Source organism: Elephas maximus, chromosome 19 (assembly GCF_024166365.1).
Source record: "Elephas maximus indicus isolate mEleMax1 chromosome 19, mEleMax1 primary haplotype, whole genome shotgun sequence".
Lineage (NCBI taxonomy): Eukaryota > Metazoa > Chordata > Mammalia > Proboscidea > Elephantidae > Elephas > Elephas maximus.
Genome location: NC_064837.1, coordinates 36089223 through 36232853, shown reverse-complemented (window position 1 = coordinate 36232853; position 143631 = coordinate 36089223). Strand labels below are relative to the sequence as shown.

At 48.2% G+C, this 143631-nt stretch overlaps 2 protein-coding genes across 3 annotated transcripts; both read right to left on the bottom strand.

Moving 5' to 3' along the window:
• Positions 1 to 27350: 27350 nt before the first annotated feature.
• MRPS23 (mitochondrial ribosomal protein S23) lies at positions 27351 to 35716 on the bottom strand. Its single transcript, XM_049860583.1, has 5 exons — positions 35587 to 35716; positions 34898 to 35068; positions 31058 to 31135; positions 30699 to 30825; positions 27351 to 30324 (listed from the first exon to the last, which is right to left on the bottom strand). Exons 1-5 carry the CDS (start codon positions 35628 to 35630, stop codon positions 30172 to 30174), a joined length of 573 nt encoding a protein of 190 aa, XP_049716540.1. The 5' UTR covers positions 35631 to 35716; the 3' UTR covers positions 27351 to 30171.
• A 13867-nt stretch (positions 35717 to 49583) lies between these two features.
• Positions 49584 to 141712, bottom strand: CUEDC1 (CUE domain containing 1). Of its 2 annotated transcripts, XM_049859332.1 has the most exons (12): positions 141634 to 141702; positions 80347 to 80437; positions 68610 to 69242; positions 63908 to 64035; positions 58333 to 58456; positions 57430 to 57625; positions 56399 to 56482; positions 54465 to 54536; positions 53487 to 53580; positions 52815 to 52873; positions 51889 to 51959; positions 49584 to 49672 (listed from the first exon to the last, which is right to left on the bottom strand). In XM_049859332.1, exons 3-11 carry the CDS (start codon positions 68943 to 68945, stop codon positions 51892 to 51894), a joined length of 1161 nt encoding a protein of 386 aa, XP_049715289.1. In that variant the 5' UTR covers positions 68946 to 69242; positions 80347 to 80437; positions 141634 to 141702; the 3' UTR covers positions 49584 to 49672; positions 51889 to 51891. The 2 variants fall into 2 exon arrangements, with proteins under 2 accessions (XP_049715289.1, XP_049715290.1); XM_049859333.1 differs by lacking the exon at positions 80347 to 80437 and having other exon boundaries at positions 141634 to 141712.
• Positions 141713 to 143631: the final 1919 nt, after the last annotated feature.

Here is a 143631-nt window from a genome sequence, read left to right as displayed (position 1 = left end):
GTAATGGTGGTATTTTTGGTTTTGTTTTTGTTTTTAATGAGTCCTTTGTTGACTGTGCTAATAAAAGCATCACGGAAGCAAGAACAAGATCAGTGATTTTTCCACCTGCTTCCCACCCACAAGACAGAGACTGACCTGCAGGTAGACCAGCTTCATCTTTCCCTTAGACTATCTTCCCAGTTCAGGGAAATAAAAATCATGTGACAACTTTGGTCACCTCTGCTTTCTCACTCACAAAGGTCCAATTGTGCTTGGGTGTGGAGGTTGCTGTTCAAGCATAGGGAGGCGGCTGGACAGGGGTGAGGCCAACAGGGCCTCCCAAAGAGTCTGGAATCAGAGGCTCCTGGGAGAGTAGACAGTCCCTGTCTCAGACTCTGTAAGGTGGGTGGGCAGTCTGGTGGCTCTTCCATCTCCCTTTTTTCTCTTCAACCTCCATCCCACAGTGCCTATCACCGATACGTCCATGTGAAATAGGGGCAATGGATTTTAGCCCTTACAAGGGCAGAGAAATGTCCTGCTGCACCCAGAGGCACAGTCTGGGACACCGTTGGATCTAAAGGTACCTTGGTTTTGCCCGCCAACGCTTGATCCACAGAATGGAAAAAGCCTTTGGACTTTGGAGATCTTAATTATAGTCCTGGCTCTTCCTCAGACTTCCCTTGTGACTTTGGGTCTTAAGCTCCCTGTGCCTCAAGTTCTGCTTCTGTGAAGTGGCCAAACAGTCCCCCTTCCCAGAGAGCAAGCACTGGATGTGCCTCAGGAAAAAAGAGTCACAAATATTTATAAGTCCATCGCTGAAGTGGCAGCTGAACAAGCCGAGAGAGCAAAGCCTGACCCAGTCAGGTCCCAGACACTGCAAGGGGTCTGCTTCCTCCCGCTGCCTCCTACCCACCGTTTGACAGAGCAGCTCACACCATTGGGCTCCCAGTGGGCCCCGGCAATGTCCCAGCCCATGAATTTCCTTTGGCAGTTGGAGGCTCCCACCCCCTGCCCCCCCACCGGGGGATTCATGAGACAGCAGCAGGAAATAAGGAACATATTTTTAAATCAGAAGGGGAAGCGATGTCTTTGTGTCAGATAAGTGGCCTGGATCCAGGGCTGAGAGACTGGGGCACATTTCTCCTCACAGACAGCAGGTGCTCTTCTGGATGTGGTTATGGCAACAAAATAAATGATGGATAATTGCTTTTGTGACAACTTGCCAATTAAATTAGACTCAGCAGAATAACATAATGACAATTTGTTATGCTCCAGTGGGCACTAACATACCAATCATAATTAAATGCTATGACTGAAATAGAATACCGCTTGACGCAGGAATATATAACCCCAATTCCCTCTCTGTGAAACATTATAGGTTGAGGCTTGATTTTAATTTCAGGAAGATAATGGCATTAGTGCACATCCGAGTGGGTTTGTGGAGAGGCTTGTGGTAAGGGAAGATGGGCCCAAGCCGGAAGGCAAGGCTTGTGAGGAAACGCGCAAGAGGCTGAACTCCAAGGTCAAGGGGAAGAGTTGAGGCGCCCCTGGTTATGAATACAGTGCATTGGGGGCTGGATATGTGCCTGGCACCATCAACAGAGCTGGGAAGGCAAAGGAGGAGGGCTTTGGCAATGGCTTCCTGCAGGAATAGGCTCCCTAGGAATGTTCTCGGAGCACGCCTTGGATGAGAAGCCCAGGCTCACACTCAAGACAAAGAGGAGCTGAAAGCCTACTACGTGACAGGCATGTAGTCTGTACTCTTCACCCTTTATCTATTTTCTCCTCACAACCCCTAACTAAAGTGAGGAGCCAGCCTCAGAGGTGAAAGACCGGCTCATCGTCACAGTTATTTAGTGGGCAGGTGCAATTCAAACCCAGATTATCTGTCTGCAAAGCCTCTTCCTCACCAAAGAAGACATACAGATGGCAAATCAGCATATGAAAAGATGTTCAACATCATGTCTTTAGGGAATTGCAAATTAAAACAACAATGAGATACCCCTGCAAACCTATTTAAAAAAAAAAAAAAATTGCATTAGAGTCAATTGTGACTCATACTTACCCTATAGGACAGAGCAGAAGTGCCCCAAATAAGGTTTTCAAGGAGCAGCTGGTAGATTTGAACTGCAGACCTTTTGGTTAGCAGCTGAGCTCTTAACCATGATGTTACCAGGGCTCCACACACCTATCAGAATGGTTAAAATCCAAAACACTGACAAAGTCAAATGCTGGGTAGGATGTGGAGCAGCAGGAACTCTCATTCGTTGCTGGTGGGAATGCAAAATGGTATAGCCTCTTTGGAAGACAGTCTGGCAGTTTCTTACAAAGTTAAACACAGGCAAACCATAGGACCCAGGAATTGTTCCCATAGGTATTTACCCAAATGAGCTGAAAATATATGCCCACATAAAAACCTGCATGCAAATGTTTATCGAGGCTTTATTTATAATTGCCAAACATTGGAAGCAACCAAGATACCCTTCAACAGATGAATGGATAAACAAAGCCCTATTCTCTATGCTTCCGTATGTTCTTCCTGTTGGCTGCACTAGGCAATTAGGTCAATCAACATGAAGGAAAGAAATATCTTGGTAGAAGATAATGTTTGAAATGTCTGCCCATCCACACTCTGCGACCTGCTCCCCATCCACAGATGTGAACCCTTGTCTTGATGCTTAATTTACATAACCCTACCCTCCCAGTTATAGCTGATTGGGCCAGGAGTGAATGGCTGACCCAAGGTAGGCCAAATTCTTCCTCTGGGAGTTTTGCAACTGAACTACTTCAATCCTATAAAATGGTCATAAATGTATTTGTTGATTTTATAAGAGTTTCTCTATCATGTAAGGAGCCCTGGTGGCACAACAGCGCTTGGCTGCTAACCAAAAGGTTGGCAGTTTGAACCCACCCAGCCATTCTGTAGAAGAAAGACCTGGCAATATGCTCCCATAAAGATTACAGCCTAGAAAATCCTATGGCGCAGCTCTACTCTGTCTCATGGAGTCACTATGAGTCAAAATCAACCCAAGGGACCTAACAAGGACAGCTCTATAATGTGCATGCAGCAGGTAAAAGAGAATTCAACTACCAAAAATTTGACCTAAAATCGATATTCTGATAATAGTAAATACTGATTATGTATTAAATTCTTAGTATCTTTATTAATGTATTAACCCTGAGTCATTCCATGAAAGATATGCAGTGGGTTAAAAAAAAATAATAACAATTTTGTTTGCTTTCTTAAAGTTTAGAAGGAAATTCTATAGAGATAGAAGGGAAAAAAAAAGTATAATTGCTGCCTCTCTTTTCCTCCCTTTAGAATCTTTACTAAACATGTTTGGTGTTTCTGGTATAAATTACTTGAGTTCTGTGTTTGGGAACCAGCTTGATAAATCCTTTACTAAGCAGCTCCTGAAGGACTATCCTGGCCAGGGAACCGCAAATCTTTAGTCTCTAAAGGATGACAGCTGGGATTATAGTTGGGAACTTCTGTACAGTTTGTCATGTGTGGCTTTGTTAGATAAGAAATTATCCTGAACGTTGCCTTTGGACCACTTCTTCTTTTTGGCCTACCCCCAAGATTTGTTCACTGGTGTTTGTATTCCTTGGCTGAGTTTCCTGCATCTGTCTTCTTCTCGTCCTTGGAAGGCATCTTGAAGCTTGGAAAGCAGCTACTACCACTACAGCCTTGCTAAGGTGTAGAAAATTTTCTACAATAACAGTTTAAATTTTTAAAGACAGTTTTACTTTTTAAAAAACATTTGAAATGGGATCATGCTTTATATGCTATCCTGGAACTGGCTTTTTTTTAAACTAATAGCTTGCTGTGGACATTGCTCCATGTCTGGACACCACAGACCAACTCTGTTCTTTCTAGTAGTTTTCCATTGTATGGCTATTCCATCATTTACCAAACCTCCCTACACTGGTGGGTTGTTTGTAGTGTTTTTCTATAACAAACAATGCTAAGTAAACATATTTACATACATCTCTTTTCTCTTGAAGGAGAGTGTCTGTAAGATAAGTTCCTAAAAGTGGAATCTCTGGGTCAAAGTGCAAAATGTATTTAAATTTGATTGATATTTCCAAAATCTTCCTCAAAAATGTTATAGCAATTTACCATTTTATCAGCTAGGTATGGCTTTTTATCTGTATCCTTCCAAACACTGAGTACTATTAATCTGTTTAATTTTTGTCTGTTTTCATAGGGAAGATATATCTCACTTTGTTTTGCTTTGATTTACATTGTTTTACTTGCTGCTGAAATTGAACTTCTTTTCATGTTTTATATGCCACATGCATTTCTCCTTCTGGAAATTGCCAGTTCATTACCCTTGCTCATTTTTCCATATTTCCCTCTTTTTACTGATTTGTAGCAGCTTTTTGTATATAATGCATATTAGCCCTTTGTCTAGTATACATGTTTAAAACCTTTTCTTCCATTCTTTATTTTAAGCTTGTGGTATTTTTTACTATACCAAGGTGGTTCTCATTGTTTGCTTTCTGTAGTCAGAACTGTGACTTTTCCTGCTGTATTCTGAATTTTATGCCATGCTCAAAAGTCTTCATATTTTCTTCTAGTATTTTTATAGTTTTTTTTTTTTTTTTCTTTTAGATCCCCAATCCACTTGGATTTGGGGAAGGGAGGTACAGTACCAGATAGAGGGCCAAATTTAAATTTTCTCTGAAATTCACAATTAATTCCCTACACTATTTATTTAATAATCCATCCTTTACTCACTGATGTGAAATGCCATCTTTGTCATATACTTGGAATATTACTCTAACCCACTTACTAGGTAACACAGGAGAGTGTCAACTTTGAGTGGGACCCAGAGCAGAAAAAAACTCTGCAGCAGGTTCAGACTATTGTGCAAGCAGCCCTGCCTCGTGGACTAGATGATCCAGCAGGCTCTACAGAACTAGAAGTATCTGTGGTACGAAAAGACACCATGTGGAGTTTATGGCAAGCTCCAATAAGAGAAAAACATTATAGACCCCTGGGGTCTATAATGAATACACAGGAATCAAATAGACTACATCTGTGGAAAGGGATGAAGGAGAAGCTCAATATTATCAGTCAGAACAAGGCCAGAGGCTGACTGCAGAACATACCATCAATTGCTCATATGCAAGCTCAAGTTGAAGCTGAAGAAAATTAAAACAAGTCCACAAGAGCCAAAGTACAACTTTGAGTACATCCCATTTGAATTTAGAGACCATCTCAAAAGTACATTTGATGCATTGAACACTAATGGCCAAAAACCTGATGAGTTGTGGGATGACATCAAGGACATCATACACGAAGAAAGCAAAATCTCATTAAAAAGACAGAAAAAAAAAAAAGACCAAATGGATGTCAGAAAAAACCCTGAAACTTGCTCTTGAACTTAGAGTAGCTAAAGTGAACAGAAGAAATGATAAAGTAAAAGAGCTGAACAGAAGATTTCAAAGGGTGGCTTGAGAAGACAAGGTAAAATATTATAATGAAATGTGCAAAGACCTGGAGTTAGAAAAACAAAAGTGAAGAACACACTCAGCATTTCTCCAGCTGAAAGAACTGAAGAAAAAATTCAAGCCTTTAGTTGCAATATTGAAGGATTCTATGGGCAAAAAATTGAATGACACAGGAAACTCAAAAGAAAATGGAAGGAATACAGAGTCACTGTACCAAAAAGAATTGGTCGACATTCAACTACTTCAGGAGGTAGTGTATGATCAAGAACCAATGGTACTGATGGAAAAAATCCAAGCTGCGCTGAAGACATTGGCAGAAAACACAGCTCCAGGAGTTGACCGAATACCAACTGAGATATTTCAACAAATGGATGCAGCACTGGAGATGCTTACTCATCTATGCCTAGAAATTTGGAAGACAGCTAGCTACCTGGCCAACCGACTGGAAGAAATCCTTATTTGTGCCCATTCCAAAAAATGGTGATCCAAGGGAATGCTGAAATTATTGAAAACTGTCATTAATATCACACCCAAGTAAAATTATGCCGCAGATAATTCAAAAACAGTTGCAGCAGTACATCCATAGGAACTGCCAGAAATTCATGCCAGATTCAGAAGAGGACTTGGAACGAGGGATATCATATCTGATGTCAGATGGATCCTGGCTAAAAGCAGACAATACCAGAAAGATGTTTACCTGTGTTTAATTGACTATGCAAAGGAATTTGACTGTGTGGATCACAACAAATTATGGATAACATTGCAAAGAATGGGAATTCCAGAACACTTAACTGTGCTCATCCAGAACCTGTACACAGACCTAGAGGCAGTCATTCGAATAGAACAAGGAAATACTGCATGGTTTAAAATCAGGAAAGGTGTGCGTCAGAGTTGTATCCTTTCACCATACTTATTCAGTCTTTATGCTGAGCAAATAATCTGAGAAGCTAGACTATATGAAAAAGAACAGGGCATCAGGATTGGAGGAAGACTCATTTAACAACCTGTGATATGCAGATGACCCAACGGTTCCTTGCTGAAAGCGAAGAGGACTTGAAGCACTTATTGATGAGGATCAAAGGCTACAGCCTTCAGTATGTATTACTCCTTAACATAAAGAAAACAAAAATCCTTGCAACGGGACCAATGAGAAACAGAGAAAAGATTGAAGTTGTCAAGAATTTCATTTTACTTGGATCCACAATCAACACCTACGGAAAGCAACAGTCAAGAAATGAAACAACATATTGCATTGGGCAAGTCTGCTGCAAAAGACTTCTTTAAAGTGTTAAAAAGCAAAGATGTCACCTTGAAGACTAAGGTGCACTTGACCCAAGCCATGGTATTTTCAATCACCTCATATGCATACAGAAACTAGACAACGAATAAGGAAGACTGAAGAAGAATTGATGCCTTTGAATTATGGTGCTGGCAAAGAATATTGAATATACCATGGACTGCCAGAAGAATGAACAAATCTGTCTTGGAAGAAGTACAGCCAGAATGCTCCTTGGAAGGGAGGATGGTGAGACTTTGTCTCACATACTTTGTACATGTTATTAGAAGGGACCAGTCCCTGGAGAAGGACATCATGCTTGGTAAAGTAGAAGGTCAGTGAAAAAAAAGGAAGACCCTCAACAAGATGGATTGACACAGTGGCTGTAACAATGGGCTCAAACACAGCAACGATTGTAAGGATGGCACAGGACCTGGCAGTGTTTCATTCTGTTTACAAAGGGTCACTATGAGTTGAAACCAACTCGATGGCACCCAACACACTCACACAGGGTTCTGAACCAAGGCATGCCATCTGCAGCAAAAAACACACACCAATTGAAAAGCAACTCCCAGAATGCTACTGGGCCCTGGTAGAGATGAAGCATCTGACCAAGTGACATGAAGTGACCAGGCAATCGAAGCTGCCTATCATGCACTGGGTTCTGTCAGATCCACCAAGTTACAAAGGCAGGCATCTTATAGTGCCATGTACAAATAAAATAAAAATAAAGAAGTATTGGATTATAGCCCAAGGTATAAAATAAATATCTGTGGGTCCACACTCATATAAATAAATGATTGATAAATAAATAAATGAGGGAGAAGAGACAAGTCTCCCATGCAGCAAAATTCCTAATAATTTATGTACATACTTTGTCTTTAAGGAGGTGGAGAATAACTCCCCACTCCTTAACTGTGGGTTGCACATAGTGACTTTCTTCCAAAGAGTACAGGAAAAAAAAGAAACAAAGAGTAACTTTATAGTAGAGAATCTTGACAAACATTACCTTAATCTAGGTGTTCAAGGTTAAAATCACCAGTGATAAATCACATTGATAGTATGCATCCTTGATATATGATGAGAATGGTACTTCAACTCCCCACAACTTAGTCTTCTTTCCCAAAGCTCATAACCCCAGTCTAATCAGGAGAAAAACATCAGATAAAACCCAATAAAAGGACAGTCTACAAACTGCCTAACAAGTACTCCTCAAAATCGTCAAGGCCATCGAAAACAACTACCACAGCTAAGAAGAGCCTAAGGAGACATGATGACTAAATGTAATATGGTATCCTGGATAGGATCCTGGAACAGAAAAAAGACATTAGGGGTAAAATTTAGAAAATCTGAATGAAGTGTGGACTTCAGTTAATGTATCAATATTGGTATATTAGTTGTGACAAATGTGCCATACTAATGTAAGATGTTAATAATAGGAGAAACTGTGTGGGGTATACAAGAACTCTCTTTACAATCTGCACAATGATTCTGTAAATCTTAAACTGTTTTAAAATAAGAAGTTAGTAAGAAATTAGGTAGGATAGAATAAAAGAAAATGAACTGTTCATGTGCACTACAACCCCACTCAGAGATGACCCTGAAATACAGCATTGAGGGGGGAATTTTCCTAATGAGCAGAGCCCTGGGCATTGCACTTGATCATTCACTTTATGTGGAAAAAGAAGTTGCCTGAGGTAAGAATATACTCAGACTCATGGGCAGTAGCCATTGATGGGAGACCTGGAAGGAGAAAGATCTGAAGACTGGGGATAAGAAAGTCTGATGGATCTATGGGAGAGGGCACAAAATGTGAAGATCTTTGAGCCACATGTTAATGCCCTTCATAGAGCAACTACCATAGAAGAGGCACTAAGCAACCAACTAGACCAACAGGCTTAGCCAGTGGATATCAGTCAGCCTCTCTCATCTGCTACCCCAGTGCTGGTATATTGGATGAATGAATGGAGCATCAGCCATGGTGGCAGGGATGGAAGTTATCCATGGACCAGTATTATGGACTTAAACTCACCAAGGCTGACTTGCCTACTGCCTGCCACAGAGAACAAAGTTAAGCCCCCAATATGGCACTATTTCTCAAGGAGACCATCCAGCCACTTGGTGACAAGTTGATTACATTGGGTGCCTTTCATGGAAGCAACAATGATTTATTCTGACTGGGATTGACACATATTCTGGGTATGAGTTTGTCATTCTTACCCACAGAACCTCAACCAGCATCACTATCTGACGACTTAGAATTTAATCCACTCACATAGGATTCCCCAAAACTTTTCCTTGAACCTAAGGTACATTTTACAGTAAAGGAGGTGGCAGGGGACATATGACCATGGGATCCGCTAATCCTGTCACATACCTTACCACTCAGAAGCCACCAACCTGATAGAGTAATGGAACAGCCTCTGAAAGGCACAGCTGAGCCACCATCTTGGAGATAATACCCTCTGACAATGGGGTACCATCCTTCAGGACACAGAATATACCCTAAATCAATAACAAATATAGGTGTTCTGGCCCCAATAGGGAAAATACATAGGTCAGAGAACCAAGGGGTAGAAGCAGGAGTGGCCCCACTTACCATAATTCCCAGTGACCTGCTTGGGGAATTTGTAGCTCCCCATCCCCACAACTTTAGGCTCTCTAGTTCTAGAGGTCTTTGTTCCCAGTGAAAGAAAAATTTTCACTAGGGGCCACAGTAAAAACCTTATTGAACTTTAAGCCTCAGCTGCTTCCCAGTCATTTTGGGTTACTTGACCAACAGACCTGCAGTCAAGGAAAGGAGTCTCCAAACATGACCAAGAGGAGGAAGTGGGGCTGCTGATACTCAGTGGGCTCATGGAGAATACGTTTGGTACCCAGATGACCCACTGTAGCATTTCTTGGTTTTCCCGTGTCCAGTTGTGATGATAAATGGACAAGTACAGCAACCAAGCAACCAAGGCTTGAAAAAGGCATGGGAGTCAAAAGGCCAGAACCCTCAGGAATGAGGGTCTGGGTCACCCCACCAAACAAGCCACTTAGACCAGCAGACATGCTAGTTGAGGGTAAGAAGAATCTAGTACAGGTAGTGGAGAGATGGTTAATGAGTATCAGTTAGACCTTTGAGAGCAAATGCAGCACCAGGGGCTATAGTTTGTCCCACTAACTCTTCTCTTATCAGTTTTCCCAGGAAAGAAGATCAACCAAAATCCTGGAGAAGCTATTAGAGATGGAGCAAATTTACCAAGAGAAGCGAGTGATTCTGAGCAGCTCAAAGAGTGGTCTGTAGTGGATACCATCTGCCCAGATCCCCTTTTCAAGGCCCGCACACCCCCTCCCCTAACTGCTGAGAATATGAGCTGCAGATGACTCAAGAGCTTCAGCCCTTACTGGAAATTGCTTTACCCAAGGTACATCTATCCCCTCCTAGGGAATGGCCCCCAGCCTATGAATGACTGGTTGAAGGGGGGATGCAAAGTCCCAGTCCTCTTACCTTGGGGGAACTCTGAAGAGCCATATCAGCTCCAGAGCTCCCTGGAGGTTCAGCTGAGGTCTCTGAGGCAACCACATTGTGGGACAGCTTCTCCCTCTACCCAATCCTGCCTTCTGTGCCCTCTTTCAAACCAAAAACCAAACTCACTGCCAGTGAGTCAATTCCAACTCATAGTGACCCTATAGGACAGAATAGAGCTGCCCCATAGGGTTTCCAAGGCTGTAAATCTTTAAAGAAGCAGTCTGCCCCATCTTTCTCCCACGGAGCAGGTGGTGGGTTCCAATCACCAACCCTTAGGTTTAGCAGCCAAGCTCTTAACCACTGCGCCACCACAGCTGGTATATAACCCAAGACTATTCCTAATTCATGTTCTGCATGAAACTCTCTGTCTCAGGGTCAGTTCCTGGAACCCAATCTAAGACATCCCCCAAGTTCAGGCCAAGATATTGGGAAACCCAAATGCTGCCCACTCAGTCCCTTGACACAAGGGACCTCAATATTCACACAGAAATCTATCAATCAATAGTTAAGCCTTAGCTTGGTTGATCTTTAGGTTGGTTGTTTTCAACATGTCACCTCTCACCAGGATCCAAGGGAATTGCCCAGAAGCAAGACAATGCAGCCTATAATCACACTGCATTGGTGACTTCTATTCATGAGCCCTTCTTTCCCACTTGAAATCATATGACTCGGGAAAACTTAAAAATAATAATAATAAATCCTTCAACAAGACAAGGACAAATTCAGGAACCTCTGCTAGAGAACAAGACAAAGCTTGTCCTTCCAAAGGAAAGAGGAAGGGTTATTAGCATTTATGAGCTCCACGGGGGGTTCAATGTTGTACAGGAGTATTTTTAGTAAAGTGACAGAGAAAAATGTGGAAAACAGGCTGATTGATTGACAGACAACCCAATTTTTAATCTGGACATCTTTAATAAATTCTGCAGTACCGGATTATCAATCTTAACTCACCTGGATTTCTGCCCTTCACAAGGAGATGGCCTTGATTTTAGAGGCCAGAACAAGTAGCTTCTTTATCATGAAGCTCACTCAAAATGGCCAAGCCTGAGCAGCCCTGAGCCAGTCCCTGGGAGCCAAGTTTCATTAACTTTTCATCATAGCTACACACAGGGAATCAATCTCTTCACATAAAGCCTTCCTAGATTTAAATACAAGCAAAATGTAAATGGCAACTTGACTTGGATGCAGTCATGATGTTCCAAGAAGTTAAAATGTCATAATGGCAAGTTTCATGTTCATTGGCAGAATGCTAAACTCTTTACATCCATGATCTTTTTTGATCCTTACAACCCCTTGAAGCAGGTGCAGTGAGATTATTATCCCCATTTTTCAGTTAAGCAAATTGAGGGTCTGAGAGTTAAGGAATTTGCCCAAGGATAGAAAAGAGTGTCAGAGTTGGAGCCTCCAAACTAACCCGCCTGAAGTAGAACCCATGTTTTTAACTATGATGTTATGCTCCAATGTCCTAAGGATCTCTAGCAATGTCATCTAGACATCATAACTGCTTACATTTCATACTTTAATGCTTACATATCAAATTTAATATTTTCTATGATGATTTTTATATTTGAGGTTGTAGTTTTTTGTTTTTGTTTTACAGGATGGGGGTACAATCTCTTTGTGTTATTTATTTTCAGGATATTTTACTTAATGTCTAAAGGCATTTCTTTCTCCCATATTTCTAATAAACCTCAAATGGTAATTTTTTAATTTAAATCAGAAGCTAAAGCCAAAAGGAAATTCAAACTATGTTTGGTCTTCTTTGTTGAAAATAAACATATTAAGGACAGAACACTGTCTTTTCTAGTCTCCCTAATAGTGAACCAAAGGAGATCTCATATTTTGCTGCCTAGAATTTTTTTTTTGGAGGCGGTTGGGGAGTGGAATGAGAAGGGAGACAGTGAACAGGTAACTGCATACCATATAACAGCTTCCTTTTCGTTGTTTCCTATTCTCTGAAGGTATCTTCAAGCTCATTTTTTATTTATTTAAACATAATAAGAAAGCAAAGTTATTTATTTTCTGTAGTCTGCTTGTTTCAATGTCTAAAGCCTTTATGGGTCTGCTTCTATTGTCTGTTTTCACTGATGCCTACATGGATTCCAGTTTCCTTGTGTGCCTGGTTATCATTGACCATCGTCTAATATTTTAAAAATTATTCATAGGACTGGGGCGGGGCCAAGATGGCTGACTAGGTAGAAGCTACCTCGGATCCCTCTTGCAACAAAGACTCGGAAAAACAAGTGAATCGATCACATACATGACAATCTACGAACCCTGACCATCAAAAGCAGATCTAAAGAGTTGACCTGAGTGACCAGACTTTATGGTCTAAGACTAGAGGAATCCCGGTGGTCATGGTCCCCAAACCTTCTGTTGGCCCAGGACAGGAACCATTCCCCAAGACAACTCATCAGACATGGAAGGGACTGGACAATGGGTTGGAGAGAGATGCTGACGAAGAGTGAGCTACTTGTATCAGGTGGACACTTGAGACTATGTTGGCATCTCCTGTCTGGAGGGGAGATAGGAGGGTAGAGAGGGTTAGAAACTGGCAAAATTGTCACGAAATGAGAGACTGGAAGAAGGGAGCGGGCTGACTCATTAGAGGGAGAGTAAGTGGGAGTATGGAGTAAGGTGTATATAAGCTTATATGTGACAGACTGACTTGATTTGTAAACTTTCACTTAAAGCACAATAAAAATTATTTAAAAAAAAATTATTCATAGGAATAACATGAGGTCTAGTGTAAAAGTACCTATGCCCAGAGAACATTCGCTTCTGTAAAGTGCTAGGGTCATACCAGTCTGGGACCACCTTGAACCAAGTCCAAGGTTTGAGATTTCCTGGACCTGGACAAGCTGGGTAATTTGGAACCTGGGCTGTAATTCTGCATGAAGACTACTCCACTTGCCGTTCATTCTCACCCTGAGGGCACAGGTCTTGGGGGGTCCCATTTTACTGGGTTATCTGTTAATCTCCTTTCCTTGTTCTGGCTCCTGGTTTCGATTGCTGCCCTCTCTTTGCACTAGGCTGCAAGGCCATCAAGGAAAAGTCTCCATTCCAGGATCAGAAAATGCAAAATTTGCTTCTGTGCTAACTCACCTCTCAGTTCCTATTCTCCTTTCCTATTGACCTGGTCATTTCTTATATCTTTTCACCAATTTAATACTATTTAAGAAGATTTCCAAAAAATATTTAATGCAGCTTTTTGCCTCCACTGGGAGGGTTGGCCCGCCATTGCTAGGAAGTCTCAGACTATAAGCTTCTCAAGGAACAAACGATTTAGACCAAACTGGGGACTCTAAAATAGGCCTTAAAAAATACCAGAAGTTGCATCCCACTTTGAAGAGTAGCGTCTGGGATCTTAAGCGCTAGCAAGCAGCCATCTAAGATGCATCAATTGGTCTCAACCCACTTGGATCAAAGGAGAATGAAGAACACCAAGGACACAAGGTGATTACGAGCCCAAGAAACAGAAAGGGCCACATGAACCAGCAACTACATCATCCTGAGACCAGAAGAACTAGATGGTGCCCGGCTACAACCGATGACTGCCCTGACAGGGAACACAATAGAGAAACCCTGAGGGACCAGGAGAGCAGTGGGATGCAGACCCCAAATTCTCATAAGACCAGACTTAATGGTCTGACTGAGACTGGAAGGACCCTGGTGGTCATGGCCCCCAGACCTTCTGTTGCCCCAGGACAGGAACCTTCCCAAAGCCAACTCTTCAGACATGGATTGGACTGGACAATGGGTTGGAGAGGGATGCTGGTGAGGAGTGAGCTTCTTGGATCAGGTGGACACTTGAGACTATGTTGGCATCTCCTGCCTGGAGGGAAGATGAGAGGGTGGAGGGGGTTAGAAGCTGGCGAAAAGGACACGAAAAGAGAGAGTAGAGGGAGAGAGCAGGCTGTCTCATTAGGGGGAGAGTAATTGGGAGTGTGTGTAGCAAGGTGTATATGGGTTTTTGTGTGAGAGACTGACTTGATTTGCAAACTTTCACTTAAAGCACAATAAAAATTATTTAAAAAAAAAATACCAGAAGTTGGTGTGTCTTAAAACAAAACAATCAATTTTTCCACAAACGCATTTTTTTATTGCACTTACTGAGGTCAGTAGTTTGCAGAAACGTTGATTTAGGGTTCTCAGAGGAAAGTGAGCTGGGGCGGGGGGTGGGGGGGAGGTGTAAGAATTTCCTAAGGCAGCAGGTTCACCAGCTCTGCTACTGAACAGGTGCAGCCTTGGCCAATAACGCCAGCTGTTGGCTTGTTTTCTCATCTGAAAAATGGGAATGATAAAAATGCCCATCTCATATGATGCCGTATAGATTAAATCAGGTAATGTGTACAAAGCTTTTAGCACATTTGGCATCTGTTAAGTGTTCAATACACGTTATTATTGTTATTATTATGAGTCCCTGGGTGGTGCAAACATGTAAGCACTCCACTACGCCAAGAGGTTGACGGTTCAAGCCCACTCAGGTGGACCTCAAAGAATGGCCTGGCAATCTGCTTCTAAAAGTTCACAGCCTTGAAAACCCTATGGAGCACAGTTCTGCTCTGCACACATGGGGTCACCATGAGTCAGAATCAACTTGTTAGCACATAACAACAACAACAACATTATCATTATTATTATTCACCTTAAGATGATGGTATCCTCAGACACACTCTCAATGGCTCCCCCTCCCTCCCATGCACACAGATCTAGTGGAGAACCACCGCCTAGTTACTGATGATTGGAATAAATCATTCAATTCCAACAGCCCAGTTGCTCAGGACATTATTCAGAAGGACTGAAAGGCAGACCTCCTGGATTTTATCTCTGTTAAGTCATTCCATGACCTACAAATGTGAAAGGCGGGCAATAATTCAGATGTGGAAAGTCGCCTGGCGATCCCCCAGATAAAAGGCGCCCCTGCAGCCACATGCCAAGTTGTGCTGTTGTGATAAAGCAGAAGGCTGTTTGAAAATAATCACAAATTCTCTCAGGAAGCCCAATTATATTTTTACATCGAGACTCAAAATGCTGGTGCCTCAGACTTCAGCCTATCATTCATGAACCTTTTATCCTGTAATTAAACTCGATCTGCTGCTGGGCTAATTCTTTCCTGAATGACACCACCCTTTGAGCCAGCCCGTATGTCTGTAGAAGACTTCATTCTGATGATCTATTACACCAATACATCACCGCAGCAAGCTGCCTCCTTAATGATTTATCCATAACACATCATCAGAGTGAGGCACATTCGTAATATATTGCTCAATAAGTCTGCGGTGGCCATGGGAGGAAGTCACGAAGAGCAACAGAGTCTGTGCCCTAACATGGCTGGTGTCAGCTCTTGGGGCCCATGCTGAGCTGTTCCTCCCTAAACAAATGTTTATATAGCTGGGAGGGCCCGCCTACCAATAGGCTTTTAAAACATGAGGAACCGTGACCTTAAGGAACTCCTATAAATCCAGAGTGGAAAGGCTACTTTAGTGGGTAGTTCAGTCTCCCCTTCTAAGCCTATGAGACAGGTAGGAAGCCTTTCCTTTAAGCTCTCACTTAGTAGAAGGCCAGGGTCACCGCACTGCCCAAGTCCAAGGGCACCATTTACATTGTAGTGTATGCGAATGGCGCCCCCTAGAGTTGTGCGGTACACAGCCTAAGTCACTTCACACAGCAGCCCTGTAGGAGGCCCTGATTAAGAGTACAGACCTGGCATCAGGCTGTCTCGTTCATTCAAATCAAGTCTCTAGGAATAATAGTTCTATTTCATGGGGTTGCTGTGAGATTGAACAAGATAATGTATATACAGCTCAGCTTCTAACTGAAAGATTGGAGGGTGGAGGTTCGAATCTACCCAGAGGTACCTCGGAAGAAAGCCCCAGCAACCTACTTTCGAAAAAAAATCAGCCTTTGAAAACGCTATGGAGCACAGTGCTACTCTGACACACATGGGGTCACCACGAGTCAGAATACACTCAACAGCAACTAGATATTTTTAGTTTTTGCATACCAAGCACTCAGCAAATGTTAGCCATTACTGGTGGAAATCTTAACAATTCTGAGAGCCAGAGGGCCTTTAGGTCCAGGCTGGAGTTGCGGGCAGACCCTATATGTTGTGTTCTTCATTCTGTGGGTCCCTGTCTTATTTTCATGTATTTATATCCTTCTTTCAAAAGAAAAACGGGGAGGATAGATAAGAGGATGCTTACAGAAATACATACCAGAAAAAAATAAATAGATGGGGATATTTGGACAACTAGAAAGATTAAACAAAGTAAAAGCAAAAGTAATGTATAAAGACAACACAGAGAACTGGACAGAGTGGGGAGCAGTGGGCGCGCCCATACACTCTGACGGGAGTGTGCACTGGCGCAACCACCCTGGAGAGCAACTCTGCATCATCCAGAAAGCTGAAGATGTGCTCACCTTGTTGTTGCTGTTCTGACATGCTGTGGAGTTGTTTCAACTCATAGAGACCCCATGTGACAGAGTAGAACTGCCTTATAGGGTTTTCTAAGCTGTAATCTTTACAGGGGCAGGTCACCAAGTCTTTCTTCCACAGAGCTGCTGGGTGGGTTCGAAGTAAGGCAGGGAACAGAGGACCCCCAAATCTGCAAACAAAGTAACAAGAAATGGGCCAGGGCGCAGAAACAAAGCCATTCCCCAGAACAACGGGGCAAGGTATCAGAAAACAGCCCGCAAACTTCTTTAAAGTTGTCTTTCAGAAGCAGCTGGAGAAAACCAGCCCCAGGGACATGCACAGAACATCCACCCGTGACCGCTGTGTGACCATCCACTAGGGGCAGTGAGGGACAGCAGCAGCAGCAGCTAGGAGATTGTGCATGCGCAACACCCCATATTAAGTCCTGCTATAAATCCCAGAGGCTTCTGGTACAGGAGCCATCTTTGAAAGCTGCTGTGCGTGCACGTACCTCAGTTAACATATCCCCACCTATGCCTGTGAATAAACACGAATCTTTTCCTGCCCAAGAACTTTTAAAAACCCAGACCCATCTTCTGTTCTGTGAGATGGGCGTATGCGTTGCTTAGGCCCTCCTCGTCTCTGCTTGCAAGGCTCTTCAATAAAGCTTTGCTCATGTGGAAAATTCTGCATGCCTTAACCTGCTCATTCTTGACCAGTGAGAGACAAGAGCCTTTTTCCAGCAACAGAACCACCAACCTTTCTGTTAGCAGCTGAGCACTTCACTGTTGCACCACCAGGGATCCTTGTGCTTACCCTACAGTCCAGCAATTCCACTCCTAAGTGTATGCCCTGGCCCAGAGGAACTCTTTGCTGCACATGTGCACAAAGATATAGGTATAATATTATTCCCTGCAACCTCCTGGAAACAGCAAAAAGCTAGAAACAACCTTAATGTCCACCAACTGGAAACTAAATGTATTAACAATGAAAACCAACTCAAACAGTATGTACTATGTACCAGGCATATTTTAAACACTTTCCATCTGTTAATTTATTTAATCCTAACATCAGCCTATGAGGTAGGTACTATCATTATCCCCATTTTAGAGATGGGAAAACTGAGGTGACCCAACCATGTGTTGCAGAATGGAAACCCCAGGTTCTGCTAGGCATGACTCATTGGCCAATAAACGAGAGACCGAGGCTGGGGAGCAGAAAGGCATATTTGTTTCTTTGTGCAAGGAAAGGAGACAGTCGGAGCTGCTGCTGCCAAGACTGCTCAGCAAGGGCAAGGAGAAAGGTTACTTTCAAGGTATTTACAAGTAGAACGTTCACACAAGTTACATCAGCAATATTCTTAATCATACTAGGCAGGTGCAATGGAGTTTACATACAACATCATGAATCAGCAGGATTTTAATGTAAAGTTATAGGGTAAACCAGGCAAAGGAAACAGAATTCTAATGCAAAGCTGTGGGGGAAGGTCAGGGTGGAGCCAAGCAAAGGAAAAAGAATTCGAATGCAAAGCTAAGGAAGCTGCTTGAGGCAGTGGAGTTTCCTGAAGCCTGGGGACCTCTGTCTTACATAGGGCTTTCAAGGCTGTGACCTTTCAGAAGCAGATCGCCAGGCCTTTCTTGTGAGGCACCTCTGGGTGGGTTCAAACCACCAACCTCTTGGCTAGTAGTCGACCGTTTAACCATTTGCACCACCCAGGGACTCCTAAGGTAAAACCAAAAAACCAGATCTGCTGTCGTGGAACCAATTCCAACTCATAGTAACCGTATAGGTCAGAGCAGAACTGCTCCATAGGGTTTCCAAAGAGTGGCTGGTGGATTCGAACTGGTAACCTTTTGGTTAGCAGCCGAGCTCTTAACCACTACATCACCAGGGCTCCTCTAAGGTAAAGGAACCTTAATAACTACACAGAGGAACGAGATGGAAATATACTACACTGGAAGGAAAGGAGAACCTAAGCGAGATAAAACCTCATTGATCGTAACAGAAAGCCAACAATGACTGCAGCTGATGAAGCAAGAAATAGTGGTATAAGGGGGTTGTTTGGGGACATGAAGGTAACCACCAGAAAGCACTAAAAACAGAAATGGTTAAAAGTGTTTGGCCCCAGGGACTGGCCTAGAGGGAGGAAGGGCAGGTAGAAAGCTTGTTCTGGGGACCTGAGGAAACTTGAACAGGGACTACAGAATTAGGTGACATTAAGCCACTCCAGCTAATGACTGTTTTGTTAGGTTTGTAAGAAAAGGTCTTAGTCTTCAGAGAAGCAGATTGAAGCTTTCCGATGTCTCGATTTGCTTTAAAATACTTTGGAAAAAATACAGATTAGCAAATACAGCAAAATGTTAAGTCTATATGATGAACATACAGGGGGTCGCTGTACTGTTTTCTCTGTCTTTTTTAGTGTTTTCAGGAGGCCCTGGCTGGCACAAACAGTTAATGGCCCAACTACTAGCCAAAAGGTTGGTGGTTGGAACGCACCCAGACGCACCTCGGAAGAAAGGCCTGGTGATCTGCTTCCAAAAGAGCTCAGCCTTGGGGCCCCTAGGAGGCATAGGTCTGCTCTGCACACATGGGGTCACCTGTGGGTCAGAGCTGACACCACGGCAACTAACAACAATGTGAGCGTTCCCCTAATAAAAATCTCAAAAGCGAAAAGTTTAATAAGTCTTGGATCGGGCTTGCTCCTCCAGCTTCTTGGATACCTGCTCCCAGGGAACAGGACATCAGAGATCACGTGGCTCAGTCCCCTTATTTTACAAACGACTAAAAAGGTTGAACGACTTAACAACGAATGGATGATCTGGGCCAGACTGGGATTTCCAGAAACTTCAGTCAGTGTTCCACCTACTGTGCCTTGCCATCCACAGCCTCCCTTTCAGGCTGAAGGAGTTATCGTTAAATGTCAGTAAGCAGTGGAGGTACACTCAGTTCCCTTTTTTTTTTTTTTAAGGCAGACACTGCCTATGGGTCACTGGGTTCTCATATATAAGAAATCTTGATCAAGCCTTGAAAGTTTGATTCTATTCAGCATGACAGTAAAGTACATTCAAGTCCTTTAGATCTTAAAGTAGCCCCTTTGGGGTTTGGCAAAGCGTATGTCAGTCGAGCAATAAACATCTGTCATCTATTCTGCATTAATATTAATATCAGTGGCCACTGGCTCAGGGGACCTACATCCTGCAGATGAGGTTTTCCTAAATCTGACCTTCTTAGACTTTACAGGTGTTCAAAGGGGTTCTTTTAAGAAGCCTGTCTGAGCACTTTGTAATCAAAAGGGAGGAAATAAACAGTAATCCCAATAACGTACTATATTGGAGGGTAGGTTGCCCAGTAGGCCAGGAGAGACATGGCCAGAATGCTATGGAGCTGTGGAACATTCCGGCATCCTTTGTCTGCCTGGATGTCAGGTTATCAGACCCTCCTACTCAGCCAGCCTGTCTCCCACAGCTTTTCACATCCAAAAGTGGGAAAGTCAAGGGTAGCAACAGGGTCGCCAAAGAGAAGCTTTGCCTTTTTAGGATATAAATTGGTATTTTTCTAGGATTAAGCCCACTGCCTCTTGTTCTCACCCTGTGAGCGTGGCTGGGCAGGGAAGCCAGGGGACAGGAGTCAGGTACTTCCACTGCCTAGAGCCAGACACCTCAGCATTGAGCCCTCCCTGCCCCCAATCTGGAAATACCTGTGGCAGCGGTGGTAACATCAGCCCACCGTCCCTGACATTATATCCTAGAGGACTGGAAGCTTGAGGAGCCAAAGTGACATATATGCCAGGGCAGGGGGGTGGCTCCTGGCGGGAAGCCAGGAACGAGGGGGGCGATGGGCTCCAGAAGAGCCAAGGAGGCCGCGACCCATGCCACAGAGATGGAGCAGGGCCATTTCGCCTCACTTGGCAGAAGCCAGGGGAAGCCAGTGATAAAGCTCAGGAGCCTCCTATCTGCTTGTTTAATATTCAAGAGATAATCTTGAACATGCTTAGCTTTAGACAGAGCACCCCAGGAGAGGGTTTGAAGAACGATCAGGCATTTCCTGCAGAACTCTTTAGCAGTCAAACTAGAGAGCTAAACTTTGTCACCAGTAGTCCCTTGCCTGCAGTTACACCTCTCAGGACTCTGCTCTCCCGGGGGAAGCCCAGCACTGCCACCATCAGCTCCACAGCCATTTTCTTCTTCCCCACATCTTATGTTGTATAATTGTAGAAGGCTTGAGAATTTACAAAGTTCTACCTCAGCCAGAATCTGGTTCGGGGTTTGTACCCCAAAACTTGCTTGGTGCAGATATTGTCTCCATACTATAGATGGGGAAACCATACATTTGTTCATTCATTCATTCAACAAATACTCTCAAGTATCTCTGTTGGGCTCCAGATGCTGTGTGGAGTTGGATATGGCTCAGAAGGGATAAGTGAACTTGCCTAAAGCCCAGCCACAGTTCTTCCTTTCTAACCCCCCTGGGTGGCACCCTTAGCTCTCATGTTCCTCTGGCCTCACATCCCAGGTGACCAAAGGCAGAGGGACCATTGGCCCACCTGCAGACCAAGGGTCAAATGGAGTGAGATGGGTATAGGGGAGCAGGAAGGACAGGGTCCTTGTCCTTCCCACCAACCCATCCCTAGCCTTCCACCATCTTCCCCTGCCCTTCACAGGGTGGAGGACCGGAGAAAACTCCAGAAACTCCTACTCCAATAGCTGACCCGCCCAAGGCCCCAGGGAAACGTGCCTCTGAAGTTGAACTTATTTTCCTGTGCTGAGCCTCTAAGTAGTGGCCCTCAGGCTTCCCTCCAGAATCTGGGGCACAGGAAATAAAAAAAAAGAAAAAAAATAGAAAGCAGAAAAGTTCAGTACAAAGAGGGCAGGGAAAGCAACAACAAAGAAGAGATGTAAGGGATACCATAAAAACACTGGTTTCTATAAAAAAATATATATATATAAAAAAAATCACACCCAAAATAGCTGCCTAAGAAATAACGTTAATAAAAGTAAGTTTTTCAGTGAAACGTACCAGCATCTGGTAAGTTCCAACAGTGGACAAGTTCTCAGAATGTTTCTTGGTTTCCTCATTTGCCTTTTACTATTATTTTTTATTTTATTTTTATATTTATGTATATGGTGCTAGAAAGTTGGAAGATAAAGGCATAACCATTGCAGCGGGCAGGGGGCTTGCAAGAAAAGATAAACGGTATGGTGTGATGGATCGCTTTTATATAGTCTTTTTTCAGTGGTGTCACGGCAGGGGGGGTGCAGGGGGTACAGACTGCACCAGGTGACACTGTCAGAGGCGGTGACACCAAAATGACTGTCTATAAAAATGTCCTTGTAGTTAGTTATCACAACAAAAACATTATTCATAAGCCCAGCTTACATGTATCAATACACCTACCAGGCGAAAACTCTATGCTTTTTGCTTTTTGAGCCTTCTAATGCCCTCTGGTCAGAGCTGTCATCTTTACCCAATTAGAATGATGCTTTGAATCACGTGGTTTCTTCTACACCTGCTACAAGCACTGCTGTTGTTTTCGTGGCTGCTGGTGCTTTTAGTTGCAAATTTTGTCAAATTTTCTGGTGTTTTAGCTACAATACTGTGGTAATTAGTATTTGTGAACCTGTATCAATCACTTAAGAGCCCTGGTGGTACAGTGGTTAAGGTGCTCAGCTGTTAACCGAAAGGTCAGCATTTCAAATCCACCAGCTGCTCCTTGGAAACCCTGTGGGGCAGATCTACTCTTTCCTATTAGGTCGCTATGGGTTGGAATCAACTCAATGGCAATGGGTTTGGTTTTTTGGTTTACTTCCCTAATAAACCCCGTAATTGTGAGTAATGTCTGTGAGTACTATGTGGCCGTTACAATGAATTATCAAACCCAGCAGAGAAGTAGAGAGTGCTGTGGAAGGGATAGCTGGTGATGGAATTCATTTTAAAAAAAAAAAGGTTGGAGAGAGGAGGTATATCTGACTTCCACCTCATAGGAATCAGCTTTGACCTGATGCTAATGGTGATTCTCCCACCTTGTGAATTAGACAAGGAGGTCCGACGCCCTCACACCACCATTTTTACAAATGGGAAAATCATCGGCTGATGCAAAGGGACACAATACCATTGTCGTTGTTTCTGCTCCATTTTAACCTAATGCAACAATCCTCCCCATCCAATGGAAATCAACAGTTAGTAAGCATCTCCTAGACTCTTTGAGGGCCAAACTTTATGCACTTATTAAATCCTTATTACAACTCAATGAGGCAGACATTACTGTTCTGTTTACAGATAAGGATCTTGAGGTTCTGGCTTTTCACTGACTTCCTTAATGTCACACAACACAGCAATAGATCAGGGCTTCAAACCCAGGCCGGTCTCTCCAAGACCTGGGTTTTCCCCACTACTCCGCACTGCCTCCCTGTGTGTGCTGCTCTCTGTCTCCATCCTCCATAGCAAAGTCACAGACATGTCATTGAATGGAGGAGGTTAGGAAACACTGCTCTGGGTCTCCAGGGGCTCACCTCCTTCCTCTCTCGCTCCTATTATGGTGCAAACAGAGCTAGTTCCCCTGAAGGCCTTTGTCATTGTCCTGTGGCCTCTCGCCTCCAGTCTCTACCCCATCCCAAGAGCACCCCAGGACTTCAGCTTCCTAAATCTCAGCCAGAACAGTTATTTTACAAGGACACTCGTCAACCTTGAAAGGCAAGTACCCCAGGGCAAGGAAACAAAATTATTGTCGTTGACCAGCATGAGAATGCAGCGCCATCTAATGGTGCCAGAGCCAGTGGTACCAGGCGGTGACATTTTCCAACAATCAATATCTCATTATTAACCATAATCACAACCTGATGTTTACTTTTGGAGAAATGTTCAGCGGCAAGGGATGCACGTGCACTTTTCTGCATGTTTCAGAGGCCTGCGATCCTAAATGCCACAGTGACCATTAAACAGTGTCCTGCCCATAAGCAAACAGGAGGGAGCAGAGATTGATCGTATATCTTTTTCATCTAAGCTGCTCACCAAAAACAAACCACCCGCTGAAGCCACTGACCTTTCACTAACTGCTGGAAGGAAAATGCTTGATAAATAATAAATAGGCCACTACTGGATGCTGCTTAGAACCATCTTTTAATTAAAAGAACTGAGCGATCAGAAGGTCAGGTGACTGACATTTCAGTTGGAGTCCAGGAAAAGCATCCATCGAAGGTAAAACTATACCCAAAATGTATTTTTACTGCCAACAAACATTCAGCAAAAATCCTGTCTGCAGTCTGTAAGGATGGTAGGTTGGTAGTGGTGATGGCGCTGGTAGCAGCATTTTGTGGAGGACTTAACACTTAACTCCCGGTCTCCTTTGCCTTCCCCTGGCAACCTTTTCATTTTCATGCTGCAGCAAGAACCACTTGCCTGGTTCAACATCTGCACAGAAACACTCCACTGCTGGGCTTATCCAATCAGAGATCTGCTTGCCACATTGAGCACTACCTAGCAGTGACCGCAAAGCCATTTCCTGGCTTTTCCTCAGAGGGGCAGGTGCCCTTCCTCTACCAGCTAAGGTGACCTCAACCAAGTTGCTCACTGAACCTGCTCACCTGCTCAGACATCCCTGACCTCACTAAGCACCATCCAAGGCTCAAAACACCTTCCTGACCTGGCCACAGCCAATTCTCCATTTTTTGGCTATTCTGGAACAGGGTTCAGGAACACAGAGACCAGGAACAAAGTAACAGCTCACCCCTTTATACGACTCACCTTTTTTTGTTCCTAGCTCCTCTAGCTGAGCAAATGCCAGCTTGCTTTCACTATCAGCACCACATTGTGTCATATAGCCCAGTGCCTAGTCAGGCTTGGTCATAAAACTGAGAGGATGGATAAGGTTGGAAAAATCCAGTGTGCCACACTGAATGACTTATGATCCCACCTGAATGACTGTTAAAAAAAAAAAAAAAAAAACTGTTCAATGTTTTTAAGTGACAAGCCATCATTTATTTAGAGAGAAAGGTATCATTTTGGCAAAATCAGGAGTCCTTTGGGGACACAAATTATTCTGCAATCCCATTTTCATTATCAGAGAACTTGACACTGTTCTTAATATTATACAGGATTACAAAAAGAATTGGGCTTGCCTTTTAAGAACAAGCAATCGAAGATTGGATCTACCCAACAAAAGCAAAGGAAGAACGCTGTAACATCGGATGAAAACAGGACCATTTAAACAAGCCTCGTTATTTAGATGGTGGAAGACGTGAGACTTCAGGTCCCTCTGCTGGCTTTCTCCCTTCTCCTGTCCTTTAACTGAGACCACTCACCAAGCCCAGCTCCCGACATTCTGGGTCTCTCTGCTCTCCCTTGAATAGTTCATTCTCCTGACTCCAAATCATACCCCTGTACTAGGGTTTTTCTCTCTTCCAGACACTTGTCCCATATCCCTGCCATGTGAATGTTGCATGTTGAGAAATAAAATCCTCTTCCATGACAGCATCAATTCCTCTTCCCGGTTTGTTGTCTTTGTTAGTGACACTACTATTCTTCTGGTTTGTAATTTTGTAATCACCTGCCTCCTCTTTGGTCTTTCTGACACGTCTCCTCTTCCGTCCCTCCTTTCCCACTCCTCTAACCCTATTCTTTAAAACACTTCCAGTTAACCTTTCTTAGACCTGACACTGCTTTCATCACGTGACTTCCCTGCTCAAAAACTTTCCCATATGCAACTCAACTTCCATCTTAGTTATCTAGTGCTACTGTAACAGAAATACCACAAGTGGACGGCTTCAACAAAGTTTATTCTCTACGGTCTAGTAGGCTAGAAGTTCAAATTCGGGGCATTAGCTCCAGGGCAAGGCTTTCTCTTTGGGCTCTGGAGAAGGTCCTTGTCATCAATCTTCCCCTAGAGTAGGAGCTTCTCAGCGCAGGGACCCTGGGCCCAAAGGATGCACTCTTCTCCTGGCACTACTTTCTTGATGGTATGAGGTCCCCATCCCAAGTTTCAGGATCCCATTTCTTCCCAGTCAATACCCTCACTTTAACTTCAGACACCTCTCGAGGTTGTCAATTGAGTTGGTGTTGTAATTCAGCCGCTCTTACAATAAGACTCTGGGTTTGGTTTTCGGCAATATCAGCTCTGTTACTGCAAGAAATAAGGCTTTCTTTCAGGGCACAAGTGGAAACCTTGAGGTCATTTATGCAGCACTTGAGCTTTGACTCTGAAGCCCTGAGCTCATCCCTTTTTTTCACCAGTTTGTCTAGCGAAAGTAGGTGCAACCAACCAGTTTCATTATACTTCTCATTATGATAGAATTGTCGACAGGTTATCATACATGCAATCAGCCAGAGTCTAGTTTTTCACGAATACCTGATCTACTGGTGATGATATTTTGTGTATTTCTATTGCCACCTCACCCCATGGATTAGCAGTGTCCTCTTTACTGCTGGAAGCAGAGTCATCAACATCTTTAAGACTAACCAGACTTGAGAACCAATTTAGAAAACTCATCCTTACAATTTTGTTTCTCTAGAACTACTCTTGGTACCAAATGTCTTAGGTCAGGTCTTCTACAGGAGCAAAACTAGTAAAGTGTATAAATACACACAGAGAGAGATTTAGATCAAGGAACTGGCTCATGCAGTTGTAGAGGCTGGAACATCCCAAGCCTGTGAGGCAGGACAGAGCCTTCTACTGATTCACACAGCTGCAGGGGCTGATAAACCAAAGATTAGCAGGTCAGAGAGCAGGGGTTTTTTTGTTTTTTTTTATTTTTACTGTGCTCCAAGTGAAAGTCCACTAATCAAGTCAGTCTCCCACACAAAAACTTACACACACCTTGCTACATACTCCCAACCGCCCTCCCCCTAATGAGACAGGCTTCTCCCTCCCTCCACCCCCCCGACTTCGCCAGCCTCCAACCCCCTCTACCCTCCCACCTCCCCCCCAGGCAGGAGACGCCAACATAGTCTCAAGTATCCACCTGACCCAGGAAGCCCACCCCCCACCAGCACCCTCTCCAACCCACCGTCTAGTCCAATCCCTTTCCGAAGAGGCAGCCCTTGGAATGGTTCCCATCCTGGGCCAACAGAAGGCCTGGGGGCCACTGGGCCCCCCGCAGTCCCAGTCAGACCACCAAGTCTAGTCCCTTTACGAGAACCTGGGGTCCGCACCCCACTGCCCTCCTGCTCCCCTAGAAGCCCTCTGCCGTGTTCCCTGCCAGGGTAGCCATCGGTACCATCCAGCTCCCCTGGTCTCAGGCTGATGCAGAGAGCAGGATTCTTGCTCACAGGTTACAAAGATGACAAATCCTAAGATCAGCAGGCAAGACCACAGGTAAGTTGCTAGCTCAAGTCCCAGGAATTGGAGATCAGATGAACAGGAGCCAGCTGCAGGGCCCACAACATGCAAAAGCCCAAGAGCCTTGCCAGATTGTTCACTTCTATTCAATTCAGGCCACATGGCCAAGGACACTCCCTTTCAACTGATTGGCTACTCACAACAGATCCCATCGTGGAGGTGATCACATTATATCAAAGCTCACCATGGAAGTGATCACATCATCTGATTGCCAAACCACTGAGAATCATGGCCCAGCCAAGCTGACGCACGACCTTAACCATCACAACTCCCATGTAATTTTCAAGGCCACCATGATCTGATCTCACGCTATTTTCTCAAACTTATTTTCCACAACTCCTCAAAATATTAACAAACACACCTGTGCCAGATATATGACAAATGGGGTTTGCATTTATTCAATTAATCTTCACAATATTAACTGGAAGCCAAACGGGCAAACATTGTCCTTATGTTACAGACTAAGAGACTGTGACAGCCACAAGACCATACCAGTCAAAACTAGAATGAGAACCCAGATCTTTGGACTTGGCTTGTGCAAACTTCACTGTAACTGGGATGTGTGCCAGCCTCCTGTTCAGCTCAGCACACCCACATGGAGGGTCTATTTCCTGAAAGGCACTGTCAGTCAGAGTCAACTTGATGGCAATGGGTACAAACAACAAACAAGGCGTACAAACTGCAGTAAGGTCACTTATGAGTGCAATCTCAAAAGGGGGCTCAATAAGGGACCTGATACTTTATTTGGACATTAAGTTAGGTTTCTAAGCAGAGAAATCATTTGAAAGGGCAGTGAAGGTGTGATTTTTAAAGACCGTGGTGGCGAGGAGAGGACTCCTGGCAGAAGCAGAAGCAGGCACGCTGCAATGGCTCCAGCCCCTCAAGGCTCTCCATGCAGTATTCCCAGACTAGTCCAGTGCTGATCTCACTCCCCCTGAACCTCTCGTATTTTCATATGATAATTTAAAAGGATTCCTGCTCAGCTTATTGTCTTGTGAGTCACTCTTGTCTTCCCAACCAGGTTTTAAGCTCCTTAGAGGCAAGAATAAGGTACATTCTCTCCAAGAACACTGTAGGGAACTGACTGGGAAAAGTTCTGAATTCCCCAAAAAAGCTTCACATTTTCCCCTATGTTTTGATTAGAGACTCAAACTAAGGAAACCACTAAGTGACAGTAGCTTCTCCTCCTCTGTGCAGAGGTTGCTCTAGGGATGGTCTCTCTTCCTTCCACCAGGCTTAGGCCTTCCTCATGGGATCAGAATGCACTGATGTATACACTGTGGGCAAACTGGAATTCTCCTACATTGCTGGCTGGGGGGAGTGTAACTTAGCACAACTTCTATGGAGGATACTGTGACACCAAATATCAAAATTTAAGATGAGCTATTCCTTGATCCAGCAATCCCACTTCTAAGAACACATCCAACAGCTATACTGGCCCATTTTCAGCACAGTGAAACATAGGAAGGAGCCCTGGTAGTACAGTGGTTGAAGTGCTTGGCTGCTAACCAAAATGTCCGCATTTTGAACCCACCAGCTGCTCCGTGGGAGAAGGATGTGGCAGTCTGCTTCCATAAAGATTTACAGCCCTGAAAACCCTATAGAGTCAGAATCGACTCGATGGCAATGGGTTTTGTTTTTTTTTTAAAACACAGGAACAGCACTGTCATCCGTCAGCATGGGTTAAATCACGACGCATCCATACAGGCTAACTGGGAAAACAAGAACAGAATGCAGTGTCCCCGAGTATATGCTCACAGTATCTCTGGAAAGCCTCGCAAGGAAATAGTGAGAGTGGTGACCTCGGGGGAGGAAAATGGGTGGGAGATTGACTTTTCACCTTTAAATTTCAAACCATGTGCATATGTAATTTCTTTTTAAGAATCATGCCACAATAACTGTTTAAAGAAGTCTTCATCGTTGCGGTAAAGAAACTGCCTTTAAAAAACCCAGGAGTATAACGACTTTAGACCGTTCCTTTGAAAACAGAAATCATCTCCACCATCTTGTTAGGTCTTCTTTCCAAGGCCGGGTCGGTCTTTGGCACTCTATCATTGGCTAATGTTTTTGAATTAATGAAATTTACTTCCTCAAACAAGAGGAATTTTAAAACCATGATAAAGGTGGGAGAAAAGCAGCATGGCTGAGAACTGCTTTTGCCGCAACTATCCACTCTCCTTGTGTGATGAGGCTGTGAAATGGCACCCTCCCCTTCCAGTCCGAGACAGAGAGGATTCTGTACACAAAAAACAGTGTACAGAAACTACAAGGACTTTAAAATAAGGAGTTTCTGAAGCAGTTTATTACTAGTAGCTGAAAATCATTAGCTTGGTCACAAATACAAGAGCTACCACCTCAGAGGGGTACAGCAGTTACTCAGGAAAAGATAAGGTAATGAGGAAGGCAGGACAGTTGACAAGGACTTATAAGAATACCTCAGCACCAGGGAGGCAGGTGGGTGCTGGGTGGAGAGCATCATCTGAAGTAGATGCTTCCCCTCTTGGCAATCAAGTTACCTACAGAGATGCCAGCTGAATCCATCTTTAGCTGGACTTAACAATTCATTCATTCATGCAACAAATGTTTACTGAGCAGCCTACTATGCGTGGGCCCATGTTAAACTGTCTCCAGCAAAATCCATCCATGAGATTAAAGTTGTAGTTATGACCTTTGCCCATCACCAATGACAGGTCCTTCCTCTTACTACAAACCCCAAGTCAAGCTGGGCCTCTCAAGTTGAAGGTCAACAGTTCTATAGAAAAAGTACAGAAATTATCTGTAGACAGAAAATGGGACCAGACCACATGTGCCAGTAAATGTCTGATGATCCGGAGAACTGAATGTAGCCAGCCCACATGCTAACATAAAAATCCAAGCAAACCTACTCAAGATGAGTCCCACTCAAACATTACTTATAGAAGTTTCTCATGTTATTTACAGTGTCAAAGTAAATTTACTTTATAAGCAGCAGGGAATTCTTTATTTAATAGCATCCTAACATGAAAGTTCACGTAACTGCTTTTTTCAAGCCATAATACTGAGCTTTATGACAACCCAGAAATAGGAACTAAGAGAAGGCAAACACAATGCCTTAGAGATTAAGAAACATTTACACAGTTCAGCTGTTAAAAAATAGTTCAACATTCATCTAGTGAACACAGTTTGGATGTCAGTCTACGTGGTATACAAGTCCTTCAGGGAGGTGAGAGACCTTTCAGCTGTTCTTCATGTGTCTCCGAACGCTGCTCCTGCAGAACTTGCTGAGGCTGGTTTTCTTCCAGCTGAGTCTGGGGTTTGAGGCTTGTGTGTTCATATTTCCAGGAAACCTGAGTACTACCTTCCTGTTGCTTAAAAAGAAGATATAAGTACGTCACACAAATGTTACCATTTCACTCAATTAACTGGCTAAAGCCATGTGATTATGCCTATTCTGTCACTGAGTTAAAAAATTAACTTTAATATCTCAGGTCAAATCGTATTATAACAAATAACAAACATGACAATAATCTCTGCAGAACCACAATTTCAAAAGCCCTAATGACACTCACTTGTTCCACACAGCAGTCCTTACCACAAAATTCCTGTATATTCCTTAAAATTCACCCCACCAGTATTCGACTTGGAGTTTAAGAACACGAGCCAAGGTTGGGGAAAGAAAGCCAAGCCTTCCTTTAACCTCTGACAGACAACTAGTCCTAATAACAATTTTAATGATACTCACTGTCTTCGCCTTTCCTCGTCGTCTTAAAATGACTCCTTCTGCCAGTAAAGCCTTCCCTGCTTCCACAAATAACTTCTCTTCATCTGTCTCTCCAAGTTCCTGCAGCTCAATATACTTCTCCACAAACCTGGAATTCCAAGAATCACATCTTAGCTCTGTATCTTTAGAGTTGCCAGGTAATGCTACTACACCGTTACCAGCATTTCCTTAACGGATCTTCCTACATTATTGTCGTTGTGTGCCGTCAAGTTGATTCCGATTCATAGATATCTTTCTCCTCCAGTGGACTGTAACAAAACTCCTCAAACTGATTTTTTTTTTTTTTAAAGTAGTAACCGAGGGCTTGTAAAATCACTTACCGTTGACAGGTAGATTGGAAGTTTGGATTGAACAGGTCGAAAGGTTTTTGACCAGATCCATAGGCTGAATAAAATTTCCTAGAAAACACAAGCACCACAATATAAACCTCCACTTACAGGTCACGGCCAAGAACTGCACAAAGGGAACCACTGTGTGGCCCTGAGGAGTTAAGTACAGCACGCCCTACATATCCTAAGCCTGAGAGCTTTTCTTTTAGTAAAGAATGCACACGCACGGTAAACACATCAAATGGTACCAAACAGTGTCCATCTCTCCCTGCTCTGTACCCCAACCCCCCAGTTTCCCTCTCAAAAAGCAACCACTAACCAGTTTCTGTGTATCCGTCCAGCAACAGTCTAGGAATATACAAGCATGTATCATCTCTGTCCGTAGCCACATTTTTTAACCCAAAAGACAGTATTCTATACTGTTCCACATTTTGTCTTTTTAATATTTCTTAAGAGATCATTTGAAATCCGTACAAAGAGACTGTTTCCAGTCCACTGCTACTCTAGACAGTGCTGCAACAAATATCCTTGTCTACGCTTTTCGTGGAGCCCTGGTGGCACGGTGGTTAAGAGCTCGGCTGCTAATCCAAACTTCGGCAGTTCAAGTCCACCAGGCACTCCTTGGAAACTCTATGGGGCAGTTCTACTCTGTCCTATAGGGTCACTATGAGTCAGAATCGACTCAATGGCAATAGGTATGCTTTCTAGTGCAACTATGCAAGTAAGTCTGTGGAATACATTTCTAAAAGTGGTTTTATTGGATCAAAAGGTATGTGCACTTGTAACCTGCCTTTCCAAATTGCCAAACTGCTTTCCAAAGCAGGCGTACCAATTACACTCCCATCAGTACTATACTAGTGCCTATTTTCCCATAATCTCACCAACATTGTATTTTCCAACATTTTTTGATCTTTGCCAATTTGACAGATGAAAAATAACTCATTATAGTTTTAATGTGTATTGTCATTATGAAAGAGGATGAACATCTTTTCATGTTTAGAAACAAAATGAATTTCCTTTTCTGTGAACTATCTGAATGCTCATGTTTTTCATCCATTTTTCAATTTGGTTACCTTTTTCCTATTGATTTACAAGCAAATTTTACAGCAGTATAAATCGGAAATTGGTCCTTTATCATACATGTTGAAAAAAATTTTTTCCCTATTTGTTGGCTGTCTTTTAATTTTGCTTATGGTATTTTTTCATACAGAAAATTTGAATCTTTTCTTTTATGGCTTCTAGGTTTTATGTCATGCTTAGAAAGGCCTTTATCTCTCAGATTGTTTTTCAAATTCTCCCATGTTTTCTTCTAGTACTTTTAAGATTTCATGAGTTACACTTAGGTCTTGATCTATCTCTAATTTATTTTGGTAAAAGTTCTTAGAAATTTATTTTGGTAAAAGTCCTTAAAAATATCAAAAACACCCCCCAAAAAAGGTTCAAAGAACTTCATAAATACAAGGTGTTATCATTTTGGCATTAATAGCACCAATACGGAGACCTGGTGGTGCAGTGGTTAAGTGCTCAGCTGCTAACCAAAAGGTAGACATTTGAACCCACCAGCCACTCCATGGGGGAAAGATGTGACAGTCTGCTTCCGTACAGATTACAGCCTTGGAAATCCTACAGGGCAGTTCTACCCTAGCCCATAGGGTTACTATGAGTCAGAATCAGCTCAACAGCTGTGGTAATAGTACCAATAGTAATAATGAACCAGAAAGAAGCAGCAGTAAAATATCTCATTCTTCAATGACCTGTCACCTAGTTCCACTGTCATCCACATAGTAGAAGCACAAATGATTTTAACGTGTAAGTGAACCTCAAAAGCATATTGACCAAGAGCATGCAGAGGACCTGGGCAAAAAAGTGGTGAAAAAGTATTTAATGCCCCAAAGTAAAATTTCCAAGTGTAGCAAAAAGCCATGCATTGCTTAACGTCCACCATATTACTGTGAGAAAGTGGAAGTGGTTCTTATCAAGGGACAAGGAGGGCCTGGAGTTCTGCCTGCTGCTGTCCAGGCCCAGGTTGGTGGCTACATCCAGAGGGGGAACAAGGGTGCGTGCTGAGCTGGCAAAGCCCCAGGACTGGACCTTTAGACAAGGACCCGGGGCACTCAGGAAAGCATTAGACCCTTGGAGGCCCAAACAGCCCTGCAGGTCCAGCTCACTGAAGATGAGGTCTAGGAACATGGGGCAAGCTCAGTATAGTTCCCCAAGTATGAGCTGGTCCGAGGCACAAAAGTAGTGGCTCCCTCCTGGCTATGTCCAATTATGTCTGCTGGGTCCCATTTTCCAATTGGGTATTTGAACTTATGGGACCACGGATGTAAATGCAGTAGGATGCTGCCTAAACAGACATTATGTGGTACATGACTGTACTTGCCTTCTCTTACCCCAAAGGACGGTTGTGATGAAAAAAGATCCCTCAAATAAAAGGTGTCTGGACCTTAGTGGAGAATATGACTTTTTAAAATTCATTTTCTTGCATCAAGGAATAGCGGCAAGTATAAGGGATATGCATTAACTTCAAATAGGAACAATCTCTGGTCTTAATACTTAAAAGAAAAGGAACTGTACAAATTTCACATACTAACAAATAATTGGCATTAGTATTTGAGAGAAAGGGCTTTTCTAGTAAATTGTGAGTGAGTGATTTACCATTCACTTGGACCCCAGATACTTGGATCCACAGATACGTGAAAAGTGAGGCTAAATATGGCCACAGAAGTGTGGAAACCAATCCACTGTTCCAGAAGCTGTTTGAGGGGGCTTATAAAACTCTGGTGGCCATTCACCAAACAGTACCCATCCTGGCCCTCCATCCCTTCTCTCCCAGAAACTTTCTCTCATTTCTCCCTCTACTAGTCTCATGGTTCATCCGTTTACTAATTTCTTAATTCAAGAGACAATTAGCAGCTTTCATGCTACACACTGAGGTTACAAGGATGAATATGATAGTGCCTGATCTATGGGAGTGCTCCTAACAAAAATAATGGTTAATATTTACTGAAGACTTACTTTGTGCCAGGCACTGGAAACCTTTAGAGCCCATGAAATAAGTATCACTGTTGTAATTTACTGTGTGGAAACTGAAACTTACAGGGGTAAACTGCCCAATATCACACAGCTGGTAAGTAGCAGAACCTGACTTCAAACTATTACGCATGATTTGTACTTTCTCCTTTATTTCTAAATTTTCTACAATTATCATGTATAATTTTTACAATAAAAGAGAATATATATGCTAAATAACATACGCTAAAGAAACTAAAAAAAAGTGAGTACTTCCCCTCATATTCCTAGCGATAATTTTTAAATCCCTCGGACCTGTAAGCATGCTGTCTCCAGGTCCCATCCAATGGCTCCACAGAACATGTTCCTATCTCCAGTCCTGGAGAAGCAGTCTACATGGATCACGCATGAGCCTGGAGTCAGAGATGTGACCCCCGGGTCAGCCAACCTCCTGCACAACCGCTGGAGGTTTGTCAATCTCCCTGAGCCTCAGAGCCCCCTGGAGACAAAGCTACCTAGCCTGCAGGGTTAGCCTAAAGGGGATAATATTTGTAAAGGGCTTAGCACAGTGCCAGGCACAAAGCAGATGCTTAAAAACCGGCAACTATAATCGCAAGGACCTCTGTCAGTTGCAGGGCTACAGAATCCTCTTCACAGAACTTCTGTTTCTCTCATCATGGGGCTGAGCTACATGTTAAAACCTTCTCCACCAGGCAGGCCCTGACTCAACTCCTTATTTAGGTTACCAGAGTGCTAACTAAACCTTTCCTTCTGAAGCTCAGCTGCTTCCAGTCCACCCCGTGGGCTGTGTAAACTCACACTCTAATCCGGTCCTCGTGGTAGAAGATGTCCTGGATTTCAGCTTTGGCTTTGCCATACCGCAAACGGGCCCTCTGGAAGACCGGCTCCCTCAGCGGGGGAAAGGCCTTATATATGTCAAGCCAGAGAGGCTTTTCCTTCAACACCCCAGCCCGAATAAGGCCCCGAGTCCTCAAGGAAGGAAAAAGAACGACGGTCAGTCAGTTACAACACCAAAAGCTCAAAATCAGTCTAGCACAGCCTGAAACATCAGAGTGATCACCGAGTCCACAGCGGGGAGGAGAGCGGAGCAGGTGTGTTCCCCACCTACAGGGAAGGCATTTCCATATACTAAGCCAACCTAACAATGCTCCTGGTTAAGTCTTCCCATCTCCTCCTCATATGCGTCCCACCCCAACCCTGCCCTCCCATTCCGTCACGGAAAAAGCAAGGTCGGTCCAGCCAGGTCCATCAGCCTCCTCCTCCCTTCTTCCTGGAAGCCTCCACTCGGGGAAGGCGTGCAATGGTTAACGTGACTAATAAAAAATTCAAGGAGGAACGTCGTCAAGCACAATCATCCAGAGCTGGAAAGAGCACGAGAGAGGGCCTCACCTGGTTCACACACTCACACCCTGGAGAACGCCTCACTGTGCTCAGACCCACCCAAGAAAGAGCGTGACCCGCTGAGGACCCCCGGCTCGAGCACTCACCGCGAGAAGACGCTCCCCACGGTTTCCACGCGGCTCACTGCCATGACCTGCACACCTCGGACTGAACGCTACTAGCTGCTACCGGAACCGGAAGCGACAAGTAAAAGGGGCATAAGTTGCTGGCCGAGCCGGGGATCGCTTTGCTTACACTACAGCCCCTCGCAGAGCGCGGAGCCAGGCAGAAGCAAAAGATGGGTCGAACTGGCGCGCGCCTCTTGCTACTTGCCAGGTTCAGGTTAGGAGCAATCGATAGCCGAACCGAAAGAGAGGGAGCGAGCCAAAACACGGCAGGAGTAATAGAAGACCGATCTCGCGGGAGGGGTTAGTATGGTGGCTGCTTCACCCTTTCTAGCCTTAATGAACCAGCTCCTCTCGAAAAGCCGGGACGGTGCGAGGGAAAGATAATGGGGAGAGCGGGGGTGCAACGCAGCCCACGGGCCTGAGGGAGCCAAACAGGCTATGAAATTATGGCAGAGATTTGAGGGCACCACCTCCAGGCCTAGGCTGAGCCAGATCTTGGTCAGAGTCACAGACTACATAGAAGGAAACCGAGGCCCAGGGAGGGGCGGTCACTTGCCCGGGATCACTGTAGACTCCAGGCTTCCTCCCTTCTCCTCCTGCCGTTTAGCGCTCCCCTATTAAACCATTTAGCCCTGGGGATGCTGCTAACAACCGGGGTTCTCTCAGCGGGAAGTGTCGCTGGCTATCTTCTCCTTGGGGCTTGAAACGGGAACGTATCCGGAACAATTCACGAGAAGGAAACTCAGAAGTCTGCGGAAAGTAACCTCTTGATAATTGCTAAAATGTGAGCTGTGCAATCACCTTTGACGCAGTAATTGTACTTCGGGTAAAACACCCCAAAGAAAGGAGCCCAGGTGACGCAGTGGTTAAAGCGCTGGGCTGCGAACCGAAAGGTCAGCGGTTCCAACCCACCAGCCGCTCTGAAGAAGAAAGATGTGGCAGTCTGCTTCTGTAAAGATTACAGCCTTGGAAACCCTAAGTGGCAGTTCTACGCTCTTATAGGGTCGCTATGAGTCGGAATCGACTAGAGGGCAGTAGGATGGGAATGAATGAGGATATTTGTGCAAGGATCTTCCTTGCAGCATTGTTTGTAGTGACGGAAAAAAAAATGTCTTTAATGGGAAATAGCATGAAAATTATAGTTCGTATATTACCTGGAATCCTATGCAGCTATTAAAGGACTTACCGTTAAATGAAAAAGGCTACGGAGAAGCACCTTTAGTGGGATCTGGATCTGTTTAAAGAAAAAAAGAAAAAACTTCATGTATTTATGTTTGTATGAAGGTAGAAAACAGTGCAGAAGGACCCAAGGCTGTGAACATTGGTTATCTGAGAGTGAAACTGCAGAAGGGCAAAGGAGAAGAGATTTTTTTCCCCTTTTATATAGCCTTATGTAAAGAGCTTGAATTCATATTTGAACTTTTTAATCCAGTGAAATGTTTTAATCACGGAAGAAAGAGCCCCAAACCATCCCAGACTCCTCCCACTCTACCAGAGGCTGAGCCAGGGAAGGAAGGGACTGTTTGAAGAGCACTTACTGTTTGTTTGCTTTGTCTTACTGAATCCACACCCCTACCGGCTATTATTATCCTCAGTACAGGTGAGAAAGCAAGGTCACGGGGGTTAAGTAACTCTCTGATTAGTAACTGATAGAGGTGGTCTTCAAGCCCAGCCTGGGCCTTTTTAGGATGCCACAATGCCTCCTAGGTTGTGCCTAAAGCTAAAGATAGGTGGCTGAAGGGGGTTAGAAAACTTGCCTCATGGGCAGGGGATTGTGTGAAATGAGGCCCAGGGCTACAATGAGAGGTGGGTTTCACTGCTGTCTCAGGGCTCTCTGGAACAGAGAAGAGAGAGCACAGCTCTGGCTCGTGGGCCAAGTATGGAGACTCCAGTCTCCCAGTCTTGGGGAGGCCTAGAAGACTTTGCCCTCAGGAAAGTAAACACACTCTCAGCTAAATATACTGTTCCCAGGCCTCACCACAAGTTTCTAATTCTGTCCAAACCAGCCCTATCTGCCAGCCCAGACTACAGACACACTTCCTTTCTCCCACCCCAGCCTGGCCCAGTAGGCTACCACAGTTACTGCTGCAAAAGAACCAGAAGGACTTATTCCAAGTTAAAGCCCAAGCCCTCAATGAGGGAGGAATTGCAAGGCAGGAATTTTCTCTCTAGATAATCTCAGGCAAGTCCCTTCCTCTTCTGAGCCTTTGAAGTTTCCCCTTCCAGCCATCCCATCCAAGGCTTCAGTGAGCGGAGAGAGCCAAGTGGGGGGCCCATGGGGACTGTGGGAGCATGATCTGGTTGAGAACACTCTGAGCCTGCAACAGGAAGTGCACACCCAGGAGGCATTAGTTTTTAACCCCGGAGGAAGCTGTTGGGCAGCTGGGGGCAGCAGAATGGCCATTAGAGACTTTCTTCTTCACGAGAAGGGATCGAAGCCTCTCATGGCTGCAAGAGGCTGGGCACTCATGCCATCACTGCTCCCGGGAACCTGGCTTATTGCATTCAATTGTTCAGCTACTTGATGCAGTAGGCAATGTCCTCCCAACCTTACAGGTAAGGAATGGAGCTTGTAGAGTCTCCAAGGAGCCATGTTCCTTCCATCACACTGCTCCACCCCGTCTTAGTCCCACTGCATCATGTTGTAGATGTGCTCACTAACAGTGACGCCTTGGGCAAGTTACATAACTTCTCACACGCCGCAGTTTCCCCATTTGTTAAAATGTGAATGGCAGTGTCAACTACGTGGCTTGTTGTAAGAGTAAAAGTGATTGTTTCTGTAAAGCACTAACCGCAGTGCCTGGTCCATAGCTAGTGCTTTGTGTCCGACAGCTCTGAAGAGGCTGCCGTGGCATCACCACAAGCCCATGTCCTATGACCCCAATTGCTATCTGGGACTGCAGCATTTTGATGCTATTTCATAGATTGCCTTATTTTCTTATGAAATGATCCATTCATTCCACAAGCATTTATTAAGCACTTACCTGAGCTTGTGCTGGGCCCTGGAGAAGATGACCCTTCCATGGGGGAGACAGTGAGAAATACAGCTTTAGCTCTCAGTGGGATGATGCTAGTGTTGAATAGCTTCCAGTTGTCCATCCAGATCCACACCCCCCTCTGCCTTTCTTCACTCTGCCTGTGCCCAGGAGGCTGACCTCTATGGGCTGAACCCTCTGGTCCCCTTGCCCTCAGTTTCCAGTTGGGTTCCAGTTGGTACCACCAATGGGAGGCATTGGCAGGAAACTGGAAGGAAGGCGGAGAGGATGACTGGTATTTATTGCCCTGGCTCCCTCCCTGCACAGTCCAGGAACGTAAAGACACAGGTACTGTCCAGTGGCCTCTCCGTATAGCCCTCTCTCACCAGGTTCCAGTCACTGTTCCCTCCCTTGTCCCTTCAGGTCTAGACACAGTTAGCAAACTGTTCCCCTCTGTTACTAGCCATGAGGTCTAGGCCACCCCTGTGCTTCCCTGCACTCTGCTACATCTTTATAAATAGTGCTTTTATGTAAAGAGTGCATGGGAGTTTGTCAGACAGCAGAGGAAGGACATCCCCTATAATGGATTTGGTAAGTGAAGGCCCCCAGCATATTGGTGAAGTCCTTAATGCTGCCACTTACTTGTGGCAGAGAGCCAGGGTCAGGGAGCAATTTGCTTGTTGCTTAAAAAATGGAGGAAAGCAAATATATATATATATTTATATTTTATATATTTGCTTTGGATTGGAGGAAGAGGCATTAAAAATCTGCGTTACGTAGATGACACAACCTTGCTTTTTGAAAGTGAAGAGGACTTGAAGCACTTACTGATGAAGATCAAAGACTACAGCCTTCAGTATGGATTATACATCAACATAAAGAAAACAAAAGTCCTCACAATTGGACCAATAAGCAACATCATGATAAATGGAGAAAAGATTGAAGTTGTCAAGGATTTCATTTTACTTGGATCCACAATGAATGCCCATGGAAGCAGCAGTCAAGAAATCAGATGACTCATTGCTTGGGCAAATCTGCAAAAGAACTCTTTCAAGTGTTAAAAAGCAAAAATGTCACTGTAAGGACTAAGGTGCACCTGACCCAAGCCAAGGTGTTTTCAGTTGCCTCATATGCATGCGAAAGCTGGACAATGAATAAGGAAGATTAAAGAAGAATTGGCACCTTTGAGTTAAGGTGTTGGCAAAGTGTTGAATATACCATAGACTGCCAAAAGAAGGAACAAATCTGTCTTGGAGGAAGTACGGCCAAAATGCTCCTTAAAAGCAAAGATGGCAAGACTTTGTCTCACATACTTTGGACTTATTATCAGGAGGGACCAGGCCCTGGAGAAGGACATCATGCTTGGTAAAGTAGAGGGTCAGCAAAAAAGAGGAAGATCCTCAACAAGGTGGATTGACACAGTGGCTGCAACAGTGGGCTCAAGCATAATAACAATCATGACCAGGAGGTCTTTTGTTCTGTTGTACATAGGGTCCCTATGAGTCAGAAATGACTCAACGGCACTTAACAATAATAACATCATATTAGTTTTTCTTTCTTATATATTATGATTGTATATTAAGAAAACAAAACAAAAAACTCATTGCCATTGACTTAAGGGGACTTCTAAGTCAATTGGCAAAATAAATTCTATTATGAAAACATTCTGCATCACACTTTGAAGTGTGGCGTCAGGGGTCTTAAATGCTAACAAGCAGCCATCTAAGATGCATCCATTGGCCTCAACCCACGTGGATCAAAGGAGAATGAAGAACACCAAGGTCACATGATAACTATGAGCCCAAGAGACAGAAAGGGCCACATGAACTAGAGACTTACATCATCCTGAGACCAGAAGAACTAGGTGGTGCCTGGCCACAACTGCCCTGACAGGGAGCACAACAGAGAACGCCTGAGGGAGCAGGAGAACAGTGGGATGCAGACCCCAAATTCTCATAAAAAGACCAGACTTAATGGTCTGGCTGAGACTAGAAGAATCCCGGTGGTCAAGGTCCCCAAACCTTCTGTTGGCCCAGGATAGGAACCATTCCCAAGGACAACTCATCAGACATGGAACGGACTGGACAATGGGTTGGAGAGAGATGCCGATGAAGAGGGAGCTACTTGTATCAGGTGGACACTTGAGACTGTGTTGGCATCTCCAGTCTGGAGGGGAGATAGGAGGGTAGAGAGGGTTAAAAACTGGCAAAACGGACATGAAAGGAGAGACTGGAAGGAGGGAGCGGGCTGACTCATTAGGGGGAGAGTAAATGGGAGTATGTAGTAAGGTGTATGTAAGTTTATATGTGAGAGACTGACTTGATTTGTAAACTTTCACTTAAAGCACAATAAAAATTATTAAAAAAAAAAAAAAAACTCATTGCCATTGAGTCGCTTCTGACTCATAGTGACCATATAGGACAGAGTAGAACTGCACCATAGGGTTTCCAAGGAGCGGCTGGTGGATTCCAACTGTCAACCTCTTGGTTAGTAGCTGAGCTCTTAACCGCTGTGCCGCCAGGGCTCTGTGATTTTATATATATAATTTAAACAGTACAAGCATTGTGGGCCTGCTGCTTGTGAGGACAAGGAGGTTGAAGGGCATGGAGAGAGAAGATGAGAAACCAGGAGGCAGAAGTGCCTTCTCTCACCTCCATGCTGCTGCTCTTGCTGCTGCCCACCCCCCACCCCCCCACCTAGAGGGCCCACACCATCTCTTCCTTTCAAAGGTCAGTTCTGAAGGCATGGGCAGGGGTGCAGCACACACTCAGCCAGACCAGGTGAGAGCCCCCGGGATGTTCTCCCTTCCTCCCTCCCAAAGCTTATCTCTTTCCCAAGTGGTGGCATCCTCAAACCTCTGTTTACTTGTCTGAGAATGTCTAACTGGGCTTCTTTGAGAGCAGAAACCTGGGCTCTGATCCCTGCCTCTCCACACCAGCCTGTGCTTGGCCCAGAGCTAGCTCTTAAAAAGAGTTTTCTAGTGAACAGCATGGATGAAGAAAACCAAGTTAGGACAAAGAAGGCTGAATTGACCTCAGCCCCTGCTCATCACCTGCCCACATCCCACCCTCCCTCCTAGGCCCAGCTTTGAGGCCTTCCCTGGGTACATGGATAGGAAGGAAGCTGTAGTTGAATGGAAACAACCCCCCAGCCCACTGTTCACTGGGCATCCCGGGCATTTCCAGCCCTGGCTGCTGTTCCTCTGATGGATGGATTCCTTCTATAATCCTCTGATGGATGGATTCCTTCTATAATCCTCTGAAGGACTGGCTGAAGTGCTCAGCTGCTAACTGAAAGGTCAGTGGTTCATAACCCACCGGCCACTCCATGAGAGAAAGATGTGGCAGTCTCATTCCGTAAAAGATATATAGCCTTGGAACCCTATGGGGCAGTTCTATTCTGTCCTATAGGGTCGCTATGAGTTGCAGTCAACTCAACAGCCATGGGTGTGGTTTTTATAATCCTCTGGTCCTCACCTTTGTCATCTATAAAATGGGGATAATTACAGTACTCACTGTATATCCTTATTGTAAGGAGGCAGTGGGTTAAGACCTGCCAAGTGCTTAAGAGACCGCCTGGGATAGTAACTGCTAAATAAATAGGAGTGATGCTGGTCATGGTTTCTGACTCCTCCTCAGTGAAGAGCATTCATGTCCCAAGAATCACCCCTTATAATGTACAAAGTGTTTTCATGTGGTTGCTCATTAGCTTCTTAAAAAAACATCTGCTCTGTCTGGTGAGCCAGGTGTTGTTGGTTGTTGGGGAGACAGAAAGGAATAACAGTGGCCTTGCCCCCAATCCAGGAACCCTGGTAGCACAGTGGTTAAGCACCCAGTTGCTAAGGAAATGTCAGCTGTTCCAACCCATCAGCCGCTCCATGGGAGGAAGATGTGGCAGCCTGCTTCCCTAAAGATTTACAGCCTTGGCAACCCTATGTGGCTGTTCTGCTCTGTCCTATAGTGTTGCTGTGAGTCAGAATTGACTCAATGGCAATGGGGTTTTTTGGTGGTGGTGGTGTTTGGTTTGCCCCTAATCCAGTTCAGGCAGAGGAGAGAGAAACACACTACTCCCACACCCTCCGGGAGATCTGTTTCCTTTTGTAGTTAAGGAAATGGGAGTGAGCCGGGCCCGGAGCACCAGTGAACTGAGTCCTCTCCCATGCTCTCACCCCAACCTGGCAACAACCTGGCCTTGTATTACTGGAATCCCTCTGTAGGTCTCTGCAGCTGAGAGGATAAGACCTCTGGAAAGCAGACATTTCAGGGCTAGTATGGACCCTTCTCTTCCTTTGGAAGTCAGAGGAACTCAGTCTTTGATGTGCACATGAACCTCCTGGGGATTCTGACTCAATAGGTCTGGGGTGGGGCCTGAAACTCTGCATTTCTAGAAAGCTTCCAGGTGATGCCATTGTACCAGTCTGCACAGAGGGTAACCCTCTCATCTGAGTTTGCCCAGGATCTTCCCAGTTCTAGCACTGAAACATTCATAGCCTAGGAAACCACTCAGTCCCGGATAAACCAGGACGGTCATCCTACCCACAGACCATACTTTGTTGTTTTTTTAAAAAAGCTTATTTATCTATTTATTGTGCTTTAGGTCAAAGTTTACGGCTCAAGTTAGTTTCTCATACAAAAATTTATACACAGATTATTATGTGACCCTAGATGCTATCCCTGTAATGTGACCACCCATTCCTCCTTTTCACCCCCGATTTCCCATGTCCATTCAACCAGCTCCTGTCCCTTTCTGCCTTTTCATCTCACCTCTGAACAGAAGCTCCCCATTTAGTCTTGTGTATCTGCTTGAACTAAGAAGCACACTCTTCACGAGTATCATTTTATCTCTTACAGTTCAGTCTAATCTTTGAAGAGTTGGCTTCAGGAGTGGTTTTAGTTCTGGGTTAACAGAGTCCAGGGGCCATGTCTTTTGGGGTCCGTCCAGCCTCAGTCAGACCATTAAGTCTGGTCTTTTTACTAGAATTTGAGTTCAACACCCCACTTTTCTCCCGCTCCACCAGGGGCTCTCTGTTGTATTCCCTGTCAGGGTGCCACAGACCACACTTTGGATAGCAAGGTCAGAGCAAGGCAGACTTGTGCTGAGTTTGTACTGAGCTCCACAACTTGTCACTCCAGAGTCCCTGGAATAATTCTCTGACCTGATAAAGTACTGTGACTCTTTACTCTCAGGAAGGAAACCCTGGTGGTGTAGTGGTTAAGTGCTACAGCTGCTAACTAAAAGGGCAGCAGTTCGAATCCACCAGGTGCTCCTTGGAAACTCTATGGGGCAGTTCTACTCTGTCCTTTAGGGTTGCTGTGAATTGGAATTGACTTGATGGCAATTGGGTTGCCCTCAGGAAATGAGACTCAACCCCAGGCCTCTGCTTTCCAGGCAGGGTAGATGCTGGTTTCATGGGGTCTGAAGTTTGTATAAACTTAGTGACCCTTTAAGAAAAAAGGATACAAATCTTTTTTTTTTTTTTTTTTGCAAATTTTACAAAATATTTGACCAGGTGCAGGTCTCTGTGGCCTAAGGCGCCCAGGTGCTCACAGCCTCCTTCTGGGAAACGGAGTTTGGCCTCTTAGCAGCAAGCGACCGCCACTTCTGCAAGATGGCCACCAGGTGGCAGTAGATTCACACAGCCCCCCTCAGACCTCCATCCCCAGAAATTTCCCAACTCGTCCTCCAGCTGGCTCTGCTGGCTAATCCAACAAATGAATCTGTGCTTCGATAATGGGTAAAATGAGTTCATGTGCTTCTCTCTGGGCAGCATATTTGCCTTTTAATGGGAATGCTAAGAGATTGTTTTTAAATCCAGATAAAGAATGCTAATAGGGAGTTGTAGGCATAGTGTTGGACCACAGGTCACTTTAGGGCTGTTTTGGAGCAGGTGGACCTTTCTGTGCTCCACAGATTGCACCTAATCAGGGGTCCTAGGTCTTTCCACTTGCCCCTTTTCCAATATATAGCTTAGTGGTTAGGTCCTGGCTCTGATGCTCAGCTGCCTGGGTTCAAATCCAGGTATATAGTACCACTTAATGAGGGTGTTGGAAACCCTGGTGGTGTAATGGTTAAGTGCTACGGCTGCTAACCAAAGGGTCGGCAGTTTGAAACCGCCAGGCACTCCTTGGAAACTCTATGGGGCAGTTCTACTCTGTCTTATAGGGTCGCTCTGAGTCGGAATCGACTCTACGGCACTGGATTTTTTTTTTAATGAGGGTGATGTTGAGTAAGGACTTTAACATCTCTGTGCCTCAGTTTGCTGATCTGTGAAATGGGAGCACTAGTACGGCTTTTATATCATTTTTGTGAGGATCATGTAAAATAATGTTGCTATGATGCTGAACAGGTCTCGAGGGAGCTTCCAGACTAAAACAGACTAGGAAGAAAGGCCTGGTGATCTATGTCCAAAAATCAGCCAATGAAAACCCTATGGATCACAATGGAACATTGTCCAGTCCACAATCAATCATGGGGATGGTGCAAGACTGGGCAGCGTTTCGTTCTGTGGTGCACAGGGTCACCCAGTCGGGGCCAACTCAATGGCAGCTCATAACGCCACCACCACACTGGTAAACACTCAGTAAAGAGCTGCCATCATCCTCAGCATCCCACACTTTGCTTTCTCCCTTCCTTAGGCCAAATTCTCCTCCTGTCCATCCTTCCTGCCCTGCTTCCCACCCCCAACTCTGGGTCTGATAAGAGAACAGAGGGAAGGTTGAAGCCTCAGCATGAAAATAACCAGCCCAGTTCTTCAGGGCACAGCATTTTCCCGGTCCATGATCACCTTTCAAATTGGGGCTGAGCTGAGCATACAGAGGGTGAGGGGCACTGGCTGGACCAGCACTTTTGTAGAAGATAAATCCACAAATGTCACCATGTGGAGCCAGGAGCCCAACATTTGCAGATGAGCGGGAAGTGTGAAGGTAGGTAACCACCCCAGGGTGGCCATCAGATCCAGCCTGTCACTCTCCCGGGTCCTAGACACACTGTTTCACCGGGGATCAGGGGCTCATCATCAAGCAGGGCCTTTATCTTCAGCACTCCTATTGGTCTGAGTCATCTTTTCTTTCTTCTCTCAATCTTTGTGGTTACAACCACCTCAATCTCGTCTATACTAATGAGCAAAAGGCTGTATGGGTCTCAAACTACATCCATGTTAAAATCACCTGGGATGTATCTAAAATCTGATTCCCAGGCCAAGTCCCAAACCAATTATATCAATCTCTGTGAGTGGGACCCAAGCATCAGAAATGAATTCAGTGTGCAGCAGTTGGAGAACCAATGTGCTGAGCAGTGTTTGTCAGAGTTGGTGTATAGAAGTCATGTGGGGAGCTTGTATAAACTCACATTTTGACTCAGTGGACCTGGAGTAGAGCCTACAATTCTGTGTTCTAGCAAGCTCCCAGAGGATACCGATGGTCTTGGTCCACGGACCAAACTTTGAAGTAGCAAGGGCGCAGAGCTGTGGTTTTCAAACTTAAGCGTGTATCGGAGTCACCTGGAGGGTTTGTTAAATATATGTCCCAGTATCAGACTTAGTAGGTGTGGCATGAGGCCCGGTAATGAGTGTTTCTAATACGCTCCCAGGTGACGCCAGTGCTCTGGTGTATCTGGTACACTTTGAACAGCAAAGGGTGCAGAGGATGGAACACAGGTTTTGGTTCCATCCTAGGCAACCCTAGGCCAACCTTCTGGCTTCACACCTTGCTAACTCTGTGATCTTGAGCAAGTTATGTTAACTTCTTTGAATCATCACTTCATCATTTATAAAGTAGCCATTATTGGCAAAATTAATTGAGCTAATATGAAACACCTAACACTGCCTAGTGCCCTGGTCCCCAAACAAATTTGATTACAAATTTGAAATACGTGGGGGAGCTTTAGGAAATACTGATGCCAGGGCCTCACCCCATAAAAAAATTAGTGTCGATTAATTGGCCTGTGGTGTACTGATTATCAGATTTTTTTTTTTTTTTTTAAAGCTACTTAGGTAATTTTACTGGCTTAGTACATACCACGGCTTTCAAATTTTCCTGTGCATCAGAATTACAGGCTGGGGGCCTCACCCCTAGGGTTTCTAATTCAGTAGGTCTGGGGTGGAGTTCTGAATTTGCATTTCAAACAGGTTCCCAGGTGGTGCTGGTGCTGTGCTCTGGGAATTACACTGGCCCATTGTTGTTTGGAGACCTTGGTGGTGTAGTGGTTTAGTGCTACAGCTGCTAACCAAAAGGTCAGCATTTCGCAACCCACCACGGGCTCTTCGAAAACTCTATGGGCCTGGTCTCCTCTGTCCGATAGGGTCCTCATGAGTTAGACTCATGAGCAATGGGTTTTTGTTTTGTTTTGTTTTTGTTGGGTATTGTGGAGTCGATTCTGAACTCATTGGGATTCCATGTGAGAGGAGAACCGCCCCACAGGGTTTCTTTGGCTGTAGTTTTTACAGAAGCAGATCGCCAGGTCTTTCTTCCATGGAGCTGTTGGATGGGTTCAGACTGCCAACCTTTCAGGTTAAGAGCCGAGCACTTAAGCGTTGTGCCACAGTGGCGCATAGCTATCAGTATTAATGCGCAGAGTCTGGTCGGGGTGAGTTTGTCCTTTGGCCAGCTCCAGACAGCACACCTGGGGCATCGCAGGCTGGCCTTGCTATGCCACTGTACAAGTCTACCTGAATCTGGTTGGAGGTGGGGCCAGACCATGATGTGTGGGAATCCTCTCTGGAGGGAAAAAAAAAAAGCCAGAGGAACAAGAGTCATTTGCCTGGGAGGAGACAGACTGAGCTGAAAGAAGGCATTATGAGGGTGATGGGAGTCTCAGCCTGGATGACCCCAGCAAGAAGATGCGGTGTGTGGAAGCCACAGGAGGATTTTGGGCTCAACACAGGCAGAACTTTTTAACCTTGAGAACCACCATCTGGAAATGGGATCAACTGCCTCTCGTGGTAGTGAGCTCCCCGGCGTGGGAGGCAGCCCTGCTGCGCTGGGATATGGGGGAAGCTAGAGGTTTTGAACTGCAGGTTCTCTGCAGTCCCTTTGAAGTCTGAGATTGCGCAGCCTGGCGGGCCTCCGGGTCACACCGTTAACCCAGAAGCTTGCTATTTAGGGAGGTGACCTGTCTGCAGCTTTGGTAACAGTCTGGCCTTCCCAGTGGCGTTTCCCTTGCCTATCTGCGAGCGGATTACTTTCCCCGAGCAAACAGGAAGGCGACAGCGCCGAGCCAAGCCAGCGGGTCAGCAAGGTTGTGGTTCGGGCAGCAGGTGTCACGTCCTGAGTAATGTGGGTAGAAGGCTGCGTCCTTTGGGCCTTAGACGCGCTGTGGGTTAATTTAGGGGGCGGGTGAGGTGGGAGGCCCGTGGCTCCAAAGGCCAAACACTGCGGCGGCCGGGGAGGTGGGGTGGGGCGCAGAGGGAGTCCAGCCCACGTCGCCGGCCACATAAGAGCACCAAGAGAACACCAAGTCTTTATTACAGGAATTCCTATGAAACAGCTCCAAGAAAAAACCCACACATAAAAGGAGAGAAGAAAAACCCACACATAGGAGAGAAGAAAAACCCACACATAGGAGAGAAGAAACACACACACACAGAACGCGGCGACTGGGACTTCCCCGCCATGCGCCAGAGCGCAGAGCTCCTCCCGTACCCCCCGCCCCAGCTCCCCGCGAGTCAGAGCCTGTCTGGAGCTCGGGCTGGCGAGCCTCTCCTCGCTCCAGGGCACAAGCCGGCCGCGGAGCAGCGCAGGGCCCGGCCCGCGCGCTTTCAAACTTGGTCACGCTCCGCGGTGGCGTGTTCCGGACCCTCCCGAGTCTGCCGCGGAGCCCGAGACGGGGAAGCCCGTGGTCTGGAGTCGGGCCAGGGGCTTCACCCGGAACTAGGGCGGGCGGGATGCGGTACGCCCGCGGTCTCGCGTCTGCCGCCGACCTGGGACGCCCCCGGGCTTCCCGGCTCTCGGGCGAGGTCAGCGGGTCCCCATCTCGAGGTGGCAGGCGGGGAGGGGCCAGAGGCCGTAACAGCCTCCCCCCCATCGGCAGTGGTAGGTGCCGGGTAAGCGACCATAGAATCGGTGTTTTCCTCCTCCGTTCACGTTCTTGTTCAAGGGACACCCGGCAAGCCCCTCTGCCCTAGGCCTCCCAACCCAGGCCGGCAGCGGCTTGGCTTTGTCTTCAGACCTGCACTCACCCCGAGTGGGTCTCTCCAGAGCCCCCCGCTGCCGACCCTTAGGGTACAGCAGGTCTTGGGGCCAGCTGAGAGTCAGAACCTGTTGCATGACTCCAGGGTCCCACCGATCATTGGCTTTTGTCTTTTAACATGCTAAAGACTACCCGTGCCTAGCCGAAGTCCTCCAGCCCCGGGGCGCCACCCTGCCCATCCCTGCCGGATGAAAAAGAGGCAGCTGGGGCCGTGCCGGTCTCTAACAGTGGCAGTTGGATGGCCCAGGCAGAGCAGTCACCTCTCGGCGATTCGTCCCCCGACCCCCTACCCGTCACTCCTAGCGCTCGACTGCCCAGGGCTCTTCCTCACAGCGCTCCGTGCTGGGACTGTGCAGATGGCTCGGCAGCCCCCGGGAAAGGCTGGGGTTCAGAAGGCCACGGAAAGGAAGGGCACAAGGTGCCCAGAAGGGGGTTGGGGAGGGGTGGGGGGCCAGGGGGTACCCGCAGCCCTGTTGGGGAGACGTGAAAGGGAGGGAGACTGGGGCTCCATCTCCGGGTCAAAGAGCCTCTGGTAGGATCACCCTGCCCTTTCACACTCCAACCTTTGCCTGCTTTCTGGATTTTTTTAAAAGACAGAGGGTGGTTCCTGTATTTCCATTCCTTGCCCATAGAACAGCCTGGCTACAAAAGGGGCTGTGATTGGCTGCTACCTCTAGGGGGCCCCAGGTCCTTCCTCCAATCACAGCGGGGCGGCTCCGAAGTTCTACGCCCCTGGAAAGTGGTAGTGGCAGTGGTGGGCTGAACTGTGGCGGCAGAGTCACTGGGCCTCAAGACTCAATCAAGCACCATCTGTCCGGCTGCAGCTGGGCCCTTCAGCTGGAGGCTGGCTTTGCTCTCCGGCTGCTCCCACCGGGACAGATCATCTCCAGCGAGGATGCTGGCATCTGCGGAGGAAAGGGATATAAGTTTTTTTCAAAGGAGCCCAATGGTCTTTCCTGGTCACTGGTTCATGGAGAGATGGTCTTGGGCAAAAGCTACCAAAGACAGTAGCCCTCTGCCTTTTCCGGGGACTTTATGGCAGTCTTGGGACTCTGGCTGGGGTCATCCCACCCATCGAAGCTGCTGAAAATGTTCCACTTGTAGAGTAGCAGGGATTCTGGCAGAGATGAGGTGGGGGAATGGAATTCAGGTGGAAGCTGATGCATGACCAGGGCTTAGGGGTGGGAAATGCCTGGCCCACCCAATGACACAGCAGGAGCTCAGATGGCTTGACCAAGAGGACCTGGGGGGCAGAAAAGCAGATTGGGGCCAGAATTTGGGGGCCCCAAACACCAAACTGAGGGATTCAGAAGACTCTACTCAGGAAGCCCCACTGAAAGAGCAACAGAGAAATGGGACTAAAGTGGTGATTTGGTGATGGGATGAACAAAGGGTGGCAGTGAAGAGACCAGCAGCTCTTCACTAGACGATGAGTGTCTACCAGGATGGTAATGGAGGAATAAGGAGGAGATACGAGATGGGAAATTCAGGAGAGACTGGCTTTCAGGGAGTTAACTCCCAGGGCTGGAAAGATAATCACGAGGTGCAGCTTGGGGTGTGGAGCAGATCTGGGGGTGACTGAGATGGAGATGGAGATGCAGATTTGGGGGCCAACTGTACAGAAGTATTAGTGATGCTGTAAAGAGGGGCATGGTGCCCAAAGAGAGTGGGGAGTGAGAAGACTTGAAGGGGGTCGGGGCAGAACAGTGGAGACAGCTGGTTTTTAGAGGGTGGGAGAAGGCACAGGGAGAAATAACAGCAGAAAGAAAGGAGATCCAGTATACCCTGGTCACAGGAACCAAGGATGGGCAGTTTCAGGGAAGATGATGGCCATCACCAGAAGGATGCCAGGATAGGAGAAGACCCTGGCCCTGCCAGGTGGCCTTCCTGAGTCAATCCACGGGTGGTGGGAGGGCTGCCAGCCTGAAGTGGGTGAAGAGTTCGGTGTTCTAATTTTTTAAGTCAGGTGATAAAGGCAAACATTGAGGATTTGGAATCAAGGACCTTTTTTTTAAGATGAGGAGGAGGAGGATGTAGGCTTGAGGAAGGAGCCAGAAAGGGGGCAGCTGGAACACTCAGAAGAAAAAGAAATGATGAACCAGGTCCCAATAGAGGGGTGGCTTTAGACAGGACACATCTTCCCTAGGGACCTGTGGCAGCAACATTGAGTGGGAGTGGAAGCATTTCCCCTGGCATTCCGGGGCAGTGGGAAGTGGGGTGCAGCTCCGTGGGCAAGCAAGGCCTGAGGAGAATGAAGAGGTCTGGAAGCGCCCGGTGAGGGCTGTAGTGAGGGAGTAGACTAGAAGTGACATGAGGGCAAGAGGCACTTGTATGTACTTGTTCCCTTTGTGCCCTAGTTTATCTCACCTCCACTGCAAATCTCCTGGGGGCAGCAGCAGGCATTTCTCTATAGTCTGAAACACAGCCATCCCTGCTACACCATCAGCTCCAGAAAGTCTCATGGATTCTGACTCCTGGGGTGGGGACAGTGCTGGAGAAGGGCAGACAGGAAGCTTCCTGACTGCGGTAGGGGGAGGGCTGGAAGAGTCCTAGGGGAGGCCTTGGCATTCCCCATTTCTCTCCCAGAGGGATGCACAGGGAGGGGATGAAAAGCAGCCTGCCTGGGACCTGGGGCTCCAGCCAGATACAGCCCCTGGGGAGGGGCCGTGTCCTCATCCGGCTGTGGCCGGTTCCAGGCCATCCAACCCAAGCTGGGAACCAGAGAGGTGTGTGTGTGTGCGTGCATGTGAGCGTGCATGTATGTGTGCGTACATGACTGCGTTGAGGCCACCTCAGGTTTTCTTAAATCATCCTCTTGGTGCTATGTGTCCTGGACTGCCTTCTCAACTGGGCTGTAAACTATTCAAGGTCAAGAACACTGCTCCAGAATGCATCTGGCATAAGCAGGTGTGTGATTATCTTTTGTCAAAAGAATACATTAAAAAAGAAGAAATGCAAGGACTAATTCCCATGCAGAAGCCCATGTCCCCTGTGACCACAACTTCAAGGAGAGACCCAGGACCTGCGCTGCCCAGCTGCCTGAGCCCCAACTCCTGGACCCCTGGGAAGACACCTGAGTGTGGGTGGGGCAGTCCCTGGGCAGCAGGGTGTCAGAGCTCACCTCTTACTGTCCTTCTCTTAGGGCTTCCTCCACCTTGGGCACCTCCTGCTGCCTTCCCCGGAAGTCTTCATCTGAAAAACGGAGGGAAGCTGCCTCAACCTCTGCCCTGCAGGGCCTGGCTCAGGCATGTCCCCCAGACCAAGCAGGAGTGCTGGCCCAACTTCCTACCCCCTTGGCTTCAGAGGGCACAGACTGACCACCACATTGGCAATGGTAGGTCTGCTGGGAGAGGCAGCAGGGCACAGTGGGGGTGAGGACACCTGGTGCTGGCCTGGCTCCATCATGGAGCTCTGAGACTGTGGAAAGTTTCTTCTATCTCTTTGGGCCTCTGTTTGCTCACTGTAATATGAGATGGTAAAGTTGGCCTATCCAGATGATCCCCAAGTCCCTTCTAGACCATTTCTGGATGTCTCCTGTCCACCAAAGGGTTCCTCTGCTCTATGGGGTGAGTATCAGGGTTCAGCTGTAGGCCTGGCAGGGTTTAAGGAGGGGTCCTCTGGCCTTTGGGGAGGGATTAGGTCAAAGTTAAAAAGCCTCTGGATCCAGAGCCAAAATCCGCCCAGTGCTTGGTTTTCAAGTTGGGGCCCCGTCCACATGACTAGGCCTGTCTGCCCCCTTGGGACCCAAAACATACTACCCAGAAACAATACCTGGCACTTCGTCTACAGATGGCCATCTATGTGGAGATGCCCTGGGGCCCCCTATCAGGGGTTGGAGGAAGGAAGGGAGACAGTATAGACCAGGTGGGGAGGATCCATTTCTCTGGGTCACCTGCTCACGAACCCTTGATGTGTCCCCCAGGTTGAGTGCTCCCTCCTCTCCATTGGTGGATTCACTCATGGGCCACCCAGAACCTCCTCTCAAAGGGCCACCACCCATAGGCAGGTTGGAGTTCAAATCCCCCCTCCCCCTGCCCCTGGCCTCACCACAAGCGTGACCCTCCATGTCATCCAGGAGATTGGCTGTGGATGCTGCAGCCCCCAGCCTGCCAGACCATTCAGGAAAACTGATGGGATGGGTGGGTCCTGCCATAGTCCTCACAGTCCCACCTGCCACCCACCCCTACCCCACCTGCTCCAAGCTCAGGAGGCTTCCACCACAGCAGCCTCTCCGCTCCCCACCCCAGGCTCCACAGAGCCTGGACTTTAGACAGCGTTCACTGGGGTCAGCTGAACAGCCCCTGACCGCTCTCACCCCCATCCTATTTTGGGATGGGGAAGACACTTTCTCCCTTCTCCCCTTTGACTGTTAAGCTTCTAATGTCCTGGGCCCTGTTTGGAAAGCATGGATGGGAGTTTGGATAGCAATGTGGAAAACCTTATTTCTACTCAAAGAACTGAAAGTGAGAAGGCGGGTCCAGTGTGCCTCAAGAGAGGAGGTGGGAGGACGTGTATCACTTCAACTAGAGAAATTAGGGGAAGGGTGTGATTTCAATGAAAAAAACGATTTTTCTCTCAAAGACACAAACTACCCAGGACAATTGAAAAAAAAAAGGAAAAGCTGTGGGACAACTTCAGAACCTACGGAAGGAGTACAGAAAGGGGTGTCGGTACCCTTAGCGTCCACCACCCCCACCAGCCCCAGGCTGGAAAGGATATGAATGATGCTTCAACAAGTGTTTCCTCTTCGACTTCCTCATCTTGGTCTTCTCCGAGAAGGCCCGGGCGAGTTCAAACAGCTTCCTCCGGGTGGCTGAGGGCAGACAGACCCATGAGCTGTTTTCTCAGTGTCCAGAGCATCAGGTGGGGACACCCCAGGTCTAAGGGAGGATGGAACAGGATGGGGCTACCCAGGTGGGTGCAGGTAAGACAGGCCAGTGTGGGAGCCAGCAAGGAGGAGAGGCAGGAATGGAGGACGCTGGGCTACAGGCACAAGGCTGCCATCCAGTCTCCACCGACAGGGGCAGTAGAGGCCACCTGGAGCTGGTCCCAGGACTGAGGCAGCCCAAGATCCAGGCATTCTTTCCCAAACGAAGACAGACAGCGACGCATCTTGGCTTTCTCTTCCGTCGCCACCTCCCCCACCCCTCCCCATACCACCTTCAGAGTAGGTTCTGAGATTTCCTTGACTAACCGGAATCGCCTTGAAATGGAGCCTAGAGGAACTACAGTTTCATTCACACATGGTTGTGTGTTGGTGTGTGTGGGGGCAGGGGAGGCTGGAAACTAAGGGTCGGGTATGTGCAAGGCTAGAAGGACTTTATCGGGGGAGGTCACCAACCCCACAGGCCACCTGCCTCAGCAGAAAGTGGGCTTAGCAAGAGCCTCCTCACAGTCAGACCCGGCCTAACCTCCTCAAGCCACAGAAGACGTGAACATTCAAAGGTGGGGTGGAGTGTGCGGCACACTATTTTTCTGCAGACAGCTGGCTCGGAAGGATTTAAAACTTAATTTGTATCCAGACTCAGCTGTAGAGGGAAGGGAGGTAGGAACCTGAGGGAGCCGGCCTGTGACTAACATGTCACCTCAGATCACCAAGAGTCAGCTGCATTTAAAATTCTGGGTGGCTCCCTCCCTCCCAAGGCCACAGGCCTGGTCTTAGAAGAGCTGGGGAAGGGGACATGAGACTGGACTCACATTTTCCCATGTGTTTCAACTTGTCCCTGAATAAGGCATCTTCAGACACAGCAGGGTTGGCTTCACTGGTTCCTGGAAGGGGAGACACTGCTGAGATCAGGGGAGCTTGGGTCTCTGAGGGCAGGCTGGAGAGGGAGAGCACTGCCAAGCAGGGGAGGGGACCCAGGGCCATCCCCCAAGGGGACTAAATCAGACCTTTCCTTCCATTTGAGGAAGGAAGCAAAGAAAGGCTTCTTCGCCTAACCAGAAGGGCACTTAGAGCAAGAAGGGAACTCGGGGTAGGGGTGGGGAGCTCTAGGAGCACTTATTTCCCCTTCGGAGCCTGATGTAGTTGTCTGTGAAAACAGGGCAGTCCTGTGGTCTGCTGTGTGCTTGCTGAGAGTGGCCGCTTCTCTGCCCATCTCCACTCCAGTGACATCACGAAGGTAGCTTGAAATCACTCGTGGGGGGTGTATTTACACAAGAAAATCACCAAACCCCATAAACCAGGGCTTCCCCACACCCAGAGCCAGCAGTTACACTATCACCAGCACACCCCGGCCTATGCGTGCTGCATGGTTGTGAGGGTCGAATAAGGCAATGGGAGTGCCTGGCACAGAGCAGTTCCCCAGTGCGGACTTCCTTCTCCTTCCTTCCAGGGTCAGTCTCTCCCTCCCAGACAGAGTTCCTGACTCCTCAGACAAGGAGTAGGAAGGAGAATGGGACTAGTCAAAAGTCACAACCCAGCCACCGCCCCGAATCTCCTCACTCACTCAGCGCCCACTTGGGTGCTCTCACTGCCCCACGGAAGCCCCTGCTCTCCCTCCTGCAATTCGGCTCATCCTGAGTCATCTTGCCTGCTAAGTCCCCTTTGAGTCGTTTTGATCCATTTCAGCTAATGCGGGTATCAAGGACAAGAGGCTCTTGTTAAAACTCCCAGATGCCTGTCCGGGGTGGGGGTGGGGGCTAAGCTCCTGCCTGTTGCTTAGGAAATCAGTTCCTCGGGATTTTCTCTCAATGAGCTGGGATCAGCTGAGCTCCCCATCCTTCTGCTCCCCCACCTGCCCCCATCCCACTGCAGGATGAAAAGTCCCTTCCAGGCAAAAGCTGGTAAGCCTTTCCCTGAAGCAGGCAGCTGGGGAGTGGGGGAACTGACCAGGGGTCACAATGCACACATACAGCTGCAGAGTCTGGGTGTCCAGTGTGGGGCTGGGCCTCCTGGGCCTCTCTGTCCCATGTCCTCAGCTCCAACTCAATCCTCTAGTACACTGCATCCCAACAGCACCGTGGCCACCCCCGAATCTCACCCAGTTGGTTAGGGCTCCTGCCTCTCACCACTGTATACCCAAAACTCACAATTCTCTCCCTTCAATACCTAGGGCGGGGCACATGGAGAGACTCCCAGTGACTGGATGAATGAATGAACAATCCCTTTCCAAATTAATCCTGCCCTTCCTCTTCATGCATTAACTATAATTAACAAGTGTTTCCTCAGCTTTGCTGGTTTGCTGTACCTGCTTCTTGGATGTGTGCCTCCTGCAGTGCCCAAAAGACCAGAAGCTCCCCCAGGGTGGAGACCACACCTTTCAGTCTCTCTGTACTCTGTGCCCCTGCCCCCTCCATGGGACATTACGTGGAGCACTGGTATCTCTAAGGAGTTCAGCCAACCTGTGCTAGCTGATGGCATCTGTGGGCTCATAAAGCCCAGCAGTGCTGAGGAAGCTTAAACTCAGGGCTGCTGAGGAGGGGCCATCTGCCTTACTCCAGGGTAAGTGTAGAGGTGGGACAGAGCCCTCCCCTCCAGCCCTCACCCACAGTCTATTTTAGGGTAGAAAAGGGTTCCCCCCAGTCCTCACCCGACCCCAAGCTCCAAATGTGCAAAGGGTAGGTGTGCCTCAAGCCCCTAGGCCCTTCTGGATGTCTGTGTGAAGCCTCTCCCAAGAAGGCAAGGTTACCTGGGGCAGGGGAAGGAGAGCCAAAGTCGTTCCCGACAACCACGCTGCTGGATTTGGATTTCTGGGACTCATATTTCAATCGATCTGGAAAAGGACCATATACCAGTCAGACAAGTTAGCTCCTGGGCTCTCAGGGGTACACTGGGCTGAGAATCAGGAGGTGGCTGGAGACCAAATCCCCAGAATCACAAACAAGTGCACCCCCAAAACATGCACGCATACACCCCCATCTGATTCTCAAAGAACCAGAGGTAACACAGGAACTATTGCCCTGACAAACTTCTGGAAGGTTAGAATGTCAGAATTAGAAGGACTCTGAGAGATCCATCATTTAAAAGGAAAGGCCCTTGCTGCAGAGCCGGGACCAGCCCTGGACCTCCTCCCTTTTGCCCAGCATTCTCCCTGCACACCTTGTTCCTCCCTAATGACACACACAGTTATGGTGACATACACACTCTCACACTGACCCTCACAGCTCCAGACAGACCTCCCAGAGCCCTCTCCCTGTACCCCACCTCCAAGCACACACCCATCCTGAAAGGCAGCCAGGCTGGGGAGTAGAGTCTCTGGCCCAAAGACAACCAAATACCTAAAAACTCAAGAGCCCCTGCTCTACTCGGGGAGCCTATTCCCTCTGGCACCCGTGGCCCCAGTGACTCTGTCCCCGGAGCTCCAGATACATCATGTCTGCCCTGGTGGCTGGCGCTCTGCAAGGAAAAGCAGTGCTCTCTTAACCCAGGGCCAAGGCCAGTGCCTGGCACAGAACAAATGTGCAGAAGGGAAGGAGAAGGCAAAGGAGGTGCAGCCCTCTTCTCCTGAGTCCCTGGGGAGGAAGAAGCAGTGGCTGGTGAACCATGCCCCCCTTAGCAGAATTCCAGGGCTCCCACAAGGATGACTTGGTGCAGGGTATGTCTTGTCAGGACAGAGTGGCTGGCACCCTTGGCCTCTCCTGAGCCCTCAGGCTAAAACCAACATCAACACCCTCCCGCAGCCCTGAAGAAGCGGCTACAGCGTCATAGAGGATGCACCACCTCTCTCCAGGGCGAGAAGGAAGTCACGGTTGCGCTGCAGCTCCTTCATGAACTCCTCGTTCTGTAGGAAGAGTGCGATCCTCTCGTCCTCCAGGTACTGCTTCCAGCGGCTGTCCTGGTCTCGGGTCCCCACTCCAGCCCCTGCGAGGGGAGGGCCTCCCTCGCCGCTCATGGGCTTGGGGCCCCCGGGGTTACCCTAAGGAAGAAAGCAGGCTTGGGCACAAGTTGCACAAACATTTATGCACATCAGGGTGTACACAAGTCCCTTCCCAGGATCCCGCCACCCTCGCCCTGGGGCCTGCATCTCCTACTGGGACCTAGTCATCAACCAAAACCCAATATAAAGGGTCAGAGTCTCTACTGAGGAAGCAGCCAGGGCTTACAAACCATTTTCCTCCTCACCTTGGACCACTGCATCCCTTCATCTACACTCTGACTAGTTCTGAAAAGTTATTTGCAAACTGCTCAATAGCCTACAGGTGGATTCCTTGCACCAGCTGCCTCTTGGTGAAACACACCCTCCCCCCCGCCGGGGCACCTTAAGACATGCCAACATCTGGGGAGAAGCTGCCTATGCCTTTCCGGGGGGAGGGAAAGGAGGTGCCCTTCTGCCAGTGGCTACCCTATGCCTCTCCCGTTCTAGCCTGGGGTGGTGGCTGCAACTAGAGACCCCTCAGAGCTGTCACCTTCTCTAGGTGGAACAAGAAACCAGCCCCAGCCAGGAAGTGAGGTTTTCAGTTCACTGTTCTTTCCCTACAAACACAGGGCAACAGATATAGCTCAGCCTGGGCTTCAAAATCAGGAAGTGCAACTGGCTGGCACAAACTGCATTGGCCTCAGATGGGAAAACAGAGATGAGGGACTGGCAGGTGGGTGGGGAAGGTGGGGAACAGTCCCCATTACCTGTATGCTGTCCAGCTGCTGGGGCAGGATGCGGAGAAAGTCATCAGGTAGGTTGCCCAGCAGTGGTGGGTTCCAGTTCCGATAGCGCCTCTGGCTTGAAGGGGGGCTGGGGCTCACATCAATCCTGGGGGGTGGGGGGCAGTGACGAAGAAGGAGCAGTCAGGCCGCAACACAGGTCTCCCAGCCCATCACCAGCCCATCATGCCAGGTCCTAAGGCAGATGGCATCCCGCTCCGTTTGAGCTGCTGCTCAGAAACTTTCCCCGCCCCTACTGCCTCCAGGGCAAAGGCCTAGCACTTCCTCTCACTGTGGGAAACTCTTCCTAAACAGGCCTCTGACAACTCCCAGGCTCAGCTCTTCTATTCTGGCTTGGACTCACTGCTCTCCCATCTCTCAGCCCAGGTCTCTAGGTCTAGAGAACTCCATTCGTGAGCCAATGCGGAGGTTGTGGATTTTGAGTTAGATGTTTATGAACATCTTCTAAGGACAGCAAGGAGCATATCCTCTGTTCATGTCCCTAGCATCTAGCTCGTGGCTGCTGAGTGACAGGTGTGGGCCAAATGAATGGATGCATAAACCACCAAGAGCCCAGCCTGCCAGCATGTTGGTTTGCTGGAGCTGCAGAGGGGGAGGTGTGGGAGATAGGGACCCTTGGATCTTCCAGAGGTTACTGGCACCAAGGAAGTCCACTGGGAGAGTAGAGCAGCTCTGGGTTTCAGTTCTAGTTCAGCCACAGCCAGCAGAGTGGTCTTGGGTGAGAGACCCTTCTCCCCTCTGGGCCTGCTTCCCTCATCTAGAAATTGTCATCTCCCTCCCAAGGTCCTCGGGAGCCCCTCACGAGACTGAACTTGGTTCTTAAAAGTCATAGGGAGACATGACAGCGGAAAGGGTTCTCGTTCCGATTTCTTTGACAAGGGGCACTGAGGTGCTGCTCTTCATTGGCAAGGTGACCTGCAGTAGGCCGCCTCTGCGGAGGTCACAGCGCAGCCCCGGGAGGAGAGGAACTGGCTGGGTGGCATACACCCTCCCTGACCCCCAGGTCTCCGCCCTGCCCTCCAGGGCAGCCTGGCCGGCCAAGGGCTCCCCACAGGGCCTGGGCAGCCTGCAGCGTGGCAACCGCAGGACACGTGTTCTGCTGAATCAGGGAAATGACACACAGAGGCAGCCGAGGCCCTCGGCGGTGGGGCCGCTCCCGCTCTGGGCCTGGCTTTGATTTGGTCTCCAGCTCCAGGAATCCCGCCCGCCCCCTCACTGGAGGGGAGCTTTTCCGGGCTGCCGCTGACTGTGGAAATAACTTCCTTTCCTTTTCTATTTTAGGCTGGTGGCCCGGGCGGGGGCGAGGGGGAGGGGCGGGCGGCAGCAGACGGGATAACAAGCTGCTAAGTGCTCGGTAGGAGATCGGCTCTGCGCAGGCTGGAGCCAGGGGAACCCCAGTACCGCAGGCCTCCTCCGCCCTCGCCCTGCAGACGGGAGCGGCAGAGCTCCCACTCCAACCTGATTTCCCACTCCTAGGCCAGATGTCTTTCTGTAGCACCATGCCACCTTCTGTCACTGTTGGAGGGCTCGTTTTTTTCCCCCAGGACCCCAGAGGCGGGGGAGATGACGCCCCATCTCTCAAAGACCCGCAGGCCACCTCTGGCTACAGCAAGGAGAAATCCTCTCCAGCGTCACCATTCTTCCTTGGGCCTAGTGTCTTCAGCGGGGACATGGGTGCTCACCTCCAATCAACCACACTGGGAAGGCAGCCAGGGAGAGACTATGGAGTTGCATTTGGCCGCCTCTAGCCACTCTGTCTGGAGCCCTGGTGGGGCAGTGGTTAAGAATTTGGCTGCTAACCAAAAGGTCGGCAGTTCAAATCCACCAACAGCTCCTTAGAAACCCTGTACGGCAGTTCTACTCTGTCCTATGGGGTCACTGTAAGTCGGAATCGACTGGTTGGCAATGGGTTTGGTTTTTTTGGTCACTTTGTCCCTGGTAGCGGAGTGGTTAAGTACTTGCTGCTAACCAAACGGTCAGCAGTTCGAACCCACTAGTCGCTCCATGGGAGAAAGATGTGGCAGTCTGCTTCTGTAAAGCTTTACAGCCTTAGAAACCCTACACAGGGTTGCTGAGTCAGAATCCACTCTATGGCAATGGGCTTGGAGCCACTTTGTCTACCAAGAGAACAGCATGGGAACAGGAGGCTTCCCGGGTCCTCAGCCCAAGTCCCCTGGTGGCTTGGCTGTGATCCTGGAGGAAGACAGGCCCAGGAGCCCTTCTTGGCCCCTTGGCAGCAGCAGAGATGAGGTCAGTCTGCAGCTGTGCAAGCGAGCCGGGGGGCCCTGAGCACAGGCAGCTCTGGCAACTCCATTGTGGTCGGAAAGGAATGTCAGAAATGAGCTGAGAGGCAAATAAAAAACTTCCAAGGCTGTAATTTCGACGGAAAAACAGCAGGCGGCCTGGAAGGAGGGGTCTCTTTGGGTTTCATTCAGGCCAACAGAAGGAAGGACAGGTTGGGGGAGGGGAAGGAGGGATACTGGGCAGGGAGGATCTCCTGGCTCTGAGTTGCTGCCCCTGGACCTTGAAACTACAACTTGGACCCCCATTTTACCTCCCTCCCCCCCAAGTTTACCCACAGAACTTCAGACCTGAGAAAGGTTTCAGAGGCAGACCTTGCAGGCAGGGCTTTTGGTAAAAAGTAGACGTTGAGGCCAAGGTGGGGCCAGGCCCTGACCTGGGGCACACAGGCAAAGTGTGCAAAGCTCTGGGCACTCCTGGCATGCTCACCTGGGATTGTTCCCAGTGCCTAGCAGGACACTGCCCAAGCTTCCCAACTCTGCCCTTCTGCAGTCACATAAGCACCTCAGTGACTGGGGGTGGCAGAAGGGGGCCAGGCTATTCCTACCACTGCCCCCAACCCTATACCACCCCACTCAGCAGCCAGAGGGAGTTTCCTAAAATATTAACCTGATCACCTCACTCTCCAGTTTAAATACCTTCGGTGGCTCCCCACTGCCCCCAGGATAAAGCTGAAGCTCCTCCAAGGGCCCACAAGCCTCCTCTCCCTTCCCCTCCCCATGAGCAGCCTCCCCCCAGCCATTCCACCCTTCCTGGAGTTCCCCAATGACTCCTTCTTTCTGGCCTCCAGGCCTTTGCACATGCTGTTCCCTTTTCCTGGAATGTCCTCCTGTTCTCTGCTTCACCAGACTAACCTTGGTATGTTCTTCAGGTCACGGCTGGGACATCAGGACCTGTAGGCAGCCTTTCCTAACCCCCACCCCCATGTCTGTGTGCCGCCCCCTTCCCCCGCCCCCCAGACTCTGATCTCCTTGGGGAACAAGGCAGTGCTGTATTCATCTTTGCATCACACACTTATTCAGCAACTGCATATTGCAGGTAACTCAATACATGATGGAAATAAATGTTGTGCATGGAGGGACTGAATGAGGCTGGGGGAGATTGTCTAGGGGGAGATCTGGGCCTTGCTGGACCATCCTGGGGCAGAGGGACACGTGCACAAGGGCTTGCCCTGCCTCTTCTAGACACTGGCCTCCAGGGAAAGCCTCACTCTTGGTCTCAATGTTCAATGTTAGAGATGAACTCAGAGTCCAGCCAGTCCAGCGAGGGGGCAAGAAGGAGCAGTAAGCACTGACTGCGGGTCTGGTCCACAATGGCACTGTGCTAAGTCCTCCACACAAGACATCTCATTCAATATTTACCACAATGCTATTACTCCTGTTCCACAGGAGTTAAGAAGGTTAAGTAATGAGCCAAAGGCCACCAGCAGAGGCCCCTGGAGAATCAGAAGTTAGGCAGTTAAGGGAGGTGGAGAGGGCAGCCCCTGTCTGACTTCAGAACTCATGTTCCCTTCCCTGCATCTACCCCCAGCCCAGCAAAGCCATTTCTAGGGTCAGGCCCCTGAGGCTCAGGCAAGGGCAGGAACTTGTCTGAAGTCCACAGGGTCTGAATGGGGCCTTCTGAACCTAAGTCTGGTGCTAAGGTCTGCCTGTCTCCTACCGCTCGGGCTCCCCTCACTGGGTTGCACTGCCCCGGGGCCCCCAGCCCTACCCTATTCACAGCAGGCCGAGTACCAAGCCAGAGTAGGGAAGGGAGGACGTGACCAGGGCATCCACACCAGGTTTACCCTGGGATTCTCTCTTATGGCCTCAGTTTGCCCTTCTGAAAAACAGATAGGATCACTCTGCCTTACAGAAACTGAATCCTTTGCAAAAGTATCTTAGGATGTTAAGAGAAAAGTCAAAGGAAAACCATTTAATCCCAGGCTGCAAGACCTGCCAAAGTCTCACCCAGACCTACCCACTTCCTCCCCGCTCCCACCCTGGTACAGCCTGCCATCTCCTGGTACTGCTTGTGATAAAGGAGGGACCCTGGCTATGTTCAAAGCCTGATGGAAAACACTGCTCCCCCCCCCTGAACTTTCTTAGCACTCGCTCAGTTCCCCAGGCTGCAATCACAGAGAATTTTCTCATTAGGGAGGTGACAGGACACAGCAGCCAAGGGCACTAGCCACAGTAACTGTGTAGGCCTGGGGACGTTATGAAATCTCTCTGAAGCTCAGTTTCCTCATCTGTAAGATAGTGATGATGACAACAGTGCCTACCTCACAGGTTGTTAGATGGTTCCAAGTCGATGGTAAGGTAAAGAACCTTGTCAGTTTCTGGAATTGGAAGGGTGTTGAGTAAATGGTAGCTGTTATTACTACCTATACCTGTATGATAACAAGAGTTCACCACCACCACCGCTCTGGGGCTCCCGAGAGCCCCAGATGGGAGGATTCACTAAGGGAAGTCCCCTGTCCTGTCATCTCTTCTCAATCTTCACCACCCCAGGCCTGAGTCATTCTAAGGAACAGCGGCTCTAGGACCAAGAGGCAATCCCTGGGCTCCACCATAAACACGGAGTCCAGAAAAACAAGCCACCTCAGAGACCCCTGAGACACTGTTGGTAGCCAGTTTCATTTTAATCTTCCAAATTACAGAGTCTCCAGGGACCTACTAGACTTCTCTCCTGCCTCCAGTTATCAAACCATCCCAGAAAAAGAAACTTCTTCCCACTGCTTAAAAATCTCCCACAACATCCCTAACGCGATATGGCCAACAGATTTCTATTCCATTGATTGCTGATGTATGTCTGGGAGTGCTGTATTGAGAAGGATTCTGAGGTCTCACCTTGACTCAGCAGGAAAGAGCTCAGTGATCAATTAATAATATCTGCCATGGGCTTGAGAAGGAAAACGTCAGTATACATTCCATGCTTTTGTCATTCCCGCTCTGACATCTCACTTGACAAAAGTTCCCAGAAAGCAGAGCCTGAGCCTTATTTAACTGTCACGTATGGTGTTCAGCACAGCACTTAGCCCACAGTAGGAATTTAGTAAATGTTTGCTCTTGTAATCCTTACATTCTGAAAGTTCTCTTTGGTGTCTAGCTGAAATGTCTCTTGCTTCGGTAGAGGCCTGTTTTTGGTGGAATAGCATACTGTGGGGTCCAGCCAAGTTCCCAGCTGCGTTTGTACTTACGCTGCCCCAGATCCCCTTCCCCACCACCCTGTGCTCTGAGACGAGATGAATTCTCACCTTGGAGGTGGAGTAGGGGGAGCCAGAGGGTAAGACCTGTCGAACATGTGCATATGGTAGGCTGGTGGGGAGTACACTGGCGGGGGCTCTTCATCAGAGCTATCAGGCTCTAAAGTCCTTTCCAAGATCTAAATCAGAAGACAACAAAAAATATTAACAATAGTTCCTTGAATTTAAAGAACGTTCAGATAATACTGAGTATGGGCAAGGGTGTATAGCAAGGGAACTCTTGTGCACGTACTGGTGGCAGTGTAAACTGATACAACCACCATTCTGGGAAACTGTGTGGGCATATTTGCTAAAGCTAAACACATGGCTACCTGTGACCCTCCCTTAACTTCCAACATACTCAGCAGACATGAAAGTACATATCCCCAAAAGAATGTTCAGAGCAGCATTATCCATCTAAGTGAGGTTCAAACAGGCAAAACAAGTAACAAATACACACAACAGAAGTGGGAGCAGTGGGGACCTTTGTGGGGCTGGGTAAGGACGGGAAGAGGTACAAGGGGGACTCCAGGTTCTCATGATGTTGCTTCTTGATCTGGGTGCTGGTAACGTGGCTGCGTTCACTCTGTGAACAATCACTATGCGGCACCCTTCGGATTTGTATACTCTTCTATATGCGTGTTATTTTTTAATAAATAACTTTACTTAGGTTTTTGTTTGTTTTAAAGAAACCGCATTCAAACCCTCTCTCAAAGTACTTCCACATGTATCATCTCACCTTAGCCTCAAACAACCCGGTGAGGCAGGATATGGATCATTATACCCATTTTACAGATAAAGAAACTGAGTGACATGGCAAAAGCCATACCCTGTTTTTAAAATCAGGTCTTCAACTTGATCCATGGTCCCCTGACTCCCCAGCAAGGGTCCCTCCTTCAGGCACACTGCCTGCACACCCAGGTTGGATTTTCAGGGCAGGCAGTCGCAAGGAGGATGCCCAGGAAGTCTGCTCTCCCTCCCGACTCCTCTCTTCATCTGAGAGCCAGGAAGGGGGGTTGGGAGAGGCCAATGGCTGGGCAAAGGCAGGTGTTCTTGCTACCTGGACTGACCTAGATCCTTCCCCAGAGGTCCACAGAGGAGCCTGGGGCAGGAAGCAGCCACTGACCAGGAGATCCTCATACCACATGCCCCAAGCAGCCCCTTGCTCCTCCCCTTTCATCCCCTCCCCACAGCTGCTTCTATTGCCTCCAAAACCAGAGAACATGGCTGGGCCCTCAGAGGGTCCTCAGGATCAAAGGGCTCAGAGGCTACGAAGCAGCCCTAGAGTCACCAGGCCTCACGTTTGGATCCCAAGTGCATCTGCAGAAGTCACTGCTAAAGCTATCTCTGGTTCCACCTCTGCAGACCTGGGCTGGCACAGGCTATGCCAGCACACCTCTGTCCTGAGCCCAGCCCTGCCTAGGCACACAGGGACGCACAGGGCCTCCCTGACGAGAGGATGGATGAGCACACAGAATTGTGGACACCACCCCCCCACACACAAACACGCCCATGCTCTGTGCACACACAGCCAGCCCAGCCTAAGGAGGCCTCCTGCCCTGGAATGCTCTAACGTTCCTTCCTTTGAGGCAGAAAGTATTCAAACAGATGCTTCTGCAGGAAAAGAAGTATGTGGCTGTTTGCAGGCCATTGCTCTGCTTACCCCAAATTTCCACAGGAGGAAAACCAGGCAGAGAGAGACCGCTGGAAGTGCTGTTCCAGTTAAGTGATGTGCCTCTGGTGTCTGGCACAGTGCCAGCACAGGAGAGGGGCTCACAAGAAGTTGCTGCTGTGTCCCCCAGCGCACACTCCCCACTTCCTGGCCCCCTCTGCTCTGAGGGACAGGTTTCAGGCTGTGGCATGGGGGCCAACTCCTGGAGGCTGCCCTCTCCTCTCTCCATGGCTGACCTAGCCTGTTCCCACTGAGGTTGGTCTGAGGGAGATGGGTGAGGAGAGAAGAGCTCAACAGGACTGGTTCCCAGAAGAAAGCTGCTGAAGGGTTTCCTCTGACCTCCACCCCTCCACAGCCACACTAGAAGGCCTTTCCCCTCTTAGCTGCTCCAGCTCGTCTGTGCAGCCTCCTGGGGCTGCAGCAACCAGACGTTCAGCAGAGGCTCCTGGACCAGACTGGGAAACGCCAAGGCAGCAGGCGGTGGGCCAGGCACGCTCTGGAATGAAAGGCTGATCCCGCGTCTCCAGGGAGAGTAACCCCAGCCACATCTCTGGCCTCCCCTGCCCCGCCTCCCCACCCTCACCAACCACAGTGCGGTTGTTCTTCTGGTTCTACAGGTGCTGAAGTTTTTGGTCCTGCGGCCTCCTGGCTTAACTCAGTGTGGGTGATGGATGCCTGCCAGGTGCTCTAGCGGGCAGGGCCTGGGCCATTTATCTGGCAGGAGATATTTCTCCATGTCAAGGATACCCCTCGGGCCAGACCACCATCCATCAGCCCCCAGTGAGGGGACTTTTTCCAGTCAGCAGTTATTGTCACTCCAGCTGCCGCTCACAAATTTTCCAGAGCACTTTCCTCTGGCTCAGGAATTGCCAGCCAATGAGCCTAGGCAGAGCTCCAAAGGTGGGGGGGCTGGGGAACCAGCCAAGGGAGGGGAGGGGTGCAATCCAGAAAGCAAGACTCTTAGAAAAACAGAAGCACACACATGGCAGGCCTTCCTGGGGGATGGTGCCACAGACAAAGGAGGAAACATTATTCTACCTGCCAGACTGTTGGAATAAATGGAGACTGTAGAAAAGGCCAAGGTTGCAAAGACCTGTACCTTTCCAGCTCACACTTAAAGGATATATTTGCAAACACACACACACACACACACACACACTCTCTCTCTCTCTCTCTCAGCCCTACCCCTCTTTTCCAAAGTGGATCTGGGTTTTCCAACACTCCCTCCAGTGGGCTCATCCTGGCAGGTCAAAGGAGAAGTCTCCCAGAGAAAGAGACAGTAGAAAGCTGTGCAAAGACAGCAGCAGCATTTATTCATTCAACAAACATCTCCTGACTTCCTGCTGCTATGTACAGAAGCATCCTTGAGTGCTGCAGGCAACAGAGGGGTAAGCCAGACATCGCTGCCCTCACAGAGCTTCACCTCCACCTGAAGAGAGAAGTCCCAGGCGGCACCCACTAAAGGAGGGAGAGCAGTCAGCCCTGTCAGATGACTGACTGATGGAGAGTGACTACCTCTAGGGCTGTGCTGAGAAGGACTCTGAGTGTCAGTTTTCTCACTGTAAATGAAAATGATAATAATACCACCTCACAAAGTTTTTGGAAATTAGACACCACCAAAAAACCAAACCCATTCCCTTCGAGTCAGTTCCCACTCATAGTGTCCCCTACAGGACAGAGCAGAACTGCCCCCTAGGGTTTCCAAGGAGAGGCTGGTGGATTCGAACTGCTGACCTTTTGGTTAGCAGCCAAGCTCTTTAACCACTGAGTCACCAGGGCTCCAATATATGCAAAGCATTTAGGATAGTGGCCAGCACAGGATGGGACTCAATAAAAAGCAGAGTTAAATCCCACCTGCTGGGTCTTTCCATCTTGCCTATGGTTGCATGTCCAAGCACCCCGAAGGCAGTGACCCTCTCACAGACACTCTGTGTGCCTTGTCATACCTTCTGTACTCAGCACTGCAGGTATTACAGGGATGGGGGAGGGACAGCTACCTCCTCCCCACCCCCGGCAGGTGAACCTTGATGCATTGGTGGCCCCTCTCCCCTAGCCACGTCCCTGGTGAGAGGGGTGCAGGACTGCTTGAGTATCACTGACTCCCACCTCCATCACTCTGCAGTCATAAGGATCGAAGGGGCACATCTGACGCAACATCCCTTTCAGTAGCACCTTAGGGATATAGTCCCACTCATTTTCTCATCAGCTAGGCCAGTGGAACAAGGGGCAGACGGTGGCAAGGTTCAAACCTCCCTGTTTCCTCTCGCTCTAGGATCCTGACAAGATGGACCTGCTGCCACTTCTTCACCATGTCATGCTATGCTCCGCCTCCTAGCCTTCCAGTGAGCTGGCCTGTTTCCTGCGTATCCTCTCCTGCACTCCTCGCTCTTCTTGGGGTCTCCTCTGAGCCATCTCTCCCTCTGGGAAGCCTCCCCTTCTTCTCTGCTGCCTCTCCTTCACCCATCACCGCACTTACCATGCACGGCTGTCCCTGCCTGAGTCTTGCCTCTGTTCCTCACTGGACTGTAAGCTCTGTGAGGGGAGAAACTTGGTCAGACTTAGCTAATGTGCATACCCATAGCCAGGTTCAAAAAGAGCCTTCCTGAAAAACACAGGTTACAGGGTTCCAGACCTGGAAACTGAGATTCAGTATGGGATGGGACCCAAAAAAAACAAAACCAAATCTGTTGCCGTCAAGTCGATTCTGACTTACAGCAACCCTAAATGACAGAATAGAACTGCCCTAGAGGGGTTCCAAGGAGCAGCTGATGGATTCAAACTGCCGAAATTTTAGTTAGCAACCTTAGCTCTTAACCACTACACCACCAGGGTTTCCACAGCACTGTGCCTGGCATATCCCTAAGAAGGTGCTGTGTTTGTTGAATATATGCATTATTTCTGCCAATACAGTATGGCCACTGACTGGCTTGGGTAAAGTTTCCTTAAGAGAAATAAGGTTGCTTGCTAGTTAGAATCCAGGCAGGGGAATAACCCAGGTCCTCCAAGAGGTCTACACGGTTGTTCCAGCGCCTGGCGAACTACCTCCGGGGGGATGCTGTCCTCTGAATCTGAGCTGTCCTCATAGACGCTGCCACCACTCCCGTCCAGGTTCATCTGCAGCAGTTGGTCGATGGTGGCGTCCACAGCGCCGCTGTTGGCGCGCAGCACGCACTCGATGATGTCGTAGTCCATGTTGGGGAACATGGTCTTGAAGTCGTCCATGGCCTGGTTGAACTCGAGCCTGCGCACCTGACGGGCGGGCCGGCTGTTGTTGAGCTCCTGTGCCGTGGGGGCCCCAGCGGTGCCCCCGCCGCCACGCGCGCCCCCGCCGCCGCCCCCACCACCGCCGCTGCTGCTCCGGCGGAACAGGCTGGTCATTTTGCGGAGCCGCTTGGGGAAAATGTTTCCAGCCAGCAGCGAGGTCCCTTTCCCCGGCTCCCTCCACTGTCAGGCCCTTGAGCAGCAGGCTCCAGATACTCCCTCCAGCAGCTCCCAGGCGTCTGAGGCAGCTGGGTGGGAATCCGGTCAAGAGGCTACACGTGTGGGCCCACAGGCTGCCCTTGAGGAGCGGTCCTCTCTGGGCGACGGCATCCAGGCCTGGGCCGAGTGAGGTCTGCACAGCCGGTCATCCACACCCCTGGGGCATCCTGGCACCAGCTGCACGGAGGGTCCCACCTAGAACCAATGGAGACAGAGTGAGGGGCAGAGGCAAAGAGATGAGTTCAGGTGAAGGGGTGGTTTTTAGGAAATTAGGGCAGGCAGGGGAGACCTCTACCACGCCAAGGTGAGAGCTGGTTCTTTTTGCTCTCTCCAGCTGCAATAATTAAACTGCCAGTTCTTTGCCAGCACAGGAGAGGTACCAGTTAGCAAGAGCTTACTGTGTGCCAGGCACCATCCCAAACACTCTGTGTGAGCTAACTCCTGACAACACTGTGAGGCAGCTGCTAGTATTCCCATTTTGCACATGGGAAAACTGAGGCATGGATGCTAAGGGGACAACCTGGGATTTGAACCCAGAGCCACTAGTCTCAACCACTACACATATTGCCAAGGATTCCTGAGAACTTGAATGGGGGGGTGGTCTGTACGGGGCAACATCCTGCCCCTCTGGTCTCCCACCCTTCCAGCCCCTGCTTCCCTCATCTCCCCACATCACTGCCCTAACATCATGGCTCTACTGTCAAGGGTGTTAACCTAGCACACTAATGCAGAGTTCCACCGGAAGAGTTTGGGGGATACAGAGAGGCAGGACTCCCCAGTGTCACCAGGAGCTTCTAGCCTGAGAGAGGAGATATATTTTCTACCCTTGAAGTACTCTGGGCTGATAGAGGAAGCCCAGTTCCCACTCAGGGAACTCATGTCAGGCCCTTAAAACTCAGTCCAGCCCCAGAGAAGCACCAGCCCAACAGAGGGAAACAGAGAGACTTGATGACATTGTCAATACTGCCAATCCCTGGAGTTCATTCACCTCACCCCCATGTCATACTGATGTTTTCATTAATTATACCAGAGATGCAGATTTGCTTTTATGTAACACTGCGTGGCCTTAATATTAAAACAAAATACCCTAGGGGTTTCTTCTGGACCCCCCTCTTCTCAAAGCTGTCTTCTGAAACCATATTCACCATAAACTCTGTTCTTATCTCAACCAAATCCAGTCCCCCTGCCCCAGCCAACCAGGATGCCATTCCCCAGCCCTGGCACAGTGTGCCTGAGGAACCTGTATGGAAAGGTCTGGAAATCAAGCATGATTAGGGACCTAAATCTGTGATGGGAAGTTGCCAAGCCCACTCAGAAGCAGGCATGTAAATCACGGTGGAGGCAGCAGTTTTTGTTAGTGCAGAACTGAGAGCTGAGTGGGTCTAAAAACGTCAAGTTCTGGCTTTCTCATGCTTATCATCAGATTTACAGTAATTCTGTTAATTGTACAAAAGTCGCTGCTGTATCTTCCATCAAAAGAGACTCAAGTTTGAGGAAACAGGTGTAAACGTGTTTTCACTTTTCTAGGACCTGGGGTCATAACCTTAACAGCTGACATGGAAATGTTCATGTGAGCAAATCAACGTGATGCTCTTTCTTGCCAGGGCATGAGAAAGATGAGACTGTTCTTGTCAAACAGCTGATGGTGTGAGAAAGATGAGACCAGAGGGGCTTGGGGGTGCAGGAAGGTGCTGGGAGGGACTCTCCCTCACATGGGGTTCAGAAGACCCATCACTGCCAATGGTTCCTTCCCTCTGTCACTTTAGGCCAGTCCCCTCAGTTCTAAAATGGTACCTCATATTCCACCCCCAGTAGCTTCAAGCATCTGCCTAGTCCCAGCGAAGTAGGCTTTATGTGAGAATGTGAAACCAGAAAGCACATGGGCCCGGTCTACCCTCCAGACCCTGATGTTACAAAATTATAATCCCCTCCCACCCCCAAGAAAACCTGCTAACATTCTTGTGTGTGTGTGTGTGTGTGTATACGTCTAGATACTTTTTTCTGTGCATATGCTATCAAATTTATGAATTTTTTTACTGAAATGTGACCAAACCATAAATTCTACTATACAACTTGTTTTCCCCACTTGATACTACCTTGTGGTCACCTTTCCATGTCAGAACATACAAATCTACTTCACCATTGTTAATACTGAGTAGTACTCTGGTGTCTGGGGGAAGCTTGATTGATTATTCAACTCCCTCCATCCCATCTCTTTCCGGATGAGCAAGTCACAGCCCAGAGAAGCCAAAGCCACTTCACAAGGAGACAGAGGGGCCACCTCAAATGATCCTTTCAAGACTTTTGGATGACAATGAACATAGGAAGGTAGCCAAGTATGAACTGGCTTCCCACAGCCGGCTTCAAACACCCCAACACGTCCCATCCCCCGCCACACACACACATACAGAGTCACCTCTCACCAACCCTGACACATTAGAAAGGAGGAAGGTGCTGCCCAGCTCCGCCAAAACGCCTTCCAAGGCATAGCTCCACCCTGGCGGCTGCCTTTGCCCTGGGCTCCAAGGACCTGTCTGAAGGTCTCTAATGCAAACCCCAGGGCCAGGGAGGCCCCAGAAGCCAGTGCCCTGGACCGCTGTCTGCTGCTCCTGGTGTAATCACCCAGAGCCAGGGCCTGTGCTAAGGCCTCTAAGTAAAAGCAACACCTCCCTGCCCTTCTAGTAACTTAGTATGAAAGATGACAGGACCTCTCACTTTGCCCAGGGTGGTCTCTGGAGAAAGAAGCTAAAACCCGGCCCACCCTGGGGAGGAAGAAGGAAGATAGTAGGGCCCACGTTTTCTCCATTAACAGCCCTCTGGACCTGTCCTCAGGAACCCTGGTGGCAGTGGTTAAGTGCTTGGCTGCTGAGGGAAAGGTCGGTGGTTTGAACCTACCAGCCACTCTGTGGGAGAAAGATATGGCAGCCTACTTCTGTAAAGATTACAGCCTTGGAAACCCTATGCGGCAGCTCCAGTCTGTCCTTTAGGGTCACTGTGAGTCAGAATCCGCTCTACAGCAACGAGTCTGGTTTTTGGTTTGGACCTGCCCTCAGGCTCTGGGCCTCTGAGTGCCGGGAAGCCCCCAGGAGGCAAGCCTGCTTGCACTCAACCACTCACAGTTAAGTATGCAGTGTTTAGACCCAGACTGGAATTCTGCTCTGCCACTCTCCAGCTGTGTGACTTCCTATGCACCTCCTAGCCTCCCTGTGGCCCAATGCCCTCATCTGTCCCTACCTTTTATGGGGCTTCTAGGAGAATTAAATGAGATCATCCTCAGCACAGTACCTGGCCCGTGGTTAGCAGCACTGTTGTTGTTTCCACTGCCCCAAAAGGCTGGTAAAGATGCCAGGAAAAGCTGGTGTGCTGGCCAAGCTGCTCCCCAGGGTGGGCTGAGGGAATTCTAGAGGACCCTTCCCCAGCATCTGGATGTTAACCCCTGGAATTCCTTCAGCCATCTGGAAAGAGATACTCATCCTTGCAGCCCTGGGGGCGGGGGGGCCTGGCTGGCCTGGGCAGCTGAAGACACTGTAGCTCAACCACCCTCTTCCATTTAGCCCAGGCAGAGCCCTGGAAATATCATTTTGTGTGCGTGCCCAGACATGTGAGAGGCTGAAAACCTCCAATGCAGCCCTACATCCCCTCCCCATTAGAGGTGAAGACACTGAGACCCAAGACTAGGAGGGTTGCCCAAGGACACAAAGTGAATAACGGCAAAGCCTAGACTTTTCCATCAAAGGGCAGCTATCGGATGAGGAGACAGTGGGCTCAGAAACAGGGAAAGAGCATTCAATTTACAGAAGTACAATTTCCACAGGACTCTACAAGGACTTATAGACTCCAAAAGCCGGGCTGCCTGTGATTAGCACCAGGCAAGGCTCACACTTCGAAGAGGACAGAGTTGGGGGCCAGGGCTGGGAGTGGGAAGTCATCCATGCCAGGATGGCTTTTGCAATCAGCACTGCTCAAATGAAAAGCAATTTAAAGCATATGAGAGAATTAAGACAGGCAGGCAACCTAGGTTTACCGAGCCTGTGTCGGGCACAGTGCCAGGTGCTTACACGTTTAGTCGTTACTACAACTCCACCAGATAGGTGTTATCGTCTCCATTTTATAGCTGCAGAGACAAGTTCAGAGAAGTTAGGTAACTTGCCCAAAGTCACACAAGCAATGTGAAGAGGGCAGAATTAGAACCCAGGAGTGGCTGTTCCTAAGAGCCAAAAATGCTGCATAAGGCTTACAAGGCTCAGAGCCAAGAAGCCTCTAAAATGCAGCCACCAGTGTCCCAGGCTCCGGAGCACCAACATTCCAGCAGAAGAAACGTGACCCAGACGACAGCAAGTGGTGAGATCTGGTCGGCTCTGCATCCTTGGGGAAACCACTCTACCTCTCTGAACCCCAGCTGCTGGGCACTAGCACAGGAAGAGAGGGAGGTAACCCCTGACTCATCTGAAAAAGGAACTGAAGTAACCCCGCTGGGCCTGTTAGGCTCTTGGAGGCTTACTTAAAGACTCCTCAACCCACTATTGTGAGTGATTTGGGATTGGGAAGCAGAAACCACACACCCATCCTCCCCTGGGTCCCTGGGAGCCAGGCCCAGAGCAGGCCTCCACCTCCCCATGAAGGAATCCAGGCCTGGGAGGGCAGTGAATGGCCAGCCTCCACTCCTAGCAGAAGTACGGTTGGCCAAGACCTGAGTCACTCCAGGAGTGGGCAAGCTGCCCCAGTGTTGCTCTCTCGATCTCGCCCAAGGTCATCCCAGCCGGGCATGAGGAGGGCCTGCCCATCAAGACCAGGGTAGGGTCCACATGTGGATGTGAGAGCCTGGCAGCCAGACTCCTGGGTTCACGTTCTCACTGGGCCTAGTAATGCTGTGTGATTTTGGGAAAAATTATTTCACTTCTCCAAACTTCAGTTTACTCCTTTGTAAAAAAACGGGGATAATACGTAGTTGGAAGCGGTGTTGTGATAGAACTTACACGGGTGCCTGGCACTAAGTAAGCACCAATAAGACAGGTTGGCATGGACTCAGGGACCAGCCTTGGACTTTTTCCCCAACTACACTCACTCCCTGAGCAATCTCACCCAATCCCGTGGCTTTAAATGCCGTCTATACACTGAACATGGGCTGCTGAGTTTCTCTCTCTACAGCTGACATCACCTGTGCACTCTCCCCTCCACCCCACACTTGCACACCCTACCTGCTGCCTCCACTTGGAAGTCTAATAGCAGCTCCAATGCTAACAGGTCCATCGAACCACCTCACTCCTCCACAGCCTTCCCCAGCTCTGTTAATGGCACCTCCATCTGGCTCAGGCCAAAGACTCTGGAGTCTCTCTTTCTTACACTCCACATCCAATCTGCAGCAAATCTTGTCTTTCCTATCTTGAAAATGATTCCAGAATCTGGCCACTCCTCACTGCGTCCTCCACTACCACTCCTTGCCTGTCTCCCTGCCTCCCCCACTTGCCTCCCTACGGACTATTCATCACAGTGGTCATGACATTCTTCTGCTCCAAGCCCCTCAATGGCTCCCATGTCTTCAGAACACACCCAGAGCCTTACCTCAACCCACCTGGCCCCACGTGGTCCTGCCTGTGCCACCTCTAGGACCTCGCTGTCGACCCCCTCCCTCACTCTCTCTGCTCTGGCCACCTTGGATCCTTGCTAGTCCACCAACAAGCAAAGCACACTCCCATCGAAGGGCCTCTGAACTTACTCCTTCCACCACCTGCCATGTTCTCCCCCACATATCTACACAGCTCCCTCCTTCCCTCCCTTCTGATGCTTAAGCGTCACCTTATCAGAGAGGCAACACCACCCACCCCCTCCCCATGTCCCCTAACCCTTTACCCTGCTTTGCTTTCCTCATAAAGCAGACCACCTGAGAGAGGCTATATTTAGTTGTCACTGACTATCTTCCCTGCTAGAATTTAAGCTCCATGAGGGCAGGGTCTTTGTTTTAGTCACTGCTGTATCCCTGGCGCCTGAAACAGTGCCCAGATAGGTATTTGTTAGGTGGATAAATAGGAAAGAGAAGGAAAGATGGAGAGTGAAATAACTGGGTTTTCTTCCCTTCCCTTCTTCCTCTGGCTCATAGCAATGGCTTGTGGGGAGGGGAGAGAAGAGGCTTTTTCATTTCCAAAGCCCTTTCTCTTCTACATTTTCATTTACTTCTCCTAACAAATCTATAAAGTATACAGGGGTCAGGGGTGTGTATTAATATCCCACTTCACAAAGTGACTGAGGTCAAGGCAGTCCGATGACATGGCTAAGGTCCTGTAAGCCTTCTGCTGCCAGCCCTGGGGGCCCCCTCCCCAGCACACAAGGCAGATGGCTAGTCAATCCCCTTTCAAGCCCGCATCAGCTCCTGAGAGCAGGAGGGTGACCCCTCCAGGGTCCTTCTTGACCTTCCACTCTGCCCTCTAGAAGAACCAGGGTCCAACCCTGAAAGATGGGGTTTACAGCAGGAGGCCTTGGGAGGTGGTAGGGGCTGGGAGGCCAGGGATCCCAATCACCAGCACTTTCCTACTTCCCAAGGGCCACTCTGTGTTCTCCTCTGGAAGGAGGGGACTAGCCCAGGCCAAATCCGTCCCTGCACATCCCTGGCTTCCTCCTCTGAAACCCCCCCGCCCCAGGAAGAGATCCTGGATCTTGTGATCCATCTGTGATTGCCATGATCCCTACCTGCAGAGGGACTCACTGGCTCTTAAGATCTGAGCCCAGCCCTCTGGCACCGCCATGCCAGGCCACTAGGTGGCATGTCAGCGCTCGGGTCATGGCTGCTCCCAGGGAAAGGACAAACAGAGCAGCTTCTCTCCCAGGCCCCCAGGGTGTGCCCCACCTCCACTCTCAGACTGACCAAAAGGGAAAGGAACCTCCTAACCCTGAGGGGTCTCAGAATCCCAGGCTCTCAAGAGTTGGAAACTATCCTACAAAATCATTTAGCCCCAAGGTGGAAAATACATGGCTCATTTCCCACCACTTTCTACCCCTTGTCCTTGGCAGACATCACTACTCCATCCAGGTGTTCTTGTCCTACTGCCTCAGAACCCTTTTCAACATCACACTCTGGACAAGCCACTACCAAGTGATTAGAATTGGCATGCAAGATGCAACCAGCTTGCCAGCCCTTTCATTTCCCGTATGAGAAGACGAGGCCCGGGCTTAGTTTGTCTCATCAGGAATCCAGGCTGCAAAAGCCAGCAGGGCCAGAATGAGGTCATATGACCCTTGGGACGCTTGTGTAACCATGGTTAAGTCCTGGGGAAACCTCAAGTGGGTAATGGCAGCGTTAATGGAGAAGCTGCTGGGCCCAGGGCAGCTGCATCTTCGTCCAACTCTCACCTCAGATGCGGTGGGGGCGGGGTGCAGGGAAGTCTGCCTGAGCTGAAGAGGTCTCAAAAGGGGGAGAAAGGAGGAAAGAGGGGAAAAGAGCAAGAGACAGAGAGAGGGTCTCAGGGTGTGTGTGTGTGCCTGACCCCAGTGGGGAGGAGAGGCAGCCCTGACAGAGACGCCTTGTCCTCCTGCCCCTGCACAGGCTTGTTTTCTTCCCAAGCTATTAATGTCGCTGCAGCTTCAAAAGCCGAATGACCTTTAAATGCCGAGCCTCCCGCTCCTGCCCAAGGCGCGGAAACAGCTTAATGGAAACTCGGCTCATAAATTATCAACTCAGCCCAAACAGCCACAGCTGCTGGGGCTGCCACAAAGCCAGCCTCATCTGAGGCCCCCAGGGCTGCTGGACAGCCACACCTGTGCCCACCCCCAGGGCAGCCACGGAGGGCAGAGGGGACCTCAGGCACAGCCATCTGGGAAAGGAGGCCAGGGTGGACTCCAGAGGAGGCAGAGGAAGAGATAGACTCAGCTCTGCCATGCCCTGCTGTGTGACCTTGTGTTGGCCACTCACCTCTTCTTTATCTGTAAAACATGAGGATCTGATAAGAAGATGCTTGAGGCCTTTTGCTAGGAGGAAGAAGGGCTACTGAGAAGCCCCACTACCACCCAGAGAGCACAGCTTCCAAGCCCAGCCAGCGGCACTGCCAGGAGAGGGGAGGGCTGGGGGCAGTACCTGCCTTCCCAGGCATGCCATGTGCAGTTGTGCACCACGTGCACTGAACAACTCCTTGCCCCTTCCCTACCTTCCTCATTTAGTCCAATCTGGGTAGGGCTGGGGTATTCTTAAAAAAAAAAAAAAAAAAAAACTTCTAAAATCTGAAGAAAAAGAAGACATTTTCTCTTCTGCCTCAACTTTTGTGTTCAGGTCTGTAGCCAGTGGGGGAGGGAGGATTTGAGGCAGGAACTAGAGCAAGAGGTCTCAAGGCGGGGGTGGTTAATAAGGTACTCCCCATGGAAGGAAAGGCCCTTGAGGCACACCATTGCTTGTCTCTGTTCCTGAGGCCCAAATATCGAGCTTGGCTGCTGTAAACGGCTCCATCAAGAAGCCAACTCTGCCTTCCAGTTGGAAAGATCCAAAATGAAGCTCCCCAGGCATGAGTAACGTGTCATCTTGGTAAAATAATGGTAATAATAGTGATAATGATAGCTAGCATTTATTGCCTGCTTCCTTACACGCCAGGCACTATCCCAAATGCCTTCCGTATGTTAACTCTCTTCACCCTACAAGGTACATATTATTGTTATTTCCATTTTATAGATGGAAACATGAGTCACAGAAGGGTTGAGGAACTTGTCAAAGGTCACACAGCTAAGTGGCCCAGCTGAAATGTGAACCCAGGATGTCTGACTCCATAACCCACACTCTGAATCCATCAAGGCTGACTACCTCTCTGTACTCCCTGGAGCCTAGCACAGGACCAGCATAAAGCAGTAACTCAACAACAGTAAGGTGAACTGAACCCTAAAGGGGCAGAGTCGCCCTGGAGAGCCTAGAGGTGCCTAGCTGCCTTGGAGTTATAGGGATGGTGCTTGTGTCCAGGAGAGGAGCAGGCTGCAGGTAAAGTCTCATCCAGAATAAAAAACAGAGTCATGGCAGTTTCCTTACAAAAGCCTCTTCCTACCCTGCCAAAGTTGTCAAGTTGCCTGAGCAACCAACTCTTTTCCACTTCTACCTGAGCTGGCTGGTGACTATTTCCACAACAATCCTCTCTCCATCAACAAACACCACCAACTCAGCCAAGACACTCAACCCAGGCACCTGGGAAGAATCTAAGCTCAGTGTATAGAGTGGGTGGGTGGGGGCACCTGCACCCCACTGCCCCACCCCACCCAGGTGCCACAGCCCTGGGGAGCCTACTGCTCTGGGCTAGCAGGAGTGTGTATGTACCTGGGACGAATGGAAATGGCCTAGACTGGGAGAAGGGGATTGCTGGCAACTTGGGTGCAGGGTCAGCAGCAAGGCTGGGTTGGCTCCAGGCATGAGTTCATGCTGGCCCAGGCCCAGCTTCTCCAGGAGGAGGGGCCTTTCCAGCAGGCAGGCCAGCTGACCACCCTTCCACAGGCTGTGCCAGCATGGTCTGGGGTTGAGCCCAGAAGTCTGGGCGGCAGCAGGAGACTTCTATGGACCCTGGGACAGGTAAACAGCCTGCCAAGGATTCAGTGCTGAGCATGCCCAGGGAATCCAGGTCAAGGGACCCAGGGTTAGGGAGAGATGCTCAGGGTGGGTATGGAAAGACGCTGGGAGCAGTAGTCACAACCCCTGTCCCCAACCCCTACACTATCACAATTTGTACCCACTCTGATCCATGAATTCCACTTCTGCAAAATTTACCTGCAGATATATTTGTACATGTGCCTGGTAAATGCATAAGGATGTTCCTGCAATAATTTAACAGCAGGAGATTGGAAACACTCTAAATGTCCATTTAGATCATGGTATACTGTCATCATCTAGTTCTACTCTGTCACATAGGGTTGCTATGAGTGGAAACCGACTCAACAGCACCTAACAACAATAATAACAATATATACATAGCCTGGGTGGTGCAAGCAGTTTGAGACCAGCTGCTAACCCAGATGTTGGGGGTTTGGACCCACCCAGTAGCTCTATGGAAGACAGACCTAGCGAACTGCTTCTGTAAAAATTACAGCCAAGAAAATCCTATGAAGCAGTTCTATTCTGTAACACATGGGGTCGTCATGAGTTGAGGGCCAACTCAACGGCAGCCAACAGCAACTATATATATATAATAGAATATATGTATATGTACATATAGAATACTATACAACCAAAAACCCATTGCCGTCAATTCTAACTTGTAGCAACCCTATAGGACAGAGTAGAACTGCCTCACAGAGTTTCCAAGGAGTGCCTGGTAGATTTGAACTGCCGACCTTTTGGTTAGCAGCCATAGTACTTAACCACTATGCCACCAGGGTTTCAATACTACACACACAACAGTAAACAAAAACGAGGCATCTCTATATGCATTTACATGGAATAGTCTCTAAGACCTAACAGTACAAGGCACTAAGCAGCGACTGCAGTCACTATACTACAGTGCATCGTGGTACGTATGTGTATATGTATGTATATAAGCAAAAAGAACCAAAAACTAAGCCCGCTGCTGTGGAGTCGATTCTGACTCACAGCAACCCTGCAGTATACACACATATTCGTATGTGTGTATATAGAGAGCGCATGCAAGCACACAAGCACAGTCTCTGAAAGGAATCACAAGAAACTGATAACGTTAGTTTCCTCTGGGGAGGGAAACTGGGTCACAAGAAAAAGATCAGGAAAACTTCACTGTAAATCCTTGTATGTCTTTTAAATTTTGATTTGTGTTCATTTATTAATTGAAAATAAGCAAGTAATCTATAAAGTACACCAAAGTGATAGTACTGCCAGTGATTTTCTGCACGTGTATATTCTACAACAGACATGAGTTACTTTTTAATAATAATTACAGCAAATACTTGCGAGCACTTACTATGCACCATGCAGCCAGAATGTTCCTTAGAAATGAGGATGGCATGACTTCATCTCACTTATTTTGGACATGTTATCAGGAGGGACCAATCCCTGGAGGACAGCATCATGCTTGGTAAAGTAGAGGGTCAGCAAAAAAGAGGAAGACCCTCAATGAGTTGGACTGACACAGTGGCTGCAATAATGGGCTCAAGCATAGCAATGATTATGAGGATGGTGCAGGAAGGGGCAACGTTTCATTCTGTTGTACACAGGCCCACGCTGAGTCAGAGCTGACTCCACGGCAACAAACGACAACAACATGTACTTTCTAAGCACTTAGCAGGTATTACCTCATGAAATCCTCGCATAAAGTAACTGCTATCCCCATTTACAGATAAGGAAACTAAGGCTCAGAGAGGTTAAATAACTTACCTAAAGTTACCGTCAGTGGCAGAGCCAGAATTTGAATCCAGATACCCTGGCCCCAAAGCCCAGGCTCTTCTTAACCACTACTTTGTAATATCTAAAAAAAAAAAAAAAGATGATGGGGGAAAATCTTAGGGGAAAGCAAACCACAGAGCCTCCAGGCCTTTAATGCCCTTGCAATCCTTCCTGCTGCTACCATCTAGGCAGGCTTTCTCCAGTTCAGCCCTCACTGGGAACCAAGCTCTGCTTCTCCTTTGGTGCTGCCTGAAGCCCTCCAGGTCAGGGCACGGCCCCCTCCAGATGGGTGCAGGGAAGGCTGAAGGCCACAAGCAGGTGATGGAGGAGGGACAGAGCAGAGGCTGAGACCACAGCTGTTTCAGAGGTAGACCACGGGCGTGGGGGACTGCCTGCGGTAGAGCAGAGTCAGGGTCTGGCCAGGAAGCTCCTCGCTGAGCGAAAACCACAAGTGCGTTTTTATTGGTGCTGAGTCTCGGGTAAGAGGCCATAGAGCACTGCAGTGACGACCAACAGGTTAGCACTGGGCAGATCTCAGATACACCCTGTTCTGCTGCTTACTGGGCCAGCAAAATTTCTCTGGGCCTGTTTCCTTATGTGTAAAACGGGGATAATGATACCTTCTCATATGGGGTTCCTGAGGGAATTAAATGATGGGCTGTGGAACACTCACACAGCACAGCACCCTACATGCGATGCTCTCAGTTGGAGGGAAGCATCTGTTAGCAAGACTGTCCCGGGCCATCCCGTGCTCAGACCTTATAGGTCTCAGGGACAGAGTCTGCAGCTGGGCCGAGAGTCAGGTCTGGAGTGCTGCCCGCTCCCCCCCTCCGAGTGACCAGCACAAAGGCCTCCCCTCAGGGGTCTCTGGACTCCTGAGGGAAGAGCAGAGAGCTGGGCAAATAGCCCCTCTGCCCTCTCCTGTCATACCCTGGCCTTCAGGCAAACTTCCCAGGGGAGAAGTGACTGGAATAGTGCACAGGCCTGGGTTGTACAGGCCTCCCACTCCCACTCAGGGGAAAGGAGGTGGTTTGATGGGGGTCTGCACCCTCTGGGGTGGGCTCTGGGCAGTGGGAGCCCAGGCAGAGTGGCCCACTCAGAAATGCCTCTTCTGGCAGCTGAGGAATGCAGCCCAAGGCAAGGGAGCAGAGGCTGGGGGAGGGGGGGAGTCGGCCATGCCTGAGCTTCAAAAAAGGCGGCAGCTGTGGCAAGGAGGGCCAGCCCCTCCTCAGGCAGCCAGGACACCATCAGAAATTCCACCCGGAGTGAGGAGGGCCCAGCTCAGACAGCAGATGGGATTGTTTACAGCCACTTACAGCAAGCCTGCTACTCCCCCAACCACAGGCTGCTCCCTCCTCCTCGCCTCCCACCCCTGCGGTCTGTGCAGCACCAAAGCTCCCCTTCCAGAGCCAGGGGCGCCCCAGGCCAGCTGCCAAGTGTCCCCTCCCAACCTGACGCTGCCCTTACTCTCTCACACTGCCTGGACCCCACATACCCACACCTCGAGCCAGCCACAGCCCTCGAGCCAGCCACAGCTAGGAAGGCAGGAAGAACCTCAGGTTCTCACTTCCACATGGTGAAACTGAAGCCAAGAGAGGAAGTGGGTTGCCAAAAGTCACGCAGCTCAGCACCGCAGAGCTGGGATCTGAACCTAGATCAGGCAAGTCCTGGGCGGAAAGCTGGAGAGAGTGCAGCACAGAGGCCATCCTGGTGCTTAAAGAGGTCACACTGCATCCCTCCCTGTGTGGGCGCACACACCAGCATACGTCAACACCCAGCTCGTGTGCTGCATGTACCAACAGGCTCCTGCTCACTGCCACACACCAGCTCAGTCCAGGCTCTCCTAGTCACAGAGAGACACCCTCCATCCTTCCACCCACCTACCTGTGGAGCTGTGTTTTACAAATACAATTACACTCACTAATGCGCACTAACGGTATCCACCTCCTCCCCTCCCCCCCCCCCCCGCAGGTGGATGGCAGGGCCAGGTCAGGCCCCTGAATCCCTGCCTCTCTTCCCCATCTGTGCCCAGAATGGTTTTTACAGCGCTGAGGTCAGGCTGACCTGACAAGCAGCAAGACCGGCCAGAACCAGGAAGTGGCTGGCACACCCTGGCACAGGCACTGCTCTTGGAAGGGAATGCGGAGAAAGCCCTTGGCTGGGACAGTCATGGAAAGGGGCAGAAGCTCCAGGGGCCCACATGCAGCCTTCTTTGCCTTGGGAGGGGGGCTTAGTCTCCCCACCTCTAGAAAACAGGGAGAAACACTCCCTGTCGGTCTGACTCTTCCCATCACTGACACCTTCCAGGGATGCAAGGACATGTGTGGGAGCTAGGGGTGGAGGTGGGGGGTCTGGGGCCTGGGAAAGGCACCACTGTACTAGGTACAAACCATAACGGGCACCTCTGCCAAAGGAGGCCCCTGCATCACAGCCCCACAGGGCTGGAAGAAATCTACACACTTTTTTTTTTTAATTTTTATTGTGCTTTAAGTGAAAGTTTACAAATCGAGTCAGTCTCTCATACAAAAATTTATATACACCTCTCTGTATGCTTTTTTTAGTACACATTTCACCGGTGAAATTCTGAGCAAAAGTCCGTTACAGAAAATCATTCAGCAGAGGCCTGCCGTCACCTCCTCCTTGGCAATTACCGTGACGTGACCAGAGAACCTGCCACCTGTTGAGTGCAAAGCAAACTCCTCCTGCATCGTGTCATTTAATCCACACAGTAATACGATACTGCAGATTGTTACCTCCTACATTATCGTAGCCATCTCACAGATAAGAAAACTGAGTCGTGTCTGACCTAGAGGTTGTCCAGGCCTGCACCACGTTCACACATCATTACCTTACCTGGCAAAGACTATGGGTATAAAGTATCCTTACACACCAGTTACTTGCAACATGTAAAGCCCGGGTTTAACCCCTCATGCTCTGGTCTCCTGAGCTGTTTGCATCTCTGATACCCACCTGCTCACCTGCCTAGGGAAATGCAAATGTGCTTTCTTATCAGCCTAAGAAGCAAATGCTGTATGCACTATAGCAGCGTATCTCAGAGCCATGTGGACACCACCTTCGTCAGACTCCCCTGAGGTGTCTGCTAAGGACACCATTCCCCACCTACTATCAAATCTGAATCTCTAGAGTGTGGCCTGGGGATCTGCATTTTAACCAGCTGCCCAGGCCATTTGGAGGCACAGTAAAGTATGATACCATGACTTTATTGGGTGGTGCAGTTTGGAGCCCTGGATTCTGGCTTTAGCTCCATCACATTACCAGCCAAGTGAACAACCTTTGGAGGTTATTCTACCTCCTGAACTTCCAGGTTCCCATCTGAATAGTGGGCAGGGAGGACTAAATGATCTCCAAGGTCCCTTTCATCTCTGATGTCCTCTGTGTCTGCCCTGAGGCCCCAGGTGATTCCTAGGTACATGAGGGCCTGAATCTAGTTTAAAGAGTTCCTATATGGTGGATTTAGAAAAATCTGCAAGAATACCTCATCTCTGGCTTCAGGCCCCAAACAAATGGCTTTTGGATTATCCCTGCCACCTCCTCCTTCCCTGAACACCTATTTCCTTCATTCCAGCCCCAGCCCAGAGCCAACCACGATTCTGCAAACATTGGGTTCACACACTTCAGCTTAATCAACAGTCATCAAACAAAAACGCTGCCAAATCACCTCACAGGCCCAAACTTGCAACTGCTCTCACCAGGCAACAGCCAGCCTGGGATGTGTGGGCAGCATGCTCCCTTCCTCCCACCACAGAACAGGAGTGAGGGGACTGGGTCATATAGAGGGTGTAGCCAGAATGACCCCAGCTGAGAAGTGGGTTGCAAGGTTATACAGACTTAAGGGATAGCCCTCAGGTAACCAGGGAAGACTACTGAGGAAGCAGTTGCTGGGACTTTCCAGAAGCAGCCAGACATTCCTCAGCGCCTTGAGTCTGAGCTAACAGTGGCTCCTTGATAGTCACCATTGAAACATGATGTATCCAGCTCAAGCACTGCTTGCCAGAGTGATTCGTCCTTCAGTGTCTATGAATTCTTGACAGCAGAGCTGCGGGGATTCCCAGAGCCATAGTCCATAGACAAGGGGTGAATTCAGAGTCATGCTATCTTTGCGTATGACAAATCTATGTGCACACGCAAAATAACTAAAGGGGAAGGACAAAGAGAAAAGGGAAGGACGAAAACTCAACTTCTACAGCTAGAAACATCTGTGGATTGTAGCCAGGATCTGCTGATCATGGTCATTTAAGAATCCGAAAATAGACCATCCTCCCACTCTGAGTGTGCTGACTGTCCAAAATGATGATGCACTTCACAGTTTACAACACTGGGAAAAGTCCACAAGCCCTTTCCACATACCCCACACCAGGGGGCTGAGCCTGGCACTGTGCTAGGCACTTTGCCCACAAGGGCTCACGGAATCCTTACAACAATCCTAAGAGGCAGAAACTGTTATTTTGCAGATGAGGAAACTGAGGCACCGAGGAACTTGAGGTCTCACAGGTAGGAAATGGCAGGGTCAGGATTCTACCCAAAGCCTGCCCTCCCAACTGCTCACTACACTGTCGCCCCACTTACAATGATGCACCTCTGGCCCCATGGGGCAAGAAGGGAAGCTGAGGCTCCAGAGAGGCTGAACATGAAGTTAGCTTGGCCATGGTCCCACCTTCAGCCACACTGGAGCAGGAGAGAAGCAGCCGTGTTGAGTGTCTGTAGTAGAATGGCCAGTGATGGAAAACGAGTGGGCATACCCCAGCTCAGAGCTGAGCAGCCCAGTTCAGCCACAGCACAGTCCCAGGTGCAGAGGGGTCCTTGGCAGGCTCTGCCCACCCCAGGGCCTTCCTGCCCGAGTCTGGGCTCTCCCCAAGTTGTGTTTCCACCTCAGCTACATGAGACAGTAGCCAGGGTAAATCAGGAGGAAGTGGCCACACTGGAAAATCATTAACATCCAGGGTGAGTTTGGGGTCTTTGTTCTTGAGCAAAGACTGTAGCATTTCGCTATCAGGAAGAAGCTGGGAGGGTGGGGCAAGCGCAGAATTGCACAACCGAGAAAACAGGCTCAGACACACACAGGTCCCACATGGAAGTGTGCTTGGACAGCCCACCTGCAGAGGACACCTGGGCAAGCTGCAGCCCCTCACACCCAGCAGGAACACAGACAGAGTACGGACTTTTTAAATCAGAAAGGGCTTCCTAAAAAAGGAGAAAAACCAAACCACCTGACTCTGACTTAGGGTGACCCCATGTGTTTCAGAGTAGAACTGTGTTCCATAGGGTTTTCAATCGCTGATTTTTTGGAAGTAGATCATCAGACCTTTCTTCCAAGGTGGACTCTGGGTGGGCTTTCTTCCTCTGGCTGGACTCAAACCACCAACCTTTTGGTTAGCAGACGAACGTGTTTACCATTTGCACCACACAGAGACTCTGAAAGCTTCCTTGCTGTTATTATTACTTGCCGTTGATTTCCCCTCCTGGTGACCCCACGTGTGCAGAGCAGAATTGCTCCATAGGGTTTTCAAGGCTGTGACCTTTCAGAAGCAGATCACCAGGCCTGTCTTCCAAGGTGCCTCTGGGTGAGTTTGAACCACCAACCTTTCGGTTAGTAGTCCAGCGTGCTTAACGATTTGTACCACCCAGGGACTACTGGAAAACTTAAAAAAAAAAAAAAAAAAAAGTGATGGAAAAATAGCACTGATTAAGGATAGGGTTGCATAGCTGATTATTGTAATTGCTGTCAGTAAGTTGTACACATGTGAAAAGCTGAATTGGCAAAAGTATGATAGATATATTTACAACAATAACAACAACAAAAAAAGGTAGCTGCTGAAGCTGCTTATGTACAACCAAAAACCTCATGGGATTTGGTTCCTTGCTTTGGAGGTTTAGGGTCATGGTTTCATGGGACATCCCAGTTAACTGGCCTAATGTGTTTAATGCTTCTGTTCTACCTCCTGATTCGTTGTATAATGCCGGGGGGTCTTAAAAGCTTGCAAGCAGCCATACAAGGCACAATAATTGGTCTCTATTTTTTTTGGTATTCACCTGGAGCAACAGAGGAATAAGGAGAGTCAGGAATAGGAGGAAGATATGGAATGTGTGGCTAATTGCCTTCATGAGCTGACTCCTTTTTCATGAGGCCAGAAAAACTGGATGGTGCCTAGCTACCATGACTGAACATTTTGATCAAAGATTCCATATAAGAATCCTAATCAAAATGGGGGAAATGTATAACAGAATTTCAAATTCTCATCAACTCCAGATTTTCTGGAGCTATGGAAGGTGGATGAACCCCTGAAACTACTGCCCTGATACAATCTTTATATCTTAAACCAAAAGTACCCCCTGAGGCCATCTTAAAACTGAACAATAGTTTAGTTAAACTAGTAAAAGAAGTCTGCCTTGAGCATTATGCCGTTTTAAAAAATATCTGTATGGGATCAAACTGACAACAGCAACTCAAAAGATTAGATAGGAACCTTAAAGGGTAGTGAGTTCATGTTAAGGCTCGAGGAACAACTCAGAAAAGGCGGATGAGAATGGTTTCACAACTCAAAGAATGTAATTAATGCCACTATACTGTACACCTTGAAACTGTCGAATTGATATATGTTTTGCTGTGTATATTCTCAACAACAACAACAAAATAAAATTTAGAGATTTAAAAAAAAAACCCATTGCCAGTGAGTTGATTCTGACTTATAGTGACCCTTTAGGACAAAGCAGAACTGCCCAATGGGGTTTCCAAGGCTGTAATCTTCACAGAAGCAGAATGCCATATCTTTCTCCTGCAGAGTGGCTGGTGGGTTCAAACCACCAGACTTTTGGTTAGCAGCCAAGTGCTTAACCACTGTGCCACCAGAGCCCCTCCTCCAAAGCTTCCTTTTAAACCCAAACTCATTGCCACTGAGTTGATTCTAACTCATAGCAACCCTATAGGACAGAGAAGAACTACCCCATAGGGTTTCCAAGGCTGTAATCTTTACAAAATCAGACTACCACTTCTTTTTCCTGCAGAGTGGCTGGTGGGTTCGAACTGCCCTACACCACCAGGGTTCCTTTCAGGGGTTAAAATAGGGCTTTGTGGTCAAAAGTCTTCTAAGTGAAGCAAACCTAGCAGAAGCAGGCAGGCAGGCAGCAGAGGGAGGGAGGGAGCGAAGAATTCCGGCCAGCCGGGCCACCTGGAGCTCTAGGTCTAGAAGAGATGGATGAACCCCTCCTGCTTGGGGGCAGCTGCCCCAGCTCAGGGAAGGCTGCCTTCCTGCCCCTCCTCTCCACCCACTCTTACCTCCTTCAACCCTGCAGGTGTCACTGTGCCCCTCCTGTGTCTACCAGGAAGAAAATAAGGACAAACAGTCCCTTACTGGCACCCCCAGCAGCCCTGAACCAGTGTCCTGGGCAAGTTTTCAGGGCTGCGGCTCTTCTCTAAAGAATCACATCTCAGCCTTCAGTTGTGGTGGGAAAGGCTATTGAATTCATTACTTCTGGGTAAGGGAAGATGAAGGTTGGGAAAGTGAGAGGGAGGAAGGGAACTATGGTCGGGGGGGGAAGTCTGTGGACAAGGAAAAATCTGTTTTAAAAAATACAATACAAATGACAAGGAGCCCTGGTGGCACAACAGGTAAGCACTTGGCTGCTAACCCAAAGGTTGGTGGTTCAAACCTACCCAGCAACTCTGCAGGAGAAAAGACCTGGCAATCTGTCCCATAAAGATTACAGCCTAGGCAACCCTAGGGAGCAGTTCTACTCTGTCACATGGGGTTGCTATGAGTGGGAATCAACTCCACAGCACCCAACAACGGCAACAATATAAGTAACAACAATAAAACAGCCTTTGGGCAAGCCCCATAAGCCCTTCAAACCAGGACTGTGCCTAGATCCCAGGGAACGGCCCCCTGCTCCCCTTCCACCCCACAGAGGTCAGTCAAGGGGCTCTGGTTTTACTGTCTCCCTCCTGTACTTCATTAGAGCTTAACCTCCAGGCCTTCAAGGAAATTGGCAGAAACGGGACTTTTGTCCTTTGTCAACTACAAAGTGAACAGCTCTCTAGGGGATCACTGTCCTTTGGCGGGGGTCCTCTCACACTCAGATGATGACCCTTGTTCCCACCCTCCCCTGCTCCACTGGGGTGGCAGCAGCAACGAGGGGTGGAAAGGAATCTGTCTTGTTTAGGGAAGCCGCCTGCTCAATCCGTGTTGTGGGACTTTGGCAAGGGCGGGCCACCCACCAGGTCCAACTCACCCCCTTCAAAGCTCCTCTGTTTGTGAAGGGCTTTCAGGGACAGGAAGCAATAAACAGAGTCAAGCAGCCAAGATGCAGGGGCTGATTATGCAGTTTATGGATTTTCCAGGCCTCTTTGTACTCCCCTACCAGCTGCCTGGGGCTCTGCAGAAAAAAGGTACTGGCAAAAAAACGGCCGGTCCCTGGCTTTAAAGTGGCCTCTTGCCAGGCATAAGCTGGGTCTTTCCAAGGAGTGTTGTTAGGTGCCATCGAGTTGATTCTGATTCATAGAGACCCTATAAGACAGAAGAGAACTACCCCATAGTTTCCTAGGCTGTAATCTTTATGGAAGCAGATCACCAGGCCTTTTCTCCTGTGGACCCACCGGTGGGTTCAAACCACTGATCTTTTGGTTAGCAGCCCAGTGCTTTTAACCATTGCACCACCAGGGCTCCTTCGAGGAGTGTGTGAGGAGACTTTATGCCTTGACAGCCCCATAAGCACCTTCTCATAGCCACCATGGAGAAGCGCTCCCAGCCCATACTAATTAATAGCTAATCAATCTCTCTGTCTCTCTCCAGTACCACTGCTTGCCTCTCCACCCTGCTCTAAAATGCTTTGGTGGGGCTGACTCTTGCATTCTCACAGGGGAGGGTGTGCCTGGCCATGGCTGCCAGCCCAAGAGGCCAGGTGGGTGGCCCTCTTTCACAAAGAAGCTCACAGCTCAGCTCAGTTTAGCTGCCCTGGGAGTGGAAAGTGGCTTGAGAAAAGCTCTAACTGGAGGGGAGTGTGGTTCTGGGCTGAATGGCCTCCCCAACACCAGGCTCAACTCACATTCCCCAAACAGGTCATGATCCTGGTGAAGCGTAACTGCAGCAGTTTGTGAGCACAAGGAACTGGCAACCACCCACTGGTCTCTCAGCACCCAGTAACCAATACGTTACGGACGGCACATCCACCAAATGGAAAGCAAGCAGTCCGGGTCTTAGGTGCCAACATGGAATGGCATGAAAAAAATGGAGCTACAGGGCTGAGTGTACACCATGCCATTTTTGTAAAAGTGTCTCTGTGTATACGTGTATATTTGTGTACACACGAAAGGCGTCTGGGTGGATACATACCAAACACTGAGCAGCAATTAACCTAAGAGGGAGAGCTGGGTGAGGGGGGACTGAACACTGTTTATTTCATACACCTTTGAACCCTTTGGAGTTTTTACGACAAACATGTGTTACTTACTTCTGTAGTTTGAAATTAAGAATTTTCTAAAGATACAAATAAGGCAGGATGGGGCACTGGGTTGTAGAAGAGACTGTGAATTGGTGGGCAGAAGGGGGCACTATTTGAACTATTCAGAGACAGGGCAACCGGTACACAGGAAATCCTGGCCCGCACAGAGGGGCTCTGTCCTCCTCTGCTATAGAGGGCCTGGGGATAATGACACCCCTGTTGATGACGATGGCTCAGATGGCCCGCAGAGTCACACATGCCATGCGGTTAGGGGGAGATGGTGGCACAGGAATGTTTTCTGGCACGTTTGGAACAGTTGGGGCATGATATGTTAGGAAACCGTTATTAAAGGTTAGTGTGCTGGAAAATGAAGCATGCAGCTCACAGCTTGGGCAGAGAGGAGGGGAGGGAGGGCTCACCTCTACTGTGAGGGGAGAAGAAGAGAAGGGCAGAAGTCTAGAGAGAAAGGGGTGCAATTAACAGGCTCAGCTGCTAACTGAGGGGTAGGAGGTTCAAGTCGACCCAGAGGTGCCTTGGACGAAAGACCTGGCAATCTATTCCCAAAAGGTCACAGCCATTGAAAATCTTACGGAGTGCAGTTCTACTCTGACACACATGGGGTTGTCGTGTGTCAGAATCAACTCGACAGCAACAGTTTTTTCTTTTTCTATTCTAGAGGGCTCTCTGGCAGACAGAAATCACTCGCTCATTCAACAAACACCATGGAATGTTCACAGGTGCTAACAGGCACTAGGCAGGAGGAGAGTTGCCAATGGTCTGAACCATCTTACTTGAGGCCAAGCCGTTCAACCAGAATAGGAAATAAGATTAAAACTGCCAGTTGGGCTGGCTGCTGCTGGCCCTTGTGACTGGGCCTTATTTGCACAAGCATGCTCATCAGCCAGTTACCAGGCATCAGCTGATACCAAATTCTTTCTTCTAACCAGGCAGAAGCAAAGAGGGGAGCCTGGTCATCCAGAGTGAGATACCAGAGTTGAGGGGCGTGGAAAAGGAGGCTGTGACTGCTGCAGACAGACTTGTCAGTTTCCTGAGGTTTCTCTCCCCTTATCTCCAGTTCTGCAAGGACAAAGAGAAGCTGTGCATGGGGGCATATTTGTGGTCAGTGGCAGCTCTGCCTCACTGGAGATAAGAATATTTAAACAGTGAACGTTGTTATAAAAGGATGTGTATCCAGAGGCTTCCTGAATCGTACAAGGTATTACTTGTGCCAGTGAGAGTGTGTGTGTGTGTGTGTGCGCGCGCGCGTGCACGTAAGAAAGACAGAGCAGGCAGTTCTGGGACACCCTGACTTGGCCGCTATAGCCTTCTCAGAGACTTACCTCTTCTAGAACTGTGCTTCTAGGATGTTCAGTAAGCTAGCCACTAGTCACTATATAAATTTACATTTAATTAGAATTAAATGAAATTAAACATTTGGTTCCTTAGTCACACTACCACATTTCAATAGCCACTGTGGCTAATGGCCATCATACTGGACAGAGTAGAATGCCCCACAGGGTTTCCAAGGATCGGCTGGTGAACTCGAAGTGCTAACCTTTTGCTTAGCAGACAACAGAGTAAGAAAAAAACAACAACAAAAAAAAACCCTCTCACCACTGGTGTCCTCAACCTTATCTAAGATCAAAGTGTTGGCCTGTTTCTTATGAAACTTGACATTCCAGGCAGAGTCTAGCTAGGAGCCCAAATCCTGATTTCAACACTGGCAGGGTCCTGGTCTCAGAGGACCAGATTCAGAAAAGCCCCCTCCCCTGAGCTGGCCTTGCCTGGGTGGGTGTTCTTAGCATCTACTGGGTTCATCCGCTGTCCCCTCCCCTGAGTGTGCCCCATGGAGGCCCCTGGCACTGCCTCCTTGGGCCTCTCCAGAACAATGGGAAGGAGCCAGCTTAGAGAAGAGCAGGTGAAGCAAGGGGTATATGTGCGGGTAGGTGAGTGTGTGGGAGTGATTATTAAAGAAAAAAAACATCACATGAAGGAATCTGATGGGTCCGGCTAAGGAAATGAACAGAAAGGGGTTCAAATAACACAAGTTACCACCAAGTATTTGTGCCTCTATGTTTGAACTACCCAGAGAGAAATAAGCTGAGGCAACACCCACCCCTGCAACAGGTACCACGCACAATGGATATGTCTAAGGCACCTCCAATCCTAATTTACCAACCTCATTAAGATCTTCCCCATTTGACTCAAAGAAGCATCACCCAAGTTGCCTCAGGTTGTCTCCTGAAAGTCAGCCAAAATGGACTGTTGTTTTTAGGTGCTGTTGAGTCGGTTTCGACTCAGTGATCCTATGTACAACAGAACAAAACACTGCCCAGTCCTGCACCATCCTCACAATCGGACAAACTGTAAATCCGCAGTTTTTCTGGCAAGCAGCAGAGTAGGGGGATGCAGGCTAAGGGATAGGTGGGTGAACAATCTCCAAAGCTTAATGTAGGGGAATAAGTGGGAATGAAGACCCCGAGGCGAGAACCTGTGGACCTGGGTTCTAGTCCTGGTTCTGCCACATGCGGCCTTGAGCAAGTTCTTTTTTTCTTTTGACTTTTTTTTTTTTTTTTAAATAAAACAAAACACAGATACAGAAAACCACACAAAAGTAAGCTTGGTGAATTATCACAAGTCAAACACCCTTGTAGTCACCACCCAGGTCAAGAAATAAAACTGAGCCAGTCACTCCAAAACCCTTTCCACGTGCCACAAGCTGCTATTTATAGTAATCACTTCCTTGCACTTCTTTATCACTTAAAGGTACCTCCCTAGATACTATACTTTCATCTTGCCCACTATTTGTCTTTGAAGTCTATTTTAATCTACAGGTTTTCCCCTCCCATTCCTTTTCCCTACAATTCCTACATTGACGAATCCAGGCCATTTGACTGTAGAATTCCCCACAGTCGGATGTTTATGCAGCAAGTTATCTTTTCTCTCTGCACCTCAGTTACCTCCTCCTGACCACCACCCTGGCCACCCTCCGCATGGGGCTCCTGTGACAATAAAAAAAGACAGTGAGCCTGAAAGCACACAGAGAAATGCTTATGATATTCTGTTAAACAAAGAAAGCAAGATGCAAACTGGTGTGCTTTCAACTACACAAAGGAAAAATGCATAGAGAAAAGACCGGAAGGAAATACACCAACAGCTCAATAATTGTCCTGGACAATGGAATCATGAGCGCTTGTAAAATTCTAGTAGTACTAATAATGCCGTCAGCGTCAGAACCTGTCTAACTTCAGGCGGGATAACGTGAAGCAAGATCAGTCCAACGCTGATGCCTGTGAGGTAGAGGTCAGACATACCTCCACTCTTCAACCTTTTTGGCAATTCTGACACCAACCATCCCTCCCACAGCACTCTCTGCTTCCCCATTGGGTTGGATATCTGTTGCAATGGCCACACAGAGCTCACAGACCATACTTACAGGATAAGTGGTTTATTAAGGAAGTAACAGTACAACTGGGGATCAGGATCAACAGGCTACTACTCAGGATTCAGATCAGGAAGCCTATAGGCAGAGTCTCCCTTCTTCCATGCAGGACAGCTCCCTCAGCAGCTCTGGCCATGCCAGCCTCCTCTCGGCCCCTAAGGACAGGCTCGCACTGCCACCACCAACCCAGCCGAGATGCTCAGCATCTCAAACCTGCCTCTCTTAATGATGCCTCCTAGCTGGTCTCCCTCACATTTTCCCTTCACCATCAACAGACTAACTCATCTAAAACATGCCAGGTCACTCCCCAGCCATAGGCACAACTAGGGTATGGCAGGCATGGCAGGCATTGCACCAGCCCTAGGCACGTGGCACCACTGGGCGGTTTCTATTAACCTGGTATGGCCAGCGGCGTGTCTATGGAATATGGTGCCTATGATAAGCACTGAAACTGCACCCCATCCAAACATCTGACACCCCTCTTCTAGATAACTTTACCATAATATCAACTCAAAAATACAAGTCAAGCTCGTTAATCTTTTAATTAACACATTACCTGCCTGAAGAAGGAAACTGGGCCGTACTGGGTTAAGAGAAACTGCTCAGTGGTGCCACGTGCCCAGGGCTGGTACAATACCCTGGATATGCCACTGTCCAGCTCCTCAGCCTCTCATGTAGGTATCTCATGCTTTCCTTCCTCTGTATCAGCAGCCATCAACTCAGAGTGCATCAGAATCACCTGGAGGGCAAGTTAAACTGGCCCTGTTGAGCTCCACCCCCAGAGTTTCTGATTCAATAAGTCTAGGGTGCCAAAAAACAAAAACCAAACCCACTGCTCTCAAGCCAATTTGGACTTATAGCACCCCTATAAGACAGAGCAGAACTGCCCCATAAGGCTTCCAAGACTATAATCTTAACGGAAGCAGACTGCCACATCTTTCTCCTGTAGAGTGACTTTTCAGTTAGCGGCCAAGTGCCTAACCACTGCAACACCAGGGTTCCAGGTCTAGGGTAAAACCAAACCAAACCTGTTGCCACTGAGTGGATTCCAACTCATAGCGACCCTATAGGACAGAGTAGAACTGCCCCATAGGGTTTCCAAGGAGCAGCTGGTGGATTTGAACTGCCAACCTTTTGGTTAGCAGCCAAACTCTAGGGCCCCCAAATCTGCACAGTTAACAAGTTCTCAGGTGATGCCGACACCACCGGTCTAGAGACCACACTTTGAGACCTTGCCTCTGTCCTCCGAAACAAATCCCGTCCATCCTTCAAGACCTAGCTCACGTTGCCCTCTTCCATGAGGCAGTCTCTGCACACTTGAGCCAATACTGATCTCTCTCCCCTCTTCCGGACCACCTGTAGCACTCAAGGGTGGTCTGGAAGAGGGGGACAGCACTTAGTGGCCATAATGATGTAGCACTTTGTCATCTGCTGTCTTATGTGGTTCTGGCTCCCCTTCATTGGCTCTTAAGGGCAGACTGGGAAAGATACTTGCTTGGTGTCCCCCACTTTACCCTGGGGACATCTGTGTGTTCCAGATGAACAGAATCTGTTTCATTCACAGGCACCCCTGTGATGTTCACACACAGACCTCTAATAGTCATTCGTTCATTCACTGTCATTCAAAAAACCCTTACTGAGCACCTACTGTATATCAGGATGCACAAGATAAAAAGGAGACCAAGAATTACAATACCATGAGTTACCACAGAAGCCTGCACAAAGGGCTCTGTGAGGGATCCCTTCCAACTGCCAGCCGAGTGACCCCCCCCACACACACACACAACCTTGCCCTGAGATACAGATGTTGGTGCTCGCCAACAAGCACGCACAGTCCTGGTCACACCCTCACGTAGCCATGGTGAGGATAGTGGGCTCTACTGTTCCCCAGCTAAGCCACCCGGCTTGGGGACAGGATTTATGGGCAGACATTGTTGGGAGACCAGATGTCCAGGCAAGCAGGCAGAGAGACTAGGAACAAACACTGTAGTTGTACAGGCCTGGAATCCGTGGGAGAAGGCAAGAAAACACTGCTTCCCAATTAAGAAGTGGTGAATGTCTAAGGAGCAGATGCCTGCCCCATTTCTCCAAACACCTGAGGGTCTGGACACTTAGCCCTTGGCCCAGCAGAACATTCTGAGCAGGCTGGAGAGAGCTGGGATTCTGTAAGGTAGATGTTGCGTTCTCCAGGACCCTGGACAACTTTATGCCTCAGTTTCAATATCTACTTCTTTCTGTCTCAGTTTCACTACCTACAAGGTAGGTAGTGAAATTGAGTTGATATTATGGTAAAGTTATCTAGAAGAGGGGTGTCACTACCTACAGAGTCCCTGGCTGGCGCAAAGGGCTTGCACTCGACTACTAACTTAAAGGTTGGTGGTTCGAACCCACCCAGAGGTGCCATGGAAGAAAGACTTGGCAATCTGCTTCTGTACCATGGAAACCCTATGAAGAAGTTCTGCTCTGTAACACATGGATGGAATCGCTGTGAGTCGGAACTGACTTGATAGCAATGGTTTTTTGTTTGTTTTTGTTTCTCACTATCTAGGGAATATCTCAAAAAAAGATGTGAAGCCAAAAAATGAGATGATAAATATTCTAATCCCCTTTAGAAAAATAAACCCACCACTGCCATCGAGTCGATTCCGACTCATAATGACCCTATTGGACAGAGTACAACTGCCCCAAAGGGTTTCCAAGGAGTGGCTGGTGGATTCAAACTGCCCACCTCTCTTTTGGTTAGCAGCCGAGCTCTTAACCACTGCACCACCAGGGCTGTTTAGAAAAATAGAAACTAAAAAAACAAATGACAAGAAATGAAGTTCTGAAACATGCTACAACATAGATGGACCTGGAAACATATGCTGAGTGAAATGTCAGACAGAAGAGGACAAATAGTGGATCATCTCACTTACATGAAACATTGAAAATAAGCCAAGGCATAGAGACAAAGTGCACTGGTGGTTACCAGGGGCTGGGAGGAAGGGGGAATGCGGAGTTATTGCTTCAGGGGTACTGAGTTTCTGTTTGGAATGATAAAAATAACTTTCGGAAATAGATAGCAGTGATGGTTGTACAACACAGTGAATGTAAGTAAAGTCACTGAATTGTACACTTAAAAATGGTTAAAAGGGCAAGTTTTTTGTTATATACGTATTTACCACAATAAAATGCAACAACAGTACCACTCCATAAAAGTAAAAAAAAGAAATGGCAGAGACCAGGCAGGGAAGATCTGCCAATGCCCCGGCTGGGGAAACTCCACTTGTAGACAGGGCATCCCCAGCGCAGCAATTCTCTTCTGGAGGTGTGCATCAGAATCTCTGGGGAGCTTTTTAAACACAAGGCCCATGCCCTCTTACTGAATTCCAGTCTCTTGGGGCGCACCCAGCCCCCAAACCCCAAGCAAGTCAGAGGCCCCAGGGGATCCCAGGGCATTCCTAGTTAAAAGACACTACCCGAGAGGGGACTTTTTAAACCACGCAGTATCCCCTTGTCCTCTTGTCCTGTCTGAACAACTGCCTCTTGATCTATGTACAGGTTTCTCATGAGCACAATTAAGTGTTCTGGAATTCCCATCCTTTGCAATGTTATTCATAATTTGTTATGATCCACACAGTCGAATGTCTTTGCATAGTCAATAAAACACCGGTAAATATCCTTCTAGTATTCTCTGCTTCCAGCCAACATCTACCTGACATCAGCAATGATATCTCTGGTTCTGCATTCTCTTCTGAATCCAGGACCGTTCCCCTCTCCAGCCACCATGCCATCCCAGTCCTAATTCCTCAGCCCCAGCAGTCTCACTCTGACCAACTGTAACTCTTCTTTCAGGATTCAGATTGCACACCTCCTCCTCCAGGAAGTCTTCCCAGATGTTCTCCTTGGCTCACTCCCCATAAGACCTCTGCCTGTTAGACCCTCTCTCCTCCTGTGCCACAGACATGGCAGCACTAGTCACATTATATCACTGTTGAAAGTATGCCAGCTGGTGGGCCCCACGGACTGTGACCAACTGGAGGGCAGGGGTCTCATTCAGCTCTCTATCCCCAACACCTAGCTCAGTGCCTAGCACAGAGTAGGCAACCCACTTGTTATACTGACCAGGAGAAAGAGAAGGGAGGAAAATGAAGTCAAATAGCTCCCCTTGGCAAATTTTCCAAAACTCTGGGGAAATTGCAGCACAAACCTTTTAGCACTTACTATGTACCTGAGAGAAGACTGAGACACAGGGAGCTTAAATAACATGCCCACAGTGTTAGAGCTGGGATGAGAACCCACTCTGCTGTGGTATTTCTGGTTCAAAGAGAGAAAGATTAAAACCAGGGGAGGGGGGAGGGGGAAGCTACCTCTGAAGTCCTTGTTCCCTGTGGTTCAGGGTCACAGTGACTCTAGAACCTCACTCTGGATGATGCACAAATCCAAGCTGCTGTCCACAGGGGCAGGAGCAGTTTGTCTCTGCTGACAACCTTTCTGATGAGGTACCAGGGACACTGGGGCAGACAGGGTCAGCAGTTCCAACTGGGGGACTCCTGCAGGCCAACTTAAAACAGGGACAGGGATAATGACACCCAGGGCCTTGACTTGGGAAGGGTTTTTTCTCCCATGCCTAAAACTCCTAGACAGGGAGAAGGGTTCTAAGTCTCCATGAGCCCCATACCTGTCCCACCTGGCCTCTCTGGGCTGAGGACCAGGCCAGTGAAGAGGACGGATGCTCCACTGGCCCAGGGAGCTCTACTCAGGAAAGAGGCTGTAAAGACAAGCAGGAATCCTGAGTGGCATTAAAACACACACACACACACACACACAACTAAAGCCCGTTGCTGGCGAGTCGATTCTGACTCATAGCAACCCTATAGGACACAGAACTGCCCCACAAGGTTTCCAAGGAGCGGCTGGTGGATTCAAAACTGCTGCCCTTTTAGTTAGCAGCCTAGCTCTTAACTGCTGTGCCACTAGGGTTCCCTGTACATAAAAGTAGCAGGAAATAAAACATATTCAGAATCAACTACAGTAAGTGAAAATGAGCCATATGCCAGGCACTTGGCTAGGGGGAATCCCACAGTCTTTAATTTTCACACCAACTTGGTGAGGCAGCTACTATTCTCCTTGTTTTATTAACAGGAAACCCAGGCACTGTTCAGCTGGAAGGAGAGAAGGCTAGGAAGCCTTCCTCAAAATCTGGGTGTATTTGGCCAAGGCTGAATAGAGATTTATGAAGTATCTTTGCATAAAGGATACCAAAACCAGACACGCAGCCACTGGTTTGATTCCAACTCATAGCTACCCTACAGGATGGGTAGAACTGCCCCACAGGGTTTCCAAGGCTATAAATCTTTATGGAAGCAGACCATTGCATCTTTCTCCCACACAGTGCCTGGTGGGTTTGAACTGCCAACCTTTTGGTTAGCAGCCAAGCACTTTAACCACTGTGCCACAGGGCTCAGTCTGAGTAAAGGATACTTGCTCTTTATTATCTATCTTTCTTAAAGAGACAACGGAATAAATTGGGATTTATGTTAGATACTAGAAAAAACTCCTTGACTTCATAGGCATTAGGGAGTCTACTTGCAGCTACATCTGTGCCCTCTCTGCAAGCAGGAGACTGGACGGCATGGCCTTGACCACCACGGGCATCACCTAACACATTCAGAGGGCTCCTCAGGCAAATGTGGCTCCAGCTCCAGTCTCAAGGGAGGCTTTCAGACAAGGCAGAATCTGAGGTTAAACACAACCTTCGCTAAATTTAACAAGCAGACAGGGGGAAGGTTCAGGTATAAAAATGAAGTAATGTTTTAAATGAATCAACAGAGTTTAGAGTTTGCAGCTTTCATCAGTGAAGTTAACTGTGACAGTGTGAAAGTTACCGAGTGTGTGTGTTGCTGTAAAAGCCTGCTGTTTTGCCTACTGGAGAATGTAGCTCACCAAACGAGCAAGGACAGAGATGGCTACGGCTAGTGTGGCAGGCAGCTCAGGCAGAAAGTTACCACTTTCTGCTCGTCTTAGGAAGCCCCGTCCTGTCCGGGCCACCCCTGCCTGTTTTGTCTTTCTCTGAAGGGAGAGATGAAATGCCACGAGCACCATGAGAACACAGAGCAGATGTGCTGCTACCCCGGCTGCTCAGGCCAACACTCGGGCTTTGACCTGGAACACAACAACCAGTGCTGTTGACGCTGACTCATGGTGACCCCATGTGTCAGAGTAGAAACTGTGCTCCACAGTGTTCTCAATGGATGGTTTCTCAGAAGTACATCACCAAGCCTTTCTTCTGAGGGGCTTCTGGGTACACTCAAACCCCCAACCTTTCTGTTAGCAGCTGAGTGTGTTCACTGTCTGCACAGACCCGATAGGTTTTTGTCTGCCTAGGAATGCAGAACCCTGGGCGGGAGGAGGGAGGCTGTATTATAGGCAACAGGCTCAGTCTAAAGAGAAGTTCCTGTTTCTGCATGTTTCATTTCAAAGCAGGCAGCTCACTGGTTGGAATCAAACACAGAATTTACTCTTCGCCATAGAAAAATCATATGACAAAAACTTTGCAGAGTTTATCCAGATGTCGGCTTTCCTCAAGGAAAAAGGCGTCCATTACCAAAGCCCTGTCTTCTCACGACTTCAAAACCTCTCTTACCCTTTAAGGAAAAATCAAGGTCCTGAGAGGTTAAAGGCCTCGCCCTCAAGGACCCTCCGAAGATCCAGAGCTGGAGCTAGCTCCCCCCTCCCATCCAGCGTCTCACTCCAGGTGGCCAGCAGCTGCCTCTGAGAATGGGATGGGTTCAGGGGGGCTGAGTGTGTTTATAAATCACTGCACACTCTGCTCCATCCGATGACCTCGTGATGCAAGAGGCATGACCACGCAGGGCAGACCAGGTCAGGAGCCGCGCTACGGGGTCCTGACTGCAGGACCAGCCATAGCTCCTCCACCCCGGGCTCTCCAGACCACCACGAGCCCTCCCCATCAATTGCTGCACTGCCCCCACCTCCTCCTTTGATCTCAAAGAGGAGAGAGGAACAGAAAGCAGAGCAAAATTCCCACTCAGCATTGATTTGCCCAAAGCAAAGGCAACACAAAGGCTGCACCTGTTTCCATGGAGACGCGAATCGGTGGAGCAAAGGAACAAAACACAGAGCGAGAAACACAAACGCATCACCACCTTCCGGGATGGCCTGATCGATGTGTTGGCAGGCCAGAGCCCTGACAGGAAGACAGCGGAAGGATTAAAGGTAATCAGCAGATCTAGAAGCCATACCCGGAGTCCTTTCAGTGGGTAGAGAGGGAGGCGCACAATCACCACCACCACCCCCCCCAACACACACAGCCCTCCAAGCCTACGAACTAGCCTGGACCCTATTCTCGAGAAAGATAAATCAAAACCCACTGCCGCGGAGTCAATTCCAACTCATAGTAACCCTATAGGACAGAGCAGAACAGCCCCATAGGGTTTCCAAGGCTGTGATCTTTATGGAAGCAGAATGCCACACCTTTCCCTTGCAGGGCGGCTGGTGGGTTCGAACCGACCACCTATGGTTAGCAGCCCAGCGCTTAACCACCGCACCACTGGGGCTCTTTTGACACAGATACTCAACCAAAAATCCTGAACAGAAATCCAGAGTGAGTGATTATTCACTTTACAAAAGGATTCTTGGCTTTACAAAGGGATTCCTTGAAGCAGTGAAATCCCATGGTGGATTGAAGCACTGGTGTTTTATTACTTTTCTGAGGCTGAGGAGGAGGGGGACAAGGAAGTAACTTCCCGTTCCAGTTAAAAAAAAAAGTCTGTAAGAATTGTCGAAATGGTATATCTTTGGCTGTGCATATTTTCACCAAATTAAAAAAAAAAAAAAAAGTAAGAAAAGATGACAAAACACCTAAGGGGAAGGGATGGGGGTAATGGGGATAGGACTCTGCTTATGAAACATCTGTTGGGATAGGCTCATAAGAAACGGAGACATGGCAGCTTTAAAAGAGAGAGGTGAGTGAGCGGGCTGAGTTCCTGAGTCTGCCAGTCAGCGGGGCAGACAAGGGCACGGGGACCTTAAAGAGCGGAGGAAGCTGGGCAGCAGCACGCTTCCGACAAGGACGCCCCTGGGGTGGACCCCACCAATGCAGGCACTCTGAGAGCCACGAAGATGAAGGAAAATGGCAGCAGCAGAAAAGGGGACAGCCGTCACCTACCCCAGGGCAGCAAGAAGGTTTGAAATGTTCTGGGGTGAAAGCCAGAGGAAGATGCCAGCAGTAGGCTCAGCAGATGACAGGGGCTCAGCGCAGTAATAAGAACCTCCTGGCATGCTCTCACCATTCATCAGGTGACACACATTAAGGGTCCCTTGCACATGCTGTCATCCTGGGAAGCAGACAACTCCACGCGTCAACACAGCCCCTGCCCTTGGAGTGTCTCCACCAGGACTTCACTCCACGGAGGCTTCTTCCAGTTATACTTCTCACAGGGAACCAAAAACAAGGTCGATAACAACAGCAAAAACAATATTTACTGAGCATGCTGTGTGAGCCAGACACCAAATGAACCATTATCTCATTTATCATCTTAGCCACCAGTGACGGTGATGCCATCCGTATCCCCATTTGCTGATGAGCCACAGAGGGGTTAAGTAACTTGCCCAAGGTCACAAAGGTCATAAGTGGCAAAGCCAGGATCCAAACACAAGTATACTTAACTCCATAGCCTGTGAACACTAGGCTAAATGCTTGCCACATCAGGCCCATTTAACAGAAAGAGACACTGAGGATCAGAAAACTCAAGCGGCGAGCACTGAGAGGCAGAGGATGGCCTCTGAAGATCAGCTCTCCTGACCCACCTCCAAGGCTTTTCGTGCCTTGTGAGGCCTCCCCTGAGGTGGTCAGCTGGCTTTCTTGGTGGGTAGACAGACTTTTGTAGCCATGAAGTCTCTCTTCTGTCCTGGGCCTCAGTTTACCCCTCTGCAATAGGTGGATACTATTGTAGTCTGAGCCCCCAACCATCTCACTGAAAGAGAGGAGCTGGGAAGAAATCTGAGACAGGCATCCAAGGTGTCATCAGGGACTCTGTGGGAGGTTCTGGCTCTGCCCCAGCTCCGGTAGTTTCCCAAAGATCCACAAAGCTCTGGAGTGGGCAATACAACGTTCACAGCGCAACATCATGGGCAGTATCTCCAGCCTTGTAGTTCCGGAGTCTTCACACCACTGTACATTTGAGGGAACCCTGGCAATTCTTGGGGCATGGATGGCTTTCAGGGAATCAATCCCCAAATCCTCCAGTTCCCCACGTTATTGCTGGGTGCCATCGAGTCCATTCTGACTCACAGTGACTCCCCATGTGACAGAGGAGAACCACCCCATAGGATTTTCTTGGCTATGACCTTTAGGGGAGCAGACTGCCAGGTCTTTCCTCATGCAAAGCCACTGGATGGACTCGAACCACCAACCTTTCGGTTAGCAGCCAAGCACTTAACCATTGTACCACCAGAGCTCCCTATATATACTCCTTCCTAAAACTGCTCTGCCAGGGAATGGTCATTGTGCCCACTGTCTTTTCAAAATGGCCCTCCTAAATGCTTCACGAAAGAAAGACTCACCCCAATGTTCCCAGCCTTCCTCTGGTGTGATGCCCTGGGGTGTAAAAACCTGGTCAGGGAGAATGCAACACTCCCGGGAGCATCCCAGGAGGACATAGAAAGCTTCCTAAAGACATTAGCAAGGGGGCTGGCCTTATTTCACCAGGACCTTATCTATCTTACAGACCCATCTGTTTATTTTAGGATCAGAATTAGGAACCAAGGGGACACCTGTTTAACATACCTATTTGAATAAAAAAATGAAGTGAGACTTTTTCTGACACAAAGTATGTTTGACTGGTCTAACAAGGAAGACAATGTGGCCAATGTGCTATAGAATCAAATCCTATAGCAGCCATTTGTCATAACTGAATGTGCTGCGTTCGCCCTTCTAGGACTTTGTCAAAAATATATTTGAAGCAAATATATGGCATACAATAAGCCTGAAAATACAGTAAAACCCATGACAGCCAGAGCTCGACAAGACCTGCCTTGTTTTCCCAGGTCTCAAAAGCTTTCCACCTTTGACAGGGTGCAGTCTTATCACTTTTCTATCACTATATAGTGAAAAATATTTTAGTTTTCCTTCTCTGACAGGTTTTCGCCTTACACAGGCTCTGGCTTTCACAGGTTTTACTGTAAATGCATTCTATTTAAACTTAACGATGAAAAAAATCTTGTATGTCAATTTTAAAATGTGTGAGGGGAGTAGAAAGACTTTCAAAATTCTTTTGACAGGTATAGGAGCAAAAAAGTTTGAAGCCTGTTGCTCTCCTTCCCTAGAGCCACGTCCACAGGTGCTGGCTTCCACCTTGACAGACCCCATGGGCCATGCCTGACGTAAGCGCTCAAGAGAAGGCTGCTGTGATATACATATCAAGTACTAGACCTGTGACCTGGGGGTAAATTTGCTTCTGCTACTTCTTAATTGTGAGAACCTGGTTAAGACACCCAACTTCCCTGAGCCTCAGTTTCCCCATAAGTATATGGGGATAATACCATAGAAGGCATATCAAAATTCTGATGCTAAGGACGATGATGATAACGTTACCTGAACAACAAACAGAGAATACATCAGCATAAACAGCTTCAAACAGTAGCCAAGCAGGAAGAATATTCTGTTTGGCTTTGTAAAACTGTATGGTATTTGTCTCTAGATGGTATCAATAACTAATGTTTACTGAGCACTCACGGAAACCCTGGTGGCATAGTGGTTAAGAGCTTCGGCTGCTAACCAAAAGGTCAGCAGTTCGAATTCACCAGGCGCTCCCTGGAAACGCTACGGGGTGCTTCTCCTTTGTCCTATAGGGTCGCTGTGAGTCAGAATCAACTCGACAGCAATGGGTTTTTTGTTTTTTTGGGTTTTTTTTGATGTGCTTCCCAGGCGCCAGCTCATGCTGTCTTCACAACAATCCTACGGAGAAAGTACCAGTCTTATCCCTGATTTACAGCTTACATAGCTATGAGTCGGAATTGACTCGACGGCAGTGGGTTTGGTTTGGTTTTTGGTTATAGTTGCTGAGTGGGCCTTATAAAGAATCCCTGGGTGGTAAAAATGGGTAAGTGCTTGACTACTAACCGGAAAGTTGGCAGTTTGAACCCACCCAGGAGCACTCAGGAAGAAAGTCTTGGCAATGAAAACCCTATGGAGCACAGTTCTACTCTGCAACACATGGGGTCACCATGAGCCGGAACTGACTCGATAACAACTGGTTTGGTGTTTTTTTTTTTTTTTTGTGGTAGGGCTTTGTGATTCCAGAGCCTGAGCTCTAAGCCCTCGCTACTCAATGCGTGGCCTGCAACCTGCAGCAGCCATAGCACCTAGGACCTTACTAAACCAAAAAACTAAACCCACTGCCGCCGAGTCAATTCCGACTCATATCGACCCTACAGGACAGAGTAGAACTGGCCGAAAGAGCTTCGAAGGAGCTCCTGGCAGATTGGAACTGCCGAACTCTTGGTTAGCAGCCGTAGCACTTAATCACTATGCCACCAGGGTTTCCAGGACCTTACTAGAGATGCGGAATTCCAAGACCTACTCCAAACCTGCTGAATCAGAATCTGCATTTTCGCAAAATCCCCGGGTGACTCACATGCATATCCAAGTTTGAGAATCACTGCTCTAAACCACCAGTCAGATTTACCATCCCTAGTTTTCTCTTGCTGAAGGTAACATTAGAATGTTTGCTTTCTCCTCACACAAATACAGCTGGCAATTAAAGCAAGCAAGGTGGTTAGGGATTATAATAACCCATCAGTAACACATGGAGAATGCATTTGTTTTAAAGGGCTAGGCGGATTCACATCAAACTGTCATCAGTTGTTACCTCTGAGAGGTGGTATGGGATTGGGCTGGGGGGGTGGTCAAAGGGAACTTTCTATTTATACCATTTGAAATTTTTTAATAAAAAGAACGTAGTGGTATATTGGTCATAGAAAAAAAAATGAAGGTGTGTTTTAAAACAAAAGTACACATCACTGGGAGCTGATTATATTTAACAAGCCACAGCTATTCAAGGCTGTTGCCAGTTTCCTGGCTTCATGGCCGGGAAGAGCAAGGTAGACAGTCGGCAAAACGTCCCTTGCGAACCTCAACGTGCTGTGCAAACGCAAGGGCCGAATGTTTGCCTGAAAACCAAAGGATGAAAAAAGCAGCGAAGCATTCACCCTCGCTCACTCCACTCCCTAAACATAGATATTTCATGACTTTATAAGGAAGATATACAGAGTAACCTGGGTTTAGATTCCGTGGGAGCCTCCAGGCTGATTTTCAAATCCTTATTCGAACTCAGAAGTTAGGTTTGGACGTGGTTCAAAAAAACGAAAAGAAAGGGCTGTTTCTCAACGTCTGGCCCATTTTCTTTACGCTTTGCTTCTCTGAGCAACAACTCAGACCACCTCCTGGGACGTTCTGCTTCAGGTTCTGTGCACTTCCTGTTCAGGCCTGTTGCTGTGCTCTCCTTTGCTTCCTACCTCCCAACCGGCAACCATCCCCTGCGCTGCCTCTCGGCTGCCTAGGCACTTGGGGTCTGTGGGTTCAGGCTCACTTCTGGCCAGTGCCTCAGCTTCTCAGCCTTTATCTTCACACTCAGATTTGCAGAACAGGAAAAAGCAACAAATGTTATCCTCGTGCTCATCTGGTGGGCATGGACTTTAGGTGCAGAGGGATAAAGTGACTTGCTCAAACCCCCACAGTTAGCTAAAATAAACAGAGCTGGGTCAGAGCCTCTGACCCCAAAGTCCAGGATCCTTTGTCCACGCTCTCTCTATGACCTTTGGAAAAGTCTTGTCCTTAAGATTTCTCTGCCATTTGTCAGCAGTTTATCTGTCACTGATGTCACCCTTCTGACCCACATTCTAAGAGACACAAATCTGAGGACAAAAAGCAGCTGTACTTTTCCTCAAGCTGGACAACCTTGAAACCATGCAGCCTGAAAGCATCACTGAGCCAGAAACAAATCTCCGGCCAGATTTTCCAACGAGAACCAGAACCCATCTAAACCACTATGAGTTTCAGCAACACTAATGGTAAGAAGCCTCTGGGCACACAGTTGCAGTACCATTGCTTAGGTGGCCTTAGAGGACTGGCTTCACCTCTCTGAGCCTCAGTTGTCTCATATGTAAGAAAGTGAGAGTACTGCCACCTTTCAGGTTTGGAATGAAGATTCCAGGTAAGGGTGAAGTCCTTGCTCATAGTCAAACCAAACCAAACCCACTGCCGTCAAGTTGATTCTGACTCATAGCAACCCTATAGGACAGAGTAGAACTGCCCCATAGAGTTTCTAAGGAGTGCCTGGTGGATCCAAACTGCCAACCCTTCGGTTAGCAGCCGTAGCTCTTAACCACCACGCCACCAGGGTTTGCTGTGGTTACCTCATGATCATTATCATTTGGGACCATCCATCCCAAAGACAGGAGTCCCAATCAGGTCTCCACTCCTAGAATCACCTAGGAAACTTTCTTTTTATTCATTCCAATGTCCAGGTCTTATCCTCAGTGATTCCAATTCACTGGTCTGGGGGTGGAATCTAGGAATTAGTACATTTTTTTAAAGCTCTCCCGGTAAGTCTAATGTGCACCTGTGGTTGAGCACTGTGATTCAAGGTAGTGTTTCTCAGGGCTTTGAACATGTTCATCCAGGCTCTAACCCCTGCTGAGAATTTGCGTTTCCACCCGAGATATACTGAATTAGAATCTGTTTTAACAAGATTCCCAGGTGATTCTTATGTATAACTTCCTGGGAACTTGTTAGAAATGCAAATTCTGACTCAGTAGGTGGGTGAGAATTCTAGCAGGAGAATTCTCACTGTGCAAGAGATCTGGGTTTCATTCCCGGCCAATGCACCTCAAGATTCTGCATCTCCAACCTGCTCCAGGGAGATTCCAGTGCTACCAGTCCATTGCTTCAGGAGGTATGGCACCTAAAACTCAGCTCTTTGGCAGATGGCTGGAAAAGCTATAAGATTCTCTTTCCCTGGACAGTCTCAAAGGCCAGCTCTGTCCAGCCAGACTTGAGTTCACAGCCTCCTGGAAGCAGAGAGTCAACTAGATTACCTCAGACTGGAACAAGAACCCAGAATCAAAGCCTGTCCCCGCTGACTCTCTCTTTAGTTTCCTGTTGGCTTTTTGGGTCCTAACAAGAGCCTCCAGACAAGTGCAGCCACAAAAAGGTTAGCAAATTAATCATGATGCCACACCCTGCATTGATGTGGAGCTGCGTTCTCAGGGCTATGCAAGGGGAAGCCAGAAGGAACAGGCCCTTCGTTACTTTCACTCTGATGAGGGTGTAGGTGAGGACGGACTTGGCAGGGTATCCCCAGCCAGAAGGAACTGAAAACAATAGCAACTCCAGTCAGGTAGATTCTTCTGATGGGCCAAGCAAGAAAGCTTCCTGCCTCAAGCTGACTAGATGAGCGCTCAGTTGAAGGAGCCCAGGGAAACAGGAGCAGGGAGACAGCTAGGCAGGTGGGCCCTATCTGGCTTTGGGATTGGTGCATTTTGTGGCCCCGAACAACATAACAAAACAACACTGCCTGGGGACCTACTATGTGTTGTTGTTGAGTGCCATCGAGTCAGTTCCAACTCACAGTGGTCCTATGTACAACAGAACAAAACACTGCCAGGTCCTGCACCATCCTCACCATCATTACTACGTTTGAGCCCTTTATTGCAGCCACTGCGTCAAACCATCTCATTGCGGATCTTCCTCTTTTTCACTGACCCTCTACCAAACATGATATTCTTCTCTAGGGACTGGTTGCTCCTGATAACATGTCCAAAGTACACGACATGAAGTCTCGCCATCCTCACTTCTAGAAAGCATTCTGGCTGTCCTTCTTCCAAAACAGATTTGTTGGTTCTGGCAGTCCATAGTATATTCAATATTCTTCGCCAATACCATAATTCAAAGGCATCGATTCTTCTTTGGTCTTCCTCTTTCACTGTTCAGCTTTTGCATGCATATGAGGCCAGGGGATTTCACAAAAATAATCTCATTTGAGTATCACATCAACTTTGCAAGTCAAGAGTTGTCTTCATTTTACAGATGAGGAAACTGAGGCTCAACGGATAAGTGACAATGGAACTTTTAAAGGAGCAGAGCCAGAACTGGAACCCAAACCTATCCAACTCTCCCTACTTTCTTTCATTGCTGCTCAAAACTCTGAAATCTCTCAGTGCCTCAATTTACCCTTTCATTGGGGCGGAGAAGAAAGAGTATAATAAATTAACAGAACTGGAAGTGGCTTTGCTTCTCCAAGAATAAAGAATAACACTTATTATCATCATTACTAATCATTATCATTACCAAAAGTGTAATTAAGAGACAATGAGAGAAAAGATTGGAATCTATCCTACCATTTACAGTGACTAAGTAAGGTACCTATTTTCCAGTCCCTCTGGAAAACGGTGAAGAGCACCAAGGTAAATACCAAGAGCCTTTGGAGGAAGCTCCTGGCTCCAGGATAAAGCAGGAGCCAAAAACTCCAACAGCTCAAGGAAAGAGATTGAGCTGGATCAGAGAAGCATGTTCCTAGCACCTACGCCACTATGCCAGGCCCAAGGCTGGAAATGAGACTCAGTCAATGAGCTGATGGGCCCCAAGGCCAACCATCGCCCCACCCCTGCATAAGCTACAAGAGGCTTCTTGAAGCAGCCAAGAACACACAGTTTTGCAGCCTTAAATGAGTGCCCTCCCTTAAGGACCATGGACTTGAGGGCTGAAGACGCCATGCTAGGAGTCTCTGCCCCATCATGACCCAGCCTTACCACAAGCCAGGTCCCTCCTTCCAGAGCCTTAGCCAGAAGCAGCCTTGGCAGAGGCCCCACCTCTGGATTAATATTAGACCAACAGAACCAAAACAAATGGCTCCTGACCTTCATGCTCCACAAAGTTCTGGGGCTTAAAATAAGGATGCATTTGGAAGGGGGTGGTCAATAATAGCGGAAGGGACGTGTAGACATTGGTATGGCCATTGGAGAAAATATCCTACAGCTACTTGTGTTTTAAAACCACATGATTTCACTCAAAATACTTATCATGTGTGGTGTGATTGACCACTGACTGATTACTTTTGTGTGGCCTTTTCAGCCATGGTCTTGTAACTCCCACCCAGGTGACTGGGTGGGACTGTGTGATAGGGTAATCCAAGGGGATTGGTCAGTTTTGCCTTAAAAGAGAGCCATTTGCACAGCACAGGAGAGGAGCCCACCACCACCACCAAGGAAGGAGAGACCCAGCAGCAGGAGACAGCACATTGGGTTTCCTGGCCCACAGAGAGAAAGCTGAGTGCCTTTGGGCAGAGACTGAAGGCCAGGGAGAGGTGTGCCTGTGAGCACAGCTAGAAGAGGCTATCCTGATGGAAGAACTGTATCTTGAGTGTTCCTGAGCCTGAACTGTAACTGTTACTTCCCTAATAAACCCCATAATTGTGGGTATGGCCTGTTCTGAGTTGTGTGTGGCCACTGCAACGAATTATCGAACCCAGTAGAGTGTGCTGTGGGAGGGACGGTTGATGTCAGAATTGGTAAAGATGGTGGAGAGAAGAGGCATGTCTGACCTCTGCCTCAAAGGAACGAGCCTTGGGCTGTTGCTCTTGATTCTCATTCCCCCTGGTGAAGTTGGAAGAGGTCAGATTTCATCCCCAAGCCATTTTTACATAATGTGATGTTATATGGGAAACCCCGGTGATGTAGTGGTTAAGAGCTATGGCTGCTAACCAAAAAGGTTGGCAGTTCAGATCCCCCAGGCGCTCCTTGGAAACTCTGTGGGGCAGTTCTACTCTGTTCTACAGGATTGCTATGAGTCGGAATCAACTTGACAGCAACGAGTCTGGTTTTTGGTTTAATGTCACGTGAAACTATTAGATAACAAAAAGTATATAACCAGTAAGATCACAGCTGTTTTTTAAAAACCTATCCACATTAAAAAGAAAGACAACAGAGGGAAATACAACCAAAATGTTATCAATGGCAGCATGTAAATTGTCAGAGTGATCAATTTCTATTAGAAATTAAGTATTTTCTAGTTTTTCTTTAATGAACATATAAACTACACAGGAGCAAGGGGGACACATTTGACTAAAATCAATGTGTCTGAGAAGTCAGGGTGAGGACTTTTTGGGTGTGGTGTGAGCCCACGGCAATGAGATGGGACAGTCACAGTGGCAAGCCAGAGGCCCCTTAGGCTGTTGTAGTCACACCTGAGACCACAGTGTGGGACACTTCCTGAGGGCCTGAAATTCTCCAGAGAACATAACAGAAAACTCATTAGCCCTTAAAGTGCTCTAAAGGATTTTGGAGAAAGATGCCAAAGCAAAATGCAGTCTGGTCAGGTGTTCTGCCCCAGGTCAAAAAGCAGGAGACAGCTGCTGCTGTGGGGAGTCCAGTGTCCCTCAGAGACCCCAGCAGATGAGGATTCCTGCCCACACCCACCACCCTCCAGCAAAGAATCTAAAAGAAACAAGCTTCACCATATGGGGCTCCAGAGCCCCCAGGGAATGCCAGTGTGAGTGAGAATGTCAGGTCTCTAAGCCTTGTGCAAATGTGAAGGAGGGAGTGGGGGGTGGTTAAAAGAGAAGGACCCACTCCAGCTGTGGACAAAAGAACATTAATTACAGGGACTGTGTGGCCTGAACAAGGCCTGGTTTTGCAAGCAAAGATCCTCCCAGGAGCCCAGGCATTTACCCAGCCGCCTATGCCTGGCTGCCTTTTGGCTGGGCCGGAGGCAGCCGGAGGAACTGGCTGGGGCTGCAGACCTGATGCCTTGCCCAGCTTGGTGTGGATGCACCAGGTCCAGAAAGGAGCCTCAACAGGTCCTGCTTTCCTGAGAAGTCCCCATCATCCGATCAGGAGGCCTGTGCTTGGACGCCAGGGCTGAGACGCATTGGAATGTCGGAAGGGCTCGAGAATTTCCTTCTCCGGAGACTTTAAAGACCTAACGTGTCAGTGTCAGAAATAGTTCAGCACTGAATGGAAAAAAAGTGACGTCCTCATCCCTTGAAGCTGTGGAAGGTGCAGAGTCAAGCAGAGAGATTAAAAATGCAAGTCCTCGAGGGCACTTGGCTGGCGGCAAGAGCTCAAATCCACCCTCACTGAAGGTGCCCTCCTGGATGTCCTCCTGCTGCTGGCGTTTTGGCTGAGACACTGGGGAGGCCTGAAAGCGCCAAGGAGACAGGGAAAAGCAAGGGCACTGGCCTGGGAGTCAGACCTGAGGTCTTGTCCCCATTCTGCAGCATGCAAGCTGTAGGGCTGGAAGCGAGCCCCTTCCCCTTACTGAAATAGGTGTGATACCCATTTTAGCTACTTCATAAACATGTTTACAAATCGAGAAATTTATGGGACACTACTTCTAGAAACTGCCAAGTGCTAAGCAAATGGAAGGTGTTGTGTGATTAGCGGGTGTCATTATAAACTGGGGGCGTTCTGCTGCCCTTTCATGACAGCATACAAATTAGAAGCACATTAATTTTTTTTTCCAAACCACTCACCCATACACTTTAAAACGGGATTATGGTCCTGCCTTCAGGACCATAAAAGATGAGGCTACTTCCAGATGACATGAAATGGGGTTCAGAGGCTGTGTGCCACACTATGCCCCAAACCAGAGGATAAAAGAATAAGTCACGGAGGGAAAGGGGAAAGAAAGGAACAAATGAAACCAGGCAAGAAACGAGGTTAGAACCCAGCTTCCACCCTCCTGGGAATGAGCCCTGAGTCCCTGGGAAAGAGGCCGGGATGAAAGGGAGGCGCAGCTGGGGGAAAACAGGCCGTGAGAACAGAACCTCAATTGTTCTTGGGGACAGCCGGGGATGCATCCGGAGCACCCAGCCGGCTCTGTGGCTTTGTGCGTTAATGTAATTAAGGGCCCGGTGGGGGCCAATGTTTGGAATCCTCCAACTCCCCACCATTCTCACCGAACAGCTGAGCCAGAGCGTGGGGCTTTAACTGAGGCTGGTGATGGGTTTCTGGGAAGCTCAGCTAACAGCAGGGAGGAAGGGGCAGGAGGACTTGGGCAGCAGGAGGCAGAACCCTGGTCCCAGGGCTGGCCTGAGAGGCACTTCCTCCTCCTGGCACCATCCCCACAAGCTCCCCACAAGCCCTGCCACTGCCTTGACCCCCGGTGGTTAACAGGCCTGCTAATAACCAGGGCTGCAGAAAGCCCTGAGAGCAAGAGAGCCAGAATTAATTAAGGGGAGTAAAAAAGGCCACTCCTCCATCCCTCACTGGGGTTTCCCTCCTCCCATACCCTCTGGGTTGGGGCATCTAGTTTCAGGGAGCTCCTGAGGCAGGAATCTCCACTCCTGGGGCCAAAACCAACATCACCACATGGAGATAATTGAATGGGAGCAGCTGGGTCTAGAGGGCCTCAGGGAGTGGAGTTTCCCAGGTTTGTACCAAGGGATCCACTCTCTACCCTTCACCTTCTCAGCCCAACTATTTGTTGTTCTAAAACAAGGGCCTTGCAAGTTTTTGCTACCAAAGTGGGATCCCTCAGAGGGCAAGGGGACATTCTGTAGGCTAAACAACAATAACTAATGCAGCCTAAGAGTTTTATAAATACTACCTTGCCCCTGGTGGCTCAGTGGTTAAGAGCCACGGCTGCTAACCAAAAAGTCGGCAGTTTGAATCCACCAACCGCTCATTGGAAATCTTATGGGGCAGTTCTACTCTGTCCTATAGGGTCATGATGAGTCAGAATCAACTTGACAGCAAGGGGCTTTTTGGTTTTTAATTTCACTACGACCCTATGAGGTAGGTACTATTCTTATCCCCCACTTTATAGATGGGGAAACTGAATTTTAGAGCTTTTAAGTAACTTACTCAAGGTCAACAAGGTAGCAAGTAGCAGAGGAAAGATTCTAACCCTGGCACTGACTCCAAAGCCTGTGCCTTTTACCCCAAGTTCCATTTCTGAGGTTCATCCAGATATTTATTACATACTAGACACAAGCCCTACGAAACTTACGACCTGGAACAAGGTTCTTAGCCAGGATTCCAGAACCAGTCTCCATGAGGTCTGGATGAAATTGAATGTGTTTCTGTGTGCATGCACTATTCTGGGAGGGGGGGGGCATCAAAGTTCTCTTTAGATTATCAAAGGGGTCTGGAACCCCAAAAAAGGTTGAGAACCACGAGCCAATGAAGTAACACTCCAAAGCCTGACTAACTTGATTACAGAACACAGGTCTTCTGACTTCAGTCCTCTACATTTTCATTTCACTTCCCTGCTCTCAAGATAAAGCCAAAAAGGCAGACAGAACTTCTCCAGAAAGAAAGGATACACTGGCAGTTTGGAAATCAGAGGCAACTGGGAACTGAAAATTCACCCAGCCTCCTCGGGAATCCAGGAGATACACTGCAGGGGAGAGGGAGGGAAAGAGTTAACAGCCAGGCCCTGCGGGTTAAAGAGATTTCCTACACGGTGTTTATTACTTCTTTCCACCTTAAAACAGGTTTTAATGTTGTTCCAATTCAGATCCTGAGTCTTGCTTGGATCTACCTAGAAGAAAAGTCATTATACGCAGCCCCAAACTAACAGAAATTACCAAAAAAGTTTCTGTTCCAAATTAGTTTGCTATGGTTTTCAAGACCATCGTCTGTCTAAAAAAACATAGGTGCCCCTTAACTGAGGCCACTGTCTTCATTTTCAGATGTTCAGAGGCAGCAAACCATAACAATTGGCTAATGTCTGACAGCCAATATTATCAAGCACTGATCCTGTGTGCTGGGCTTCCTGCTTTACCCATGCTTATCTCATCTAATCTTCACCCCAACCCTGTGAAGCCAAAAAAAAAAAAAAAACAAACCATGGCCATCGAGTTGATTCCGACTCATAGCAACCTTATACGCCAGAGTAGAACTGCCCCATAGGGTTTCCAAGGAGCGCCTGGTAGATTTAAACTGCCCATCTTTTGGTTAGCAGCTGTAGCACTTAGCCACGATGCCACCAGGGTTTCCCCTATGAAGCAGAGGCATTAGCATGTCTGATTTACAAATGACAAAGTTAAGGCTGAGAGAGGGTAAGCAACTGCCCCAAAACACACAGCTAATCAAAGCCAGGACTCAAACCCAGTGCCGTCACTAGGGGAGTACAGGTGGTGTGGGTCACACCAGGTTGACACTGTCAGAGGGGGGTGACACAAAAACGACTGTCTATAAAATTTCTGTGCAGTGTTTCAGGAGAAATTTATTACTTTTTATAAAAATATGCCTTTAGTTAGTTATGACAACAACAACAAAAAATTTCACAAGCCCAGTTTACATGTACCAATATACCTACAAGGTTAAAACTCTATGTTAGTTTACTTTTTGAATCTTTTAATACACTCCAGTCAGAGCTGTTGTTATTGCCCAATTACAAGGAAGCTTCGAATCACATGGTTTCCTACGCACACGCTACAAGCATGTGCTGTTGTTTTCCTTCCCGGTGTTTTTATAGTCACTGATTTTGTCTAGTTTTCTGGTGTTTTGGCTACAATATCGTGGTAATATGAGTTACTGCACTGGGTGACACCAACCCTAGTGATGCCAGTGCTCAAACCTGGGTCTATCTGACCCCAAAGACAGGTGGGGCTCTAGACTAAGGCCACTAAACGCGGGTCCACAGATCAACCACAAACTGTTATGGGCCCTCAGCAAGTACAGAAAGGGAAAGTAAGTTAAGGGTTTAGAAACATTTATAGCAACTTGACTTGCCATAACAGCCAAGTGGGTGATCAGTGGACTTGCCTCTTTGAAGAGGGTATAGACTAGTTGTGATACTGTCAGCCTTGCAGACTGGTCACGCTCAGTTGGACCACATATTGGTCCCTGAGGAAATAAAACATCTTGTCCTGTGCCTCTGATAGTTTGAGAAGCACCATTCTCAAGCACTCTGAAAAGACAGGGGCAGACGGATGCTCAGACGAGACCCCCAGACCCAGCCCTCCCCTGGACATCCCCAACCTTCTAGCACAGTTTCTCAGACTTTAATGTGTACACGAACCACGTGGGGGTCTTCTTAAAATGAAGACTGATTCAGGACTCTCCATTTGTAACCAGGTGATGGCACGGCCGCTGGTCTGGAGACAGGACTTGAAGTAGCAAAGCTCTAACTGCACAAGATCGTGAAACAAGTGAGCACCAGGGCCTGGGGGGTGGGGCTGGGAACTCCACCTGACAAAGCGGAGTCAGAGTCCAGCAAAGGGACCAACAACAGGCCCTCGGCTCAGGACTGGCCGTGAGGAGAGCAGAGGCCTTGGGATTGGGGTTGACTCACAGGCTGCCCTTGCAAAACACCTTTTCCCCACCCCCAAATCATCTGGGAAATCCAAAAACAGAAAACAAAAACAACAAAAAACCCCGCTGCCACGGAGTTGATTCCCACTTATGACAACCCCATGTGTTACAGAGTAGAACTGCTCCATATGGATTTCTTGGCTATAATCTTTGCAGAAGCAGATCACCAGGCCTTGCTTCCACGGTGCTGCTGGCTGGGTCTGATCCGCCAGCCTTTAGGCTAGTAGTTGAGCACAAACCACTTACAAATACGCACAAAAACACTACTTATAATCATACCCAAGTGGAGGGGGCGTTTAGAGAAAACTGTGCTTAGTCTCTCAGGTCTGCTCCTGCCAGACTAGAGCTGATCTTAGACGGTGGTGCCGGGGAGAACATTTACACACACACATGCACACAGCACTTTCTACTTCTTAAAAAAAGGACATTCATGTCCATTGTGAAAGCTAAGAAATCTAATCTAGAAGTGGAATCCCTGGAAAAAAGGGCATGGGGTAGGGTAACCCAGAGGGGCAGAAATGGCCCCTCAGAGGCCAGTCCTGCAGCCAGAAAGGGCCATGAGCAGCCCAACTCCAAAGGACAACGGTTCCCACTCCCTCAGGTTACCCATTCTATTCCCTGGAAAAAAATTTTTTTTTTGTAAATTTTTATTTTCTTGTCGTTGAGAATATACACAGCAAAACATACACCAATTCAACAGTTTCTACATGTACAATTCGGTGACACTGATTACATTCTTTGAGGTGTGTTACCATTCTCACCCTCCTTTTCTGAGTTGTTCCCCCCTCATTAACATAAACTCATTCCCCTAAGGTTCCTATCTAATCTTTTGAGTTGCGTTGTCAATTTGATCTCACACAGATAGTTCTTAAAAGAGCATAATACTCAAGGCAGACCTTTTTTACTAGTTAAACAACTACAGTTTCATTTTAAAATGACTTCAAGGATATTTTTGGTGTAAGGTTTAATGATTATCTCAGGGCAATAGTTTCAGCGGTTCATCCACCCCCCATGGCTCCAGAAAATCTACAGTCCATGAGAATTTGAAATTCTGTTCTGCATTTCCTCTCTTTTGATCAGGATTCTTCTAAGGAATACTTGATCAATATGTTCAGTAATGGCAGCTGGGCACCATCTAGTTCCTCCGGTCTCATGGTAAGGAGGCAGTTATTCACGGAGGCAACCAGCCACACATTCTATATCCTCCTCCTATTCTGACTCTCCTTCTGTTGCTCCAGGTGAATAGAGATCAATTGCTATGCCTTGGATGGTCGCCCGCAAGCTTTTAAGACCCCAGGCACTACATAACCAACAAGGAGGTAGAAAAGAAGCACTAAACATGTTATTAGGCCAATTAACTGGGATGTCCCACGAAACCATGACCTTAAACCTCCAAACCAAGGAACCAAATCCCATGAGGTGTTTGGTTGTACATAAGCAACCTTCGCAGCTACCCTTTTTTGGGGACATTGTTGTGAATATATCTATCACACAACTTTTGCCAATTCAAACTTTTCACAGGTGTCTAACTTATTGACAGCAATTACAATAATCGGCTGTGCAGCCCTAGCTTAATCGACACTATTTTTCCATCATCATTAACCCCGCTTTCTCCCTCCCTCCCACCCCTGGCAACCACTAATAAACTCTGGCCTCTACACATTTGCCTTTTTTCTAGTCTTTTTATACATATTTGTCATACAGTATTTGTCCTTTTGTGATTGGTCTATTTTGGTCAGTATAGTATCTTCCAGCTCCATCCATACTGTAACATGAATCAAGACTTTGTTTCTCCTACTGGCTGAGTAGTATTCCATTGTATGTATGTACCAGATTTTATCCATTCATCTGTTGAGGGATATTTAGGTTGTTTACACCTTTTGGCTATTGTGAACAGTGCTCCAATGAACATTGGTGTACAAGTCTCTTTCACAGTCCCTGCTTTCAAGTCTTCTGGGTATATACCTAGGAGTGGAATTGCTGGGTCATATGGTAGTTCCGTTTTTAGTTTGTTGAGGAACTGCCACGCTGTTTTCCACAATGGCTCTACCATTTTGCATTACCACAAGCAGTGGATAACAGTTTCAATTTCCCCACATCCTCACCATTTGGTTTTTTTTTTTTTAATCTTAGCCATTCTAGTGGGAGTGAAATGGTATCTCATTGTGGTTTTAATTTGCATCTCTCTGATGGCTAATGACGCTGAGCATCTTTTCATGTGTTTGGTGGCCATCTGAATTTCCTCTTTGGTGAAATGTCTGTTCAAGTCCTTTCCCCGTTCTATAATTGGGTTATTTGTCTTTTTGTCGTTAAGTTGTTGAAGTTTTATATAAATTTTGGTTATTAGATTCTGTCAGATATATGGTTTCCCTGGAAAGTCTTGACTGTAAAGACCTTCCTCCTTATTACCAATTTCAGTCTCTCCTCATCTAATTTGTGGTACAAGGACTGGAGGATCATGTACAATACTTACTAAAGGAACAATTCACAGCAAAATCTCAATCTCCCATTCATTCAGAGGGTTTATTCATTCATTCAAAGACATTTATGGAGCAACTGGCACGTACCAGGCAGTGTGTCAGGCAGTGGACACAGTGTGGACCTGACTCTTTCCTCACCCTCCTTTAAAGAAGTAGAGAATAATGACAGAGGAATCATGAAGTTATTAACTAAGGCAAAGGGCACTGCCTGTTCCTGAATCAGAGAGAGTGAGTCCCTGGGCAGGAGCTTTGACATATATATGGACTTAGGGAAAGTCAGCTCGAGGGTGGGACTAGGTATCTGAAGTTGATGACACCTGGCAGGGGCTTCTTCACTTGACTCGTACAGGGCAAAGAAAGGCCTGAGGGTTACTGACACACACAGAAAACACAGTCAGAGTGGGTTGATGTCCCAACCAAAGGTGTCTCAGCAAGATGCAAGCATCTCCCAGGGGCAGCAGGCTCTAAGTCTCCTCTGGATCTCAGTCGATTCTCACAAAACCATGACCCTCTTTCTCCTTTTCAAAAACCAAATCACATTCTCTGACCTCCAAACCCTGTCATGTGCCATTTACCTATAGGTCCTTGCCCCACTTCTCTACTCAACCAACCACGTCCTTCCCTCTCTCAGAATTCTGCTTAAAGCCTATCTCCAAAAGCTCTGATCCAGACGTGAGAGCATGGTTTCTCAACCTCAACACTACTGACATTTGGGAGCCAGATTCTTCTTTTTTTGCAGGGGAATGTCCTATGCCTTGCCGAATACTTAGCAGCACCTCTGGCCTCTACCCTCTTGATGCCAGTAGTACCACCAACCCCAGCTATGACAACCAAAAATGTCTCCTGGGGGCAAAGTCACCCCCATTTGTGACCCACCACACTGGAAGGATGGTTCTCAACCTGGCTGCATATTAGAAACACCTGGGGAGCTTAAAAAACTCATCCATACCTGGGCTCCACCAAGGGATGGATTATCCAATAGGCAAGGTAAGCACGGTGCTTACCTTGCTTACCAGATCATCTGTACTGAACAATTTGACATTTTTTCACTACATCAAAGACTCTGCTTCTAGATATGGCTGGTATCCGTCTCTCTCCCCACCCCATGACATCTTCCTACAGAATTCAAGCCTCTGTTTAAATTTACAGTTCCTGACAGGGACAGATGACCCAGTAATCAAGGTAAGCACAGTTTTATTCATGCTTACTTAGTAATTTATAGTGAACAATTTCACTACAGATCATCTGGTAAGCACTGCACTTACCTTGCCTATTGGCTAATCCAACCCTGGATCCATCCCACAATCAAAGAATCAGAATCACTGAGAGGTGGGACCTGGTGACTCTACTATGCAGGCAGGTAGAGAACTATAAACTGAACAAGAGCTATTCTCTTGACATTTTAGATGTCTTGGCCTGGTCTAAGGTTTTATAAGCAAACAAGAATGTTTGTCACTTTACATGCCCTTAATGGAAAACTTAATGCTCCTTTAAGGAGCCTGGGTGGTACAAGTGATTTGCAATCAGCTGATAACCAAAAGGTTGGTGGTCAGAACCCACCCAGTGGCTCCAAGAAAGGAAGGCCTGGCAATTTGCTTCAGTAAAGATTACAGCCAAGAAAACTCCATGGAGCAGCCCTACTCTGTCACACATGGGCTTGCCAAGAGTCAGGGGCCAACTCGACGACAGCTAACAACATTCTTCTAACACATTAGGTGTTTCCTCCATTAAACCAAATCTCTCCAGAAACATGAACCATATCTTTTTCTTTTTCCTCTGTGCACAAAGGTCCACACAGTGCTCCATGGGGTTTCTCATACTTTATGCTAATCAAACAAGTTTGAAAAGTTAATGAGCCCCTACCACCACAACTTCAGGGAAAAAAGTCACTTTAAATAGCACCATCTCCCTCAAATTAAATAGTACATGACAAGGAAGAAATTATAACCTTCTTCTCTTCTAAGGCAGAAGAGGACAGAAGAGATGGGGGCCCATGAGAATGTCAGTCACCTAATTTTGGTCCCAGTATCCAACCTCTGAATGAGACCCCTACATGCCCTTCCTTGGGTATGAGGAAACTTTGTTGAGTGGCCAGTTCATTATATACAAGTTTATTGAGCTCCACCCCTCCTGACCACAATGGGGTGTGAGGCTGGGGTCCTCAGCAGTATGGAAGCTCCAGTCTACCATATCAGATGCTCTTTTCCTTAGGCTGATGGTGATAAATCGAGGCCAAGAATGAGTTCCTTTCTGAGCCCCACATCTGGGCTGGGATCTTTTCCCACACCTTCCTCAGGGGTCCCCAGGAACATCTGGAGACCTGGCTGAAAGAGGTCTGGCCGTCTCCCACCTCCCCTCCTTCCTTCACCTGAGGCTGATCCCACTCACCATCTCCTCAGACAAAGCTGAAAAGAAACACAGCATCATAGGAGAATACCTGGATATTAACCCCTATCTTCCCTAAGAAGTGGAAGTGCATTCATCATTCACTTATTAACAAATACATACAGAATACCTTATAAGCGATCTAGGGGCTTAGAAAGCAGACGTGCCATCCTTCTGGATTTTTATACTTGGGTTAGCTTAAAGATGAAAGCGGAATCCAGGGACCAAGCTCCTCCAAAAACAGCAAGGGCCACTCCAGGTCCCAAGATCAGCTTTCTCACTAAAATTCACTGGCTAATACATCACACCTTGACACATCTGTCAGTTTGTCATACTATGGGGCCTTGTGTGTTGCTGTGATGCTACAAGCTATGCCACCGGTATTCAAATGCCAGCAGAGTCACCCACGGCGGACAGGTTTCAGCTGAGCTTCCAGACTAAGACAGACTAGGCAGAAGGACCCAGCAGTCTATTTCTGAAGAGAATTAGCCAGTGAATACCTTATGAACAGCAGTGGAACAGTGTCTGCTATAGTGCCAGAAGATGAGCCCCTCCGGTTGGAAGGCACTCAAAATACGACTGGGGATGACCTGCCTCCTCAAAGTAGAGTTGACCTTAATGATGTGGATGGAGTCAAGCTTTCGGGACCTTCATCTGCTGTTGTGGAACCACTCAAAATGAGAAGAAACAGCTGCAAATATCCATTAATAATGGAAACGTGGAATATATGAAGTATAAATCTAGGAAAATTAGAAACCATCAAAAATGAAATGGAACGCATAAAGATCACTATTCTAGGCATTAGTGAGCTGAAATGAATTGGTATTGGTCATTCTGAATTGGACAATCATATGGTCTACTATGCCAGGAATGACAACTCAAAGAGGAATGGCTTTGCATTCATCGTCAAGAAGGGCATTTCAAGATCTATCCTGAAGTACAATGCTGTCAGTGACAGGATAATATCCATACGCCTACAAGGAAGACCAGTTAATGTGACTATTATTCAAATCTAACCACCAATCGCTAAAGTCAAAGATGAAGAAATTGAAGATTTTTACCAATTTGTGCAGTTTGAAATTGATTGAGCATGCAATCAGGATGCGCTGATAATTACTGGTGATGGGAATGCAAAAGCTGGAAACAAAGAAGGATTGGTAGTTGGAAAATATGGCCTTGGTGATAGAAACGATGCCAGAGATCACATGATTGAATTTTTGCAAGACCAACAACTTCTTCATTGCAAATACCTTTTTTCACCAACATAAATGGCAACTATACAAATGGACCTTGCCAGATGGAATACACAGGGATCAAATTGACTACATCTATGGAAAGAGACAATGGAAAAGCTCAATATCATCAGTAAGAACAAGGCCAGCGGATGACTGCAGATCAGACCGTCAATTACTCATATGCAAGTTCAAGCTGAAACTGAAGAAAATTAGAGCAAGTCCACGAAACCCAAAGTACGACCTTGAGTATATCCCACCTGAATTTAGAGACCATCTCAAGAACAGATTTGACATGTTGAACACTAATGACTGAACAGACGAATTGTGGAATGACATCAAGGACACCATACATGAAGAAAGCAAGGGGTCATTAAAAAGACAGGAGAGAAAGAAAAGACCTAAATGGATGTCAGAAGAGACTCTGAAACTTGCTATTGAATGTCAAATAGCTAAAGCAAAAGGAAAAAATGATGAAGTAAAAGAGCTGAACAGAGGATTTCAAAGGGCAGCTGGAGAAGACAAAGTATTATGGTGACACATGCAAAGACCTTGAGATAGAAAACCAAAAGGGAAGAACACGCTTAGCATTTCTCAAGCTAAAAGAACTGAAGAAAAACTTTAAGCCACAAGCTGCGATACTGAAGGATTCTACAGGGAAAATGGTAAATGACACAGGAAGCATCAAAAGAAGATGGAAGGAATACAGAGTCAATATACCAAAAAGAACTGGTAGACATTCAGCCATTTCAGGAGGTAACATGATCAGGAACCAATGGTACTGAAGAAAGAAGTCGAAGCTGCACTGAAGGCACTGGCAAAAAACAACCCCCAAAAAACCAAATCCGTTGCTGTCGAGTCGATTCCGACTCATAGTGACCCTATGGGACAGAGGAGAACTACCCCATAGAGTTTCCAAGGAGTGCCTGGCAGATCTGAGCTGCAGACCCTTTGGTTAGCAGCCATAGCACTTAGCCACTATGCCACCAGGGTTTCCGGCAAAAATAAGGCTCCTGGAATTGACGGAACACCAATCGAGATGTTTCAACAAACGGATGCGGCGCTTACTCATCTATGCCAAGAAATTTGGAAGACAGCTACCTGGCCAACCAACTGGAAGAGATCCATATTTATGCCTAGTCCCGAGAAAGGTGATCCAACCAAACACGGAAATTATCTAACAATATCATTAATATCACATGCAAGCAAAGCTGACGATCGTTCCAAAGCAGCTGCAGCAGCAACAGACGGGAACTGCCTGAAATTCAACCCACATTTAGAAGGAGAGGACGTGGAATCAGGGCTATCATTGCTGATGTCAGATGGATCCTGGGAATACCAGAAAGATGTTTACCTGTATTTTATTGACTATGCTAAGGCATTCAACTGTGCATATCATAACAAATTATGGATAACACTGCGAAGAATGGGAATTCCAGAACACTTGTGCTCATGAGGAATCTGTACATGGATCAAGAGGCAGTCGTTCAAACACAGCAAGGGGGTACTGCATGGTTTAAAGTCCAGAAAGGTGTGAGTTGGAGTTGTACCCTTTCACCATACCTACTCAATCTGTATGCTGAGCAAACAATCCGAGAAGCTGGAATGTATGAAGAATGGAGTATCATTAGCAACCCGCATTATGCAGATGACACAAATTTGCTTGCTGAAAGTGAAGAGGACTTGAAGTACTTACTGATGAAGATCAAAGACCACGGCCTTCAGTATGGATTACACCTCAACTTAAAAAAAAAAAATCCTCACAACTAGACCAATAAGCCACATCATGATAAATGGACAAAAGATTTTGAGGGTACCAAGGATTTCATTTTACTTGGATCCACAATCAACACCCATGGAAGCAGCAGTCAAGAAATCAAAAGATGCACTGCACTGGGAAAATCAGCCGTAAAAGACATCTTCAAAGTGTTGAAAAGCAAAGATGTCACCTTGAAGATTAAGGTGCACCTGACCCAAGGCATGGTGTTTTCAATCCCCTCATATGCATGCAAAAGCTGGACAATGAATAAGGAAGACCAAAGAAGAATTGACTTGACGCCTTTGAATTGTGGCATTGGAGAAGAATATTGATACACCATGAACTGCCAAAAGAATGAACAAAACTGTCTTGGAAGTACAACCAGGGTGCTGCTTAGAAGCAAGGATGGCAAGGCTACATCTCACATACTTTGGACATGTTATCAGGAGGGGTCAGTCCATGGAGAAGGACATCATTCTTGGTAAGGTAGAGGGTCAGCGAAAAGACGGAGACCCTCAATGAGATGGACTGACACAGTGGCTGCAACAATGGGCTCAAGCATAGCAACAATTGTGAGGCTCGCGCAGGACCAGGCAGTGGTTCGTTCTGTTGTGCGTGGGGTTGCTATGAGTCCAAACTGACTCGATGGCACCTGACAACAACAATAAATACATCACAATGCAACTTGCCCAAAGTGGTTACATTAAATTTAGTGAATGATTTAGTGTTTTCTTTGAGATTTTACTTATTTGATATTTATTGCCAGCAAGATGAGCAGCCCCTAAAATATGTTTCAGGTGGCCTTGGTTAGCTTGCTGTCTGTTCTGATATCTGTCTAGGGCAGTGAGGCCTTCCATTCTGAGGCACGTGGTAGTGATTTTTTCCCCAAGCTTCCTTCCCTCCCTCCAATTACACATACACACACACATAGACACAAACAAACCCTGTTGCCTAGAAACTGAAGGCATTCCTGGTGCTTATGCTTCTTTTCGTTTTTCCAGAAGCAGGAGCTTTGGAAATGGGGCCTCCAGGAAACAAGCCTGGGGCCCAGGGGAGGGGGAGAACCAGGCGTGACATTTCCTCACAAACAAGCCCGTCCCATCCCTACTGCCCTCCCTTTCCTCCCCCAGGTTTGAAAAGCCCCAGCAGGCTTCACTGAAGGGCCCCACAGGGAACAAGGCCCCCTTAGAAAGCATGTTTACCCTGGGCTGCACCAGGGGTTGCCATGGCCACAGTCTACCTTGGCAGCCCTGTGCACATAGCCTGGCTGGGAACAGGCCTCGGTGCACAGACACCCACCCTGACCCCCTTCTAGGGAACCCCACAGCTGAAACACCCCTCCTGGGCCCCAGCAGCTGCTGGAAGCGCTGATTTCCACCAAGTCCCTGGCTGAAAACATAATCCTGAAGAGAATAAAAGAGGATTATTAAGGCTCCTCTCAGAAAAGGCCAAGCGGCCATCTCCCTGTGGGGCTCCAGAGAACAGGGCCCTGCGACTTCAGGGCCCTGTGACTTCCCCAGGCCTGCTCTCCCTGCGTGGGGAAGAGCTGGCTCGCCTGAGTGAAGCGGCTCTGCCAGGTCCACACCCGCCTCCCCAGGCGCTGCCCTGTCTCCTCTGCCTGCCTGCTAATGGGAATTACTTATTTATGTAATTCATTATCACTATGTCCTGTAGCCAAGCAGGGAGGAAAGGGAGGGAGGAAAGGGAGGGGTTCTGCTCTGGCCTCAACCTGAACCTGGCGGCCTGCCTGCTGCAGAAAGCCACAAGGAACACATGGTCCAAGGACAAAGGCAGCTGGCCGAGGCTGAGGCTCAGGACTGTCTGCTCCCTGGGCTCCTGAGTCCTTGAACCTCTCCTTGTCCACTACATCAGCCCTCCCCGGCTCCACATTCCTCCTTTGGCCCTTCTACCAGGAGAAACCAGAGGGAGCAGATTCTCTAAATAATTCAGTCTTCGAATTGCTATGTGGTCAGAAGGGCTTCTTCATGTATTTTTTTAACTCTCAGGGACCTGCAGTTTCACAACAGGAAGCACTTGAATCCCAAACCTAAGACCTGGTTTTAGACCCAGAGCTATAAAGGCCTCCCAAACCCCTGCTCCAGAATTGAAGTGAAGGACCCACTAAATTTCTAGGGTTCTATGGAACCATCCCTAAGGTTCAACAAACTGGGGAGGCCCCCACTAATGTGGCCCATAAGCAGATGGGGCAGAGAGAGGGGAGGTGGGCAGCTTCCCAGGGGCTGCGTCTCCTTCTCATGTGGGCCTCAGCAGTGCTGTCTGAACGGAATGAATCTATTCACTTTCACCTTAGCACCGGCACACCTGAGGCTAGAACTGCCTCTGTTAGCAGTCTCTCCTCATCTCTGTCTCCACTCCCCTCCAGATTCCTGTAATCCTCTTATGACTTCTTCCTGCAACTCCCTTCTGCTCCCCCTCACTCCAGCCCCCACAGAGCCCTCCATGTTCATTTAAAGGGTCTGGGGACACACTATTATTATACCTGGCCACAAGTCCCTGGAATTGGTCTGGCCTTGGCTTCTACTAGGAGCCCTGATGGCGCAGTGGTTAAGCACTCAACTACTAACCAAAAGGCCTGTGGTTCAAACTCACCAGCCGTTTCACAGAAGAAAAACAGGGCAGTCTGCTTCTGTAAAGATTTACAGCCTTGTAAAGCCTATGGGCTAAGTCCCACTGTCCTACAGGGTTGCTCTGAGTTGGAATCAACTTGACAACAGTGGGTTTGGTTTTGGTTTGGTGGCTTCTGTTAATACTTTATAGAGTACTCATTTCATGTAATCCTCACAATAACCATCTAAGGCTAAAAAAAAAACCCAAACTTGTTGCTGTTGAGTCTATTCCAACTCATAGCGACCCTATCAGACAGAGTAGAACTGCCATATTGAGTTTTCAAGGAGTGCCTGGTGATCCAAACTGGCAATCTTTTGGTTAGCAGCCATAGCTCTTAACCACTACGCCACCAGGGTTTCCCTATCTAAGGTAGGTGCTACTAATATCTTCATTTCATAAATGAGGTGACAGATTCAAGGAGGTTAAGAATTTGCCCAGGTCACAACTGAAGAGTAAACCCAGCTGTCTAATTCCAGACTCCACACCATAACCACTAAGTTACAGAGACACATGCTGCATAATCATCAAAGGGTAGAACTAATTATTCCACAGAGAGGGTGAAGTGAGTTACTCATAGTTACCCAGCCAGGTAGGGGCAGTGTCGGGACAAAGACTGAAGTGCTATATATCCAAACTAACATCCTTCCCACTTCACAGCTACAGAAGCATCTGTATGTACACACATGAGAGGAAACAGGATACACACTTACCCTCTTCCATAATGTTATGGTCAAATGGCCTATAAACCTAGCTTAACCCCTGACAATGCCTCATGCTGGCCCTATCCACTCCTTCCCATCCCTGATCCATGACATTCCATAGTCAGCTCCCCTACCTCCACCAAGACTTTTAAACTCGCTCTCACAATGTTATAATCCCTCCCATCCGCTTTCAGGGTAGTGCCATCTCCACAGTTCCCAAGGAAAAAATCCCGCGCCACCCCATCCCACCATGTCAGCTCACACTTAAAGCAGCACCTTACAGTTCTCAAAGCATTTTTACAGACATCATTCAATCAACTCAACAATCCTTGAACTAGTAAGTATGGGCACCTTTTTTGAGGTGTCTGCCCAGGCCACACCCCTTCTTTGAGGACTGCCTCACCACCATTCACAAGGGACGGCTCAGGCCACCACAGTGGTACTACATGTCCATGCCCTCCTGGCCACAGCCGATTGGACCAGTGGCAGATGGCTGACCCAAATGAGCCAATCAGCTTCTCTCCCCAGGAATTTGAATCAAGGTGCAGAGTCACTAGGCAGTCTCCAATGATTCCTGGAATGAGAACTGGTATAGTTGGAGCTGAGGGACCATGACACCTGGCACAGGTCCACAGAAGCAGTGTAATCCCACAGGTGCACTGAGCAGCAACACTGAGAGCACCTGCCTTAGTTCCAGGTACTTGAGGGCCAAACTGTATCTCCTGCCTATGATTCTTCAATTCCCCTGTGCCTTCAAGTATTCCAAGCTGGTTTCTGTTACTTGCTATCAGTAGAGCCTGAACTAAGAGATGGGCTGCTATTATTATCCTCCTTTCACAGAGGAGGAATGAGGCTCACAGAGGTGGTGACTAAATAATGTCACATGATCAATATATAATAAAAAGGATGTTAAAAACCCTGTTGTCATGGACTGAATTGTGTACCCAGAAACATGTGTCAACTTGGCTAGGCCATGATTCCCAGTAGTGTGTGACTGTCCACCATCTTGTCATCTGATGTGATTTTCCTATGTGTTGTAAATCCTACCTCTATGATATTAGTGATGCAGGATTAGAGGCAGTTATGTTAATGAGGCAAGACTCAATCTACAAGATTAGGTTGTGTCTTAAATCAATCTCTTTGAGATATAGAAGAGAGAAGCAAGCAGAGAGACAAGGGGACCTCATACCACCAAAAAACAAGAGCCAGGAGGACAGTGCATCCTTTGGACCTGGGGTCCCTAGGCTGAGAAACTCCTCTACTGGGGAAGATTGATAACAAGTACCTTCCCTCAGAGCCGGTAGAGACAGAATGCCTTTTCTAGAGTTGGCATCTTGAATTCGGACTTCTAGCCTCCTAAACCGTGAGAGAATAAATTTCTCTTGTTAAAGCCATCCACTTGTAGTATTTCTGTTATAGCAGCACTAGATGACAAAGACACTTGTGATCTGACTCTCCTTCAGTGCTACCTCATACCTCCTTCTCTGGATCAAAGGATGTGGCAGGTGATCTCTTCCTGTAACCGTAAAAAGGGGTAACTGTGAGTAACTGATTTAGTCACAGGCACTCCACTGGACTAAAGCCAGGGACAAGAAACACAAAATTCTCTCCTCTGGAACTTGAGTGTGGTGAAAATAAAAAATGAAACAAAAAAAACAGTTGCTGTCATGTCGATTCCAACTCATCATGACCCCATGTGCTACAGAGTAGAACTACACTCCATAGGGTTTTCAACGCTGTGACTTTTTGGAAGCAGGCTGCCAGGCCTTTCTTCTGAGGAGCCTCTGGGTGGGTTCAAACTGCTAACCTTTCAGTCAGTAGTCAAGCACTTAACCACTTGTGCCACCCAGGAACTCCTACAGCCAAAAACCCGTTGCCACTGAGCTGATTCAGACTCATAGCAACCCCATAGGGTTTTCGAGGCTGTAAATCCCTACGGAAGCAGACTGCTACATCTTTCTCCGGCAGAGCCAACCTTTTGGTTAGCAGTTGATTGCTTTAACCACTGTGCCATGAGGGCTCCATACTGAACCTATACCCAAACCAAACCAAACCCATTGCCATCAAGTCGATCCCAATTCATAGCAACCCTTACCAGGGCTCCATCACCAAATACCCCTTTGCTCCTCTACATTTTCCAGCCTTCCTTGCAGTTAGCGTGAGCCATGTGACTAGTTCTGTCCAATGAAATGTGAACTGAAGTAACAGGTACCAGTTCCTTGTCAAAGCAGTTAAAAGCCTGGATGCTGCCTCCACCTCTCTCTTTCCCTGCCGAGGTGACTTGAAGTCTCCATATTCTAGATGGTATGGCCACATGATAGAGGAGAATGGCTTAACTCACATCAGACTTTCCATGAGCACAAAATAAATCTAGATTGTGTCAAGCCACTAAGGTGTCAGGTTTTGAATATTACCCCAGTATAGTCTGGCCTCTCTCCCTGACTGAAGCACAAAAATGATTCAACCCACACCCTTCAGCACATGTCTCCGGTCTGCAGGATGCTGCTGCTATTCATTCATTTGTTTAACAAGTATTTTTGGAGCACCAATGGTAAATGATGTAATGGATACAAGGACACAGCAGTGAAAAAGACCCAACTCTTGCCCTCAGGAAGCTCCCTATCTGGGGACCAGCAGGCCCTACCTGGGACTAAGAGGGACAGTTTTACAGATATGAAGGCAGGAGCTCCCACACAGTCCCTGGCTAAACTGAACCCTGAAAAGAGCTGAGCCACCAGGAGGCAAAGACAGCTTGTTCCAGCGACTCAAGGAGGGTGGCAGCCACGAGTGAGTTCATATCAGTCTTTCACACCCTGGGCTCTACCAGCTCCGTTCCTGACAGCTTCATGGCTGCAGATAAGTGCTTCCCTTGCCCTGGGCACAGAACAGAGGGGAGAAGGTGTCAAGAAGTCATCAGGGAGCAGCAGTCAGCTGGCAAAAACAGGAGCACCACAAGACACCACTCACTTGCCCTGACTCTCCTCTACAGCAGAAGGACCTCCTCTGGGGATCATCCCACTGCTTAAATAATTAATTAACTAATTTCAGCCCCCAGACCCCAATGACCAAGCTTTTCTCCCCCCATCCCACCTAGCTGAGGACCAGCCAGAGAAACCATCACTCTGTCAGGAACTGGCATCAGGCTACAGTCTCTTTTTTCTGTGCCAAAAGCTAGATGGGAAGAGGGGAAGTTGGGCAGGCAAGGCCATCATATACAGTTGGGCAGGCTGTTCACTGCACAAGCTGCCCATCCAAAGGGATAAATGGGGCTGGAATCCAGCCTGGGCTCTGTTTAGCAAGCCCTGTGCCCTGGAAGAATGGTACCCTCTAATTCACACAAACATATCTGCTGTATGTCACCCTAAGTACTATAGTCAGGACTTCCCCGTAAGGAGTGAAGAAGCTTGGTGATGGGTACGTGTGAATTTATCATACTAGTCTCTTTACTTTTATCAAGTTTGAAAAATTCCACAATAAAAAGTAAAAACAAAAAACACCCCCACTCGGTAAATGGCTGTGGAACAATCTTGGACAAAATTACTTTACCCCTCAGCCCTCAGCCCCAATTCCCACATCTGAAAAGACAATAAACCGTGGTTCACAGGGTTGGTATAAGAACTAAATTAAATTACTAAGTAAAATGCTTGGCACACAGTGATGCAAAAATTTTGGAAATAGACAGTGGCGATGGCTGCAAAACACAATATATGTAATTAACACCACTGAATTGCACATTTAAAGATGGTTAAAACAGCAAATTTTATGTTATATATATTTTACCACAATAAAAAAATGCAAAAACAAATGCTTGGCATGGAGTAGGTCCTCTCACAAGGAGCAGCCATTCCCAGCAGCTGCTGCTGATGGCTGGAAGCAGGGAGGAAACCAAGGCACATGGTGACAAAAGGGCATCAATGAGAAAAGGAAAGCTTGTGGGAAATGGGTACCACCCTATTAACATTCTGAAATCCGGGCTTCCAGGGGGCAGGTCTGAGGGGATTCTTTTGCAACTCCTCCCTCCACAGCAGCCAGGTAACCCCAGACTCAGCTAAGCATCCAAATTAAGGTCACTGGGTTTTTTTGTTGTTGTTGTTGTTTTATTTTGTTTTTTTGGATCTTCAGAGAGGTCACAAAGAGTGGTTCCCAGCAAACTCAGGGAAGGGCACGGTAGCTTGTGGGTGGGGCCAAGAAGCTGGGAGGGCCCACACCTGGATGGCTCACACCAGAAGTCCTAGAAGAGAACAAGGCATCCCCAAGAGGTCCCAGGAACCAGGCAGCCCCACAGACAGGGCATCGCCACCTTCAAGGCAATGAGGCGGGGGCGGGGGGTGGTATGAGTGCCATTCACATCCCTGTTGGTCCAAAGTTATTTTTGAACTGCCTAATATTATGTAGTGACTTTTTATGTTAATACCTTCAAAACGATCATACTGGTGGTTTGTTTTAAATGACAACTACCATACACCCTCGGTTCATTTCCCTTCAAGGTCTTAGCCTTAGGTCCCAGAGCCTAACAAGGATGGAGGGGGCTAAGGAAGCAGTGGTGGGAGGCTCCAAAGCCCCTGGAAGGACCTCACTCGTGGCACAAACCACCAAGGCCCTGTGTGCCAGGCCTGGCGACCACCCTAGAAGACCGCTATGGAAGCCTTCTGGCTTCAATCAAATGCCATCTCGCTCGATTGCTCTCTCCTTTCTTTTTTCTCTTCCAGGATGAACGCTAATAGGATGATTCATTCTCTTATTAAGTCAACTCACAAGAAAAAGGGAAGTCACCCGAGCTCCCAATCCTTTCTCCCTTGAACACAAGCTACTCTCTGGCTCATCTCCAATTTGCACTTGGTAGAAAAGCATTAACAAAGGGGAAGTTCCACTAAAAATCCCGTCCTTCAATACGTTTCTGAGATTGTCACAGCTGAGGGCTGAGTTGGGGTTTCTAAGACTGTCACAGCTGAGGGCTGACTTGGGGTTTCTAAGACTGTCACAGCTGAGGGCTGACTCTGGGTTTAAAGGCAAGCTTCCAAATAAATTGTGATAGGAGGGGAAAGAGACACACAGCTCTTAAAGCCACAGATGGCACAATCCCTCGTGGCAGACAGTAAAATCCACCCAGAAAATGTTCCTCTCTGTCCCTGCCAGATTTCCTCAGCTCTGTCCCAAACTTAGAAACAGCTGTTTCCCTATAACTCCAAAAACAGATCTCATATGCTCCATCTCCTCATTCTTTCCAACACTGTGATCTGTACACTTAATCTACCTCCAGGTTCAGCTTATCCCTTCCTCAGCTTGTCAAATAAGAAGAGTAGCAGTTAAAGAATGAGAATCACAACACTACGAAGTCAAAAAGTACTTGTGTAAACAAGGTCTACAGACTCAGCAGCCTGGCTTTCTCAGTTCTGATCCCAGCTCCTCAACCAACTAGCTGTGTGACAAGTTAACCTAATCCTTCTGTCCTCCAGTCTTCTCATATGTAAAGTGGAGAGAAAACTATTCTCATAGGGTTGATTAATTAAGTTAATATTCCTAAAATGCTCAGCAAAGTACCCCCCCATGCAGTTAACCAAACTAAGTACTCAATAAATGCTAGCTATAAAAAAAAAAAATTTTTTTTATTATTATTTAAGAGTCCCTGGCTGTTAACAAACTTAGCTGCTGCTAATCAAAAGGTGCTTAACCTAGGACCACAAATTCCTCTAGGAGCAGAATGATCTTCAAAGTTCAAATCTACCCATAGACTCTTCAAAAGAAAGGCCTGGTGATCTACTTCCAAAAAATCAGCCACTGAAAACCCTAATGAAGCGCAATTCTTCTCCAACACATATGGGGTCACCATGATCGGAATCCACTTAATGGCAACTGGGTTCTATTATTATCATTATTCTTTAACCATCACAACAATCCTGTGTGGTATACTCATTACCCATTGCCGTCGAGTGGATTCTAACTTACAGTGATTCTCTAAGGCAGAGGAGAACTGCCCCATAGTGTTTCCAAGGCTGTAAATCTCTACAGAAGCAGAATGCCATCTCTTCCTCCCATAGAGCAACTGGTGGTTTTAAACCGCCAACCTTTCAGTTTGCAGCCGAGCGCTTAACCACTGAGCACCCAGGCTCCTTTCCTGTCTGGCAGGGATTACTATTACCAGCTGTACTTAACAGATATGTTCAATAGCTATTTGTTGTTGTGGGTATAATAACAGATTGTTGTTAGTTTCTGTCGAGTCAATCCCAACTCATGCTGATCCCATGCCTGTGGAGTAGAACTGCTCCATAGGGTTTTCAAGGTTGTGACCTTTCAGAAGCAGATCACCAGGCCTGTCTTCCAGCGTGCCTCTGGGTGGGTTTGAACTGTCAACCTCTCGGTTAACAGTCAAGCGCTTAACTGTGTGCCCCACCCAAGAAAAGTACACCTTCAGACGTTAAGTGACTTGCTCAGGATGACACAGCCAACTCGGGGCAAAGCTGGGACTGGAACTCTGGTCTTCAAACCACACGCTCACACGTTTCACACTTTAATACCCTTAAACACACTCCCTCCCTCAGACATGAAAATTTCAGAAATCCTATGGACCAGCATCACAGACAGAGTTCAATTGTGTAACCCCCAGAGAGTGCTAGTATCTCAAGGGAGGTTGTGAGATTCCAGATCAAAATTAATTTCCATTCAGTTTCAGTTCCCAAGAAAACACACCAAAGCAGCCTTAGGGGAGATGAGAGGGTGCCACCCCGTCAAAGGTGTCAAAAGGCCCCTTAAGGCCGAGGCTCACACTGGCCTCAACCATGTTTCTGACTAAGACATCTCCTCTGGGAGGCTCCTAGGCTGTCAACAATTGCAAAAGGGTCAGTGCAAATCATGTGGGAACGCATTTGTGCAGGCATGGCCTAACACATGTGGACTTCTGCCAACCCCGTAGTTTCAAAAACATCTGCACTGTCTTCACCCTTGATAAATAGCAGCCAGGCTACAGAAATATTTCCATTACACCAAAAGTCTGCTTTGCCACCACGACTCATTGAAATGGATGTTTCCAATTTGAAAAGAACGTATCAACAAAAAAAAATATCGAAAAACACCCCAACCTTACCAGCAGAGGCAACCAACCTGGCATTTAGGAAACTTCTAAGCACTGGTAAAGGATATTTGTAGAAAGAAATTATTTGGTAAACATATGCCCCCATGCCCAAAGTCTAACTACATCTAATAAATCGTTAGGCCCATTTCTTCTAGCTCTACTAGGCACGTTCATTAGGAAACTTCTGCACAAGGATTTTCACAAATGTTCTTTATTTTAAGACTGTGATGAAATCACCTTATGGCCATGCTGGAGAGAACAAGGAATAAACAGAGTTTTGCATTCTTGTCCTGGCTCTCCCACTAACTAGCTATGGGATTCCATGGGGAAAAAACAATAACGGCAGCAGCAGCTAACATTTATCAAGAGCTTACAAAATGCCAAGCATTGTGCTAAGGGCTTAATAAGCACTAATGCATTTGATGCTCATTAGTAACCATTAGGTAATAGTATTATCCCCACTGTATGGATCAGGGAACTAAGACTCAGAGAGCTTGAGTAACTTGCCCCAAGCACACAACAGCCACTACCAGAGGCTGGATTCACATACAGGCAGTCTGTTCTCGACCACATACCATAGGTCTTTCCAAGGTGCTTAACAACCTAGGACTACAAATTCCTCTAGGAGCAGACTGGATGATCTTCAAAATCCTTTCTGGCTTTAAAATTCAGTGATTCTCTCTTTTCCAAACAACATGAATTTATGACTTTGAGAAATAAAATGCAGCCATGCTCAAGCGCTGCTGAGCTGGAATGGAGCATCTGTGGATGGCTCAGCCAGGTCCAGGCAGGGAAGGAAAACTGCTGATCTGCTAGGGTAATGATGCCCTGTGAAACCGCCAGGCTGGTTCAAACTGTCTGAGGAAAAATGACAGCTTATGGTTCTGAGAGGGTGCACCAACATGTAAGGGTTCGCACTTTGGCAACTATCAGCTCGCAAACTTTAATTTGACTTAAAGAAAAAGAAAAGTCAAATGCAAGAAAGTACTGCATAACAGGGGCTGATCTGCAATATATGTTGACCCTGTGGTTTACTTAAACCTTGCTTTCCTCTCCGGTCTACACCTGCTCATGGCAAGTCCACTTCACCAGGTAATGTGTAGCTTTAGAACTTCCCTATGACCCCTGGCCCGAGGCTCAGCATCCTGTAACTGTGCAGGGGGCTTTCCCCTACGCACAACTGATATCCTCACATGCCCCCTCATCACCTGTCCCAGCCTCCAGACACATGAACACTCAGTCGCTGCCTTCCTCGACTCCATCTCTGACTCATCACCTTCCTCTCCCAGCGCTGTGCACAGTTCTCTGCACACCCACCTTGCCATCAGCCACACAGCCAATGGTGAAGCTCTGTCCCAGCCTCCCCCGTCGCTCTCACAGACTCACAGACTCTCTCCCTCTCTCTAGCTCGCTTGCTGTCTCAGCTCCTGGTACAGCCTGAAACCGAAAGGAATCTCAGACCTGAACAAAGTGAAATCATTTCCTGCACCATCAGCCTACATGACCACAGAGCATCCTCTCCTCAGCAGAGCTCCACGAGTCCAGCTTACTGGTCTTCGGAAAAAAACACAGCTTTGCAGGTGCCGGGCTTGAATCGAATGCTTCCTTAATGAATAGGGAAAGACGGGTTAGAGGAGGAAGCTAGAGTTCTTGCCATCATGTTTCCATACCATGTTGCTTCCTTTTAATTTGCACAAGTCAATTTAAATTCATCCCAGGAACTAAAGTTCATTGTCCAGCATCAGTTCATATCTGGCTCATTCTTCATCAGATTTCCTCCTGAGAACAAGCCTTCTTCTCTTCTGAGATCTGTGCAGCCATCTTGCTGGGTGCAGTTACCCTACGTGCTTCTCCTGAATTTGAAAAATGCAGCCTTGACTTTTGTGCTAGGATTAAAAGCAAACGAATGAAAAAGCAAAAGCCATTTTAAGCAAACATAACGTCGGCCCTTGAGGACCTTTCTAATAATTATAAATATTGAGAAAGATCCTAAACTGGGTTTTGTTCAGCTTCCCCTCGCCCCCAGCACACTTTTGGGCCGTCTCTCTCTGGTCCTGAGGGTATCATGAAATGACTCTACAGTTGGCTTAAGCAAAACAGAATCAGAAGGGTAAATGCGCCGCCGCCCCAAAAAGTGTATGTCAAAGAGAAATGACTTCTGGATTATCTGCTATTTCCTTATTCATTCAACAAAGGTTGTTGAGGGCCTTGTGTGTGCATGAAACTCTTTTAGGCCCTAGGCCAGCAGGGTGAATAAGAAGACTCACTAGGTCCAACTGGGAACGCCAATTTTAGAGTTGCAGATGGGAGCTGGTGCCTCCTATAGTTCTGATACACAGACAAGAGGTCAGCTCCTTCCTACTTTCCTGCAGCTCTCCTCACATGGCGTGGACCCCAACCTGTAGGGCTGTGGGCCGCTCTCAGTAAGCATCCCCTCTGACTGGGGTCAATACAGAGTGACAGGCTCAGGTGTTGGGCAGTTTCTTGCAGATCCGGTTTGTGTCTAAGTATTGGATGAGCAGGTCAGTCTCACTAGATATTCTTCAATCACTTCAACAGTAAAATGAGGACTCAGGAGAGCTGAGCAATCTTCTAGGTCTAGCTCAAAAATTCCAGCTCCTCTTACCCTCTCCTATCACTGAGCTGACATGGACTTCTGCGGCCTGCACTTCATCTTCCTATCTCCAGATGGAATCTCTTAAACCACAAAGACAAAGGAAAATTGTTCCCATTTCCCAAGACCTTCAGGGGAGGCCATTCCCCTCCACTCCTATGAGTCACTTGTTCTTACACCTCACATCCTATCTGGAACGCTCTTCTCAGACCTTTCTTGAGTCCTTCCTCCGCAATTCGAATGCATTTGCCTCTGGTTCTGTTTCTAAGTACAGAGAGTCAGGAGTGAATCACTGTGTTCTGAGCAATAACTCTTACGAGATTTTTATTTCTTCAGCATGTACACTGCAGGCATTACAGGAGGTGACAGTGATTCTTGGCTATTAAAAACCACAACAGCGTCAAGGAAGCCAACCATACTTCCCAGTTCCTGCCTCACCCTGCAAAGAAGCTGCAGGATTCAGAAAACATGACCCTCCTCTAATGTCCACACACTGGCCACTCAGCTCATCCCATGGCAAGACCAAAAGCCCAAGAGGCACAGCCACCTTTATCCTCATTCAGCTCAAGTGCTTCCTCCTCCAGGAAGCATTCCCTGCCCCAACTCTGCTTCTCGGTGGCAAAGTGCACCCTTCTGCAGTACTTTGTCTTATCACAGCACTTGCCATGGCAACTGGAATTCTCGGCTTACATGTCTGTGCCCCTACTAGGCTGTGGGCATCTTGACGGCAGAGGCCATACCTTAGTGACTTTTGTGTTCTGGGCTAGATCCCAGTAACGTCTGGCACTTGGCCAGTGGTTCTCAGCTGATTTTGCTAAGCTGAGCCCTTCGGGCATGTTCCAACAAGACCTGGACTTTGCATTGGCAGCCCTATGAACAGAGCACCCTACACCCCCTTCCCCACCGTACCCTGCTCCGCTCTCGTCTCCAGCTCAGCTCAAAGAGTCTGAGAATTCCTCTACATTGTGAGCTCTGCAGCCACCCTTCCTAGGTTCAAACCCTGGCTCTGCCACTTTCTAGCCATGTGATCTTGGGCAAGTTATTTAACTTCTTTGTCCCCTAAGTGTGTTTCCTCATCTGAAAAATGGATATAAATTTCATAGGGACATGAGAGGATTCAATGAATTGATCCAAGGGAAAGCACTTAGAATGGGGCCTGACCCAAGACAAGGGCTCAGTGAGTGCTGGAGTTACGACTGTCCAAGCCCATTTCTTCACAGAAAACGCCCCTCCCCTCCACAGCTTCCACTCTTGACTGCTTATTGGGCCTGCCCTCAATCCCCTCTCATTAGGGTCCCTTCCTCTAGGCCCCTTTTGCCCCACTCCTCTAGGGACCAATGTTAACATTAACAGAAAAAGCCATTCAAGCCTCCTCACTCATTTGCCCTCCCCGCTCCTGCCCCCAGTTTATAGGGCAAATTCCCCAAAGAGAAGGGCAGTCATTCAGTTTCACACCAGCAGGGCTACAAATGCTGAGTCACTCAGCCCCCAACTCTGCTTAGCTGTCACCCTGGACATTTCAGCACCCCCCTCCACTGTGCAGTCCCTCTCCTCATGATTCCACAGTCTTACCCTGCCCCTCACATCCCTCCCAAAGCCAGCCTCAGCCTCTACAGCTCTCACCAAAGGTTCATCCTGATAATAAGAAGCCTGGGAACTTTAGCACTCTTGTGCAGAAATAATAATAATACTGATGATGATAGTTTCTATGTAGAAAAGAGCGTCCCTGGTGGTGTAAATGGTTAATGCCCTCAGGTGTTAACTGAAAGGTCAGAGGTTTCAGTCCACCCAGAGGTGCCTTGGATGAAGGGTCTGGCCATCTACTTCTAAAAAATCAGCTACTAAAATCCCTACAGAGCAGTTCTATTCTGACACACACCATGAGTCAATTCTGATTTGATAGCAATTGGGTTTTTTTTCTTTTTTAATGCAGGGAAAGCTTACACTATTTCTGACGTACATGCACTTATCTCCTTTAACTCTTTCTAAAGATGAGAACCTGAGACACCAAAAAATTATGTGACTTACAAAATTATAGAAAGGCAGAGAGCTGGGATGCTAACTGGGGATGCCTAACTTCAGCTCCCAAACTCTTAAGCTCTAAGCTATGATAGAAATGGGCACAAAATGCTTGGTTTGCCTCCTAGGAGGTGGTTAGACTACTGGGACGGAAACTTTCTATTCCACCAATCATCCCTCAAAAGCCTTCAGTGCTGCCGTAATAGAAGCAAAATGGTCACATTTTACAAAAAGGGCGTTTATGTGTACAAGCAGTTACCGTATTTATCATTTATGATATGTTTTAAAGATAAGAACAACAGATGCATTTTTAGGAGTTCATAACACTGCTCTGACACATCAGAGGGGCACTTACTGGGAGGCTGGAGGCAGAGGGGATGAGAGAAACACTCACTGAGCAGACAGGACTAGCATCCTAAACTCACCAACCTGTGGCAGGCAGGGCCACAGCAGACAGCTAAGTTCTGGCCACTGAGGAAGGTGAATCCTCAGTCCCGGCTACAGAGCCCTTGCATGCCACTGGCCCACAGCATCTCCAAGCCCTTTATGGCTCTTACTTCCCATAACTGTAAGAGCTAGCAACACGGAGGCATCACCTCCTCCACGTCACCCTGTATAGTCAGAGACAGAGATAACCCCTGTCTGACCCCCAGTGTCCTGCCCCCAAGGCCCGAGAATACTCCTGCCAATATCGTGCATTTACTCAAGGGAGAGTAAACGTAGGAAATGTTGAAGGAAGAAACATATGTGAGTGCTACCATATGCCAAACACCATGCTTGCTAGTGAAAAAGAAAAATCCCCATTAAGCCGCAGTTCTCTTGGGGAGACTTGAGGCTAAGGGGACCTCTCAGTACCAAGACACAGAAGTCACAAATGACAGTCCCCAGTAAAGGCTCTTCTAGATGCCCAGCAAGTGTAAATGCCACAATACCTGAGCAGCAGCTCAGGGCCCAGTGAGCCATGGGTAAGAAAGAAAAGGTAGGCCAGGCCTCCTGGGGCTGCACTGGGGATGATGACAGCCATCCCCTCTGGCTACCACCTGCTTTTTAAAGTCCGAAGGGGTCTAAAGAACCTACAATACCCAGACCTCAGTATCTGACAATTCTGTCCCAAGGCCTTGTCAGGTGGAGAAGCTTCTTTAACACATTCTCCACTGAAGCACCTCCTCCCACCTCAACCCCACTTCCCCAAGAGTGAGCTGGGACTCAAAGGGTTTGGCTCTCATGCCCAGTAAGGTATCAGAAAATCCATGCCTCACCTTAATCCCCTTATTTACCTCTAATTCAGTAGGCCTGCAGAGTACCCAGAGCCTTCCTCCATATTAGAGAAATCTGCCCCTGGAAAGGGGCTACCCTATCTGCCCACCATCCCCTGGCTAGCTGTAGGGTGCTGGAATTCTGGTCCAGAGTTTCCTGGTCCCTGTGGCCACAAGCCCAAAATTGCATAGAAGGTCATAAGAAAAAACCTCTCCAAGAGGTCTTGTCACCCTGGAATTAGTCCCTGACCCGTAACAGAGAGAACTGTTCTGAACCACAAACTTCCCAGCAGGAGTCTTAAAGGAGTCCCAGTTCCAAGGGGGTATATTAACCCTCGAATCTGAATACAAAATGTGTCCCTGTACGTGTTCGTGTTTCCAAGAAAAGGAGGAGTCAGCAATCTCACTAGATTCTCAAAGGGGCCTATGACCCCAACCTGGGGCCCGAAGTCCTCTCCCAGTCCCATCACCACCCCTGGGCCATCCTAACCATCTAGGATCTATTCACAATGTTCCCTGTCTTCTGCTCCTCCCAGCTGCAGAGAGTGCGGGACAAACTTAGGCCTCCTGCACACACCCTCCAGCTTCCTGGGAGCATGTGCTAGGCTGCTCCCAGCAAAGTCTATCTGGGAGATGCTACACTTCGCTGAAGCTGAAGTCCCAACTGCATCCACCCCCAAGAAGAGCCGGTCAAATTCTACACTCAATCCACAGGGGTCAAACTTCCAAAGGAGAACTCCAGGTGCCCTTCACCTTTTTCAGGCACACCTGGCTAACACCCCTAGGCTATACCAGAGAGGAGTGTGCTGGGCAAAGAAAAGGAACGAGAGGCCCAGAACATCTCCCTGAGTCCTTTCTCCTGGGCCAGATCGCCAAGGTCGCAAGATAGCCAACCTGAAGGCTCACACTTCTCACTCCATGATGCTCCTGCCTCTGAGAGTGAGGTGAGAAGTGAGATGGACAGTCTTCTGTATCTTGTCTCACCTCGAGGACCTCTTACCCCTAAACTCCCGGTTATTCCGTCCACCCTCACCAAAATAAAAAAATAAAGAGGAAAATCTAAAACCCGCCTCTCCCTAACACAAATCCCTTTCCAGCTCTTTTAATTTCAGTGTAAATAGTCTTGAGCTAAAACTTTTCTTTTTCAAGGGGAATTGAAATGTGCGAGCCGGTGCTAGGTGTAAGACAACAATGCAAAGGCTAAAACCAAGAAGAAAGAACGAATAAAGGCACACACCAATCCCCTGGAGCTTAGCGCCCCGGGCACACAGAGCTGGAGGGGCGGGGGAGCAGGGGCGGGGGCAGAGCGTGCTGAACTTTTCCTGTCGAGCCGCTGGGAGATGCAGCTCCCAGGGGACGGGGTGGGACTAGGAGAGGCTGCGCCGACCTATGACATCTGCGGGGGCAGGAAGCGAACCTCCCCTCCCCCTAAAAGGACCTCTGCTCCCAGCAGGCACCCCCGCCTGCCCGTCACCGCCCAGCCAGCGCCCCCCGGCCTGGGCAAAACGGGGAGGGGCGCCCACACAAAAGGGGGGAGCGGCCCGAGAAGGGGCTCAGGGCGACGCAGCTCCAGGAGGCCTTGCTTCCCTGCCTGGCGCCGCCAGCCCGCGACCACCCTCTAATCCCGCGGCTCCGCACCCAGCCCCCCAGATACCCGCATGCCCTCCGAGCCAGGGCCTGGGATATGGTGCAGGCTCGGGAAGAAAGGGAGGGCCGGGACCTGCGGCGCGCGACTGGGGCGGCGGGGGCTCCCGGGAACCGGGGCAGCAGGACCGGGAATCAAACTCGCGACAGCCCGGCCCTCCCGGCGGCGCCCTGGCGCTCGGTCCCGAGAAGGTGGGGCCGCTGGGCCGGCAGGGACTGCGCGCGGGGCGCCCGGCGGGCTCCGTGCCGGGAAGGGAGGGAGGGTCTTACCGAGCAGCGCCACGCGCGTCCGCTCCCCGCGGGGCGGTCGGCCGGCCGGGCTGGGGGAGGGGCGCGAGCCCGCGGCGGCGGCGGCGGCGGCGGCCGTGGGCCCGGTCGGCGGCGGCTGGGCGTGGGAGGCGGAGAATGCGAGGCCAGGCCAGCTTCCTAGCGGCGGGCGGCGAGTAATGCAGCTGTCCCTGCGCGGCCGCCGGCAGGGCCCACAAGTGGGGCCGCGCGGGGAGGAGCGGGGCTGCGGGCGGGGGCGGGGGCCAGGCGGCGGCGCCCCCAGATCCTCTCCGGCGGCTCGACTCCTTTCCAGAAAGGAGGGAAGCCGAATGGGGGTCCGGAAGCCAGTCCAGCTGCGGGGGGCGGGGGCGCCGGGTGAAGATTAGGAACCCCCCGTGGCACCCCCGCGCCAGCCGCAGTGACTCCCCAGCTTGCGAGCAGGAGGACAGGAGCCGGGAACCTCCCTCTCTCGGGCCGATGGGGGTGCGGGGCGTCCTGCCCCTACCGACTCCGGAAGCAGCGCCGGGAAGGCGAGCCTGGAGGGGGTGGGGCGGGGAGACCCTAGACCTCGGCTGGGAGCGGAACTGAGGAGCAGGGCTGGCCTGAGAGGTTGCAGATGGACCAAGAACCTAGAGTGGGGCTACAGAGCGTGGACGCACACCTGGGACTTGGGACAGCTAAAATGCGAGGGAGGGGGCGGCTCCCTGGGATTTAGGGCCCGTGAAAGGAAGCAAAATAAAGTAGGGAAGAAATCAAAGATACTACACATTCACCCCTCTTCCCCCAACATCCCTGATCGCTATAGGGGCTTCTGAGCCCTGGGAAGATTTTGCACAATAACTTATTTAATAAATGGGAAATCGGCTTTGGTTATCCTTTCCACATGGTTTGGTTTCAGATTCCCATCTGGGGGTGACAGGAGTGGGGCAGGAGCCCTGGTGGTGCAGTGGTTAGAGAGCTTGGCTGCTAGCCAAAAGGTCGGCGGTTGCAATCCACGAGCCCCTCCTTGGCAACCTACGGGACAGTTCTCTGTCCTATAGGGTCGCTATGAGTCGGAATCGACTGGACGGCAATGGGTTTTTTTTTTTTTTTTTGGTTGGAAATGGGGCAGGTGGTGACTGCTAAGTACCCTTCTCCGGAAGACTAAATGTCTAGCGGATCTGAGGGAGGTGGAGGCCAGAATGGGGTTCCAGCTCTACCCCAGGCAGCTTGCCAAAGGGTCTGCACCTTCTGCTGCCTCAGAGCACTTGCCCATCTGGGCCCAGACCCCAGGGAATAACTCCTTCTCCTCTCCTGTAGGGCTTGTGATCTGCTAGCCATGCTGAGAGATGAACATGCTCAGCCACAGAGACATCTGATGGTAAAAACCACAAACCAAAGTTCCCCAGACACCAACATGCTTCCATCATTTGCATGTCAAGGGTGAGTTTCTCCAGCAAGTTGAGACCCTGGGAGGGGCGGAAACCTCAGAACTGCGTCCTCCTTGGATGGCCAACATTAGGTTGCCAAGGCAGCAGCATGCTGAGCAGAGCTCCAGTACTGGGTTCGCAGACCCCTCTGAGGACCGCTTCTCCCGCCCATGCTCCTTCCTTCACTCTGTGGTGCATCGATGTTAGGCAGCCCTCGGACTCCCAGAAGGTGGTCCCTAGACCCCAGATTAAAACCAGTTGCCATTGAGCCAGTTCTGACTCATGGCAACCCCATATGTATCAGACTAGAACTGTGCCCCATAGGGTTTTCAATGGCTGGTTTTTTGGAAGTAGATCTCCAGGAGAGGTGCCTCTGGGTGGATTCGAACCTCCAATTTTTCGGTTAGTAGCCGAGCATGTTAACTGTTTGCACCACCCAGGGTCTCCTAGGCATAGGTTAAGAAGCCTTAATCTAGCAGGAACGACCCGTGCCTCTATGCTAACTTCCTGAGAGTTGTCACTGAGAGCTCAGGATTTATCCTTCTCTTTAGAGTTGAGTCTAGATTACGTCATCAAGTGTGTTACCTCACGT

What these genes read in the sequence shown, in the direction of transcription:
- CUEDC1 (XM_049859333.1), bottom strand. Translation starts at nt 68,945, where the DNA reads ATGACCAGCCTGTTCCGCCGGAGCAGCAGCGGCGGTGGTGGGGGCGGC. An exon ending in CTCTCCTTCCCCTGCCCCAG is followed by an intron (nt 54,537 to 56,398) that starts GTAACCTTGCCT and finishes CTCCCCTTCCAG; the next exon opens with GAACCAGTGAAGCCAACCCT. An exon ending in CATGGAGGGTCACGCTTGTG is followed by an intron (nt 51,960 to 52,814) that starts GTGAGGCCAGGG and finishes TCCGTTTTTCAG; the next exon opens with ATGAAGACTTCCGGGGAAGG.
- MRPS23 (XM_049860583.1), bottom strand. Translation starts at nt 35,630, where the DNA reads ATGGCAGTGAGCCGCGTGGAAACCGTGGGGAGCGTCTTCTCGCG. An exon ending in TTCCAATCTACCTGTCAACG is followed by an intron (nt 30,826 to 31,057) that starts GTAAGTGATTTT and finishes TTGGAATTCCAG; the next exon opens with GTTTGTGGAGAAGTATATTG. An exon ending in GACGAGGAAAGGCGAAGACA is followed by an intron (nt 30,325 to 30,698) that starts GTGAGTATCATT and finishes CTTCTTTTTAAG; the next exon opens with CAACAGGAAGGTAGTACTCA.